Source organism: Canis lupus, chromosome 34 (assembly GCF_003254725.2).
Source record: "Canis lupus dingo isolate Sandy chromosome 34, ASM325472v2, whole genome shotgun sequence".
Classification (NCBI taxonomy): domain Eukaryota; kingdom Metazoa; phylum Chordata; class Mammalia; order Carnivora; family Canidae; genus Canis; species Canis lupus.
The window spans coordinates 13,836,585-13,980,763 of NC_064276.1; the positions used below are offsets into that span (position 1 = coordinate 13,836,585).

At 36.1% G+C, this 144,179-nt stretch overlaps 2 protein-coding genes, 1 long non-coding RNA gene and 1 other non-coding gene across 6 annotated transcripts; 2 read left to right on the forward strand and 2 right to left on the reverse strand.

Annotated features, from left to right (window-relative positions):
* Positions 1-11,365: 11,365 nt before the first annotated feature.
* On the reverse strand, positions 11,366-58,169 carry LOC112662620 (uncharacterized). 2 transcript variants are annotated; one of them, XR_007408070.1, is made up of 4 exons: positions 58,081-58,169; positions 55,779-55,871; positions 12,482-12,644; positions 11,366-11,591 (listed from the first exon to the last, which is right to left on the reverse strand). It is a non-coding gene; the product is annotated as an uncharacterized LOC112662620 (long non-coding RNA). The 2 variants fall into 2 exon arrangements; XR_003138698.3 differs by lacking the exons at positions 11,366-11,591; positions 12,482-12,644 and adding an exon at positions 51,856-52,926 and having other exon boundaries at positions 58,081-58,164.
* A 105-nt stretch (positions 58,170-58,274) lies between these two features.
* TTC14 (tetratricopeptide repeat domain 14) lies at positions 58,275-68,252 on the forward strand. Of its 2 annotated transcripts, XM_025451159.3 has the most exons (12): positions 58,275-58,552; positions 58,989-59,113; positions 59,207-59,406; positions 60,083-60,167; positions 60,330-60,459; positions 60,736-60,891; positions 61,519-61,590; positions 62,215-62,334; positions 62,437-62,559; positions 64,972-65,089; positions 66,041-66,150; positions 66,980-68,252. In XM_025451159.3, the coding sequence occupies exons 1-12, from the start codon at positions 58,392-58,394 to the stop codon at positions 67,887-67,889; spliced, it is 2,310 nt and encodes a 769-aa protein (XP_025306944.1). In that variant the 5' UTR covers positions 58,275-58,391; the 3' UTR covers positions 67,890-68,252. The 2 variants fall into 2 exon arrangements, 1 of the variants encoding a protein (XP_025306944.1); XR_003138697.3 differs by lacking the exon at positions 66,980-68,252 and having other exon boundaries at positions 64,972-65,606; positions 66,041-66,151.
* On the reverse strand, positions 67,995-113,551 carry CCDC39 (coiled-coil domain containing 39). Its single transcript, XM_035710245.2, has 20 exons — positions 113,313-113,551; positions 108,140-108,259; positions 106,297-106,443; positions 104,669-104,827; positions 103,802-103,894; positions 103,577-103,705; positions 99,682-99,873; positions 96,626-96,729; positions 95,979-96,111; positions 93,170-93,364; positions 92,499-92,663; positions 89,836-89,973; positions 87,569-87,777; positions 78,692-78,815; positions 75,000-75,159; positions 74,354-74,460; positions 73,368-73,508; positions 73,033-73,212; positions 72,822-72,907; positions 67,995-71,675 (listed from the first exon to the last, which is right to left on the reverse strand). Exons 1-20 carry the CDS (start codon positions 113,400-113,402, stop codon positions 71,519-71,521), a joined length of 2,829 nt encoding a protein of 942 aa, XP_035566138.2. The 5' UTR covers positions 113,403-113,551; the 3' UTR covers positions 67,995-71,518.
* LOC112662918 (U6 spliceosomal RNA) lies at positions 75,684-75,785 on the forward strand. The gene has a single exon (XR_003138949.1). It is a non-coding gene; the product is annotated as a U6 spliceosomal RNA (small nuclear RNA).
* Positions 113,552-144,179: the final 30,628 nt, after the last annotated feature.

A 144,179-nucleotide genomic window follows, 5' to 3' on the forward strand; every position in this document is an offset into this window, starting at 1 on the left:
ATTTACTTATCTCATAGGTATTTGCCAATTTTTTAAATTTCAAGATCCTACTTATTAGTTTGGGAGATGTTAGTTCACATACACACATTTATTTTTTCTTTGGCTCTTTTTGCTTCAAATGGGAAATCTATTTCTCTGTTATCTAGATGAAAGAAAATTAGTCTGTCCACTGAGGTGAATAAATGCCTTAGATAAAGGATAAGTCAATGCCTGGATAGCTGTAAAATTCCACTGTTGCACTCCATTTCCTCATAGAGCATTTTAGGGAAATGAATGGAAATTAGCTCAAAGGGCTCCAATGCTTTATCATATTTTTGGCATTTAATAAAAACAGATAAAAAGGAGAGCAAGCCTTATTTTGAACTTCATGTTATTTTTTTCAAGACTGACTGGAACTCTGTCACCAAAAGTATCAATAAATAAAAAACAAGTTTAGAACCAAGAATGCCAATAATCATCCCACAATCCAACTTTTTTAAAGTTAGGTTTCCTACAGTAATCTGTTTGACATCAGCCTTAGCAACTCTTTTCTAGATATATCTCTACAGGCAAGGGAAGCAAAAGCAAAAATCAACTATTGGACTACACCAAAAATAAAAATTTGCATAATAAAGGACATAGTCAACAAAATTAAAAAGCAATGTACTGAATGGGAGAAGATATCTGGAAATAATATAGCTGATAAGGGGTTAATATCCAAAATATATAAAGAATTTAAACAACTCAACACAACAAAAATGGATAATCTGACTAAAAAATGAGCAGACGACCTTGACATTTTTCCAAAGATATACAGATGGTCAACAGACACATGAAAAGATGCTCAACATCACTCATTGTAAAGGAAATGCAAATCAAAACCACAATAAGAGATCACCTCATACCAGTCAGAATGACTACTGTAAAAATACAATAGCAAGTGTTGGTGAGGATGAGAGATCACCTCATACCAGTCAGAATGACTACTGTAAAAATACAATAGCAAGTGTTGGTGAGGATGTGGAGAAAAAGGAACCCTCCTGCACTGTTGGTGGGAATGTAAATTGGTGCAGCAACTGAGGAAAACAGTATGGAGGTTCCTCAAAAAATTAAAAATAGAAATACCATATGATTGAGCAATTCCACTATTGGGTATTTACCCTAAACAAATGAAAACACTAATTCAAAAAGATATATGCACCCCTATGATATTGCAGCATTATTTACAATAGCCAATACAGAAGCAACCTTAGTATCAATCAACTGATAAATGGATTTAAAAATATGGTATATTTATACAGTGGAATATTATTCAGCTATAAAAAAGAATGAGATCTTGCCATTTCAGACAACATAGATGGATATAGATGGTATTATGCAAAATTAAATATATCACAAAAGACAAATATCTTATGACTTCACTTATATGTGGAATCTAATAAACAAAACAAATGAATAAACAAAAGTAAAAACAGACCCATAAATACAGAGAACAAAGTGATGATGCCAAAGGGTTAGGAATGAAGGGAGGAGCAAAAAGGGTGAATGGGCTTGGGAAGTACAGGATTCCAGTTATGGAATAAATAAGTCACAGGGTTAAAATGTACAGAATAACAGAATATAGTCAATAGTAATGTAATAGGATAATATGATGACAAATTATAGCTATTCTTGTGGTAAGCACAGCATACCATATAGAGTTGTCAAATAACTATGTTGTTCTCCTGGAACTAATGTAACGTTGTGTGCCAACTATACTTCAATAAAAAAAATTTTTTTAATTAAGTTGGCATTCCTAAATCTCCAGTGGAAAGGCCCTGTTTTCACTTGATGAATTGCTACAAAGATGCAATACTTAAGTGTCACAGACTTAGTCCACTAAAACTTTTACATTTATATTTAACAAAACTTAAGAGGTTTCCTGGGGGCAGCCCGGGTGGCTCAGCAGTTTAGCACCACCTTCAGCCCAGGGCCTGATCCTGGGGACCTGGGATCGAGCCCCACGTTGGGCTCCTTGTGTGGAGCCTGCTTCTCCCTCTGCCTGTGTCTCTACCTCTCTCTCTCTCTCTGTCTCTCATGAATAAATAAATAAAATCTTTAAAAAAAAGATTTCCTGTAAGAGCCTAAATCAACTTAGATGTAGGTAAATTATATTTTTTCATTTCCTTATTTATAGTATTTCTCCAAATGCTTGGGATAAAATAGGTACAGAACTTTCTCAATTCATTAATTATACATTCTGTATCAGTCAGGATTCTCTAAAAAACAGATCCAAGATAATATAGATATAGACATAAATACAGATATGTAGAGTAAGACTTATAGGATTGTGAGAACTAACAAGGCTGAAATCCGTAGGGCACGTTGGCCAGCTAGGGACCCTAACGAGTTAAAGTTGCAGTGTTGAGTCTGAAATTTTTAGGGCAGGCCAGCAGACTAGAAATTCCAGTAGCATTTCTGTTATAATCTTTAGGTAGAATACCTCCTTCTCCACAAAACTTCTAATTTTGTTCTTAAGACTTTTAGTTGATTAGATGAGGCCCATGGACATTATGGAAAGGAATCCACTTTACTGAAACTCAGCTGATTATGTTAGTCACATTACTAACTAAATACCTTCAGATCAACAGCTAGACTAGTATTTAACCAAGCTACTGGGGACTTCAGCCTAGCCAAACTGACACATAAAATTAACCATCATACATTCAGTCATTAAATATTTATTGATCATCTCCTAAGGGCCTAGTACTACTCCAGACACAGATCTTACCCTCAAGGCCATAGCATTATCATATGGGAGACAAGCAAGCAAATCAACAATTACATGTTGGTGTGAAGTACTATGCTGAGGAGGCTAGATTAAGAGCATGAAATTCAGCCACAGTGATTTTGAGAACCATTAGAAGAAAGGTAATGATTGGACCCAACTCTGAAGGAAGAATAAGAGTTACTGAGCTAGGCAGGAGAAAAAGAAGAGACAGGGGCAGCCTGGGTGTCTCAGCAGTTTCGTGCCACTTTTAGCCCAGGGCATGATCTTGAAGACCCGGGATCGGGTCCCATGTCGGGCTCCCTACATGGAGCCTGCTTCTCCCTCTGCCTGTGTCTCTGCCTCTGTGTGCGTGTGTGTGTCTCTCATGACTAAACTAAAAAAAAAAAAAAAAAATCTTTTAAAAAAATAAAGGAGAGACAAAGTCCTATACAAAAGTAATCTGCCTGGAGAAAAAAAAAAAAAAAAAAAAGATGCAGGGGCATTGGATGTGTCTAGAGCAAAGGATGCAGATGCCACTAAGACAGAAAATTGAGCTGAGTAAGTGGTCAGATGCCACAATATGAAGGGATTTATGTGCCAAGCCATGGCATCTGAGCCATATCCTAAAGTCTATGAAAATTGAGCCAAAAGGAATTCTACAATCAAATCAGCATATCAGAACAATCACCTTGGCTGTGAGGCTAAGATGGGGCTGGGGAGAGTGAGGTGGGAATGAAAAGCAGAGACCAGTTTGCAAAATGGTAGTACAGAGCTAAGGAACTGTGAAAACCTGTAGCAGTGAGTGAAAAAAGCAAGATTAAAAGATTTGAGGGGAATCCCTGGGTGGCGCAGTGGTTTGGCGCCTGCCTTTGGCCCAGGGCGCGATCCTGGAGACCCGGGATCGAATCCCACGTCGGGCTCCCGGTGCATGGAGCCTGCTTCTCCCTCTGCCTGTGTCTCTGCCTCTCTCTCTCTCTCTGTGACTGTCATAAATAAATAAAAATTAAAAAAAAAAATTAAAAAAAAAAGCTCTAGCTCCATCCTTTAAAAAAAAATAAATAAATAAAAAATAAAAGATTTGAGGGATAGAATAGATAAGATTTAGTGATAATTGATGAGGGCTGAGAGAGAGAGAGGGAGATATGTGATAAAGTTGGGTTTTGGAGTTAGATAAATATGAGCATGAGGGTGCCGCATCACAAATCTTGGAGACCCAGCATGGACTGAAATAAGTCAATCGGAGAAGGACAAATATTATATGGTCTCATTCATTTGGGGAATATAAAAATTAGTGAAAGGGAATAAAAGGGAAAGGAGAGAAAATAAGTGAAAATCTCAATGAGGGTGACAAAACATGAGAGACACCTAACTCTGGGAAATGAACAAGGGGTAGTAGGAAGGGAGGTGGGCGGGGATTGGGGTGACTGGGTGACGGGCACTGAGGGGAGCACTTGGCGGGATGAGCACTGGGGGTTATACTATATGTTGGCAAATTGAACTCCAATTAAAAAATTTAAAAAGAGACCCAGCATGATGAGAAAGGTAGAATAAGGTAATAAAAAAAAAGTGAAAAATGCCCAAGCAACAACTACTACATCCTTCTGCATCAAGAGCAGATAGTGAAAATGATTTCATACATTTCTCCCTAATCTTCTAACTTTCCTTATATATGGACCAACTCTGCTTTGCGTAGAACAAAATAGGTTTCTTAAGTAAAACTTTAGGGTATATTTGGAACAAAAGAATTTACTTGCAAAAGAAATTACTCTGCTAAAATTATTTTTGCCTTCTTACAAAAATGTACAAAACACTTTAAAATTCTGAATGGATTAGGTGATAAATAGGACAACTGTTAGCTTGCTTCCCAGAAATTTCCCTCTGATAATTAAACAACAACAAAAACACATAGTGAAAATATCAGAAATATGCAGAATCTTAAAGAAACAGATTTTTAACTGTATTAAGAAATATAAACAAGGTGTCCACTTAGAGCAGAAGTAAGTTAGTGCCATAGAAATAAACATAGGTAGAAGCAAAACAAGCATTTCTCAAGGAGAAGGATGAACATCTGGTCTTCCTGGCATATATATTCCTACTGCTGAGATGCATGAATAAAGCTATTAAAGTCTGATGCAATTAACAATTCAAATTTAAACTCCTTTTCCTTTGATTACAGATGCTTTACCAGGTCACATGCTTAAAATTTGGCTTCTGAAGTAAATATCTATTTTTAGTTTGTCCCATACCCATCTCTTCTTCTGAACAGAACACTCCACATTTGTGAAACCCCTCCTCTTTATCAGGGAAATGCTCCTTCTTTTTCCAGCAATATAACACAGTACCTGCCATGCTCTTAAAAACATATCCCTTAGTTACAGTAGAAAACACAATGGAAAACTGAGCCAATGTAGAAAAACAGTCCTGATAACATCATTCGAGGCATAGGGTCAAATTGTATTTGAAAGTCAGCCATACTTCCTAGACCTTTTAGTCATGTTAAGCATTAAATTTTGTATTTTGTATGCCACTTTGAGTTTCACTCTTTGGAACTTGCAACCTAGAGTCCTTATACTATGCACTATTATATTATGAGTAGAGGATACACCCTATCTCTAAGCTACCCATGAACTTGAAGCTGTATACACAATGAGTTTCTGGTCTTATAAAAAATTAACTGAGGGACGCCTGAGTGGCTCAGCAATTGGGAGTCTGCCTTCCACTTGGAGCATGATCCCAGGGCTCTGGATCAAGTCCGGCATTGGGCTCCTTGCGGGGAGCAGGCTTCTCCCTCTGCCTATATCTCTGTCTCTCTCTCCCTCTGTGTCTCTCATGGATAAATAAATAAAATATTTTTTAAAATTAACTGAAACACCAAAACCACAATACCAATATAAGACTCTGATCTTCAAGTCCATAAAAATATATCAATAGCCAACTGAAAAGAACACACTCTTCTCAAATTATGACCTTTTTTTAATTTTTTTTTTTTTTAATTTAGGATAGTCACAGAGAGAGAGAGAGAGAGGCAGAGACACAGGCAGAGGGAGAAGCAGGCTCCATGCACCGGGAGTGCGACATGGGACTCGATCCCGGGTCTCCAGGATTGCGCCCTGGGCCAAAGGCAGGCGCCAAACCGCTGCGCCACCCAGGGATCCCAAATTATGACCTTTTTAAAAAAAAAATTACAAGGTGGAAAAAGTAAAGAAAATTTTATCTATATCATTTGCCAAGTTAGAGGAAATGGAAGTGATTGTTTTATCTTAATTCACATAGTGATTACTAGACTTTAGTTTCAATAGAAAGTCAAGAATATTTCAGCTCCCTTCCCCATGGGAGATTCCCCCCTTTTATTAATTTAAGAAAATTATTCCAATGTCTCATTATTGAGTTACTAAAGCATTCATAAATTCAAGTCAGAGACAGGGTAGATGATCTCCAAAAGTAGAATAAAATAAACTAAATAAAATTTAGCTTAATTATGCATTAAAATGTGCTTATGAAGGCACAGCTCAAAAACAAAATGAATTATGTGTGAAATTGAGTTATGTTACTGCTTCGATATCAAAGCCAAAATGTCTGAGTCCATATATAGGGAGTTGATAGTAAATACAGTAAGACAAGTTTGATTATTTTTGACAATGATTATATTTTAAAATTTATCATAACTTTTATGAAAAGTTTAATCCAATGACAAATACTTGTTTCCCCTTTCCTATTATACTTTGACAACTTAAATCAATGACTATATAAATTTGATTGAGATCACATATCATAATTTCAAATCAATATTCTGTAAAACTTGGGTATCATAGTCTTTATACTCCTACACAGTCTTACACATAATAAAAAATAATAATAAATAATGAGGTCCTCCTCAAATATTACACCATGTACTATACAACCTCATTACAGTAAATGCAGAAGGATTTTTGGAAATGAGTCTCTAGTAAAAATAATGTGTCTATATAATCTTCCTTAGTCAAGGTGTCAGGAAATAGCATTTGAATTGTGTTATAACATACCATCTGACAACAATGGTAGAAAAATGTATTCTAAACAGAGGGAAGGGCACCTAAGTGCCTCAGTGGATAAGCACCTGCCTTTAGCTCAGGTCGTGATTCTGGGGTCTTGGGATCAAGTCCCACAGCAGGCTTCCTGCAGGGAGCCTGCTTCTCCCTCTGCCTATGTCTCTGCTTCTCTCTCTCATTCTGCACCTCTCATGAATAAATAAATAAAATCTAAAATGAAGTAAAATATAATTGAGGGAACACAATGGTTCTCAATATGGAGAGGGGGTATTCCCTGAGAGGACATTAGACAATATCTGGAAACATTTTTTTTAATTTTTATTTATTTATGATAGTCACAGAGAGAGAGAGAGAGGCAGAGACACAGGCAGAGGGAGAAGCAGGCTCCATGCACTGGGAGCCCGACGTGGGATTCGATCCCGGGTCTCCAGGATCGCGCCATGGGCCAAAGGCAGGCACCAAACCACTGCACCACCCAGGGATCCCTGGAAACATTTTTGCTTCTCAAATTGGAGGGTGCTACTGGCACATAGTGGGTAGAGGACAGTGGACAGCTAAACATTCTATAATGCACAGGATGTCCCACATGGAATTACCTGGGCCAAAATGTCAATAGTGTCAAAGTTGGCAAACCTTGAGCTAGGGAAATGAGTAAAAGAAAGGAATTAATGTGTTTAAAAAATAGTGCATAAATTATAATTACCTATTATCTACAAATTTAGCAGCTTAAAACAATACATATTTATTATCTCTGTGGATTTCTGTGGGTCAGAAATTTGGGGACAGATTATCTGAGTCCTTTGCTTCAGGTCTCTCAGGAGGCTGCAATCAAAGTGTTGGCCAGGGTTGAGGTCTCATCTGAAATCTTGACTGGAAAGGATTCGATTCTGAGCTCATATGATTATTGAAGAATTCAGTTTCTTGCAGATTCTCAGACTGAACTCCTTAGTTTCTGGCTGGCTGTAAGGCAGAGGTTGCACTCAGTTCCTTGCCATATGGGCCTCTCCACAAGGCAGCTCCCATTATGGCAACTTGTTTCATCACAGCCAGCAAGGGAGACAGTCTGTTAGCAAGACTATCTGTAGCACAATGATGAAAAATATAGGTATTCAATAATTAGTTGTTGAATTAAGATGAAATAAACATGCAATATTTAATTAATTGATTAAGCACCTTATTTGTCTTAGAATTACTAAGTACTCTGAACTCTCCATGGATATAGATACAGGTATATGGCATAAACTTAAGCTAAAGGCTCTTGATAAAATAAACTGAAGTTAACAAAATATTAAATATATAATCATCAATGAACTTTGGAAGAAGGCATATTAAGACCAAAAGAGCAATGAGAAAAGAGATCTACTATCCAATCACTTCTATGTACTAAGTAATTTTCAGGCATTATTTTTTAGCATATGTTCATAAGACATAAGGAACCCCTATAACTCAACAATAAGACAACTCAATTTTTTTAATGAATAAAGGATTTATTTATTTTTTTTTGAATAAAGGATTTAAATAGACTTTTCTTCATAGCAAATATACAAATAGCCAATAAACATATGAAAATATCCTGAACATCATTAGTTATTAGAGAAATACAAATTAAGGCCACAATGAGATACAATTTTATACTCAGTAGCTATGCCAGTAAAAAAATTAAATGGAAAATAACAAGTTTTGACAAGTACCAGAGAAATTAGAACTCTCATACATTGCTGATGTGAAGGTAAAATTAGGACTCTCATACATTGTTTGTGCTGCCACTATAGAAAACATTTGGTATTTCCTTTAAAACTTAAATATTACCATTTGAGCCAACAACTCCACTCCTAGACCTAAGAGCACTGAAAACCTATGTTCACACCAAAACTTGTACACATATGTTCATAGCAACATTAATCATAATAGCCAAAAAAGTAAAACAACCCAAATGCCCATTGAGTGGTAAATAAATAAAATGTGACATATCCATACAATGGAATATTATTCAACAGGTAAATAAAAGGAAACTCTGATATATGCTACAAGAATGAATCTTGAAATATTATGCTAAGTGCAAGAAGCCATTTATATGAAATGACCAGAATAGGCAAATCAATGGAAAAACATATTAATGGTTGTCTAGTGTTGAGGGGTTGGGAAAAGTGGAAATGACTGCTGATGGGTACAAGGTTTCTTTTTTTTTAAGATTTAGTTATTTATTTTAGGGAGAGAGCACACATGTGCTCCCAAATGAGTGCATGGGGAGTGGGTTGAGGGTGGGGAGGAAGGCAGAAGGGGTAGAGGAAGAAGGAGAGAGAAACTCCAGCAGACTCCACACTGAGTGTAGACCCCAACACTGGGCTGGATCCCACCATCCTGAGATCATGACCTGAGCTAAAACCAAGAGTCAGAAGCTCAACCCACTGTGCCACCCAGGTACCCCTGGTACAGGGTTTCTTTTAGCATCGTTTCTTTTAGTCACAAAATATTCTAAAAGTAGATTATTGTTATGATGGAATTACCCTGTAAATAACTTTTTAAAAAACCCACTGCGTTATGCACTTTAAATTGGTGAATTGTATATTATGTTAATTATAACTCAGTAAAGGTGATTTTTCAAAACAGATTCAAATCCCCCAAGGTTTGGCTCCAAATCCCTTGCTACTACACCATTTTGTAATCAGCATAGGATATTACAGTTTTATTAAAGAAAAAAAATACTTCATTAAGTAAATTCTATTCCTGAAAAATGCAAAAGGTAAATAGCTAGATAGAAAAGGATAAATTCTCAACAAATTTTCTCGAAGAATTTTTCCAATTTTTAAATTGTATCCTTAAAAGAAAAAAATCAGGTCTGGTGTTCATATATACCCAATTTGGAATATCATGCCAGAAAATAATTCTCCCTATAACTTTCCCTAATGTATAACTTTATAAGACCTCTTATAAAACAGCAATAAGTAGAAAATGTAAAAGCCACATAAAGAAATAATAATACCAGCTACCATTGATTAAACATTTTCTCTAGGCTAGATATACTTTATCTGTATTAACTGATTTAATCCTTTCAAATACTGAATGGTAGTCTAAGCTCACATACCAGATCAGTGTCCTTCTTCTCCATAGCAACCATTGAACTACGCAATTAAAATTTGTGTTTTGGAAAAACAACTATACATTATGACAATGACCTCTCAGGAGGTTCACAAATAATTGAGACCATGAGTGAATACCAAAGTTGATTGTACTGATAACCCCTCTTATCTTATACCCCCACTTCTGTCTCAAATGACACCAGTATTCCAATAGCTCATCATTTCTTCATGACTGGCCTTAGTTCTCCTTCAATGCCATGAGGAAAGGAAAGAAAAGAGTGACAATTCTACCTCTAATTAGAATGTCCTCTCTCTGTTATACACATACATATATATATGTATATTTATACATATATTTCAGATAACCATTGTCAAAGTCATCTGATTAATATGCTCTATTATTGGGGAAACTTAACCAATGTCTGTCCAGGAAAGCTCCCTCTTGAGGCAGGAATTCCTCTTTTACTTTACGATTTCATTTTTCTTCACTGACCTCATAAATTAAAATGCTTTTACCTCAAGGACAGCAGGAAGGATCTTAAATTTTTATGCATCATTATTTGGAACCCTTCTTTCCAAACAATCTGCATGTTGAGACCTTATTGATATGGAATTAGAAGGACCAGAACCCAATCACCTGGCCTCCCCTCTAAGGATACTTCAGGGAGCTATTAGAAATCACTGATGGAGGTACACTAAATTGGGAGAACAAAAGCCTGGATCAGGGATTATAAAAGTGCAACCCCACGGGCCAAATCTGCCTTGTAAATGTGTTTTGTCTGATTCACATTGTTTTTGTTTTCGTTTTTCTTTGTTGTCAGTATTTTAAAATTGAAATCTTTTATATAAACTTTCTGGATTCCCAGCTTTTATTTAAAAATCAGATGATCTGGGGGCATGTGAGTGGCTCAGTCAGTTAAGCATAAACTTGATTTCAGCTCATGAGACTGAATCCCAAGTTTGGCTCTACACAGAGCATGGAGCCTGCTTAGGATTCTCTCTCCCTCTCTCTCTGCCCCTACCCATCCCCACTCCTGCTTTAAAGTGCTCTCTTAAAAAAACAAAAAAAAAGATGATCTGGCTATACTGAGTCCCTGTTTCTATATGTGAATAATCCACTAGATCTGTGTGTCAGTGACTCTTTCACATAAGCTATTTGCCACATTCCCTAACACCCCCTCTTATGTTATAATTTATAACCTTAAATTGTTTCTTACCTGGCCCTGGCAGCAGTTGACATTGTGATCGCCAACCAAACTGCTAATAAAAATGATGCTGCCAAGAAGCTGATTGACCTTCAGCAAGTTATTGAGTCTTTTTGGGATTCAGTGTGTGCACTTAACCCTGGGAAGGGGAGCTCAGGGCACATGATATCTTCATTCAGTGTGTGCACTTAACCCTGGGAAGGGGAGCTCAGGGCACATGATATCTTCATCTCTAAGAGTAATTATAACTCTTCTATAACTGACAGAAATGGGCTTCCTGCTATAACTTCTATCAGTGAAATAATGTCTTGACTATCATTAAACTAATTTTAACATAGTCTGTTTTATTAGTGCATTTAATCACAAGAAAACAGTTCACTGTTAAGAGCACTGAAAAGAAATACACTTCAACAGTAAAGCCCTTCAAAGGGCTTATCCCAAGAAGGGCTTGATTTGGAAAACTGTGACTGAATGAGCAGCCTCTCTGAACACCTGGGACTGCTGACTTCAATTAGATTACAGCTGGTATTGTTCATTGTCTAGTTAAAGCCTAACAAACAAAAGAGAAAGGGATATAGTCATTCTCTACAATTAAATCATCTACACAACTGATTTCAAAAGTGATTTTACCCAGGATTTACCCAAAATTTCTTTGCCATAATTACTCTACATTATCTAATTTGGATTTGTTTTCAATCTATTATTTCAAAAAATTAAGTCACTTAAAAAGCACTGAGTAATTTTCTTGCTAGTATCTGCCACTTTAGATCACATTCTCAAAAGTGCATTTGCTGGATCAGACTACACCAAGTGTATACAAAACCATTATCTTCTGGGATCATCAAAAAATCAATGTCAGATTTTCTAGGAAATAAAATAATAAGCAAACTGATAGACTGATAACTTGTCATTACAAAAGATTATTTTTATGTCACCAAGTGAGAAGAGTTTAAGACCTTGCCACTCAAGGTGTAGTTGGTAAATAAGCAGCAGCATCTCTTACAGGGAGCCTGTAAGAGAAGCACAATCTCAGGCTCCGCCCCAGACCTGCTGCATTAGAACCCACAGGTTAGCCAGATCCTCAGATGACTGATGTGCAGATTAGTTTGGAAAGTACTGGTCTGGACACAAAGGAAGAGTACTCTTGTTAGAATGGATAGGCTGAGTTCTAATCCTGATACTTCCTCTTATTAGCCACACTTAATTTCTACAGTTTCTTCACCTGTAAAATAAGACTACTGTATCAACTACCTCAATCGATTCTCCCTGATTATATCTACCTATTACATCTGATGACCATGACACAGAATATGTCTAGAGTAAACACTTGCCAAATCTAGCTACCAAAAAAAAGTTAGAATCATATTGTAACCCCTATAAAAATTTGACTCTACTTTGAAGCTAAAACTCAAATGTATTTTTACAAATCAAATTTTTTACCAGGAGCTGAATCTGTTCATTTTGATTAAAATATAGAATTATTTTCTTTGATGTTTTTTCTTAAAGCTTTAAATGGAGATTAAAAGAGAACTGGTTTCCTTCCTCTTCTCTCTTGCTTCTCTCCCAACTCATCCTTCCTCCAAATACAAATGAAGGGAGATGCCTAAAGAGAAAAAACTGATTGAGCACTGCAGTGATTTTTCAGGACGCCCAAATAAATCTAAATTAAACTCCTTCAAAGCCCCATATCCAGCCCCAAAGAATCATGCTGTTAAATAGATAAAAGATAAGATAGCAACACAAAGCAAACTTATCCACAGCACAGATGCAATGTTTGTTTAAAAGCCTTGGTCTGTTCAGAGAGAAGGCAGCAAGATAACAATAACAAAGGTTTGCTAAACTAAATGAGGAAAATCAAAACAGACAACGGGACTAAATATAACAAAGACACCATAACAGATACCTCTGAGTTACATGGATAACATATTGGATGTGGGGGATGAACAATCCCAGGCAGCACCTTATAAGAATCCTTTGACTAACTTGGGACCCCAGCTTTTGAACTATGGGCCAAACCTATAAACTATAAGATACTCTACCGTATTTGTAATACAAAAGAAATTGCTCTTCCAATTTTGGTTAATAATGGGTTTTCTATATAAATTATTATCTTAACTTAGATTTTAAATTTTTATTTTATAAAATCCATTTTAAGTCATATAACTCTCTAGTTACCATTTGCTTATGGAGCTTACACATGAGCACTTTAATGTTTTTCCCAGTGCTACTAGAATAATAGTCCCCACTTGTCAAACAGCAGCCTTTCCATCATCCCTGGTGTCTCTCGGATATCCCAAAGCTAGGGAATATCTCACATTGAATTTACACAGCTTCCTATCTACTGCCCACATACTCTGGCTCCTAACATTCCTCTTGGCTAATACAATTTCTCCTGTTATGCTTGGCAAGAAGCTGCATGGTGGTTATAACCTTTGACATCCTCCACGGTGCCTATTCTCTCAACTTCTGGGGCCTGGAACACCGTCCTGCCTGCCTCCACGTTCCTGGCATAAACACCATCTACAGCCCAATTTTGGTCACCAATACACTGATGTTAACCCAGTCCTGACATTCAGTCCTCACCTGGAACAAAAGGTTTTCACGTTTTCAACTCCACATACAAAAAAGTAGAAGGAATCAACAGCAGAAATGCTTGGGCTCGTAGTGATAAAGTGCTTTCAACTTTACCACCTGACCATCTCTTTTCCAGAGTCATAAGCACCCACAAGATTCTAAGCAGGAAGAAATTTTAGCCTCACATCTGTATCCTATACTAATTCTCCCTTCCCATTGTGATAGACACCTTCATTTGTTGTGATGATTCCTTTCTCTCAGGAGCCCTTTAATCACTTACTTCATTCTGACCTCAAGGACTCTTATGGACCCACTGTCTATCCTTCAAAAATGTCATAAATGCTTGGATCTCAGGCAAATCAAGAGATGAAGTTAGAAATAAGGGTAGGGCTGAGAGGAAAGTGTTTCTCATACCTCCACATACTCAGTACTGATCTCGCTAGCCCACATCAGCACCAGAGTTTCAATTGCTCCATAAATTTGCCAACATTTGATATGGTCAGAGATTTTTTTTTGTTATTGTTTTTGTTTAATTGTAACTGCTCTAAGGATATGCAATCCCAGTTGTTATTATATTATTTTCATTCCTTGGATTTCCTTGACATAGCTTATACTATTCTACCAATTGAGGGGGAAAAAAATGACACATATAATTATGTGATATGTAACAAAAGGATAGGGTATATTTTTTTCTTAAGTTATTTTTTCCACAATGGCAAATATCTTAATATCTGTACTTATCAATAATTTAAAAATGCCTTAAGATGTATATTATCTAAGTATAATGTATATTATCTTTAAGTATATTTTTTTCTTTAAGTATATTTTTAAGTTTAGTTTATTCTAGCCTTTTTAACTTCTTTTCCTAGAAAGAATACAGAAAATAATCAAATTATTGAAAACACAAGTGCCCAAATTACAAAATCATAAAGTCACTCAAGAAATCAAAGAACTATTTATCACATACCAAATTGGTAAAGGTTTTTGAAATGATATCTCTAGGGTTGAAAAGGGTGGGTAAGGTAAAATACACATTCTCATATGTTACTCATGGAACAGACTTTTTAGAAAGCAATTTGGCAGGCAGCCTCGGTAGTTCAGCGGTTTAGCGCCACCTTCAGTCCAGGGCGTGATCCTGGAGACCTGGGATTGAGTCCCACGTCGGGCTCCCTGCATGAAGCCGGTTTATCCATCTGCCTGTGTCTCTGCCTCTCTCTCTCTCTCTCTCATGAATAAATAAAAAAAATCTTTTTTAAAAAAAAAGAAAGCAATTTGGCTGTTTATGGTGAGAGCCTTAATTAACACTGCTCATATCATTTGACTCAATAATATCACTCCAAGAAATGTATTAACTCTAAATAAATAGTCAAAGATATCGACAAGTATTTTACTTCAAGGATTTCAGCATTATTTATAAAGCTAGAAAAATGGAAATAACCTAATTATCCAAAAGTAAAGGAATGGCTAAATCAATTATGGCTTACACATATGATATTATGCTGCCAATAAAAATCAAAGAATATTTGTCACATAAATAAGTGCTACTCAAATAACATTTTAAAGAATGAGACATAAAGATTACCAAAATTTTATACAGGAAAACAATGTACCTTAAAATGCAAAAAGGAAAAATACTAAAAGTTTAACAGTGGAATATGTCCCTGAAGAGTTTACACTTGAGTTGGTTGTTACATTGAGTTGATAGATGTGTTCCTTATACCTATTTAGCAATATACAAATAGTATATCAAAGCACAGAGGTTTGACCAACTAATTATTATCTGTGTACAAGGAATATCCTTTGAACTGAATCTGGAAGAATGAGTTGCTTTCCAGATGGAGAACTAGTAGAAAGGCATTCTTGGAGGAAGAAATAATGTATGCAAAGCCAGCGAGTTGTGTATCCCTGGTATCTAGGTTAAGGGCCAAATACTCAATGTTTGTTGAATACACTAATGAATGAGTTGTAAAGAAACATAATTTCATTCTCTCTGACTCTTCCTTGTCTCCTGTTTCAGCCACTAAAAGCTTACGATTATAACATAAGGATATATTACAAATATCTAAATTAATCTTATATCAGTTATATCTTAGAATGTTGCTCCTTAAAATCATCTTGCAATTTCTTTATTTCATCAGTAGTTGATGAGTAATTTATTGAATAGTTAATGTAAGAGGAAGACCCCCTGAGAAATTATTTGAGGGTTTTAACTCTTTACCTTATATCTTAAGGAACAGCTGACATTTAGACCAAGAGCCCTTTGTCTACCTACCGACTATAAATCAAAAGAAAGAATGCAATTGAGTTTGGGCACTTTTATTTTTTTTAAAAAATAGACCTACTACAAGGGGATCTCTGATACAATTTAGGCTTCTTTTAAAAAAGATTTGTTTGCTGTTGTTTATTCTTCCTAAAATAACAAAGTGATATCTTGGCAATGTTGATTGCAATGTTGATATTAAAATCCCTGAACATTAATACTTAATTCCTGAGTCATTATTTATTTTCACATCTTCTTTTGTCAGCAATTAGGAGATGGAAGCCTTGGATGGAAACTTGGTAATGTTTTTCTAATCTAATGATAGATGACAGAAAAAATGTCTACTGAAAGGAAAAGCAGAGGGATATAATCTCACCCAGGACAAGATTTAATTCATAGATAGGAACTTAAATTCAATGAGATATTTATTATTAAAATAATAGCAACTGAAAACTCTTTTCTTATCATTTTAAATACTAACTACTCTATATTAAGACTAGCAAAATGTTATAGATAAGATAGCGTTCCCCAAAGGTGTGAAATCTAACAGAAGATCCCTACATATGGGTGCCTGGGTGGCTCAGTCAGATAAGTATCTGACTCTTGATTTGAACTCAGGTCATGATCTCAGGATTATGAGATCAAACCCTACACTGGGCTCCATGTTCAGCATGGCATCTGCTTGGGATTTTCTCCCTCTGCTCCTCCCCAACTCTCTCTCCATAATAAATAAATAAATTACTTAATTAATTAATTAAATCTTTAAAAAAAAGAAGAGCTCCACATGTCACCAAAGAGCCTCAATAAGGGTGAATAGAAACAAAGAGCTCTAGCACCAAAGAGTACCTTTTAATTGTGAAATGTACTTTTAATTGTGAAATGCCAAACTTCTACCCAAAAGAGCAGAGTTGGTCATATCTACAGCAAGAGAACCAAATGGATCACACTTTGTTGTACAAATGAAGGTTTTGCAGTAGAAATAAATACTGAGAAAACTGAGTGATCACATGCGTATGGATAGTTACTCATGCAGATGCATAAGACTCTTCACTGTTGAAATCTGCACCATTGCAATAATGCAAATCATGATTTAGGGGGTGAAAAACACGGTCATTAAATCAGTGTGGTTCATTTAAATTGGCTTTGTACTTGTTGGTATTTGATTTGCAATGTTTTTTTCATTGTTATATAAGCCTTAGTTTCATGTTTGTACGTATTTTAAGGTTATTTTTTAACAATCTTTTTTTCCTTCAAAAGAGATATACACATTCTTTGGTGGAATATAAGGTATAACTTGGCTAAGAACTGACTTATCATTTGACTCCCCGCACAAATCCACCTATAGGGTAGAACTGTTACTCTGGCCAGAGTGTGCCAGTAGCTGTTTCCTGTGGCAGTTTTACAAGTTGTGAAAGTAGTACTTTACCCTATATATCAATCAATCTCTATGAACCTGGTTGAAATAGTTCAGGGCAGGAATCCAATTCAGGTGATTAGGTTGAACTATGTGAAACTGCCAGTTTGGTAAGTCTTAAAATGAGTTAAATTATTACCATTTTCTTATCATGCAACATAATACATACTCAAGCCTCTTTTTCTTCAAGGAGAGCCTGACCTAAAACAGTATGAGACCTCTTAAAAAATACAGACCTCTTAACAGGCAACTAACCTCTGATACCATCCTGATATTCACGAATGCCATTCATTCAAAGTAGCATTAAAAAATAAAGGCCTTTTTTGTCTCTTCCTAGTGCTGCCTGAGAGGTGGCAGCCATCTTCTATTCATCATCATGGCCACCCTTAGACCTCTTGTGAAGCCCAAGATCATTAAAAAGAGGACCAAGAAGTTCATCCGGCATCAATCAGACTGATATGTCAAAATTAAGTGCAACTGTTGGAAACGCAGAGACATTGACAATAGGGTGCACAGAAGATTCAAGGGCCAGATCTTGATGCCCAGCATTGGTTACAGGAGCACCAAGAAAACAAAGCACATACTGCTCAGTGGCTTCCGGAAGTTGTTGTCTACAACATCAAGGAGCTTGAAGTGCTGCTAATATGCAACAAATCTTACTGTGCAGAGATGGCTCACAGTGTCTTCTCCAAAAACCAAAAACCAGTGTGGAAAGAGCAGCTCAGCTGGCCATCGGAGTCACCAATCCCAATGCCAAGCTGCACAGTGAAGAAAATGAATAAACAGATGGCTTATGTACACATTGTATTTGTGTTAACAGAACCATAAAATTACCAAAAAAGGGCTTTTTTATATATAAAAACAATATAATGGAAAAAGCAACTATGTAATACACTTAAATTCAAAAAATAAATTCAATATGAAAAAGATAGAAATCATGAAATATATAATTAGACAATAAAAGTGGGACATTGGAGTTTTGAGAAGATGGTGGAATAGGAGGATCCTGAGCTCACCTCAACCTACAGACACACCAAGATAACAGCTAAGTCTATGCAACTAACTGAAAACAACCTGATGACTGGCAGAACAGACTTTCCACAGTTAACCACAGTAGGAGGGGCAGAAACACAGTTGGGAACAAAATCCCCACCACCATCATGCAACCTACCACAAATGGAAGGGACATCACAAGCATGGAGAAGTGAGAAGATCAGGTACTCCTGACACTGGGGACCCCTACTGGGAAGACAATCCCCATAACACCTGGTTTGAAAACCAGTGGGACTTAAACTCATGGACAGCCAGATGGCAATAGAAAACTGAGTCTCCATCCTTAAAGAGCCAGCATACTAATAACTTGGCCCAGAGATAGCACAGAAGCAGTAGTTTGAAAAGCGCTTGGGGTATATGTGAAGAAGATTTCTGAATAATCATAGAACATATGCAGAAGGGGAAGGGATCTGCAGGAGATTTCTCTGGGAACAAAAGTGCTCAGAGGCACCATTTCTCTTCTCCTTTCCACCTCACTTCCCAATCTAAATGGCTGGAAACTTGGGGGAATAGTGCTAACACTCTTCGTCTTCCTTGCTAGCACTTCATGCCCCATCGTGGCATTCCTCTGAAAACTCACCCTGTCAAACTTACCTGCTTTGGCAGGCATCTTTCCAAAGTGGCTCCTGCACTGCCACACCAAGCAGGCAGCCCCACCAGAACCAGTGCCACCCAATGGTGAAAAACTGAGTTTTTTCATCAAAGATCAGGAAAAAGAAAAGGATGTCCACTCTCACCACTCTTATTCAATATAGTACTGGAAGTCCTAGCTTCAATGATCATAGAAGAGAAAAAAATACAAGCATCCAAACTGTTAAGAAAGAAATAAAATTCTATTTGCAGATGACATGATACTGTATACAGAAAACCCAAAAGAAACAACCAAAAAACTTTAAAACTGTTAAATGAATTCCATAAAGTTGCAGGATACAAAATTAATATGCAGAAATCTGTAGCATTTCTATACACTAATAATTAAGTAGTAGAAAGAAAAATTAAGAAAACAAACCTACTTACAATTGCACCAAAAAGAATAAAATATCTAGGAATAAATTTTATCAAGGAAGTGAAAGACCTATACTCTCTCTGAAAACTACAAGACATTGATGAAAGAAACTGAAGACAATAAAAACAAATGAAAAGACTACCATGCTCATGGATTGGAAGAACAAGTATCATTAAAATGTCCATACTACCTAAAGCAAGATTCAATGAAATACATATCAAAATACCAACAGCATTTTTCACAGAACTAGAACAAGCAATCCTAAAATTTGTTTGGAACAAAAGACCCTGAAGAGCCAAAGCAATCCTGAGAAGGAACAACAAAGCTGGAGGTATCACAATCCTAGATTTTAAGATGAACTACAAAGCTATACTAATCAAAACAGTATGGTACTGGCACAGAAAACAGACATATAGATCAACAGGACAGAAGAGAAAGCCCAGAAATAAACCCACACTTACATGTCAACTAATCTATCACAAAGGAGGCAAGAATATATAATGGGGAAAAAGTATCTTCAATAAACGGTGCTGGGAAAACTGGACAGCTACATGCAAAAGAATGAAACTGGACCACTTTCTACATCATATGCAAAAATAAACTGAAAATGGATTAAAGACCTAAATGGGAGACCTAAAACCATAAAACTCCTGAAAGAATGTAGACAATAATCTCTTTGACCCTGGCCTTAGCAACATATTATAGATATGTCTCCTATAGCAAGAGAAACAAAAGCAAAAATAAACTGTTGAGAATACACCAAAATAAAAAGTTGTACAGTGAAGGAAATCATCAGCAAAACAAAGAAGCAACCTACTGAATGGGAGAAGATATTTGTAAATGAAATATACAAATTAAGGGGTTAATATCCAAAATATGTAAAAAAAAAAAAAAAAACTTATACAACTCAGCACACATAATAATAACCTGATTAAAAAATGGGTAGAGGACCTGAATAGACATTTTTCTAAAAAATATATACAGATGGAAAACAGATGCATGAAAAGATGCTCAGCATTACTAATCATTAGGGAAGTGAAAGCCAAAACTACAATGAGATACTACCTCATTCCAGTCAGAATGGCTAGTATCAAAAAGATAAGAAATAACAAGGATTGGCAAAGATGTGGAGAAAAGGGAACACTTGTACACTTTTGGCAGGAATGTAAATTGGCAAAACAGCAAACTTTCAAAACATTATGGAGGTTCCTCAAAAAATTAAAAATAGAAATACCATATGATCAAGTAATTCTACTACTCCACTACTAGGTATATACCCAAAGAAAACAAAAATACTAATTTGAAAAGACATATGTACCCCTATGTTTACTACAGCATTATTCTCAATAGCCAAGATATGGAAGCAACACAAGTGTCCATCAATAAATGATGTGGTATATGCATATATTTATATATTTATATATATAACACATATGCACACACACATACATGCATACATATACACACACAACAGAATATTATTCAGCCATAAAAAAGAATGCGATCTTGCCACTTGTGACAACATGGTTTGACCTAGTATTATGCCAAGTGAAATAAGTCAAATGAAAAAGATAAACACCATATGACTTCATTTACATGTAAATTCTAAAAAAAAAAAAAAAACAAAAAAAAAAACACTCTTTTTTTCCCAAAGATTTATTTATTTTGAAAGAGAGAGAGCACACACAAGCCGGGGGAGGGACAGAGGGAGAAGGAGAGAAAGAATCTTAAGTAGACTTCCCGCTGAATGCAGAGCCCAGTACAGGGCTTGATCTCATGACCTCAAGATCGTAACTCCCAGATTATGACCCGAGCTGAAACCAAGAGTCAGACATTCAACCAACTGAGCCACTCAGGTATCCCTAAACAAACTCTTAAATACAGGAAACAAACTGGTAGTTGCCAGAGGGGAGGATACCTGGTCGGGTATGTGAAATAGATAAGGCAATTAAGAGGTACAATGTTCCAGTTATAAAATAAATAAGTCACAGAGATGAAAAGTACAACATAAAGAATACAGTCAATAATATTTTGTGTACGGTGACAGACTGTGACAGCCCCTATTGTGGTGAGCACTGAGTAATGCACAGAATTATCTAATCAATGTTATACATCTGAAAAAATATACCATTATATGCTAATTATACTTGAATAATTTTTAAAGTAATAAATAAATAAAAGTGGGACACTGTCTTGAGGAACTTCTTGACTACTGATTAGGGAGCCCTCCTCTTTAGGTCAGAAATTCGTCAATCATTTTTTGTATGAAGCAGTGCAGAAAAATTTCAAAACTCCCAGAAACAGATATGAGTCAGAATCGTTTTTCAATAAAATTCTTTTTATTTCCCAATCAAAATAAAATTAAAAAGCCATTAAATATTACCCACAGTGTTTGCTCAGCCTTTTTTGTGAGGCATCTTTCCTTTTATTGTTTCAAATCTCCTAACAGTGATGAATTCCTACCCACATCCAACCATAGGAGAGAGGACAAATAAAGGTTTGTCCAGTTATTGCTTCATTGGAACTGAGGTGATCTGCTTCCTGGTTTCACACCAAACATGATTGTTAGTGTCAATATCCAAGCACAACTTTTCTGGTCTCATTTGGGGCCCTGAAATGCATATTCCACTTTCTTCCAACAAATATTTCAAAATAGCCAAGCATGGCAAAACCCTCATGATACAGGGCAAGAGATGAAGAAATCTGAAGAACACGTCAAGTTCTTATTACTTTTCATGTTTAATGTTCATAACTTACCCCTTAGGAAGGAAAAAACCCATATCTTGTATATAGTAGCTCCATATCCACTTGGTTCCCAGATAAAGAAAGGAGTACCCCCTTGACAAACGGCCAATAAACCCTGGCTTCAGAAACATGCATGATATTTTACTATTTCCCTGGCATGACACCAAAGAGCTGAGGTTAAGGTTCTGTGATGTATTCACAGAAGAAAAAAATGTGATTTGTTGGATCTATAAAAAGAACTGAGTAAAATTATAATAAATGACAAAATATTCCTGAAGTTCTGTGATAGTAAAGTTATTAGTCACTTGTTTAGTCATTCAACAAATGTTTACAAGAATCTATTATATGTAAGGTACTGTATTAATACAAATAATTAACATTTATTGAGTATTTAATTGTTCCAGACACTACACTAGATATTTTATGCATATTGTTTCAAAATTATTATGAATTAGGTATTATCCCAATTTTACAGAAGAAAAATTAAAAGTTAGAAAGGTTAAATAGCTTGCTCAAGTTCATAAGCGGCAGTGTTGGGATTTAAATTTATACCTGTTTTCTTTTTATCATTAGAACTACTTGAAAGGGGGCACCTGGGTGGCTCAGTGGTTGAATGTCTGCCTTTGGCTCAGGTCATAATCCCAGGGTCCTGGAATCAAGTTGGGCATCGGGCTCCCCACAGGGAGCCTGCTTCTGCCTCTTCCTATGTCTCTGCTTCTCTCTCTGTGACTCTCATGAATAAATAAATAAAATCTTAAAAAGAAACACTTGAAAGCACTTGAAGGAATATAAATATTCAGAGTGTCTAACAGTGCACAAATCAATACTATGTTTAAGTAAATAGGAATCATTTTGAAGTTAGCCATCTAAATTTCATTTGAGGCCAGAAGCATAAATATTGAAGTCCTTTTTCTGTTGACAGTAACGTTTCCCAATCTCATCTGTAGCACTTGCCAACAGCCAACATCGAGATGAATTTTACAGGTATAACTGAAAATTATCATTGTATTAGCCAGTGTGGAAATTTTCTGCTGGTTCCCCTGTGGCAGTGTAGTTGCCCTTTAAGTCTAAAAAGCCTGGAGGCTGTGGAATGCTCAAAACTGGGTTCTTCCCTATATATTTGCCAAACAATAACCAGGAGTGGCAGCTGTTTAGTTCTTCTATTTTGAGTTACATGGTAGGACTAGACCACGATTATTTCACAAAAACATGTGATTATTATTTTAAGTATATAATAAACTTACTGATGCATTACTTAATAATGCAATCTATATGACAGAGATTTGTATTCATTTCTCTTAGAATAGTCCCATATAACCAAGGAAAATGTAACAAAATAATAATTTGCATATGTACCTTGAGCAAATATAGCACATTTAGGACCATTTCTATTACTAAATTTGCATAATACTCTAAGGGAGACATGTTGAAAAGAATCTGTAACTACTTCCCAGTCCTCTAAATACCTCAGATCTTATCAGGAAGAATATGTGCCTTTTTCACCATTTTTATCCTAAGCCCCATGGATATGCCTTGCATGGCTATTTTATGTTAAAATAGTAAGTTTGTTAAATAAATGAGCTCTATATCCTTTCAAATTCTTTGGCAGCATTCCTTTAAAAAAAAAAGTAATAGTAGCCTGTGGGTCAGAGGCTCTGGATTTAGTCCTGAGAATACGCTGAACCCACCATTTGACTTTTTAAACAAGCCACAGTAACAGACTGCTTCCATGAGAGTCAGTGGAACTAAATGGGTGGATAGAGTGTTAAGGAATGATACCAGATGCTCCTTAGTATAGCGCTAATGGCTTTTAGCTCTTTCTGAAAGAATGAGCCATATAGATGAGGCCTTCCATCAGAGAGCACATGATGAGTAAGCAGCCTTTTGGAGGTGACAGTGGTAAATACTTTTGAGTGGTCCAAACCCTGCAGACCTAGAAACCATGGGCAAGATGACAAACTTTGGACCCTGCTGTCAGAATGGGGTCAGGTGTTCTAGCAAAAATGGCATAGTTCAAGGACTAGATGGCCCTCCTAATGGGTCAACACTAGGAGACAAAACTGACTCTGGGCAGTAAAAGGAAATAAAATCATCAAGATGTACCAGGTATCCTGGAAAGCCAAATAGGTGAGCCTGGTGGCATCTTCCAGAAGAAGAGAGAGTCTGACACCAGTGTACCTCATGTAAGTCTGCAAACAAGTAAAGTGTGCAGGTGGGGTTTGAGAGAAGAATGCCAGACTGTAGAGGCAGTAACCACAAATGGCACACAAGGTCAGGGCAAGACACAGCAAGGTTGGACTAATGTTGTCTGACAATCACAAAATTTCCCAGGGAGAGCTCTTAAGATCACCCTGCTACTCACTCTCATTAGATCAGTATTCAGAGTCTGTGAAACTGACAATTGCTTTATGTGGGAAAAATCTATTTATTTGACTCTTATTTGTAAATTTTCCCTCAACTCCTGAGCTATCTGCAGCCAATATTTTTCAAATGTTTCTATGGATGACGCCTTTGACTAAGACTTAATGAAGACAATTAAAAATGGTTACAAGATCACTTAGATCTTACATCACTAGCGTGATGTAGTAATAATCAATGACATTATAGAACTCTTCAAGTGGCTTTATTGATGGGATATTAAAGCTTATAGAATAGGAGAAACTAAGAAATTCAAATGAAGATAAAGGCAGAGACCTAAAAATGCAGTGAAAATTATCGAAATAAGCATCTCAGTTCTGTTAACCAATTAATTCTGTGATCTCAGTGAACTCACCTTCACCTCAGGTTAAAAATCAAGTAATTCCTGGAGGGTATTATGCTGAGTGAAGTAAGTCAGTCGGAGAAGGACAAACATTATATGTTCTCATTCATTTGGGGAATATAAATAATAGTGAAAGGGAATATAAGGGAAGGGAGAAGAAATGTGTGGGAAATATCCGAAAGGGAGACAGAACGTAAAGACTGCTAACTCTGGGAAACGAACTAGGGGTGGTAGAAGGGGAGGAGGGCGGGGGGTGGGAGTGAATGGGTGACGGGCACTGGGGGTTATTCTGTATGTTAGTAAATTGAACACCAATAAAAAATAAATTAAAAAAAATAATAATAAAATAAAATTAAATTAAAAAAAATAAAGTAATTCTTGATTTTTTGCCTTTCACTCCAAAACCTCCTAGCATGTTTCTCACCACTCTACTGCTTATCACTTGGTGCATCTTCATCTACAACCTCACCTGAAATACTGTAATTATCTCCTCATTGGCCTCCCTTGCTTTTACATTTGCCCTTCTTCAGTCTAAACTCCACATAACATATGAGTAATCATTTTTAAAACATGAAACAGATCACATCAAGTCCCTACTCAAAACCTTCCTATGGCTTCCCAACATATTTAGAATGAAATCTAAACTCCTTACTAAGGCCTACGATCTGGCCCCAACTACCTCTCCCATCTCATCTTTGCCCACCCTCCCTAACTAACTTCATTAACTTTCTGGCTGGTTTCTCAAATATGCCAACTCATTCCCACCACAGACTCTTCAATGGTATTTCCCTTTGTCTGGAATGCTCTTCCCAAAGACATTTATATGGTTGGCACTTTCACATCATTCAAATCCCTAACTCTATCTTCCACAAAGAGCAATTCCTGATCATCCAATCTAAAACAACTCAGCCCTTCATTCACTATCCCTTTATCCTGCTCTTCATTTCTCCTCATAGCATTTGCTATTACCCAAAATCACACTTGTAATTTAGCTGATGATAAGCTTTTTAAGGGCAGAGACCTAGGATGTCTTATTAACTGATGTATCTTCAGTGCTTAGACAGCACCAGCTAAAATAGTAAATTCTCAATAAATATTAAACCAAATTAATTATCCTTCAAGCTCTATCATTTTATGATACTACGATACTCACAGGATCAGTGGAGTGGACTGACATGCTGACTGTCAGATTCTAAATAGACTGGTAACTTCCCAACCCATCTATCTTAGGGCAGATTCCTTGGACTGGCTGCCCATATGGCATTTTTTCTTTTCATATGCAGGTAGATGCTCCTATATGTCCTCCATTGGTGCTGCCCTTGTCCTATATCCTCTTTTTCCCAGTGATGGTCAGAGAAGGTTTTCACTGCTTTCTTTTTCCTTTGAGATGGGCATACTCCTTCAAGGACTTAAACATTTTGCAATCTCAATAAAACTTCCTCAAGTCTTTGAACTTCTATTATGATGTTCTGTATTTTTTTCCTACCAAAATATAACTGCTATATATTTGCTGGATGAGAGCTAATTAATTAGCATCAAATGCTAAAATATTTACTGCATTAAAATTCCATGCCATGTGAAGATGTAGAAATAAAAACTTCCTGCTTTTCCTGCTCTTGACAATCTCTGGAAATTTCCTAGACTGCCCTGAGAATTCTTTTTTTTTTTTCTTTATGTGACAAAGGCTACTTGCTCAACAGTCTTTTATTCTTCAAATATCATCTATTCATCATTACAAATGATATGTTGCTGGCTAAGACTGATGTTTGTCAGTCCAGATGGAAACATTGGATTAATACTATCACTTATTTTTAAAACCTGTATTAGGTGGCATGCATACACAATGTATTAAAAGGAAAAGCTGCTGCTTCCTGGAACTGATTTCCTTATCATATGAGATCAAATAGGTCAAAGATAGCTAACACACAAAAGCTGAAAAAGAAGCCCTTATTTCCAGGGACAGTTCAAGAAAGTGCCCTAGAAGATCCCATTCACATGTTCCAAAAGCTTTAATTCCTCACTTAAACATCTATAGAAGTATTCAGTGATTTAAAAGATCATAAAATAGATATAGCCCATTTTCTTTTCATTAAATACTCTACTGAAAATTCTACGATTTCACTTCCATATGTTCAGGAAACCATAAAACTAAAAATTTCTAAACTGGCTGATTTCTTAGCTCAACCATAGAAGTTGAAACAAGTTAGTTTTCAATACCCAAAATAGTATTAAGAGCAACAGTTTTTTTCTATGTGCTAACTAGAACTGTGCATTTAATTCTCTAGAAAGAGATCTGAAGTTGTGCCCTCTGCAAACCTTCTACTGAGACTAGATCTATACATTTTAAATTCTATTTGGACAAGAGATTACAGTTTCTGTGACTCTGTCATTAAAATCAACAAACCCAAAGTAAAATGTAATCACAATGAACTAAGGAATTAAGTTAAGATATTAAGTTAGTAAATTCATATAAAGGACAAGTTAGACTCCCTGCTGTCAACCTCAAAGGTTATAGGTAATAAACTAAGAACTATAAGCAAATTGAGACAAAGGAAGAGAACATAACTAACTCTTAAGACTTAAAGATATAACTCTTAAATGATAAAATAGAGACTAAAATGTTGCTATCCTAACCAGATATAACACTTAAAATATTTTACAACCAATATGATACCAGTACTGGCCCTAGTAAAATAGACTGGAACTTGCCAAAGAAGTAGGAATCTTTTGATCTTTGAGGACCTTTTTGTGGCAGGCATCAACCATTTAGTGGCTGATTTAGGGGAAGTCTCTTGGGTTCTGGGGGAGGATCTAGGGCCAAAGCAGTGGAGATGAGGGTAAGGCCACTCAAAATGTTTGAAGTAGAAGCTCTTTACCAATCAATAAAAAAGTATTTCAGTACTTTTAACACCTGGAAGAGCCATACAATGCATTCCAAATGAACATTACCCTTCACACTGTCATGAGTTTTAAGTGACTGAGAAAAGGAGAAAGGGAGGGGAGGGAAGAGCAAGGAATATATCTGTCACTCTATAATATTTTTTACTTTGCTATTTCACCTCCCTTAATGAGATCCTATTCATCTATCAGAATTCAAATGTCACTTATAAAGTCAAAATCCTCACTCCCAATACAAGTTCCACTCCTTCCTGTTCTTATTCTCCCCTCACTGTAATTTGATGTGTAATTTTATGCGTATGATTTTTTCAATGGGAATTTGTTCGATGTCTCTTCCTTCTTTAGACTCTAGGTCCCAAAAGGTTTTAGGCCTTGTATTTTGGCTCACCATTTTCTTTCTAACAACCAGAAAAAAATACTTGATGCACATTAAATATTTTTTGAAAGAAACAGACTAATGGCAATATTAAAAATGCTACATACCAAATAAGGCAAAATGAAACAGCAATTATTGTCTCCTCATAGTAATGGAGTAAATCATACATATAAGAGAAAAAGATAATGATAACAATATCTAACATTTACTGAGTTCTTAATACAAAATATTCAGTGTGCTAAGTGTTTCAAATACTACCTTATTTAATTTTTCCAAAACCCTATGAGGTAAGCACTCTTCACTATCCCTATTTTGTAGATGAGGAAACCAAGGCTTAGAAGAATAAGTTGCTAAAATTCCAGAGATAGTAAGTGGTAGAACAAAAGTCTGAAGCTAGGCCTGTTGAACACCAGAAGCTGAATTCAATATCTACATTCTGCTTCTTCATGTTTAATCCATTTCACATATGCCCCCTTCCTTTAGGGTGGATGAGCTGGCAGATATTTTGTGCTTCTATACAGGATTGGATTAAGTATGCATAAGAACCAAAGCAATACATTATAAGAGGAAAGATAACAAGAAAAAACTGCTGCAGACATATTCTGGTATCTATTCTCTGAGCAGATGGTGTACTTCTGAGAAATATCAGGATATATGAAAGAAAACAGTTAGGCAACTGATGTTTATGTGGGTGTAGATTTCTGGTTACAGCAGATGCCTGTTGCTTCCTGACATCTGCCATATTGCACTCTAAGTACCAAAAAACATACAGCTGACAAAGTTGCATAGATGATAGATTTGCATATTGTATTTATTGGTCCCAAAGGTATCATCCAACCAAGAAGTCAGAAGCTGAAATTATCTCTCAGATGCCATGACACAATAGAAAAAAATAGACTTTAGAATCAAACAAGCCTGATTTTAACTCAACACCAAAACAAATAAACAAACACACAAACAAAACAACCAAAAAAAAAAAACCAAATAATCCAATTAAAAATGGGCAGAAGACCTGAATAGATATTTTTCCAAAGGAAACATACAGATGGCTAACAGATACATGAAAAAGATACTCAACATCACTAATCATCAGGGAAATACAAATCAAATCCACAACAAGATGTCACTATATGCCTGTCAGAATGGCTAGAATCAAAAAGATAAGAAATAACAAGTGTCGGTGAGGATGTGGAGAAAAAGGGACTTCTTGCACTGTTGGTGGAAATGTACATTGGTGCAGCCACTGTGGAAAACAGTATGGAGGTTCCTCAAAAAATTAAAAATAGAAATATTGTATGATCTAGCAATCCCACTATTGGGCATTTACCCAAAGAAAATTACAACACCGATTTGAAAGGATATATGCACCCGTATGTTTATTAGAGCATTAATTACAATAGTCAAGATATGGAAGCAACCTAAATATCCATTGACAGATAAATGGATAAAGAAGAGGTAGTAAGATATACAATGGAATATTACTCAACCATAAAAAAAGAATGAGATCTTGCCATTTGCAGCAAGATGGATGGATCTAGAAGATATTATGCTAAGTGAAATAAGTCAAACAGAGAAAGACAGATACCATATAATTATATGTGGAATCTACAAAACAAAACAAATGAACTTATATGTGGAATCTACAAAACAAAATAAATGAACAAACAAAAGCAGAAACAGATCCATAAACACAAAGAACAAACTGGTGGTTGCCAGAGGGGAGGGGATGGAGGAATGGGCAAAACTGGTAAAGTGAAGTAAGGGCCCAGGCTTCCAGTTACAAATAAGGTATGGGAATAAAAGGCACAGCATAAGGACTATGGTCAATGATACTGGAATAGTGTTGTAGGATGACAGATAGTAGCTATGCTTGTTTTGAGCATAGCATAACTTAGAGAGTTGTCCAATCACTCTATTATACACCTAAAATTAATGTAACATCATGTGTCAACTATATTTCAATTAAAATTTTTTTAATTAAAAAAAGCCTGAGTTTATAATCTTGAGCCTGCCATTTACATTCTGTGTAATCGTGAACAATGTTTTTTTTTTTTTTAATATTTTTATTTATTTATAAGAGACAGAGAGAGAGCATGACAGAGAGGCAGAGGGAGAAGCAGGCTCCATGCAGGGAGCCCGACGCGGGACTTGATCCTGGGACGCCAGGATCAGGCCTGAGCCGAAGGCAGGCACTAAACCGCTGAGCCACCCAGGCGTCCCTTGAACAATGTTTTTAACCTCACAGAGCTTAAGTTTCTTTTTCAGTAAAATGATGCAGTATTGCCTAACCTGCTGGTTGTTATAAGATTCAAATAGAAATAAAGTGCCTTACAAACAGTAGGTACTTAATAAATGCTGGCTAAATATCCCAACCAAACCAAAGTTTGGCATAGTGGATATGATGGTTAATTTAATGTGCCAAATTAGAAGGTGGTTTTGGATGAGATTAACATTTAAATGGGTCAGTTTTGAGTAAACAGATTACTCATGAGGGTGGCTCTCATACAATCAGTTGAAGGGCTGAACCGAATAAAAAGAGCAATCGCCCTGAGCAACAGAGAATTCTCTAGCAGACTGCCTTCAGATTTCATCTGCACCACAGGCTCTCCTGGGTTTCCAGCCTGCTAGCCCAAACTGCAAAAGTCAATTCCTTGTTCTTTTTCTCTCTCTCTGTATATGTATACACACATATACATACACATTCATGTATGTATACACATATCCTATTACATATACATCCCATCCCTCCCATTTATACATATATGTGTATATAAACATACACACATATCATATTGGTTCTATTTCTCTGGAGAATCCTGACTAAATGTTCTTCAATCATCTGATAAAACAGAACAATAAATTTTAAATCTAAATAAATTTTAGATCTGGAGAGATGGAAGATAGGATTGTCCCTTGGATAAAGCAGGTCTTTTTTTTTTTTTTTTTTAAAGCAGGTCTTAAAACTAAAGGAGAAAGACCAAGTCAGGCCTAAAATATCCATCGGCCTAAAGACAACCTCCATTTGGGGCAATCACTCAGGAAAAGGCACAGAGAAATTGGATAAAAGTGTGGGGATTGGGGCTGCCAACAGAGAAGCTGAAAAGCAAATTTCAGAAACAGGTAATAGGATAAATCTAATGATTATTCCTTTTGTAGTATAAGAGTTCCATATATCAATTTGCATTTAATTAAGGCTCAGAAAAGAAAGAGGATGCCTGAAACAATGGCCTCATTGAGTGGTAAAACCAAAGGGTTAAAGGGTTAATCTAGGGCAGGGTTCTCTAATTAACAAAATTTGGAGGTTTCCTTATAGGTAAACTCTCAGAGAAAGTCTAGAAACTCAGAGACACCCCACCATGCAGGCTCACCTAGCCAGGGATTATAGGCCTGAGTATGTTTATGATAAAGCAACAGGTCCCAAGTCTCCTAAATAAACAAAATCTGAGAGGAGGCTTCCCGATGTCTTGAGTAAAGTCCCAGAGAAAATCTAGTAAAATTCAGATCACTGAGATGATGCCTCTGCCAAAATCTTTGCTTACTTCAGAACCATACATTTTGCTGCAATTGACTGATGAACACAGTCAAATTTGTTCCATTCACAAATCAGCATATTAAAATTTTTTAAGTCACTCTTACTTTGGCCCAACACTAATTGATTAGTATTGGCCTTACTGCGTACACCAACTTGTAAACAAGAATATATAGTCAAGGTTTCCAGAGAAACAGAATCAACTGTGTGTGTGTGTGTGTGTGTGTGTGTCTGCACGCAGACAGAGAGGTGGTGGGAAGAAGGGAAGGAGGGACATGCTCATGTGATTATGGAAGCTGAGAAGTCCCATTATCTACCATAGTCCCATTATCTACCATCTGCAAGCTGGAGATCTGGGACAGCTAGAGATGTAGTTCAGTCCAAAACCAAAGGCCTAAGAAGCAAGGGAGCCAATGGGATAAGTCTCAGTCCAAGGGCATGAAAGATCAGTGTCTCAACTCAAGTAGTCAGCAGAAAGGACAAATTCTCCCTTTCTCTGCTTTTTTGTTGATTCAGACCCTCAACAGATTGAGGCACATGGGTGGCTCAGTCGGTTAAGCATCTGACTCTTGATTTTGGCTCAGGTCCTAATCTCAGGGTCATGTGATCAAGCCCGTTGTCAGACTCCATGCTGGGTGCAGAACCTGCTTAAGATTTTCTCTCTCCATCTCCCTCTGCCTCTCTCCCTCCACCAGCCCATGTGCTCACTTCCTCTCTCTCTGTCTAAAAAAATAATAATAGATGGATGATGCCATCTACATTGGGGAGGGCAAACTGATTCACTCAGTGAGCAATTCAAATGCTAATCTCATCCAGAAACATCCCCACAGACACATCCAGAAATAATGCTTAGTCAAATGCCCAGACACTTCATGATCCAATTAAGCTGGCACATAAAATGAACTATCATGAAAAGTTTGGGTCATTATTCTGGGGATCTTATTTCTAAGACCTTTTGAGAAAAGTTGTAAAATTGAGGACTGGTGATGCTGCTAAGAGGGGGTTATTCAAATTGTTACAGTCTGGGCCAGGGGCTGGCAAACTTCTTCTATAAAGGGCCAGATTGGTAACATTTTAGGCTTTGCACATCATAAGGTCTCAACTACTAAACTCTTGCCTTTGTAGCACAAAAGCAGCCATGGATAATACATATAAATGAAAGAGTGTGGTTGTGTTCCCCTAACTTTTATTATGAACTCTGAAAATTGAATATAACTGTCACATATCACAAAAGATTATTTTTCTGTATATTTATTTTTCAACCTTTTAAAAATACTAAACAGGTTACAATTTTCTAACTCTTGGTCTAGGCTGATAGTTCTTAAAATGTGGTCTTTGGTATCTTGGGAGATTCCTTCCTCCTAATGGTATCTAATGAGTCAAAATTGTGAGTTCCTTCCTTAGTTGTTACGGACTGGATAAACAACATGAAATGCCCTAAACATTTTGCTATATACATGTAAGGCTACTTACTAGTAACCTACTACAGGATTTGTTAAGCATTATTTAAATTCAGTTATTAAAAAACCAAAACTGAATCAGGGACACCTGGTTGGCTCAGTACATTAAGCCTCTGCCTTTGGCTTGTGGAGGCCGAGAAAATTAAGGCCATTCCACTTTAAGTTCAGCATTAGCACAAGTACAGCCATCCCAGGCCCCTGTGAATAAGAGCTGAAATTTACATTACTTCAGTTACAGGGAAAAAAAAACAGTTTACAGCTTAATGTCCTAGAAAGCCCCATATTAGAATGAGAACAGAGCCCAAGCCAGTGGCAGGAAGCCCCATATTAGAATGAGAACAGAGCTCAATGCCTTTGAAAGCCCCATATCAGAATGTAAACAGAACTTGAGAAATTCCTCCCCCCCTTCTGGAGGTCCCCTAGACCAGCCCTTTAAAACTAAGCTGAAACCCACCTTAGGGTCCAAGTCCCTGCTCGGCTGTGTCGGATATACTTGGACCCAAGCTCGAGCTTGTAAATAAACCCTCGTGTGTTTGCATCGGTGTCGGCTCCTTGGTGGTTTCTCCGATTCGCGATCTTGGGCACAACAGGCTCAGGTCATGATCCTAGAGTTCTGGGATCAAGTCCTGGTGTCTGCTCAGAGGGGAATCTGCTTCTCCCTTTCCTTCTCCCTCTGCCTCTACTTCTCACCACCACTTGTGGGCATTCTCCTCTCTCTCTCAAATAAATAAAACTTTAAAAAATATTATCAATCCAGTTTGTTGATGGTTGGTTGTTTACTATTTATAATGATTTCATATATCTTAGACAATAATTTTGCACTGACAGGCCTTTAAGATTAGCATGAAATGTAGTTCCACTATGAGTCATTCTATTCTATTATTAAAAATTATACGAAATTCACTCCTGGGGTGAAAGTTGGAGGATAGAGGGGGAAGGTTAATGCTTTATTTTTACCTCCAAATTCTTATTTCACTGGAAAGTGATCAAGAGGTTTGAGAGCCATTGTATTTGCAAGAGATATGCTTTGTGAAGCCTACAGACATGTATCTTTTAATGGATACCCTTTGGTCTGGGGGTCATGGACATTTAATTCATGCTTCTTCTCTACTTTAAGATGAGCCTTTAAGAACATTTCTGCTAAGCCTCACCTCAGCTCCACTTGGGGTGATTAACTTGTACTACCTATTTCTAAGACAAGATATGAGAAAGAATCCTCCCAACTCAAAATAATGATTCCAAGCCATTAGTTCTCTGCGTATTTTGTTTTTACAGACATGCAGGGACAAACTGAGCTCCAGGGATGATTGTGCAAACCTCCATGGCTTAAATGCAGGCTAATGTGAGACATAAGCAAGACTTCTTTAAAAATGTCAGGACCACTGATCTGTACTCAACAGCTTCAGATACAGTTTTGGTCTAATTAACCTCAGTATTTCTAGCCCTTAATCAAGAAAGATCCAATTCCAATGACTCTTATTTTAAACTATTTCACTAAGGGCAACATTAAGGTAATTTAGGTAAAAACAAAATTTAAACAAAGCAAGGAAAAGGAATGTTAATTACTTTAGGGAAATGTGTAAACTCCCTCTTCATTGAATGCTCAATGGTTATTTGTTCTAATTGCTCTTTAGTGAGTATTTATTGTGCACATTCACAAGCTGCTCATTAGAATTGCTGATTTGATGATAAGAGGAAAACTGCAAAACTACGAATAAGTTCACCAAATATAGAGAATCTTGTAATCCTTTATGTCCTTAGCTGCTTTGGCAACCCCTGCACAAAGTTTTCAAAGAACCTAAGGACATAGTTCTGTCAAACCCCACCCTGATACTCTGATATGTATTCAGAATTTAACCTGCAAGTTTTACACAGATTGACCCAATTTGCAAAACAGAAAGAGGTGGCTAAATTGTTCCTGACACTATAACAAGTCTTTGAAAAGAGATAATCTTGTCAAGCTGTGATGTCTAGTTATCTCAAAAAAAACTTCAGGAAAGGAAGCTGTTTTTATAAGTGTGGAAGTGTCTGTAGAGGAAGAGAGCTGCTTGGATTTAAACTGTCGCTTGTTCTTTCTTTTGAGAAAGAATATTATAGTACTGACAAAGGCAAAAGTCTGTTTTGCCTTCCATCTTTGACCTAATTGATACAAGTTAACATCAAGTCACCATCTATCCAGATCCTACCTGTTCTTTGATTCAAGCTGAAGCCCTCCCCCAGCCCACTTCTGCCTAAGTCAGCTTCCAAATGCATCAGCTCTTACATATTCCCTTTTCCTCTAAAGCAGCGGTGTCTCTGATACTCATTATATCTCTTATTTCTTGGTTCTTTCGCTTTTATTGAACCGTTCTCTTCTCCATAATCAAGAGGGCTAGAAGAGTGCTTTATTTCCTTTCAAACCAGGAGAAAGGTGCTATGAAGAGCTACTCATAGGGTACTGTGAGAACACCAAAACAAATGGGGGGAAGGCCGCCCAGAGAAGGTACCCCAAAGCAACATTCTCTCATTCCTAGGCTACTGCTTAACCCAGTGATTCAGCAAAGGCTCTGGCCCTCTTCATTTTCTTTCCTCCTATCCTTACACCTTTTTTTTGGAAGTATATCCATTTTATACTCAATCCTTTTGGTTCTTCTTCACTGATAAGACTTTCTTTTTGTAGGGGCAGAAAGTTAAGCTAGAAACAAGTCTACTACAGGTTTAAAGGGTACTCTGATATATTTTTATTTTTCTCTTACACCTCTGTATTATGTAGGCTGTGGTTGGGTTCCAGGTCACTGGTTGGCAAACCTGTACTCCAGTTCTGGAGTGATATTTTACTGTCTGTTGAGCAAGTATGTTATTTGTGTCAGAACAGATGATAAATAAATAATAATACAGCAGAAGTTCTACCCAGGGATTTTTGTGTTTTGTAACCTAGTGTAATAGTATACCCACTTTATGAGTAGGTGTCTGAGGATGGAGAGACTTTACATATCAAAAAAAGAACAGAAATGAACTTTCAGAAATGAACAAATTTTATCTTCCAAGGGAAACTCGGATTTTAAAAAGGCGCTGTTCTTATATAGTCAGTCAGAGGCGCAGCATTCTTTATTTGGTGGTAAAGTATTAAACATAGACATACAGGCAGAAAAGACAGAATGAAAGCACAGTATAGACACGAAGAGTTGAAAAGAAGAGACATGAGCCTTATCACTCAAACCACATTGACTATGAAGTATATTGCTGTCAGAATGTTCTGAAATCCTCTTTATAGGATACATACTGGGGCTGTGAAAAAGGCTGTGTGAACACTAAGGCTTTTGCATCAGTGAAAGTATTTTTAACTATTTAATATTTTGTTACTTTGGGGGCGCCTGCCTGGCTCAGTTGGTTATGTGTCTACCTTCAGCTCAGGCCATGGTCTCGGAGTTCTGAGATCAAGACCCAGTTTCTCTCTGCTGAGCAGGGAGTCTGCTTCTCCCTCTCCCACTTCCCCTTGCCCCACTGCTTGTGTGCATACTCTATCTCATAAATAAATAAATAAAAATAAATAAATAAATAAATAATTCTTTTTAAAAAGTGTTTTTACTATTTGTTACTTTGGATTTTAAGTCCTTGTCCTCTCTTTTTTTCTTTTGTATAGAAAAGTAGTTCCTAGAGAGACAAAAACTACTTTATGCATTCTTTTAATTGTTTGGAACCTCCTATGGTTTTGCCCAAGATTGCGAATCCGAGAAACCACCAATTGCCGACACCGATGCAAACACACGAGGGTTTATTTACAAGCCCAAGCTTGGGTCCAAGTATATCCGACACAGCCTAGCAGGGACTTGGACCCCCAAGGTGAGTTTCAGCTTAGTTTTAAGGGCTGGTCTAGGGGACCTCCAGAAGGGGGGTTGGAATTTCTCAAGTTCTGTTTACATTTTGATATGGGGCTTTCAAGGGCATTGAGCTCTGTTCTCATTCTGATATGGGCTTCCTGCCACTGGCTTGGGCTCTGTTCTCATTCTAATATGGGGCTTTCTAGGACGTTAAGCTGTAAGCTGTTTTTTTTTTTTTTTTCCTGTAACTGAAGTAATGTAAATTTCAGCTCTTATTCACAGGGGCCTGGGATGGCTGTACTTGTGTTAATGCTGAACTTAAAGTGGAATGGCCTTAATTTTCTCAGCCTCCACACTATAAGATATTTTTTGGCCACAAAAAGATAATTACACAATTCTCAAAGATGTAAGATGGAAAACTGCAGGGAAGTAAAGCATAAAGATCTCTGAGTGGCTCTAGATACACGTTACTTAGGCAATTCATTTTTTTTTTTAATTTTTTTTTTTTATTTATTTATGATAGTCACAGAGAGAGAAGGAGGGAGAGGCAGAGACATAGGCAGAGGGAGAAGCAGGCTCCATGCACCGGGAGCCCGATGTGGGATTCGATCCCGGGTCTCCAGGATCGCGCCCTGGGCCAAAGGCAGGCGCCAAACCGCTGCGCCACCCAGGGATCCCTACTTAGGCAATTCAAATAGAATTTGAATATATACAGACACAGAGACAGAGAAGGGGAGGGAGAATGTAATACAAAGTCATTTTGAGTTTGGGAAGGCTGGTCAAAGATAAAATGCCTTGTTCCTGTTCCTGCCACTGACACATGACACACTATGCTTTCCCTTCAATTCCTACAAAACACCTTATAAAGACAGGCTGTTCCCTTTGATGTCCCCCCCACCCCCCTGAATGTTTTTGCTATTTAGTTTTCTTATTTAAATTGTTTAGTTTTGTTATTTAAATTGTTTAGTTTTGTTATTTAAACATAATTCTGATGTTGTCTGCCTTAAAGGATCAGTAACTACAGGGCTAGGCTTGGTAAAGACATGTTATAATTTAGATTTCCATATATCTAGTCTCCTGTTTCTTTCCTGTGATTATATTCCCATCTGATCATCTTTTCTCATCTTTCTGAGAGATACTCCTCATACTGGAATCATTTATATCTACTGGTTCTCAAACTTCAGTGTCCATAAATACAATTTGGAGAAGCTAATTTGAAATGCAGGTTACAAGTCAATCCCAAAAAAAACAAAAAAAACAAAAAAAAACAAAAAACAAAAACAAACAAACAAACAAACAAAAAAAAACAAGTCAATCCCAAAGATGCTGATTCAGTAGGTCTGGCATAAGAATTTTAGTAGGATCTCTAGTTATTGTGATGAAGAAGGTTTGTAAGATCATACTGTGAGCAAAACTGGCTCAGTGAATTTAAGAAAATATGTTCTTTTTCCTAAATTTTGTGTGCATATTAATTCCTATTTTCTGTTGTGGAATAGAATTTTGATGTCCCTATACATGGAATTTCAGATATCAAAGGTATGGGAAATATTTAGGAGCAAAGTAAAAAATTACCTGGTATATGAAGGTTAAAGTGATTTAATCTATAGTTTTAAAGTTTTTAAATGATGTTAAAATATGTATTTCTTCTAGAAAGCATTTTTTAACACCTTAAATAGAAAATAATCAGGGGTCAGTCTTTAATGCTGCCTCTGACTGTGACTATATAAGAACAGTGCCTTTTTAAATCTTAGTTTCCTTTGTGAGATAAAATGATATCTGTTAGTAACTAAAAAGAAATACTGTGAATAAAATCACTTTGGAACAATTATCTAGGAAATGGCCATTACCACTCCCCACCCCATCCCTTTTGTGTCACAGTCATGCCCTATACCCACCCAGGTACTCTGGGTTCAGAAAGCACAGCTGTGTGAGCAACATCCATCTGTGAGGCACCAGAGAGAAAAAACGGATATGAGGGACATTACAAAGGAAGAATTGATTTTCAAGGAAGAACCTTCAGTTCTTCCTGATTGCAAGGATTAGGAGAGGTTTAGGAGAGTTTTAAGAGTCCTACTTAAATCAGAGGTTTCAAACTGGGTAATAAAGAGAATCATGACACCATCAACAGAAATAGAAAAGAGAACTGATTTTGAAAGCAAAATGATGTGTTTCAAAGGATAATGAAATTTTCAATTTGATGACAGGATGAGATGCCCAAACAGAAATGTCTAGCAGACAACCACAGATATAATATTGCAGCTAAAAAGAGGCCACAGCCCTAGAGATTTGATTATTTTCATTTATGCAATGATTATGGTAATATATTGGATGAAACAACTGAAGGGAAAGAGTGAAGAAAGACAATTAGAACATATGGCTCTGGACCTTTAAGGTATAAAGAAAAGAAGGCAAAGAAAGGAACAGGAGAACAGTAATGGGAGAAACTGGATAAGAACAGTAGTATCTCTGAGTAGAGGTCACGGGATGAAGAGAATAAAAAAAAAAAATAGAATCTCAATTGCATAAAGCACAAGAAAAAAGACCAATGAAAATGGAAATGAAGAAAAAAATTAGGCTTATAAATTTGGAAGCTCTTAATATTCTTCAGTAGAGCCAGATTTCAAGATAATGAGGAACTCAGAAAGAATAGGGATACCAGCATTAGCCGATAGAAATATTATGTGCACCACATATGTAATTTAAAATTTTCTAGTAGCTACATTAAAAACTAAAAATAATGAACTTGGGATCCCTGGGTGGCACAGCGGTTTGGCACCTGCCTTTGGCCCGGGGCGCGATCCTGGAGACCCGGGATCGAATCCCACGTCAGGCTCCCTGCATGGAGCCTGCTTCTCCCTCTACCTGTGTCTCTGCCTCTCTGTCTCTCTCTGTGTGACTATCATGAATAAATAAATAAAAAAAAATCTTAAAAAAAAAAATGAACTTAATTTTAACAATATTTTGTTTAACCCAAACTTTCAACTTGCAATTAATAGAAAAAAAAATTTTTTTAATGTCAATTTTATTTATTTATTTTTTAATAATAAATTTATTTTTTATTGGTGTTCAATTTGCCAACATACAGAATAACACCCAGTGCTCATCCTGTCAAGTGCCCTCCTCAGTGCCTGTCACCCATTCACCCCCACCTCCTGCCCTCCTCCCCTTCCACCACCCCTAGTTCATTTCCCAGAGTTAGGAGTCTTTATGTTCTGTCTCCCTTTCTGATATTTCCTACCCATTTCTTCTCCCTTCCCTTCTATTCCCTTTCACTATTATTTATATTCCGCAAAGGAATGAGAACATTGAGAATTTTACATTTTTATTTTTATTTTTTTTAAAGATTTATTTATTTATTTATGATAAACATAGAGAGAGAGAGAGAGAAAGGCAGAGACACAGGCAGAGGGAGAAGCAGGCTCCATGCCGGGAGCCTGACATGGGACTCGATCCCGGGACTCCAGGATCGCACCCTGGGCCAAAGGCAGGTGCTAAACCGCTGAGCCACCCAGGGATCCCAGAATTTTACATTTTTAAAAATCTTTTGTCATCTACAATATTTAATGTATATTTTACATTTGCAGCACATCTCAGTTTGGTGTTACATTTCAAGTGTTTAAGAGCCACACACAAATAGTGGCTTTGTCATTAGACAACTCAGAGAAGAGAAAGTAAACATGTCCCATGCAACATAGTGAAGACAAGAATGGGCCATGGAAGCCAGTAACCAACGTTAAGAGGTGGGGATAAAGTAGCCTAAATGGATTTCTGAACTTTGGATGAGAAATGAGATGACAGTGGCAGATACAGGCCTTAGGACTGACATTAGGGATCAATGAGCAGACCTCTGTTGGCAGTTCAATGCACTAGGAAGAGAATGAGAAATGAGGATAAGGCCACTGTAAATGGGTTAAGGGGAAGGCAGTCCTATCAGAGAGAGTCATATCTGAGTTATATTGAAGGAAATATTTCATTATGAGTAACAGCAGTGTGAAAATAAATGAAGACCAACTAAATGTAACCAGCAAAGGCTATTTATTTAGAGCTTGCTATAGCAAAGAAGTTAGCGACTACTGCATTTTGGCAGATACTCAAAGACAGGCAGAGGAATGGGAAAGTTTTATAGTGGAAACAAGGAAAGGTTTCACATATGCCTTGAATGGAGATTGTTGGCAGGGGGAAGCCATATGCTACCTAATTGCAAGTGGGACATTCTATGTGATTGGTTAGGAGTATATATTTAGCTTTCTCTGGTTAGTCCTAAATTGGAAATAGGGAAAAAATTAGGAAATTCGTTATTAGTCATTAATCAAATCCTGGCCATTTGGGGCAGATTGTGAGAGGGGTTATTTCTAGTTTCCTTGATTGTTACCAGAGACAGCAACCTGACTTTCTATAGTCTGATTTATAGCAAGCTGGCTTCCTGGGGTGCTTATTGTAGATAATGGGTTAGTTTCCTGACCAGGTTGCAACAGAGTATGGATCAGAATTCTATTCATATATATGGTTTGGCCATTGTCCATTTGTATATTCAGTTTTCTCAATAGCTTTGCTTCTATTATTCATTAGAACACTGTCCTTTTGAATTTAGTATAGCTCAGGAAGGTCGTATGTTGGAAGTCAAAAGACCTGGATAATAATCTCTATTCTTTCATTAATTAGTAATGTTCCCAAACTCATCATAAAACTTACCTGTACCTCAAATATACTCATCCAAAAATTAAAAGAAATCAAAGTTTTAGAAATTACAAAAGGCAGAGACAGATAGAAAAAAGATGTCAAACACAAGACAGAGAAAATTAATAATACTTTACCATAAATTAAATGTAATTAAACAAGAAATGATAGATATAAAAAATTTTTTAACTCAGTCTAAAAGTGAATGAGCAACAGAAAGATACAAAGTAGTTAACTAAAGAATGGGAGAAATATTTTTAAAAGAAAGACAAAGGAGCACCTGGATGGTGCCATCAGTTAAGTGTCTGACTCTTGATTTCAGCTCAGGTCATGACCTCATGACCTTGTGAGATCAAGAGCTCCATGTCAGGCTCTATGCTCAGTGTGGAATCTGCTTGAGATTCTCTCTTCCTCTCCTTACTCCTCCCACTTGTGCTCACTCTCTCATATGAATAAATCTTTAAAAAAAGAAAAGAAAGACTAAATTACATCAAAAATTAAGACAAAATTATAAAATGTCTATGTATCAACACAGGCAAAAGATGAGAGTTAAAGAATATCATCTGAAACTCATGAGCTAAACAGAAGCCTAAGTAAGGAATAGTGGTAATAGGGCATTATATTAAAAAGAATTATAATTAATAAAGGTAACCACATGAACAAAGAACATAAGCCTTCTTAAATACCAAGAGCAATATTTAAAAAAGATGAAGGAAACATGATAAATGTGGATGAGAGAATCCAAAATTACCAATGATATTCACAAATTCAAATGGTTACTTAACTAATAAAATAAGTGAAAAAGTTACTTCAGCTTATAGAACAAAATCCAACTCTATGCTGTATGTAAGAGAAAATCTTCAAATGAAATAATCCAAAACAAACAAACAAACAAAAAAAAAAAAAATCCAAAACTTTAAATATAAACAAGTGGGCAAAGGTATGCCAAAAAAATGCAAGCAAACAAACAAAAAAGGAAGGAGTTGTGATTGTAATATCTCACAAGCTAAAGCTCAGTACCTAAAGCATTAAAGAAGACAAAAAATGGTAAGTCATTATGCAAAAAGCCATGGATATATAACAGCTTTGAATATTCATATACCACATTCCATAGCAATTACTTTATAAAGCAAATACTATAAGGGCTGCAAGTAGAAATAACCAGAAACACAATAATACACAAAGTTAATATACCACTCTCAGTCCAAGACAGGTCAAGTGGACAAAAAAACAGAGGCCCTGAACAATATACCCAATAAAATAAATATATGAATATATATCAAATTTTGCACCCCTCAAATAAAAAATATATCTTCTTTTCAAGAGTAGATAAGCTTTCATGAAGATAGACCATATATTATTGTCCAAAGAAAATCTCAAAGAGCTGGATAAAGTAGAGATGATAGAAAGATAATTCTCTCATATTAAAAGTATAAATAGTAATAACAAAAACAAAACATAAATAGGTCTTTCTACTTCAAGTTAACTATTAAACAACTTGAACCGAAGGAAAACTGAAATTTCAGAAATAATGGTAATGAAGACATTACACATTAGAATCAAAGTTAAAGCAAAGACCAGAGAAAAGAACCATAGCCTTATATGATTATACACACCAAAAAATGAAAGAATTAAAGTAAATATCTATTTGAATTAATAAACATTCTTTGTTCTTGAATAGTATTTATTTAATATCACAACAATGTCAATTCCTCAAAAGTAATATAAAATTTAACTCTAGAGCAGCTAATAAGAAACAGAACACAGAAAGAAGGAAATATATAAAATAATGGCAAAAAATTGGTTATAAACAAAGAAAGTAGAATAAATACATAAAAATGCTGGCTTTTTTGAAAAGAACAAAATACAGCATCCACTAGCTAATTAATCAAGCAAAATGTAAGCACAAACATAGAAAGTAAAAAAAAAAAAAAAAAAGTAAATAACTAAAAAAAGAAAATCTTAAAAAAAAAAGAAAATCTTTATAAATCAAAAGACATTGTATGGCACAACTCTGCACATAAACTGTAACACCTAGATGAAATATACACACCAACAATTGGCCCTAGTAGATATAAAATGTCAAACTAATTTTATTGAACAAATAGAGATAGTTTATCAATACACTAACCCACAAAAAGTACAAGGCCAAAACAGTGCCACAAGGGAATCCTAGCAAACTTCCAAAGATCAGATTATTCCAAAATTCCTATGTTTCAAAACACGGAGGGTTGGGGGCGGGGGATCCGCTTATTCTCCTAAATGCCTCTTTTTTACCTGGTCCTGTGCTCTATTACCACTACCACAGCCTAAACTCAGATTCTCATAATCTCTTACCTGACCTCTCTTCTAATTTTTTCTACAAGCTGATGCTGGGGTGCTGCTTTTTTGAAAAAGAAAATATGACCATCTATCTTTTAACTTTCCCAATCTAAATGTACTGCTAAGTAGGGATGCCTGGGTGGCTCAGTGGTTGAGCATCGGCCTTTGGTTCAGGGTGTGATCCCTGAGTCCTAGGGTCAAATTCCATATTGGGCTCCCCACAAGAAGACTGCTTCTCCCTGTCTCTGCCTCTCTCTCTCTGTGTCTCTCATAGATAAATAAATAAAATCTTTTAAAAATGAAAATAAAAATGTACTGCTAAGTAAGTTATAGGTGTGAAAATTACAATTGGGAAAACTCTGTATCATCTTAAACATACTCGGTCTAATAAGTATGATTATCAATTCAGACTTTGGACGTGTGGGGCTTTAGGGGACCTTTGGTACATCCAGGAAGCTTCTTTGGGAGACATTATAGAATTGAAAAGATGGCTAAGGATGGAATCCTAGAAAAAATATCAGAGGAAACTGAAGGGAAAAAAGAGACTTAAATGGGGAAAAGTTGAGGATATGAGACAGATCTTCCTAACGATTTTGTGGGGCAGTCATATAAATATCTATCTTTATTTTGAGACCCTTCTCTCAGAACTCTTAGCCAACGTCACACACCTAACATGTGATATAGGCAGGACTAAAGCCCAGATGATAGATAACCATGGCTGACATTCTACACATACTGCCTCTTTCTTCATCTAACAGTCCTCAGTACTCCTGTCCTCTGAAATGCCATGGCTTCTAATGCTGCCTCATGTTGATAGCCCATTCCTCTTAGATTACATTGTGTTCTCCTTAAGAGCAGGAACCATACTTTACTATACTTTTTAGTCAACAAAGTTACCTAGTATAGTGAAAAACTAATTTCTATTACAGAACACTTACATTAACAGTATTATTGTGATAATATATATTTTCTTAAATCTATTAGATTTTTCTGAAGACTGGCACATTATTTTTTATGCTATTTTGCTGTTGAAAGAGATTGAGAGGAAGTGTGCTACACACGTAACATGCTACACATACAATCTTATAGCTTAGATTTTTTTTTTCTTAGGTCAAGGACAATTTCAAATATTTTGTTGCATGATAACCATCAATAGACGATATGGTTTGAAAAATGGCAAATATATTCTTATTATTAGTTTGAATCATTGTCCAAATGTGAAAGTCATGCTTTAGTGAAGAGCCAAGAAAATCAGAGGAGGTGAGAAAGTACCTTGATTAATTTAGTAAAGTATTCTCAACTTGAAACCATTGTGCTTCATCTTGACTACTTAATATAGTCTATGCCTTTAGGCTAATATTGAATAACCACGTATTGTTAATCTCATATGTTCAATATAGTTAATTTAAATATTGTATCACTAAAAAAGTTCATCAGTGTTCATCATTCAGATTAATTAGAGAAAGGGTAACCACAGTAAAAAATTTGAATGATAAGTAACGTTAAAGTAATCTTACTAAATATACAAACTATTTACATAATAACTGGTTGAGTTCTTCAGAAACTGCTTCAATGAATAAATTTGAAATTAGCTTATTGTAGTTGTGTCCTTCCAATTATATAAAGACCCAGGGAAAGTTTTTAACATATTTGCAATTTTGTTAATACTGTCAATTTTTTCTGTAGATGGTACAAGAGAAATTTCTGACCAAGTAATCACAGGATGTAAACTCACTGAGTGTAAATGAATGCTTTACTTGCATATAAATTGCTGCCATTTAATTTGGTGTGCATTTCTAGATTATTTCTTTATTCACTTATTCACAGAAATGCAACTGGTCCTCCATCTAGGACCTTGAGAGATGAACATGTACATTTGTGAGAGCACTGTGATGCTTACATACAGTTACCATGGATATAAGGAAGAAGGATTCCACCATGGTTGCATTAAAGGGTTGTTTCTGGAAGTAACAGGCTGGAAAAGAATCCAAAATCTAAAAATAAGTCCCAGCTAATACAAATACCAACAACCATAACTTCTCTTCACCAAAGACTTACTAGAATTCCATGTACTGAAAAAATTTGAACTCTTATCTTGATATTCAATTGAGCAGTCACTATGAAGAAATAAATATTAAAATGGCAAAGATAATTATGTCTTTTAAAACTACTACATTTTCCATTATTTTAAGTATCAAGATAAATAGGGTACATAGTATCACTCAGGTCCTACTAGGAAGAGATGGCTCACTCAAACTGGATAATTGAGAAAATTTTAATAGACTACAAAAGGATGGGAAGTGTTGTAGGAAAATCAATTAGGAACAATGCATTACCACAAGGCTAGCAATTATGAGGAAGTATTACTATCCTACATCTGATGGTGTGAAGGGAGAGACTGGCTACTCAAATCTGGAAAGAGAAGAGCACTAGAAAGGATCTACAGCCATTGTAAGAGGGACCAGACTACCCAACTAATTATGATCTAACAGAGCCCCCAGGGAAGAAATGCCCTGGATTTATTCTGCAGGGATATTTCCATTGGCTGAACATAACCAGAAGCCAGAGGGCAAAAGAACTCTTTGATGTAGTTCAGCTAGGTCAGTACCTAGGGGCACAGAGAGCAGAGTACATAGTGAATCTGAAGGGCAAATGGACAATACCCTAAGTAGTACTCTTTTGCTTCAGGAAACAGAAAATCTAATTCAAGCCTGTGTCAGCAAACAAGGTAATTTGTTGATTTATTTATGTATCTGAAAACTATAGGTGTAGCCCTATCTTTAGGCCCAGCTTCGCCCAACATCTCAAAGGATGCCACTGGGGCTCAGTATCTTCCCATCTCTCAGCTCTGCTCTCTTCCATGTAGATCTTATTCAAAGTTTCCATGGGGTAGGAAAATATATCTGATAGCATTTTAAGATTCAAGTCAAGAAAAAAATAGTGAAAGAATAATAATAAAGTAAAAACTATGAGGTTCTTTCAACAATTTAATCAGAGTTCCTTGGCTTCACTCTCATGGGCCAAGTCACTGCCCATTCCTAAGACAATCACATTTACAGAATGAAACATGATGACTGGCCTATAGTAAGTCATATGACTATCCTTAGACACAAGAGAATAAAACAGCCAAAACTCAAGGACAGAAAGTGGGAGAAAGGTGGGTACTGTTATCAAAATTAGGAAAAATGGATGCTAGGCAGCTAAAAGATAACAAATGAACACAAAGGCCTATGTAGTAACCCAATTTTCTTTTCAGCTCTCAATTATCATGATGTTCAGGAATATACGAACAGTTTGCGCTGATAAAGTAGCATCAGAAAAATGTGGTAACAACTTCCACCTTTTTTCTAATTTCCACATTATGCCAATGATGCCATGACACATTTATTTATATGCATATGCTTTATATATATTAATACCTATATAAGTATGCATATAAAACTCCCCATCATGCAATAATTTAATTTGTTGTGCAACTGAACAGTTATATTAACTTTCTATATCTATAAGTATATTCTCCTTAGGTTGCTAATTCCTGAAAAGGAGGAGCCATTTCTGTTTCAGTTGGGTTTTTTTTAATTTCTTAAATTTATTTATGATAGTCACACAGAGAGAGAGAAAGAGAGAGAGGCAGAGACATAGGCAGAGGGAGAAGCAGGCTCCATGCACCGGGAGCCCAGTGTGGGATTCGATCCCAGGTCTCCAGGATTGCGCCCTGGGCCAAAGGCAGGCACTAAACCGCTGCACCACCCAGGGATCCCTGTTTCAGTTGTTAATTCAATTTTCTTCCCAAACAACTGGCATAGAGGATGAATTAATAAGTCAATTTGATGTTAATAATGATAACATTACACTTTGGGGTATCTTTCTCTGAAGAAGTATCAAGTTTTTTTTCCAACTTAAATTTTTCTTTTTTTAAGATTTTATTTGTTTATTAATGAGAGACACAGAGAGAGAGGGGGGCAGAGACACAGCCAGAGGGAGAAGCAGGCTCCATGCAGGGAGCCTGATGTGGGATTCCGGGATCACACCCTGGGCTGAAGGTGGCACTAAACCACTGAGCCACCAGGGCTGCCCCTTAAATGGTTTTAAAACCCAAATTATCACACTGTCACAGAAATTTTAAGATGCAAAGACCTAGATTATTTAGGAACTGAGAATCAACAAAGTTCAAGGGATCTAAATCTAGACAGCAGTTTTTTTCTTTCTTAAAGATTTATTTATTTATTTATGAGGCAGAGACATAGGCAGAGAGAGAAGCAGGGTCCACTCAGGGAGGATGCGGGACTCGATCCCCGGACCCAGGATCACGCCCTGAGCCAAAGGCAGATGCACAACCGCTAAGCCATCCAGGCATACCAACTAGACAACATTTTAAAATCAGTCTTGAAGAAATGAAAGTCTATGTCCCAGAGAAATAAGGTAATGAGTAGAGCTGTTATATTTTAACCAGAGACACTAAACAAACTTGCAGACCATAGTGAATTTTATTATGTAAGTGACAAGGGACTATCAAGGCTAAGCCTAGGGGATTCCCTGGGTGGCTCAGCGGTTTAGCACCTGCCTTCAGCCCAGGGTGTGATCCTGGAGTCCCGGGATTGAATCACACGTCGGGCTCCCGGTGCATGGAGCCTGCTTCTCCCTCTGCCTGTGTCTCTACCTCTCTCTGTCTCTCTCATGAATAAATAAATAAAATCTTTGGAAAAAAAAAAAGGCTGTGCCTAGATATGTATCTGCTTTACATCATCCTGTTTAGGGAAGAAAAGCATGAGCCAGGTATATACAGGAGTCAGTGCTCTCAAATCACTCTGACAGAGTAAGTAGAGTTGTTTTTTTTTTTTTTTTTTTTTTTTATGATAGTCACAGAGAGAGAGAGAGACGGGCAGAGACACAGGCAGAGGGAGAAGCAGGCTCCATGCAGGGAGCCCGACATGGGATTCGATCCTGGGTCTCCAGGATCGCGCCCTGGGCCAAAGGCAGGCGCCAAACCGCTGCGCCACCCAGGGATCCCAGTAAGTAGAGTTTTTTATTACAGCTGTGTATTTGCTGATAAGACAAAGTGAAGAAAGCAAGTACTTAATCACCACATCTCTAAAATGATACAGAAGACTATTTTTAGATGTCTACTGTGTTTTTTACCTTTCCTCTCAATAATGTACCTACGTATTAGTTTTTAACTTGCTTATCTACACAAGGTTCATTAGCTTCTCATAGGCTTGTAGGCTGGCTTCATGTTTATTCCTCTACAGAATGCGCACATCTCTAAAATTATCCCCAAATGAATCTAAAGCTAGATGCTTAGGAAAGCAACTGGGGAGCAGGAAATCATTTTCTTTTAGTCTGTTTAACAAGAAACAAACTGAGACCAAAATGAAAACCTCAATACAGTAGTCCCCTCTTATCTGCAGGGACATGTTCAAGACCCCTAGTGGATGCCTAAAACTGTAGAGAATACTGAACACTATATGTACTATGTTTCTTCCTATATATACATAACTATGATTAAGTTTAATGTATAAATTAGGCACAGTAAGAGGTTAACAATAACTAATAATAAAAATAGAACAATTATAATAATATATTGTAATAAAAGCTATGTCAATATGATCTGTCCCTCTCAAAATATCTTATCGTACTATACTTGTCCTTCTTGAGATGTTAGGAGATTTAAAATGCCTACATGATAAGATGAATGATATAGATATTGTAACTAGCATTAAGCTACTATTAACCTTCTGGTCATACATCAGGAGAAGGATCATCTGATTCCTGACTGCAGTTGACCATGAGTAACTGAAACTAAAGAAAGTGAAACCATAGATAAGGCAGGGAACTAATGTACTTACTATTTAAGATCACTTTCTTTTTGTCCCTTCTCCTCCCTGGTTGGTATTGGGCAGGGGACTTAAATAATGCCACTATCCAGGTAGAAGGGCTGTCCACTTTGGATTTTAACGGGTCTCATTTTTGAAGCTGGTAAATTTGGATATCATGTTTCCCCAATATATTGTTAATCTACTGAGATGTCCCAGTATCCTCTTTTGCTCTCTCTCTATTCTTCCCCACGGGTCTTTTCACTCTGGCTGAGAGATTGGCAAACCCTTGAAAGTCTCCTGAGTCCTTTCTCACCTTTCTCTTTTGTCGACACAGAGAACTGCTCACTGCTTTTCATATACCTTTTAGACCTAGGATTGTCAGCAGGCATTCTCTATACTATTGCTTTCCAGTTGCTATGGTATACTGAACCTCAGCAAGTCTACCAGAGTCCCAGAGAGAAAGAGTGATTCACAGAGAATAAACCCAACAGACAAAGACAGGAAGAAGAGATTTACCACCACTCTCTCTTCGTCCAATGCTTGCTCCAAAATTCATTCCAAGGCAGAAATGTACATAAAAGATGCTGAAGCTTGTTCCTTGCCTCTCCCTCCAATTCCCACTCTAAATCTTTGTACATATTTAGAATAGCGACTTTAAAAGTCCTTGTCTGTTAATTATATCATTGCTGTCATTTCTGTTTCTATTGATAGATTTTTTAATCTTGCTATGGGTCACATTTTCATGCTTCTTTGCATGTCTAGTAATTTTTGATGGATGTTGGACACTGTGAATTTTATTGTTGAGTGATTTCTATGTGTTTCATTAGAGGGAGTTGAGTTTTACTCTGGCAGGCAATTAATTTACTTGGAAATTAATATGATCATGTTGAACCATCTTTTTCAACTTTGTTAAGGTGAGTTTAAAACAGACTTTTATTACTAATTTTAGGCCCTTAGGACTAGAACTAAAAGTAGAGCCTTTTTAGGATCTCTATTTAATTCTGAGTGTCAACAGGCCTGTCCACTCTAGTTGGTCATAATTCAAACATCTCTCAACCCTGAGAAATTCTGATAGTTGCCCCACTTACAGCTTCCCTGTAGTTGTTTCTCTGGCCCTGTGGAGTTTCACCCAATATACATACAGTTTAGCATTCAAATACTCAAAGGGACATTGAAGCAAATCTCCAGAGTTCTTTCTTTGCTTAGCTCCCTCCTCTTTGGGCCTCTGCCCCATAAATTCCAACTGCTTTAGACTCTATGAACTCTGATATCTGTCTCCTCCACTGTGGACTCTCTGTACCACTGTTCAGTAAATGCCTCCAGCCAGAAAACTGGGCAATTGTAGGACTTACCCAGCTTGACACCCTCTCTCAGACACTGCAGTCTTGCATTGTCATTTGTATAGTCTAAAAATAGTTATTTCATATATTATGTCCAGGGTTTTTTTCAGTTGTTTATAATAAATAGGCTAGTCTGGCACCAACCAGTCATAACTGAAAGTAAAAAATTAAGGCTTTTGATGTTCTCCATTTGTAATATTATTGACAATCCCTAAATAATGGTTATCCTATGTAGGTGCTCAGCAGAGGACAGGATCACCATTTAATCATTTGGACTACAAAAAAATCAACTAATAATTCATAAATCATACTGTCATGCTTTATATCCAATTTCCATAAATTTAAATATTACTATTGTAATGACTATAATCCAGATTTGTGATGCAGAAAATAGGACCAGAAGACTCATTCACAAAACAAAAGACAACTTACTGAAAGAGAGAAAGAAGGTAAGAACTAAAACTGACTTCCTAGAGAATAAAAGAAAAGCAACTTCCTGAAGAACAAAGGAAGGATTAGGTTCTCCACTTTTTAATAGAACTAAAGTCTCAGATCTTTTTTTTTTTTTAATTTTTATTTATTTATGGTAGTCACACACAGAGAAAGAGAGAGAGAGAGAGGCAGAGACACAGGCAGAGGGAGAAGCAGGCTCCATGCACCGGGAGCCCGACGTGTGATTCAATCCCGGGTCTCCTGGATCGCGCCCTGGGCCAAAGGCAGGCGCCAAACTGCTGCGCCACCCAGGGATCCCAGTCTCAGATCTTAATAACATAGGAGCCTGCAGTCAATGACAGATTAGGGATCTGGCATTTCCTTACTGCATGACTTGGGGAAAATAAAATATAATGCACTTGAAGACAGCAAATAGAGGCTCAAGTGAGGAAGATCTAAGAAGATTTTCATGGTTCCTTCTAAGACTTGAGACATAATGTGGTAAGGCTAGCCCTAGAGAAGAAGCATGTCACATGCCCTAGGTGAACATGCATCTAGCATGAATCTTAGGAGAAACTGAAATGAATACTTATTGTAGCTTTAGGAAAACTGAGAGACGGTATTCAACCTAAATACATAAGCATGTCAAAAAGTCTCACATATGAGGTCTGAGAAGAATTAAGGTGTCAGTGTTTGAAAAGACAAATAGGTAAATAGGTTTAAAAATACTGAGACTGCCCAGAGAATTTTAGCAGCAAAATGGTATCAATCCATTCAGTATTTCTTATATAAAGTATATTTTTAAAATCATTTTTAATGCAATCTATCATAAGAATTCTTGTGCACAATTCTACTCTCTCTCCATGAATACTGGGAAAGGGAATTATGTTAATTCAGAATATTCCATAAAATAAATTTGCAGTAAGTGGTAAAAAAAATTTCACTAACTCAGTTCTTATGCCACTAATTCTAAGGGTCTTACAGAGACTCTTTTGTAATATAGTTCAGGAAATGAGTTATCCTTAATTTGGCCAGAAGTAACAGACAATGGCAAAGGCTTGGAAATATTTTAATTATACAGAGATAATCAATGCAATGGTATTTGTTACTATGAAATTATACTATACTATGGTAAATCTTATTCTCCTCTAAATCTTCACATTATAACAAAGATATTAGTTCTTTTATACTGTAAAACTGATAAAAGCTATAAAAATAATCTGCTTTTCTTCCACTTCTAAGTCCACAGATGCAGAATTGGGATTATCAGCAATGGGATCCCTGGGTGGCGCAGAGGTTTGGCCCAGGGTGCGATCCTGGAGACCCGGGATCGAATCCCACGTCGGGCTCCCGGTGCATGGAGCCTGCTTCTCCCTCTGCCTGTGTCTCTGCCTCTCTCTCTCTCTCTCACTCTCTCTGTGACTATCATAAATAAAAAAAATTAAAATTAAAATTAAAATTAAAATTAAAAAAAGGATTATCAGCAATAACCATTCATGCTATGAATTCATTCACTTATTCATTCATTCATTCAATTAACTTGCCTTTGGAAATCAGACCTTTTATATCTACCAATAATCAAATATCATACCCAGACATGCTGGATCTCTCAATGGATTCCATTAAGGAGGGGGCAATATACTAAACCAATAATATACTTTCATTCTCTGAAATTCTCCTTGGTGCTGCTATCAATAAAATAAAAGAAGTTACTATTTAATAATTAAAAGGCAATCAATTACTCTTTTTTTTAATTACTCTTTTTCAAAGAAATGTCCAAATTGCATTAAAGATGAGTATCAAACCAACTCAAAATGTATTGACAAAGAATACTGTTTATTTAGCATCAACTATCAATTTTTCTTGGTTATAATCCTGACATGTTCCCTGATGGCATAGTATTCTGAGAAACTGCCATAAAATGAGAATCTAAGAAATGTGTGTGTTTGTATCTTTATAAGCAGTCCTGACAAGGTACCTGAGGATAAGCACACTGATCTGTATATCGCACTCATCTTTTTAAATTTTTTTTTATTTTATTCTTTTAAAAGATTTTATTTATTTATTCATAGAGACACAGAGAGAGAGGCAGAGACACAGGCAGAGGGAGAAGCAGGCTCCATGCAGAGAGCCCAACGCGGGACTCATCCACGGTCTCCAGGATCACGCCCTGGGCTGCAGGTGGCGCCAAACCACTGCGCCACCAGGCTGCCCCGCACTCCTCTTTTTAACTGTTTTTCCCCCAACAATCATGATGGATTTGTTCTGAAATATCCTCATCCTATTTCAAGTCTTTTTTGTAAACAAAGACAAACATGGGAAAAAATGGCTGGCTGAGAATAGCACTGCAGATGGCCACTGTGTATGGTCCAGCATTACACATCTCCAGGAGTACTACATACATCATACATGGATTATGATGTAAATGCAACAACCCCAGAACCCCCAACCCGACCTGGAGTTGTGCAATCTTCACCACACCACTGGGTCTGTTCAGAACTAAATTGTAACTAAAATTAGTGATCTTTCCTCTCAGAAAAATGCAAAATTACTGAGCTAACTGATCCTAGAGAATTAAATCAATCCTAGACAATTGAAATATAAACTAATGTACATTAAAATAATATCCTCATCAAAATATTTACCAATACTAAAATATGGAGAGGGTGTTAGAAACACAACTATCTTAAAATAACTCTACGCAGTAGGTCACAATTTCCCACCTCTGAATCCTTGTTTAATTGGCAGTAGGTTTTCTGGTAAAGGATTGAAAGCAATACCCACAATGATCTTACAGCACCCTCATGTGGATAAATATTTGACAATGTTTTTCTTAAAGAGATGTGTTAATCTGTGATATGAAAAATAAAAAGAGAAGGTGAATTCATAGCAAAGACTACTGGATGAGTGAACCCTTATCAGAGTAGGTCTGAATTATTTCTCTAATAATAAGAATGAATTTTTGGCTGTCTAGCCATACTTGCCATTTAGTATTCCTCCTTCTTCCCTGAGTTAACCCAGGGTGACTCCAAATATAACTCTGAATAGAACAAAGCTATTACCTTCTATGGAAGCAAAGCTGCCTCTTGTACCATATGCCTATGAATGAAACCAAGTGTCCCCATTATAGAAAAGAAAGTTCAGGGCTATCTTTAAAAGTTAACATAACCATAGATATTTTTAAAATAAAATAAGTCCATACATGTATATTTACAAACTATATCCTTAAAGAGCATGGTTTCAGCTGACCTTCTAGATGCGTGGCATGGTAGAAAGAGTACTAGATATATAGTTAAGATAATGTGGATTCTAAAGTTAGTTTTTGAACAAATCTTAATCTTTCCATGTATCTGTTTAATTTTTTAAATGGCAGAGTAGAAACAGCAGAAGATACTTGTGGGTAGGTAGCTTCCCAGTACAGTCAAGATTCCTTTCGTTCCAAATCATAAATTTACTCAAGTTGGCTTTAGCAACAACAAAAAAGGATCTTTTAAGAAAAAAAATTAGGAAAAAAATTGCTGAAAAATTAATGGGAGGAGTATTTATATACTCTTATGATCTTATCTGGTTCTACCCACTCTTTCCTGATACAAACATCTCATCCTTAACTCCAGATGAGGATAAAGCTTTCTGAAATCATTTACATCAGAATCAAGAACTAGAAAAAAACCTGTCTACAGGTTTTGTATATAGTCACACATATTTTGTGTAAGTCCTTCCCACACGGCAATATATGATTCTGAGATCCAGATAGACTTAATCTCTTACATATTGTGTCACTAGCAGCTGCATGTTATTTTGAGAAAATGGGGGGATCCAAGAAAAGCGACCTTGAAATATACTGCTTTGCCCTTGCTTTTTGTGGCTACTTTGCTCTGGCTAAGTGTTTATGTTCTTTGCTAAATAAATCAGAATTTATCTGTGTGCATGTGCGTGTGTGTGTGTATTTTCACACAGAGGATACAGGGGCACCAATATATATCCTACCTGAAATGATACACATAATTAAAGTGTCCATAACTAAAATATATCTACCTACTTCTTTTTTTTTTTTTTTTCTCTACCTACTTCAATTTCACACTTGCTGTCTCCAGAACATGTTTTGCTTTTGCACATCTCTACTTCTTTAATTATATTGCTTCCTCCTCCTGGAAGGCACATACTTGCCTCCCCCTCTCCTCTCTTATCCCCATCAACTCCCACTACCTCATCCCCCAGGAAAAATAAGGGACCTAAGCAGACACTTAATAGGTATCCATAACAATAGTACTTACTATGTGCCACATTTCATCTTACGTCTAATCCTCTATTGGACTATGCACTGCTGAAGAATCAGAAGTTTTTTTTCATCTTTGTATCTCCAGGGCCTAGAGAGTATTTATTAAAAGACATACATATGTGTTTACTTAATCATGGAATTGGATATCACAGTAAAAATAGGCCCAGAATCCAGACACCAAAGATCTGTCTTGAATTCTTTATCCTCTCTTCCTTCCCATATAGTCACTTGATTATTCATACTGCTTAATCGGGAAAACTTATCAAAAAAGATTTTTAAGAGATTCTTTTAAAGGTCAAACCAGTCAACAAAAAATTAAAACAAAAAGTGAAAGAAAAGTGTTTTCTGTCTGCAACCACCTCGAGAAATCCTGTATGTGAGACTATTTTCTCCAAAATGAAATGCAAAACTAATCCCCTCACTTCCTCTCCTCACTCCCTCCAGTCCCATGTCAACCATCCTGTGCTCAGTCCCCTCCGAAGTCAAAGGATATCTATCCCAGCAGAAAACTAAGTCAAAACCATCTGTGACTATAAAAGGCTAATCCCATGCTGTGGGAGTACTTGGAAATTGAAGAATAAGGTTGCCTTTGGCATTTAACTACTATGACTGCCCAGCACCAATCAAAGATAGGACCCAGCCTGAGTTTTGATTACACCCGCTTAAAGTTTTGTGGAGTTTTGTCCTCCCCACCACTACCATGTATATAGCAAGCATTCGATAAATTTCTCTCTTGATGAACACTGCTTACCCTCTAAAAGCAGCTACTTTCTCCTGTTTTCATGGCCATACTATAGCAATTTTGGATACTGAAGACACAGGGTGGTTGGAGTTTACTCTCGTGTTAAAATTAGGAAAAACCACAGACACATCCCATAGTGACGAAGGCTGTGCTACTCAAGAATGGCTTCACAAGTTGGCCTTCTTAGACTAAAGACCACTGTCTGGCATCTGGGTCTCAGACACGAGGCTTCTCAGTCCGTCCAGAGATAATTAGACCCTTAATAACAGATCAACTCTACCTAAAAATCACGTAATTTACCAGAATGTCTATAGTTTGTTTTGGGGGCTTGGCTTTCAGTGACAGCACCCTCTTTCCTAATAACAGCCATTCTCTAGAGCTGTTATTAGCTTGACACAAATCAGTCTGTAACACTGAGTACACTTTCCTGATGTGCTCACAGAAGCTGGAAATGTATTATCTTTTAAACTTGCATTCTTCTTTGTTGCATCTTCTCAGGTCTCAGTAAACTATTTGACGGGACTTTTTTCACAAAATAGAGCTGAGGGATACACTATATCCTGGACTGGGCCTTCTATGCAGGTGGCCAGACAGTGAAAACACATAGCTGGAGAGGAGGAATAACTGCTACCACTTATTTTTGCTCTAGAGGGCTATACTAACCTATACATATTTAAGTATAGTGAAATAAAACTAAGCCATATTATCTTAAAATCAGAGGAAGTTAGGGCTGTATGTTAAATATACTTTTTCCAGCAATTGTGTCTGCAAAGATCTATTAAGACTGAGGTTGGAATCCTAACTTTAACCTTTTACCTGGTGGGTGACAGTGAGCAATTTATTGAGACCCTTGGGCCTGTTTCCTCAATCTCTAAAGTAAGAGTTTTACGAGTTAAAACAGTTAGGTTCTCAAATCAATAACTAAGGGCAGCCTGGGTGGCCCAGCGGTTTAGCGCCACCTTGGGCCTGGGGTTGTGACCTCGGGGACCTGGGATGGAGTCCCAGGTCGCGCTCCCTGCAGGGAGCCTGCTTCTCCCTCTGCCTGTGTCTCTGCCTCTCTCTCTCTCTGTATCTGTCATGAATAAATAAATTAAATCTTTTTAAAAAAAATAACTAAGGGAGGAGAAAAGCCCAAATCACAATTACCTTTGCAATTCAGGTGAATTATCCATAACTACATTATATAGACTTTAATGTACACAACACTACACAGTCAATCTTATGGGCACTAAGTTTTTAGAAGCCACTTTAAATAAAGAAATTAAAAAAAAACAATGCATACAGGCATATGTCCAGACATTAAAGCCATCCTGATTTTAAGCTAACCCTAAAAATCATTACAGTGAATGGAGTATGGATGGAGAACACAACTCCAGTGTTTAATGAGTGTCAGTCCCCTTTCTTTCTGGTTCTCACCCTGGCTCTGGTGCTTAGAAGCTCCTCACTAAATAGACGGATGAATTATTATTATTTAGCCTACATTAGAGCCCGGGTCATTTCAACGTAATAATAACGCCAGAGAAATTTTTTAAAAACACTTCTCGTACATCACTACCTCAGAGCCGGTAGGCAGCCCTCCAGCTCAGGAAATGCTTTAGCCCAGTGCTTCCGGTTTCCGTAGTCGCGCCCCATCTCGCGAGATCGCGGCACAGCTCCCCCCGCGCAGCTCCCGCGCTCCGCCGCCTAAGGCGAGCCTGGAGCACTTCCGGGAGCCGGTTGTGTTAAGGGTCTGCGATGTGTGCTTCCGGTGGCTTCCGGGCGGCTTCCTCAGCCCCCGGGACCGCCGAGCTGAAGTAGTGGGTGCGCGGGGAGGCGGGGCGGTGGGCCCGGCAGCCCACGCGTCGCGGGGTCCGGCAATCTCTAGCCATGGACCGGGACCTTCTGCGGCAGTCCCTGAACTACCACGGGCCGTCACTGCTCTCCCTGCTGCGGAGCGAGCAGCAGGACAACCCACACTTCCGGAGCCTCCTGGGGTCGGCGGCCGAGCCGGGCCGGGGTCCGCCGCCTCAGCAGCAGTTACAGGGCAGGTAGGGGGACGGCGGCGCCGCTGCGAGACGGGGGAGGGGACGCAGGTTGGGGGCCCCGCTGGCGCCGCCGGGTGGCGAGTGGAGAAGGCGCAGGGCCGCGGCCGCGAGCCGCGGAGGGTCTTCGCCCGGTGCGAGGGCGGGGGAGGATGAGGGCCGAACCTTTTCTGCGGTACTGCCTGAGGCGCTGAGTCGTTAGCCAACAGCCCTTGGGCTTCGTCATCGGGAGCTGCGGGACTGTCCTTTTTAACTTTCCTTGCCCTCCACCTCCATGATGGCGAATGACGGATTCCCTGATTAAAACTTTTTCTCAGAGGATGTACGGCCCGGAGCTTAGGATGGACGCGATTGGGCCCCGAGAGCCGTGAGCTTAAGCTTAGACCTACCTGGAAAGGTTTTGCCCGTAAACCAGTTTTCATAAATTTTGTTTCCTTTTAAGAAAAGAGAAGAGAGTTGACAACATCGAAATACAGAAATTCATTTCCAAAAAAGCAGATTTGCTTTTTGCACTTTCCTGGAAATCGGATGCGCCTGTAACTTCTGAAGTCAATGAAGACAACGAAGGTGAGTTTTATTAAAATATTTTGATTGCGCTTTGGGTTATTTCACTGCACCTGAGATGAAGCAAGGCGCAATTTTGTTTTGTTTTTGTTTCAGATGGTTATGCAGTCATGCCGCCGTTAGAGCAGTTCATGGAAATACCTAGTATGGACCGGAGAGAGCTGTTTTTCCGAGATATTGAGCGTGGTGATATAGTGATTGGAAGGATTAGTTCCATCCGGGAGTTTGGGTTTTTCATGGTGTTGATCTGTTTAGGCAGTGGCATCATAAGAGATATATCCCACTTAGAAATCACAGTAAGTTACTTTTCAGTTGTTTGTTTGCTTCTGTTTTTGGTAGGAGTCCTCTCAATGCAAGAATTAGGTCTTTGCATCCACTTGGGCTTAGGTGTACCCTGCTGACATAGTTTTGAGAAATAAATATTAACTGCAGAAAAATAAAGAACTTTTTAAAAAATTACTAGTGGTGATAAACTTACATAGTTTCCTCCTTTATTTCTGGTTTTGTGGGGTTTGCTTGGTCCCTTTGGTTGGCGGGGATAGAGTCATATTTTAAATGCTCAGAGATACCAGTGGATATGGTGAGATTGGTATTGCAGGCTTATTTCTTCTAGCTGCACGTGTTCTTATTTAGTGTTTGGAGTTAGATACCTGCATGTGGATAATTTAGAAACAAATTCCTTATTTTTATATTTACAACAGTTAAATATAAATGATTTCTTCATGTACATTATATAAAAAGATACTTTGCCCAAGATGAATTGTCTTGAATTTGAAATAGTGTGTTAATTTAAAAGGTTTGGTATTTGAGTTGCTTATAATTAAAATCCTTGTTTAAATTTAGATTTTAAAGGGCTCGTTTTTAACATTCATGTCAACTGTTAGCAGATTATACTGAACAAGTAAGGTAAAAAAATGTTACTTCTCACGAAAGAATGGAATGTGTGGTGTCTTAAAATACTTCTCATTGCAGGCTCTTTGTCCGTTAAGAGATGTACCTTCTCACAGTAACCACGGGGATCCTTTATCATATTACCAAACTGGTGACATTATTCGAGGTGATCAGTTTCATCATACTGATAAAAAAAAAGTAACAGTTGTCAGATTTTTGTTTATATTAATTTTGGAAATTAGCTAATGAGAATAGTGTTTGGATTTATGTATTTTCATGTTAGTTTGCATTTTCTTTTTAATCAGCTTAGTTTCCTTATTTTTTTAAGCTGGAATCAAAGATATTGACAGATACCATGAAAAGCTTGCAGTGTCTCTATATAGCTCATCTCTTCCACCACATCTATCTGGTATTAAATTGGGTGTAATTAGTTCTGAAGAGCTTCCTTTATACTACAGGTAATCCATCTACATTATTTAAAGAAGTTAATTGTAAACAGTTTCTTGATTTAAAAAATAGCAAATTGTGTCCAAATTATGATGAGGTAGAAAATTAATTTCTCTTATTTCAAAATATGCTCGTTTTATTTTTATAGCCCTTAAGTAAAAGAAACCAAAATAATATTACCACACCTTCATGTATAAAAATGATGAGTATTTCTTTAATAGAAATGGGATATGCTAATTACATTAAGTCATTTTTATACTTTTTTTTTTTTTTTTTTTTTTTTTAAGGAGAAGTGTTGAACTAAATAGCAATTCTTTGGAATCCTATGAAAATATCATGCAGAGTTCCTTGGGATTTGTTAATCCCGGAGTAGTTGAACTCCTTCTAGGAAAACTAGGAATAGATGAATCTAATCCACCATCTTTAATGAGAGGCCTACAAAGGTATAGTAAATTTACTGTTATTAAGTGGTGAGGTAAATGGTGCTGAGCTTAAAAGCTATGTAACCGAGGGACATATTTGACTGTTCTAAGCCTGGTGGCAGCAGTATGCCAAAGTGAATGAACTAGGTGATCCCCATTTCCTTCTGTAATGGAGTCTCTTGTGATTATATGTATAGAGAAAGACACAGAAAGCTTCTAAGAATTTTATGTTAGAAATACTGTTTAACAATAATTCTTGGCATTTTAAGAATTTTTTTTTTTGTAAGAGAGGGATATAAACATTAACAGAAAAAAACTGTGGGTTGATGGAGGGAAGGTTGGTGGAGGATGGGCTAAATGGGTGATAGGTATTAAAGAGGGCACTTGTGTTAGGACACTTGTGTTGAGTACTGCCTATTATACGTCAGTGATGAATCACTAAATTCTACTCCTGAAACTGATATTCCACTATATGTTACCTAACTATATCTTAAATAAAAACTTGAAAAAAAATATTCTTTTGTAGATGGAATATAAATTTCTTACCTGGGATTTACTTTTTCAGTGTTGAATTTTTATCTGTCAGAGTGAAGTATTATTACCCCCCCCAAAAAACTATATAGTTTGACTTTTATTTTCTTTGAATAGCAAAAACTTCTCTGAAGATGATTTTGCTTCTGCATTAAGAAAGAAACAGTCTGCATCTTGGGCTTTAAAATGGTATGAAAATTTGTCTTTCAACAATTGCATTATCTAGTCTAAAGGTTAGGATAAGGCAAGCGTTAAGTCATTCTTTGGTCTTTCGTCATTCTTAAGACCAAATTGTTTATAAAGAAATTAAAATGATGCGTTTTGTAGCATTTTTATAGGAGTAAATGATGTTATGTTGTAAACTTAACAGACTTGTTTTAACCAACATTTTCCATGCTTTTCAAAAGGAATTAGTATATTGATATATGGATTTCATAAATATTTGTTACAGAATTATCCAAAGGCAGTATTACTTCCTAGGTATATTGAGATTATTGAAGACTAAATATTAGTCACATTAGATATGTTTTAAAAATTTATCCATGCTAGGGGAGCCTGGGTGGTTCAGTGGTTGAGCATTTGCCTTTGGCTCAGGTCATGATCCTGGGTTCCTAGGATCGAGTTCCGCATCAGACTCCCCACAGGGAGCCTGCTTCTACTGCCTGTGTCTCTGCCTATGTCTCTGCCCCTCTCTCTCTCTGTCTCTCATGAATGAATAAATAAAATCTGTAACAATAACAAAAAATTTGTCCATGCTGACATTCTATCTGGATATTCTGAGAAGTGCATGATGCTTTCTAAATGTCTTTTTAGTGTGAAGATTGGAGTTGATTATTTTAAGGTTGGACGCCATGTAGATGCTATGAATGAATACAATAAGGCTCTGGAAATAGACAAACAAAATGTGGAAGCTTTGGTAGCTCGTGGAGCATTGTAAGTGAATCTTGCTTTTAAGGAATATTGATAAGGTAAATGTGTACAAGATTTATGAATTGCTCACAAGATAAATTCTTCTAATTTATTTCATATCTCTAGATATGCAACAAAAGGAAGTCTGAACAAAGCAATAGAAGATTTTGAGCTTGCATTGGAAAACTGTCCAACTCATAGGAATGCAAGAAAATACCTCTGCCAGACACTTGTAGAAAGAGGAGGGCAGTAAGTATCAGATTTTGTTTAAAATTAGAGATCTAATATTCAACCACCTACTATAAATAAAATCTTGAACTTAAGAAAATAGCATCTTTAACTCAATTCAAAACACTCTTAGTTTCAATTTTGGTTGAAATTGTTCTTTAAATATAGTCCTCTTTAAGCTTTTAGGGTTTTTTGGGTTTTTTTTTTCCCCCTTAGTACTGAGGTTCTTTATGATTGGAAGTTGAAGATATTTTAGTGTCTTGAGTTCATTGTTCTGAACATCTATTCTCGTTACATAGAAATATAAATGTAAGGGTCCAAGAAATTAAGTATTTTTTTCCTGGATGTACACAAGAAGTTTTTGTTTTGATAAAGAGGAATTTGATGTCTAATTCTTCATTCTAGTAGCTTAATGCCAGAAATATGAATTGGGAGTTCTATAGTTGTGAATATTTTGCTGTTACATATTAAGCTTATTACTCTGCTCTGTGCAGTAAAATCCACAAATGCAGATTAAATGGAAGAGTAAATCATTAAGAACAAACCCTGCAACTTATGTTACTATCCTGAGATGCGGGCATAATACCTGTCATAGTAGTTGTATCATAAATACTTAATGATTAACAGGCTAGTCTAATGTATAAAGTATTGTGAAAAAACAGTATTCCTATATAAATGATTTTTAGTAATGGCTTGCTCTAATAATTAAAACCAATTTATAACAATAGCATCTTTATGCAACTAATTCTTTAAATAGAATTATCATTTTTTTTCATAAATCTGCGTAATTATTCCAGTTTGTATGATCATTCCGGAATTCCAAATTAAGGAGTTTTGCAAAATTTGTTTTTAACTCAAGAACTTCTGTTTAGACCCAAGTAACTGGTGCAACTTTTTACTTTCTCACTAAGTAGATAGTTACTAAGATATGGCTGTCTTACTACCCACATACTGGTGTCTTCTGGCTGAGTGGATGGCAACATCATCTATATGTTATCCAAGCTAGAAATGTTTTTTGGTTTTTTTGTTTGTTTTTAAGATTTATTTATTTGACAGCGCACGTGTGCACAAGCAGGGGAAGTGGAAGAGGGAGAAGCAGGCTCCCCACTGAGCAGGGAGCCGGATGTGGGGTTCTGTCCCAGGACTCTGGGATCACAACCTGAGCAGAACGCAGACTGTCAACCAACCCGCCACCCAGGCCCCCCCAAGCTAGAAATGTTGATAGCCTTCAGTGGATCCCTTACTGCCTATATCCAGTCTGACAGAAAAGTGATCCCATTGAAGCCATTGGGTTTTTGTGGGGTTGTGTCTTTTTTTCATGTTTGACCTTTTTTTTTTTTCTACTTTCAAAAAACAAAATATTTTACAAATCTTTTTCTGCTCTGTATCCAGACTTCCTCATTCTGATTTTTCATAGCATAGACATTAATGAGTTTCATCTAATAATTCCAGCCAGTTGTGATATACACGTATCTGTTGGTATTTCCAACCTTGTCCATAAATTTTCTGGGAAAATTTTCTGTAGAAAGGATAATTATTCATAAACTATAGGAGAAACTTGGGATGCCTGGATGGCTCAGCAGTTGAGCATCTGCCTTTTCTGCTCAGGGCGTGATCCCGGGATCTAGGATCAAGTCCTGCATCAGGCTCCTTGCAAGGAACCTGCTTCTCCCTCTGCCTGTGTCTCTGCCTCTCTCTCTGTGTCTCTCATGAATAAATAAAATCTTAAAAAAAATACATATATATAGGAGAAGCCAATCTGTAATTCTGTGCTCAAGCTCAAGATTATACTAAATTTAGAGAAGATATTGGCTAGCCATGTTTTCATGTATCATACTAAAATCCCAATACTGGACATACAATATGGCTATAGTTGCCAAAAATGAATTCATACTTTTTTGTTGTTTTTGTATTTAATTGAGACATAATTGACATAAAACAGATGGAGATGTACAACATAATGATTTGGTGTATGTTTATATTGCAAAATGATTTCCACAACATTTGGTTAACGTCCATCATCAGTTACAGTTTTTCTTGTGCAAAATTTTAAGATCTATTCTCTTAGCCATATTCAGATATGCAGTACAGTATTACTATAATCACCATGCTGTACATTACATGTTTAGGACTTAGACCTTTTAACTGGAAGATTGTACATTTTGACCACTGTCACCCATTTTGCCAGCACCCTCCCAACCCCACACGACTACCAATCTGTTCTCTGTACATGTGAGTTTATAGTTTTTGTTTTGTGTTGTCTTTTTACCAGAGAAATAGCATTAATAAGCACATGATTTAGGTACTGCTCAATTTGGAAAATGTTGCCAAACATGGTTTTTCTCTAATAAGTTCTCATAAGCATCTGAACCATATGCATATTTGAGGATTTTTTTTTTGTTTTTATGAAAACAAAAAATGTTTCAAATTTAGGTTGGAAGAAGAAGAAAAGTTTTTAAATGCTGAAAGTTACTACAAGAAAGCTTTGGCTTTGGATGAGACTTTTAAAGAGGCAGAGGATGCTTTGCAGAAGCTTCATAAATATATGCAGGTGATTCTTTATTTCCTCTTAGAAATTTAGTGATGTTTGAAACTGATGCTAAAACTTAACTTTCTTATAGGGAATACTATTCTAGATTACTTAGTCAAGGCATTATGAAAACTGTCTTTAGACAGTTTTTAGATACAGCTTTTCCTAATTGGGTTTGACATCACGTCATAGTGCCTTTTCTTTTTTGTTGGTACTCAGAAGTAAAAATAGTTCTATGAGAAAATTCCTACTGCCTACATGTGGTATGTGATTTTGAGAAATGTCCTTATAGTGAGCTTTCCTGGTGGTTACAAATTCAGTGTTGGTATAATTGAGCTAATTATAAAAACCTCTGAGAAATATTTTAAACTGCCTTTTCCTGTAATACTGATGATGATGTTTTCTCATGCATTTTCTTCTGAATTGGACCATTGCTGCTGTGTCTGTGACATCTGGTGCTGCTCATCCCCATCCTCAAACTGGAAAATGATTTCTTACGTAATCATGCATCCAACTGGGCTGTGCTATTTTTTAAATGGTTTGTATTTGAACATGGTGATTCCTCCCTCAACTCACCTTAATGGAATTTATTTGAATTTTATTTATAAAATTTGTGTCCTGTCTAAATTTTTCAATTTTTTAAAAAATAATTTTTCATGTATTTTGTTATGTATTTTATTTTTTCCCCTCTCCTGCACTCTGGGTCATGGGTACCAATGCAATGGCTTCCCCTTTTTTCATGGAATACCAACTGCAATATGGTCCTCAATGCTCTTCTGGCTATTCCAATGATTAATGCCAAACACTTGTATGATTAATTTTTACATGTTAAAAATACTTAATGCTGGATATGTGGTGATTTGGGTATACCCTGTTTGGTTTCTGGTTGGGGGGGTGGTCTTTTGAAAACTGGGTTTTATATATTCTGCTGTTTTTAACGTGTGGTTTTTTCCGATATCTGGGTTCTAAAAGAAATCTTTGGAATTAAGAGAAAAACAAGCTGAAAAGGAAGAAAAGCAGAAAACAAAGAAAATAGAAACAAGTGCAGAAAAGTTGCGTAAGCTCTTAAAAGAGGAGAAAAGGTAAACTATAATATTCAGTATATTTTAACTTAAAGCAACTACTGAGTTGAACCAAAGTGCCATGTGGAGGTAAAGTAAGTAAAAAAAAAAAAAATATATATATATATATATATATATATTTATATAATCATAATCAGTGGTACTTTGTAAGTATGTGTACTACAAATTTTTCTTTAAAAGAAATTAAGTGGAATCTAAAGATAGAATTCAAAAACAAAGATCTTAGAATTAAAATATATAATTGTTTTAATTATCTATATTTTAGAGAGAAGTGTTTTAGAATTGGAGCAGTGGTTCTCAACTGGGGGGTGGCTTTGTTCCCCCAAGGACATTTTTGGTCATCATAACTGATGGAGTAGTACTAACATCTAGTGGGTAGAGGTCAGAGATGCTGCAGAATATCCTACAGTGATATTGTAGGATACTCCCCTATTGTCATACTCCCCTATTGTAAAGAATTATTCAGGTGAAAATGTCAGTAGTGCTGATGAGGAGAAACTATATATTAGAAGTAGCCAGATATAAAACTTCATTTTTCTCCTTTATGTGTTTAGATGGGCTTAAGTTTTTTAGTGTTGGAAATGTGACTGTGTCTCCAGAAATGATGGACTTGCTTTCAATGACAACTGTCTACACAGTATTTTTTCCCAAAAGTCATGCCTGGTGGTAGAATTGAATATTGTAGCTAACTAAGATTATTATAGCAATTGCTTATCTAAAAACAGGTTTTATGAAACCTTTCAAGAGAACAAAATAGAACTAAGAACTTTATAGATAATCAAGAAATGTTTTTGTACTTAACATATTTGATGGAATAACTATTTTTTAGGCTAAAGAAGAAAAGAAGAAAATCAACTTCTTCCTCTTCAAGTGTTTCTTCTGCTGATGAATCTGATTCTTCTTCATCAACTTCTTCCTCTTCTGGTCACAAAAAGCATAAGAAACATAAGAAGAACCGTTCAGAGTCTTCTCGAAGTTCCAAAAGGCATTTAACTAAGGCCTCCTCAAGTCAGATAGATCAGAGTAGGAAAGATGAGTCCTTCCTAGTTCCATCCAATACTTTAGCATCTTTTCTTAACCAAAAACAAGAAGTGGAAAAACTATTGGAAAAGCAGGACAGGTTCCCATATCAAAAAAAACAGGTAAAAGAGAAAGATAGATGCTCTCTCTCTTCATCTTCAGTTGAAATTCCGGATGATTTTGGAGGTAGGTCTGAAGATCCAAGAGATTTTTACGCTCAGGCAAGTAGTAGCAAAACAGAAAAACCATATAAATCAGAAAAACATTTCTCCAGTAGAAGAGATTCCTCGGATTCCTTTTATAGGAATTCAGAGGACAAAGTAAAAATTTATGGTTATAGAAGATTTGAAAAAAATACAGAGGGAAAAAAAGAGCACCATAGGAGGTGGGAGCCAGGTTCTGCGAGGCGTTCCACTTCACCAGCAAGCTCAGACTACTCTTGTAAGTCAGTTGAAAAATCTAAAAAATACACTTATTCTGGATCACGTGATTTCAGTAGACATGAGCAAAGATATCAGTTAAATAAAAATCAAGGAGAATATGAAACAGAGGTTAATTATGAAGAGGACATTAAAACAGAGGTTCCAGAAACAGATGGACTAAATAGCAAAGAGCAGTCAGCAAGTGGAGTTAAAAAAAATTTACCTCAAAATTTACTCAATATATTTAATCAGATAGCTGCATTTGAGAAAGAAAAAGGAAATAAGCCAAAAAATTAATACGTTGGAGAATCCGCACCATTACAAAAAAGGCCATTAACTGAAAGTTTGGGTCTTCTAGTCCAGTGCAGAATCTCTGCTCCTAAAGCTATATTATTTGTAGAGATTGCAGAAAGCAGATGCTTTTTAGCTATTCTCAAAGTATATTTGTTTCAATCATGGGTCTCCTAACAGCTTGATTTTTTTTTTTTTTTTAGGCTTTTCATGTGTATGTTTCTGTATAGTATTTCTTACTGTGATGATCTAAACTTCACCTAAAAATAATTCTCAAAGTATTGCTTCCTCACTGTATTATAGTGTATGAGAATCCCTTGGGTCCACTTTATCGTGCTGCTTGAGAGAAAATTAAATTTGTTCATTGAACACTTGGATTGTTTTCTTTAAAAATTATTTCATTGTCTTTTCTGTTAAATTGTCTTTCCCCTCAGCTTTTGAAAGGGATATACAGTAGTTGATTGTTCCTTGCATACTGTTTTATATTGATTATTCATTTAAATACCAAATTTTTTTGTTACTTATAAGATTTATATAGTTACCGGTCTTTCCTAATTGACCTCTAAAACCTGATTTAATTAAAAATGGTTCGTGCTCCAGCTTAACAAGTACCTTAGGAATAAAGCCATGAAAGTTGAATAGGGGCCCATTTTGCTTATTTCTCTCTCTCCCCTTTTTTTAGACCTATTGTTAGCAGTATAGCCCTAAGAAATTTCTTAACTTTAAATATTGGCAAGACCCTTAGAGACTATATATTCCAGGCAAGAAAAGATCAGAATAAAAAAGAATCCTCTTAGCAAAAACACCAGTGGCAGGAGGATCACTGTAAATATGGTTTTCCCCTAAAGGGAAAAAAATTGGGTAACTGTCCTAGTATTACATATGTCCAGTTGGGAGGTGCTTGCATGTTTTTAACTACCTAGAGCTGGCCTGCATTTCTTTTCTTAATATTCTCTCCTGATGCTTCCCTTGATGCCTCCTTTCTTAGGGCCTGAATAAATGACAAGGCCAACAAAGCCTGGTTTTACTCAATAAATTCCAGCAACTAGAGCTGAAGCAGTGACTTAGATCATAAAAATCCTCCCAAATTTAAAAACAGAAGGTGTTGATTTATAATGGTCTTTAGTTTAGAATCTTTCCATTTCCATTTACTGTAAATGACAACAGGCTTTTAATGCTGCCTCTAAATCCTTCTATCTGGGTATGTCCTGTTTGTGCTTAAGGCCTTCAGGCTTCAGTGTTGGGAGCCTAGTGAAAAAACTAAAGATTGTTTTGCAATGGAACAGAAAGAAACTGGTCAAAAACCATGGGTAATAGCAGTAGAAAGGTCACTTAGTCGTTCATCTTTGTACCAAGAAACTCCTCTTAAAAGAGTCCTTGGTTCTTTCTGTGTATTAGTAGTTCCTGTATCATCCATACATAGTCCTAGAGCATGGTTTTTGTAAACAGTGAAAAGTACCCTTGACATAGTCTTTGACCTTTAGGAATTGCTGGTATATCTTCAGTATTTTACATATACCAATTTATGTACTAAAATCTCTGAGCACAAAAAAAATATATATATATATCTCTGAGCATCATTATCAACCAGCACTATCATTTTCCAAGGTGTCTTTGTGGGGTTTTTTTTTTTTTTTTCCTCTCTTTGTGGCTTAATGTTACATTCAGGTACCAAAAAGTTAGGATAGTACCTTATACAGCTCGGCCTGAATTTAGGAATTCCGTCTTCCCTAAGTTTCTTGCCTGGGACATATATTAAGCAGAGTATACAAACCAGTTTCTAAGGAGGTATTCAGGAAACCCATCACAGCCAAAAAATATTGGGGATTTACTTACCAAGAATTGTTAGTAATTATCTTTAGCAGGCTTTTTTCCTTATTATGTCTATAGTTTTTACACACCCAGACTGTGTCTTGACTTTCGTAAGTTTCTAAGATAATACGTGGATGTTAAGATAACTCTCCACATTTGGAGATAATGGGGTTGAGCCCTGTGTCTCCATTTAGCATTATTATACATCTGAGATTGGAACAGTTTATTTATTTAATAGAGTTAAATACAGACTTGTATGCTGGCCTAGAACCTAACCATTCCACAAATATTGTGCTAGCCTTTGAGTAGTGACTCAATAATAGGTAGACGTTATTGTGCAGCTCCTATGTCAGGCTCTGTATACCTTGTATATATTTGGTTATTGGTATAGGTACTGTCTCAGTATAAAATTAGGAGAAAAGCATAGAGAAGCAACTTTCCCAAGGTCATAGAGCTAGTCAGACAATCCCTGACTCCATAGAACACCGTGTGTAATATTGAATTGCAAGTTCCAAGTAATTTACAAATAAAGGGCAGAGAATAAGAACCTTAGTGAACATACAAAGTGACCATAAAATTAATCATTTTTTTAGATTTTCTATCATGCATTTAAAGCTATGCTTTACAAAAAAAGTATCTTACTGAACTTGGCTATAACATTTGCTGGCTATTTTAAAAAACAATAAATATTTATGATCAGGAAAAACAAGTTTACTCCACTACTACATTTCAGAAGGAACTGTAAATGACACTTCTACACAATGACAACTGTTGATACAATTACTTTCAAGGTTTGAAGGAGATATACAGTTAAGTACATAGATTGTGATACATTTATTTAAAAGTTTTATAACATAATCATATTCCACACTGTATTCCAAGAGTTGAAAATGTTGGGCATATGTTCTATAATAACGTATTTAAGATAGTAACTTTTTAAATCTGGTGGTCTTCCTCCACTATAAATTTATGGAATTCCTATTGCAAATCAAATCACACCTAGCTGTTTACTAAATCAGAAAATCTTGGGCGGGGGAAGTCTTAAAAATACATTCTTTATACTTGGTTGTATCTTGAAAACAAAATATTTAGTGTGTTTGACTTCTTTCAAGATCAGAATTGAGTAATTCCTAGAAATTTAAGCTGCAATTTTATTGATTGCAGTGCTCTTTCCTATTTTCTTGGGTGGGGGAGAATAAATGCTATTTTTTGGTTAAATATTTTTTGGGTTAGTTTTAGAATCCTACCAAAAGAATAATAGACTTCTCCCCCAGAAGTCCAAGAGACATGTTTCTTTGACTAAAGCAAACCTAATTTTAGGATTTTCTAGGGTAAATGAGAATTTTAGTGTTGTAAACTATTCACAGGACAATGAATCTTTAGAAATTTCCTGAAAGATTGTGTTACCTTAGAACTGAGTGAGGTTTCATGGCTAGCATGAGATGCTGTAGCAAACTATTTTCTAATCTAACAAACATCAAAATAACAGTGAAAAACATTTTCTCTATGCTTGTAGAACATAGAATCTGAAGAATCTATTACTGCTTTTCTTCTCTGAAGAAAACAGTATGGCAAAAGCTAAGAAAATTAAACATTTCTTTGGCTTATTTGGACCTAAATTGCTTGACTTTTTTAAACTCCGTTTTCACATTTTCCACTAGGTTAAAACTTTTGTCTAGTTATTGCGTATTTCTGACACAATTTCAAGGGGCGTCTCTTTGATGTCACTACACAGCACCCACAAGCATAGGGTGGAATTCACTATTTTAAAAGTAAGATTTTTGTTCTTGTATTTACAACTTCTACAAAAGGGATTAAAATGTTTATTTGCTGCCCTTCTTGTTTTTACCATTACTGGGGATAGTGGTAGCACTTGCTGGCCTGGAAATGTTACCAGTCACTGAAGAGGAGGCTGGAAAGTTCAGCTCTAATACTTTAATTGAAGTCTGAGAGGCAACACTTGTGGTACTCCTGGATGACCTGCAGGAAAAGGAAAAACACTATTTTAAATTTAACTCAAAATTTGTATTAGTAGAGACCCCCTCGCTAATGGCAAAAACAAACAAAAAACAAACAAAACCCACAGGGAATTAAAGAGATCAAAAAGTATATTCTATTAATAGTACTAAATTTGTAAATCATAACCATTAAGTCAAAAAATTAGTTCAGAGAAAAAAGGTAATACAGTTTCAAACTAGTTCAAATATATTTATGAGAAAAATATTTTCAACTATAATTTAGAAGTGGAATCCTTAAGCATGTAAAAGGTTTTGCAAAAAATTAAGCATAAAAGATTTTTTAAAAGGGGACCATGGGAATCGGTGCTGGCAAGAATGACTACAATAACAGGTTATGTAATCTAAGCTCAGGAAAAGAAAATGAGGCCTATTGACAGGATAAAGTGATGAGGTTATTTGAAAAGCATATAACTAGCTATACAATTCTGAAATACTAAGGTTTTAAAAATATGAAAGTACAGCAAGCGTCAGGTGACTGACTGCTTACCATGTTTATGTAGAAACAGTTTTGTTTTAAACATTTTAGGATGTCCCTTTATTTCTGAATGCTCTGGATGAGTGAATGGAATGGATGGCTACTGGATGTAGGAGATTGGGAATTTTAAAATTAGGATCATCATCAATAATTTTTGTCAGCAAAGCACAAGAGTGATTAAACATCTACCTGATAGAATTCTGCATATAAAACTAAACTGCAGGAGTAAATGATTGTCTTGTTAGCAAAATAAAGCAGCAAAAATGAAATAAAATTGTGACTACTTAAAACTTCATAATGTGGTTTTAATCATAAAAACCATACTCCATATGTCTGTACACTTAAGTTGCCTTTTTATGGTTTAAATTTACCCCCGTACTGAGGGTTAATCATGCAGGATGTAACTTCCAAAACTTCACCCCACTTTATCCCACTGAAATAGCTGGAAGTCACAAAATACTCCATGCGCTAATAGAAACTGACCTCAGACAAATCAGAAAGAGTCTTGCTCTGCTGGCTGTTTGCTGTATACATGACACTAACATAGAAAGGTGGGTAAAGGTAAGGAGAGCACTGTGGAGGTATTTGCATAGGATAGTGAGTTAACGAGATGATTTTTAACCTTCCACTAACCTTGCTGATAACAGTGAAGTCTGTGAAGGAGACCTAGAACTCTGGCGACTGCCTTTAGTACCAGCTGTAGGTAGTTCTAAGCCATTCTGGAGGAATATTCAATAGCAATTATTAGTACCACTGCATTTTAGAATATTTTTAACTAGACTTCACTCTATGATAAATGCCATAAACTTTATTAGGTTTTTAAAATATTTTAGCTAGAAGGTACCTGTTGAAAGTATGTTTGAAGGATAATATGGATCTCAGCATTTTCTTCTGTGACCTCAGCTAGCATCTCATCAATGATCTTGTGGAAATGTTTCACTTCACGAAGTTTGATGTCTTGTTCTTCTAGTGTTTCATCTTTTGTGTCTTTCAAAAGTCGGATCTCCTTGGTGAGTTTTGCACACTGTTGTTGGTCAACAGTAGTTAATCATTATTTATACCTATTTACCAGAACTTAGTATTTTTTAATGAATGAAGGAGGATTTGGAGTTACCATCTGGAACTCCAAAATACATAAATATAAATATGACAGGTCAGTTTTTAAAAAGACAGCAATACCTGTTTAGTTACTCTCTCTAACTTTGGCCTTTGCTCTTCCGTTTCTCTATTTAGTTGAGATGAATAAGCCTGCTTCTCTGATAATTTTTCTTTGACGTTATTTGTTAAATGTTCTATAACTTCTAAAGTATTTTCCATGCTCTGCAGAAAAAGTGTTAAAATACTTATTGGTTAGAATCAGAAACTTAACAAGCTTGCCATTTTTTTAAGTGTTCATTTAATTTTAATTCATTTATTTTTGTATATGTTGGTAGATAATAAGTACAATGGTTTTAATTTTTTTTAAAGATTGTATTCATTCATGAGAGACAGAGAGAGGCAGAGACATAGGCAGAGGGAGAAGCAGCTCCCTGCAGGGAGCATGTGGAACTCAATCCTGGGACCCCAGGATCACGCCCTGGGCCAAAGGCAGGCATTCAACCACTGAGCCATCCAAGTGATTAAGTTTTGTATATAATTCCACTGGAAAGTATTTTTATGGGGCAGGGGGATATAAATCAAACAATAGCTGTTAAAAGCATGTAATTTTCAAAGATTCAAATTTTATACCATTGGTTCCTTCAAACAGCCAAAAAAAAAAAAAAAAAAAGATCTAAATGTTTACATAGAGCTTCCTAACCAAGTACATGGTTTTCTCTTTCAATGATGTGGTTTAGTAACTACTTTCTACTAAGTTATTTTTATCTTTCAAATTTTATTTAAGGAGCAATCTTTAAGGAATTAAATAAAAGTTCATTAAAAGTTACTGGATAGACCACAATTAGCTATGATTCATCAACTAATTAATAAGTCATTATCAGTAGTCCATTCTGTGCTTAGTACTGTGATTTTAATTTATTTAATATTTTGGTCATTTTTTCCCTTAATTGAGACTTTTACTACTTTAAAAAATTATCTTCTCTGTACAAGAGAACAAGACAGTAGACATGATGATGACGACAGTTAACTTTTACTAAGGGCTTATTACTAAAGCATGTAGAATATACCTGGATATCTTCCTGTAGTTCCCTGATTTGTCTTTGTTTGTATCTGTATTTTTCATCAATAGCTCTTTTTTGTTCTTCTAGTTGGATTTTTAGTTCATACTCATCACCTAGAATTAGAGAATTCTTAGTTTAAATTTTTAACATGTTATGTAGAAAGCAAGCTTAAAGCCTTACAAATATTAAACTTCTAACATATTGTGTTATAGAAGAAGGTTAAATTCCTTATATCTATTTGTTGAGAAACAGTATGAGCATGTAGTAGCCATTCTTGTTTTGTCAACATAGAGCAGCCAATGTGCTGCAATTTTCTTTACATTTGAAATTAATTCCCAGAGAAGTGATATGCAATATTGCTAGAACTAATAATGGAAACAACTTAGCCCTTATTTTAAAGGGAGGGAGGTTAGGGGGCCCCTGGCTGGCTCAGTCAGTAGAACCCTGATCTCTTGATCTTGGGGTTGTGAGTTTGAGCCCCACGTGGGGCACAGAGATACTTAAAAAATAAAAACGATAAAAAAAGGGAGGGAGGTGATTTTCTGACTTAAACATGGTATATTTTTGTTTTCATGTCTCACAATGTTCCTCCTTAAAAATAAGTACAACTTTAATTGCATATATTCATTAAAAAATTTTAACTCCTACATACTAGATGGAGTGATTTTTTGAAAAGATTGTTTGTAATTGTTGTTGCAGCTTCTCAACACTTGCAATGTATTTTCTAGAGCATAGATTTCTTTTTCAGCTTTGTTGATCTTAGCATCCAAACTGTCACCTTCCCTTTGAAGTTCTTCTTTTTCTTGAGCAGCCTATGAAACAGAATATAACTGATTGCACAGAAATATCATGGGAGAAAATAAAATGTCTGTTTCTAGGGCAGGAAATAGTTTATTCACAATACCAATTTACCTTGGGGCCCACATGCAGCATTAGGCATTTATTTCTCGCACTTGATTTAGAGTAGAAGACTTACTCCCCGAGACCTTCAAAATCTAGTATGTAGGATACAAACTGATGGAAGTATAATAACTAACCAAAGCTTATTTTAACTTTCCAACAAAAATTACCAGAAAGCTAAGCAGGTCTAAACCTTGATGGGAAAAGTTAGGATTAACTAGGAGGTGGTTTCAAATTAGATCTGTTCAATACGGAGAATGCAGGTTTCTGGCCTGAAAGAAGCTTAGGAACACTTTCCCATTTTAAGTCTTTAAGGAAAAAAGAGGTGAGCAAGGTACACCTAGGAAAGTAAATGCATATTATTTCCGAGCCACTTATATTATTAGAACGAGGATTTCAATATCTTTGAACAGTTAAGTAATATTAAAACTAGGGTACTCACTTCAATAGCACATACTAAAATTGGAACAAATAGAAAAAATTAGTGTGGCACCTGCACAAGAATAACATGCCAATTTGTGAAACACTCCATATTTTTAAAAGGAGAAACACTACATGATTTCACTTGCTGGAGATGCCTATAACAATGAAATTCTCAGACGGAAAGTAGCATGATGGTTGCCCAGGGTTGAGGAGAGGGAAAAATGAAGATTCAGTGTTTTATGCATAGACAGTTTCAGTTTGGGAAGATGAAAAAGTTGTGGAGATGGATGTTGGTGTTGGTTGCACAACAGTGGGAATGTACTTAATATCACAGAACTGCACAATTAAAAATTGTTATAATGAAAAAAAATTGTTATAATGGCCAATTTTATGTATATTGTGCCACATTTAAAAATATTTTTTATTTCTTATTTTTATTTTATTTTTTTTTATGATAGTCACAGAGAGAGAGAGAGAGAGAGGCAGAGACACAGGCAGAGGGAGAAGCAGGCTCCATGCACCGGGAGCCCGACGTGGGATTCGATCCCGAGTCTCCAGGATCGCGCCCTGGGCCAAAGGCGCCAAACCACTGCGCCACCCAGGGATCCCTAAAAATATTTTTTAATTAGAATTGTTAAATGTGGCTGGAAAAATGCAATCTATAAACTTCTGAAACCCAAAAATTCTCAGTAGTGGGTATATTTTGATTTTTTACAGTTTAACTCCATCCCTGGGAGTACAAAAAATTCGAAAGAACTCCAATTAAATGTTGACAGGGATAGTATGGATATATATTTAAAAGTGTCAAAATCCATTTTTTATCAAAATCAACTAATAATTTCATTTGGTAATTTATTCAACCCCTAGGTATGTGTATTTAAACCAGAAATGTGGCCATTTGAAATGTTTTATTGGTAACTGTTAATCTCAACATTTTCACTGGTATTTATTATGCTTCAAAATATGGTACACATTTTTTGTAATAAATTGTATGTAATAAAAAATAGCAAAAAAAAAGTTCTTAAATTATAACGTAATTCCTGTAAGTTGAGGTTAGAATTGGCAACATTTTCATTTGAAAAATATTGTAGTGGAGGGATCCCTGGGTGGCGCAGCGGTTTAGCTGGATCTAAGCTCCAGGGCGCGATCCTGGGGACCCGGGATTGAATCCCACGTCGGCCTCCCAGTGCATGGAGCCTGCTTCTCCGTCTGCCTGTGTCTCTGCCTCTCTCTCTCTCTCTCTCTCTCTCTCTTTGTGTGTGACTATCATAAATAAAGAAAAATTTAAAAAAAATATTGTAGTGGAAGAGAGCTATAATGAATCAAAACAGCTGTGTTTTAGTTGTGGATTTCCTACAAGTGAGTAACATTAATTCACTTTCCTTCTCCAGGTTCAATTTCATTGTTAAACAAAGGGGTTGACTTTGTACATTTATATATTTCCTGATCTAATTCTATGTATATGTTAAACTTCTAAAAATGCTATGATCCTATTTGGTTCCAAATCAGATATCATAGAATGTATACCTTCTCTCCTAGATTAGAAAGGAACAAATTTTCATTTATACCTTTCTGTCAGCATTTTAAAGCATTTTCTAGTAATCTCATTTTCTAATACTTCCATTAAATTGTGGTCAGAACTGGACTGTGTCCTTATAAAGACCACATAAGACACACTAAGTCTAGTTACAAAGTTTAATTTTTACACATCTGGCACATGTGAATGGAGTATTGAGAGTAAAACATTTAAATATGCCATATAATGAAAAATGGAATAACGTGGCAAGCTGAGGACCCTGAAGAGGATAGAAAATGAAGAGTAGCATTAGGAAATTGGGAAGGTAACTGATCGCCTCTATTCCTCTTACATCCCCCTTATGCTGACATTTATCCAGCAACTTCGCTATTAACAGAAGGCATACTCTTACTTATAAAATTTGCCTGTACTCCTGAGAAGTGGATGCATCATCTTCATCACAGCATTAACAGTAACAACAAACATTTACTGAGGGCTCATTTTGTTCTAGACAGTGTTTGAGGATTTTACATATATTTCTTCACTTCTCACAACAAAAGTAATAATATCTTCATTTTGCAAGTAAAACTAAGTCCTCCAAAGGATTAAATAACATTCATGGTCACCTACTTGGTCAGGGATAGAACCAAGATATGGACAAAGAGAAACTGGAATTGCAACATCTACCTTCCCAACACTGATCAGCCTAGAGCCTATCACCTCTCAGGGACCTTCAAAACCTGAGAGGAGAAAAGTCTCATCAGTAATAGGCAGAAGCCTGAGGTAGTACAGACTGATGAGTTACAAGAGCAGTCTGAGAGCTGGGACTCCTTTCTCCTGTAGGTTAGTATGGTCTAGGGTGTAGCCATATGGGAGGATGGCTATAGTGAAGTAAAGACTTGAGCTTTACATGTTGAACGGGCTGTCAACATGACACTAAAGGCACACATTGTGACAGCAGGTCTTAGGGTAAAATCTATTCTGAACCTTGAATAAAGAGGGAAAGTGATATGATACAAATGATAGCAAAAAAAAAAAAGTATCAAAGAGCAATCCAGACTTCTCTTTGACCTCACAGACTTGAGATGTATAAAAATAATAATTTCAGGGGGCGCCTGGGTACTTCAGCCGGTGGGTAATTCCACCGGTTAGGTGCCTAAATTTCAGCTCAGGTCATGACCTCAGAGTTGTGAGATTGAGCCCAGATTCAGCTCCATGATCAGCCTGGAGTCACCCTGAGATTTTCTCCCTTACCCTTTTCCCCTCGCCTCACTCATGTCCTGTTGCACCCACTCATTCTCTCTAATAAATAAATCTTCTAGAAATAGTAATAATAGCTTCAGTACCTCCACCTGACAACTAATATTTTATGGACCTAATCTAGTATGGTAGCTACAAGAGTGCTGTGAAATTTAAGGTTGCATGGGGAAAAAAAAAAGCCATTTGGTTGTTAAAGAGCAGACCAAAAAGATACTTTATCACAACTATGAATCAATTAAGATTACCTTTATCACATAATAGGCCTGTGTTTTCTCCTCTTCTCCTTCAGGAGGCAGCATAACAACAGTAAGAATTTCATATCTATTCTTCAGCTTATCAATTTTACTTAGCCTCTCATGGAACTCAGCACTAATATAGAGAAAAAAAAATACTGAAAAACAACATGCTTTTTTTAAACTATACTTTTCTTATATAAGACATTTTGATGACTACTGAATTCAAACAGGTTAAATATGTTCACTTTTAAATTTCACAATTAGTGGGAAGGGTCTCAGGTTTCTCCCTATTTGAAAACTAAGAAGTTAGGCTGCCATAGTTTCATGGATATTGGCAGAAGACATGATTCCTACGTCAGAGAAAAAGGACTTTGCCATTCATGGCACACCAAGTAGCATAAGCCTCCTGCTTGCAGAACTCTCAAAGTCCCATGCAAGTGAAGAAGGGCTCAAATGGATGTTACACACACCCTAGGTTTACATCACAGCTGAGGAGCCTCAAGTTTAGGTAATTCAAATATTTCTAGAATATTTGGGAACTAAGCAAATATATTCAATACTTAGAGGATACCACCTCTAGCTTCTGAGGCTATATACTATCCGAACATCTTTTAAAAGATAGTTTAATGGAAATTAAAACCACAATATATTACCTCACAGCCTTAGGGTAACTACTAAAAAAGAAAAACAAAGCAGTGGCAGGGTGCCTGGGTGGCTCGGTTAAGCTGCTGGTCTTTTTTTTCATTGTACATTTCTTTTTTTATGGTATATTTTTTTATTGGAGTTTGATTTGCCACCATATAGTATAACACCCAGTGCTCATCCCGTCAAGTGCCCCCCTCAGTGCCCATCACACAGTCACCCCAACCCCCCACCCACCTCCCCTTCCACTACCCCTTGTTCGTTTCCCAGAGTTAGGAGTCTCTCATTTTCTGGCTCCCTCTCTGATATTTCCCACTCATTTTCTCTCCTTTCCCCTATAATCCCTTTACTATTTTTTATATTCCCAGTATGACTGAAACCATATAATAATTGTCCTTCTCTGATTGACTTACTTCACTCAGCATAATACCCTCCAGTTCCATCCACGTTGAAGCAAATGGTGGGTATTTGTCATTTCTAATGGCTGAGTAATATTCCATTGTATATATAGATCACATCTTTATCCATTCATCTGTTGATGGACATTGAGGATACTTCCACAGTTTGGCTATTGTGGACCTTGCTGCTATAAACAATGGGATGCAAGGCTGCTGGTTCTTGATTCAAGTCATGATCTGCTCCATGTTCAGCAAGGGAGTCTGCTCGAGATTCTTTTTCCCTCTGTCCCTCCCCCCACCAGTTCACTCTTTCTCTCTAAAATAAGTCTTGGGCAGCCCCAGTGGCCCAGCAGTTTAGCGCTGCCTTTGGCCCAAGGTGTGATCCTGGAGACCCAGGATCAAGTCCCGTGTTGGGCTCCCTGCATGGATCCTGCTTCTCCCTCTGCTGTGTCTCTGCCTCTCTCTCTCTCTCTCTGTGTGTCTGTCATGAATAAATAAAATCTTTTTTAAAAATGAAAAAAATAAAAATAAAAAATGTGGAGAAACTGGAACACTTGTGCACTATTTGTGGAAATGTAACATGATGCAACCGCTAAGGAAAACAGTATGGTAGTTCCTCAAAAAATTACAAATAAAAGTACCATATGATCAAGCAATCCCAGTTAGCCAAAAAAAACTGAAAGCAGGTACTTCAAGAAATCTCTGCACCCCAATGTTCATAGCACCATTATTCATAATAGCCAAGAGATAAAGCAATCCCAACATCCATGGACAGATGAATGGATACACTACATGTGGTATATACATGCAATGGAAAATTATTCAGCTTTAAAAGGAAATTGAATCACATGCTACATAGGTGAACCGGAGGACACTGTGCTAAGTGGAATAAGCCAGTCACAAAAGACAAATACTACACGATTCCACCTACATCAAGTATCTAAAGCAGTCAAATTCATACAGACAGAAAGAATGGTGTTACCAAGGGCTGGAGGAAGGAAAAAATGGAAGGTTAGTGTTTAGAGGGTATAGAGTTTCAATTTCAGAAAATGAAAAAGTTTTGGATATCTATTGCACAACAATGTGAATACACTTAACATTATTGAACTGTACACTTAAAATGATTAATATGGTAAATTTTATATTATGTGTTTTTTTACCAAAAAATTTAAAAGGACTCCAGGATGGGATAGTTAGTGCCTTTCCTTGCAAGACATACAGAAATATGAGAAATACATGAAGAACTGTGTCCCACAATTTCGAATCTGCTGATTATTTTTTCCTTTTATTTTGGTAAATTCATATTTTATGAACCCTTTAAAATTTATTTTATAATAATGCTAATTATGCTAATATATGTATGGCAACATGAAGAGTGACTCATTTGCCTACTACCACCTTATGAAAGCATACTGTCCAACCATGGTGAAAAGAAATCTTTAACCTACCAGCATTCCCACTCCTAAAAAAAATTGGTGGTAAAATATATTAACAGAAGTTATGGTTTTCTTTATTTTTAAGTATTATGTTGTATAATCAAAAAATATTTAGTCAACCTTTATATGACTGTAAAAGACAAGGCCTGTTGGTCTTCCAGCTTAATGTGGATTGACTACAAGTATATCTCTCCTCCTTCCTAAAATTGAAAAGAATAAAAAGAAAAAAAAAGCACAGCTCTGGGAAAAAGACAGTCACAATTTTGTCATGAATTCATGAAAAAATGGGAAACAAATGGGATATGATTGATGGGGGGGTGGAGGGAGATACAGACAAAGATTATTAATGCAGAAATAAGAGCCATGTTTCACAAAAAAAAAAAGTCTAGAGAAAATTCAAATCCAGAAATAAGAAATAAAAAGACCAAAAGTGATATCTGAGGTGAGTAATGAATGGACTGTCTAAATATCTGGGCCACTCTCCTCAATCCCTCAAATTTTAGGGAAATGTTGGCAGGAATTATTTGTGCTTCAGTGATACCCGCCCCCCGCCCCCCATTATCAGAATTCCTAGTATTGTTATGTTGGAGCTAGAGAGAAAAGTAAAAAAGAGCATGGTGATTCCAGGCCCCCCCCAAAAGTGGGGTTAATAAAAAAGTTCCATCCATGAAGAAAATAAAGTCTTTATCATCCAAAATAAACTCCTTATGCTCATTAAGGGACAAATTAACCCAGTGCCCACAGGCAGCCCTCCCAATTAGGAGAGACCAGCTGGAAAAAACGATCTACCTAATTGCAGAAGAAACCATACCAGCTGCTATATCAATCACCATGATTATTATTTAAACATTTGTTATTAAATAACAGAAAGCCGAGGACTATCAAACATACTGGAAAGTTAACAGCATGAATGAAAAGAACAAAGTGAGCAACCACACGACATACTAAGACAAATAATGCAAGGGACAGAAGAGAACTTCCAAAGTATTTTAGTATCTCTAAAAGATGAGAGGATATTGATCCCAAACTATCCATAAACAAGAATGGGCTGCTATGAAAAGACCAATGAAGGAACAAGAGTCATTACAGTTTCCCCCTTTTTAATTTAATAGTAGTAAATAAGAAAGAATCAGTGATCTAGAGAAAGAGAGAAAGGGGGGCAGAGAATGGAAAGGAGGCAGAAAGGAAGAGAACAGGGAAAGAATGAGAATATCTTAAAAAGTGAAATAGAACAGAAACTTTAAAATGAGAGTGAAGTGAAGAAATCCAGAAGACAAACCAACATCCACTAAAATGAGCAACAAATGCAGAAAATAGAGGGCGGTGAGAGAAAAAAATTAAAGAACTAATAGGAAAAAAATTTCCCTAACCTAAAGAAAAACTTGACTGAAATAATTAACAGAGCTCACCAAGAGCTCTTGTTTCTTTCAAACAAGAAAAATGAAAACCAAAAACCAAAAATCCAAAAAAACCACCCAGAACAAAGAGAAATTCTGAAACCCTAAGGATAAAGAGTGTCCCAAAGCTTTTCAAACAATAAACAAAAACCAGGTTCCCTACAAAATAAAATGAATTAGTCTGAATCAGACCTTTCATAAATAACTCTGTCATGTATAAGAATATGAAACAAGGAGCAACGCCTGGGTGGCTCAGCAGTTGAGAGTCTGCCTTTTTCTCCAGTTGTGATCCTGAGGTCTCAGGATCGAGGCCCGCGTGGGGCTCCCTCTGCCTCTCTGTGTCTCTCATGAATAAATAAATAAAATCTTAAAAAAAAAAAAACAACACGAAACAATGCTTTCAAAGTTCAACTCTAATTCAAATATGAACAGAGTAAGTATGTGTTAAACATGTAAAAACTCAGGGTACCTGGTTAGCTCAGTCAGTGAGCATCAGCCTTCGGCTCAGGTTGTGATCCTAGCTCCTGGGATGGAGCCTGAGTTAGGTTCCCTGTTCAGTGGAGAGCCTGCTTCTCCCTCTCCCAGTGCCGCTCCCCACCACTCATGCACATACTCTCTCAAATAAATAAAATCTTTTTTTAAAAAATAAAAATAATAAAATAAGGGCAGCCCCGGTGGTGCAGTGGTTTGGCACCACCTGCAGCCCAGGGCGTGATCCTGGAGACCCTGGATCGAGTCCCACGTCGGGCTCTCTGCATGGAGCCTGCTTCTCCCTCTGCCTGTGTCTCTGCCTCTCTCTCTCTCTCTCTCTGTCTCTATGAATAAATAAATAAAATATTTTAAAAATAATAATAATAAACATGCAAGGACTCAGAAATTTCAGAAACCATCAATTCTGGAAAAAAAAAAAATTCAGATCCTACTCCAGAGAAATGAAATGGGAATCCAAGAAAAAAAGATGACACCGTATACATGAAACAATATTAAACCAAAAACAAAGGAAACATACAGCTAAGTTGAATTATTGTTGGCAATTGACTATATAGTTTAATGTAAGCTATGAGAAAGGAGTTCTTTAAAAACAGAGACTTAATAGGGCAGCCCTGGTGGCGCAGCCGTTCAGCACCACCTGCGCTAGGTGGGATCCAGTCCCGAGTCCCTCGGGCTCGCTGCATGGGGCCTGCTTCTCCCTCTGCCTGTGTCTCTGCCTCTATGAATAAATACATTTTTAAAAAATCTTAAAAAAAAATAGAGACCTAATATTAAAAACAGTAAATAACAACCTGAAACTATAATTAGTGGTTTCAATAATACTTGAAAGATGGAGAAAGAAAATGTAGCAGTAAAAGATGCTAAAAGTCTTATCTTTTAATAAGATAAGGAAAAAAATCATAGGAGCTAATTAATCCTCAGTATTCTCAGAAAAATAGGAAAATTAAAATTTCTTTTGAATTTAAGAATAACCAACAAAAAAATAATTAAAATTAGAAGTTTATATTCCAAATAATAAAAGAGGAAAGAAGGGAAAAGCAAATTCAATAAAACCAATGAAAGCCAGGAAAGACAGAAAGAATATGATTCATTTCTAGGTATTTATCCAAGAGAAAAGAAAGCATATGTTCATACCAAGAACACATATGTTCATAACAGCTTTATCTGCATAGCCAAAAACCAAAAACAATTAAAATGTTCATCAACAGGTAAATATATGCATAAATTGGGATAGATATATGCAATGGAATATTATTACTCAGTGATGAAAACCTGGGGTCAACAAACCATCCTGCCTGCTACCTGTTTTCGTACGTCCCATGAGCAAAGAATGCCGCTTACCTTATTTTAAAGATTTTAATTATTTATTTGAGAGATAGAGAGCATGAGAAAGAGAGAGAGCAAAAGCAGGGGGTAGAGGTAGAGAGAACCAGACTCCCTGCCAAGCAGGGGGCCCGATGTGGGACTCAATCCTAGGACCCTGGGATCATGACCTGAGCTGAAGGCAGACACTTAACCAACTGAGCCACCCACGTGTCCACCATTTACATTTTTTTTCACCATTTACATTTTTAAATGTAAAATCAATTTTTAAAAAGTCAAGAGGAACATTACATTTCATGAAAAATGAAAATGCTATGAAATTCGGGGCACCTGGCTGGCTCAGGTGGCTCCATTAGGAGCCTGCTTCTCCCTCTACCTGTGTGTGTGTGTGTCTCTCTCTCTCTCTGTGTCTCTCATGAATAAATAAATAAAATCTAAAAAAAAAAAAAAAAAAAAAGAAGAAGCTAACATCTAAATAAACTCACAAAAATAGAAGGAAAAAATAGTAAATGTGAGAGCAGGAATTAATAAAGTAGAAAATTGAGGCACCTGAGTGGCTCAGTCAGTTAGGCATCAGACTCTTGGTTTCAACTCAGGTCATGATCTCAGGGTTGTGAGTGAAGCCCCGCATCAGGCTCTGGGCTTGGCAGGGAATCTGCTTGAGATTCTTCCCCCTTCCTCTCCCTCTGCTTCTCCCCTAGCTCATGCGTTCTCTCTCAAATAAATAAATAAAATATTTAAAAATAATAAAAAATAAATAAATAATAATAATAATAATAAATAATAAAATAGAAAAGTGGATTCACAATAGGAAAAAAATCAACAAGCATTGCTTCTTTTCAAAGAGGAATAAAATTCATTAACTACTGGTGAGATTTAACCCACCTAAAAAAAGAGAAGTCACAAATAACCAATATCAGGAATGAAAAGCTACAAATACTACAGCTATTAAACAAATAACCAAATGATACTGTGAAGAACTTTATGGCAATAACTTTGAAAATTTAGAAATGGAAATTTTTTCCTAGGAAAAATATAATTTACTAAAACTGATTAAAGAAGAAATACAATTGTATTTCTGTATTGTCCTATCACTAATAAGTAAATTGAACCAACAGTTGAAAATCTTCAAAAAAAGTCCAGGCCTTCAAGGGCTTTATGAGTGAAATCTTTGAAAATTCAAGAAAGATGTAATTCTAGGGATGTCTGGATGGCTCAGCAGTTGAGCATCTGCCTTCAGCTAGAGTGTGATCCTGGAGTCCCTGACCGAGTCCCACATCGGGCTCCTGCAGGGAGCCTGCTTCTCCTGTCTCTACCTCTCTCTCTGTCTCTCTCTGTGTGTCTCTCATGACTAAATAAATAAAAATCTTTTAAAAAAAAAAATCCAGTTCTACTCTTTTGCAAACTTATCCAGACTATAGAAAAATTAAAAAACACACAAAATCATTCTATGAAAGCTGACATAACCTTAGTAAACTATAATTTGACAAGGGTAACACAGAAAGGAAATTTATAACCATAGATGGGACAATTGTATACAAATATCATCAAACAAAATGTAGATATATACAAAATGTAATATGTGACAGACAAGTTTTGATTATTCTAGGAATGTAATGTTATTTTAACTTTGAAAAATCAATCTATATATTTAACTATATTAACAGACTAGAAGGATCTACATCATATCAACGAACACAGAAAAAGCATCCAACAAAAGGCCATTCCTGATGAGACAAATTAAAATGACCTCTTAGAAAGAATGAAAATAGATGGGCACTCCTTTGATATTATAAAGGGTATTTCAAAGAAATCTGCAACTCATATTTAACGATAAAATGAATCCCTTCAATATCAGGCACAGGACAAGGGGACCTGCAATCATCACTGCTAGTCAGCACTGACCTGGAGGTCAGATAACAAGGACAGTGAAGCAATAGAAAGAAAAGTTATAAAGGCTGAAAAAAAAGGAGGCACAAAACTGTTATTTGTAAATGATGTGAATGAAATACCTAGAAATTAGAATCTATAGATAACTGTCAGAATTAGTAAGAGTTGAAGCAAAGTTGTTGGATTCTTAATATATAGAAATCAACTGTATTTCTATAATGCCAGCAACAAACCAAAGATGGAATTATTTATGTTTTTTTAAAGATGTTATTTATTTATTCATGAGAGACACACACACCCAGAGAGAGAGAGAGAGAGAGAGAGAGAGAGAGAGAGAGGCAGAGACAAAAGCAGAGGGAGAAGCAGGCTCCATGCAGGGAGCCCGACATGGGACTCAATCCCAGGTCTCCAGGATCACGTCCAGGGCCAAAGGCAGGCGCTAAACCACTGAGCCACCTGGGCATCCCCAAGATGGAATGATTTAAAAGGAGATAACAGGGATCCCTGGGTAGCTCAGCGGTTTAGCGCCTGCCTTTGGCCCAGGGCGTGATCCTGGAGACCCGGGATCGAGTCCCACATCAGCTCCCGGCATGGATCCTGCTTCTCTCTTCTCCTGTGTCTCTGCCTCTCTCTCTGTACGTCTATCATAAATAAATTAAATAAATAAATAAATAAATAAATAAATAATAAATAAATAAGAAAGGACATAACATTGACAAAAACATTTTAAAAAGTAGCATGTAGGGGCGCCTGCGTAGCTTAATCAGTTGAGCACCTGACTCTTGATTTCAGCTCAAGTCACAATCTCAGGGTCCTGGGATCAAGCCCAGCATCAGGCTCTGCACTGAGCTTGGAGCCTGCTTGAGATTCTCCCTCTCCCTCTCTCTCCCTCCCCGCCGTCACACTTTCTCTCTCTCTCAAATAATTAATTAATTTAATTAAATAAAAAGTAGCATGTACCTAGGAATAAATCTTTTTTATAAAAGATATGCAAAACTTCTAGGGAAAAATTGTGTTAATAAATGCAGCTATTAAGTATCCATGTTATTGAACTCTTACCACAAAACATACACAAAAATCAGTTCCAAGGGAATTACTGATCTCATTATTAAAGGGATAATCTAAAGGATTAAGAGTTAGCCAAAGGAAAGAGGGAGGGAAAAGCATAGGTTCATGACTAAAATGTATATTATATATTAGAAGCCTTTTCAAACAACTAAGAAAAAGATGAACCTCCAGTCAATTCTTCTGACATCACCCTTATATTTTCAAAAATTTTTAGCAGTATATTAAAACTCGAATTATTACCTTAAGTTCTGTCGTTCTTGATCAATATATCTTATTTGTGATGCAAGCATTGTTTTATGAACCTTAATTTCTTCCATTCGTTCTTCCATAGCTGTGTGTAATTGCTGTTTTCTTTTTTCCAGAGAAAGTACTTCTTCTGCCTTACTGTGAAGCATTTCTCGAGTACGTTTAACTTCAAGTTTTAAAAGATTGTCTTCTATCATCAAATCCTATCAAGGTAACAAAATTGTCAGATGCTAAAATAATTACTGTTACACCCATTTTATTACCACAAAAGTCAAACTTGAAAATATAACTATCCTTAATTTGACCACTGACCAAGATAAGTAGGATTAAATTTAGATTGCTCTGAATGAGGACTTTCGGTTCCTTTACTTTTTAAGAAAAGATTTTTTTTTTTTAAGAAAAGATTTTATTCCAAGTTTTATTATAATTCAATTTGAAATTTAAGGTTTACTAAAAAGAAGGAAAGAAAGAAGAATTTATTCCCCAAATTGAAACTTAAAAGTCAGGAAATGTATAAAGTTCTATGGATGAATATTTTTTATATTCTAAACTAAATCTCACAAAATAACATATAAATAATTTTTTTCTAAGTCATGGATAGAGTACTGATACAAGAGTACACAAATAGATCAATTTTCAGAATAGAAAGCCCAGAAACAAATACTCCAGAACATAAGACTTTATTATTTCAAAATGTAGCTTTTCAATTGGAGAAAAGATTAGATCCCTACATCTCAAATGTACTAAAAACAAATTCCAGATGAATGAAAAACTTAACGTAAGATAAAACCAATGCAGTAACCGAAATAGTAAACATTTGTTTGATTTTTACTATGACACAGGAGTTTCTAAGCATAAAAATTACGCAGGGAAAAAATATTTGATGTTAAAATTTTTTTTTCATGTCAAAAAAATGAACAAAAATTTTAAATGTAAATGGAAAAATATTGACAATATTTATGACACTTGTTATTTTTATGTATGAAGGTCTTTTGCAATTAAAAAACATAAACCTCCTGATGGAAATATGGGCTAAGATAATAAACCAGAAATCCAAAAGAGAAAGATTACAGAATATAACGTAATAGAAAAAAATGTTTTAAACACTGGTTTGAGGGAGAGCGCATGCATGAGTGGCAGTAGGGAGGGGAGAGCAGAGGGAGAGGGAGAGAGAGAATCTCATGTGGGGCTTGATCCCACAACCCTAAGCCAAAACCAAACGCTGGACGCTTAACCCACAGAGCCACCCAGGCACCCCTAAACATTTTTATTTAAACATAAATATTTGACATTTTATGTTCAACTGTAAAATGTTTTCACGTGTCACCAACTTAAAAACTATTCCATCAAATTGACAACAATTTTATAAATTATAATATCCAACCTTCCAGGTGGTAAAATAGAATGCTCACACATTGCTGGTGGGAGTATCAAATGAACCCTCCAGCAGACAATTTGGCTTAAAAATAGTATAGGGTCACCTGGGTGGGTCAGTCAACTTAGCCCTGGACTCCTGATTTTGGCTCAGGTCATGATTTCAGGGTCATGAGATCAAGCCCGATATGGGGCTCCCTGCTTAGCACAGAGCTGCTTTCCCCTCAAGCAGCTCCTCTCTCTCTCTCAAATAAGTAAAATTAAAAAAAAAAAGGGGGGGGGATAGTTCAAGACCTGAAAATATTCATTCTTTTTGGGCCATAATTATACAGTTAGAAATTTTTCCTAACTCATTAAATAACTATACAATGATATAAGAAAATTGGCCATATGCATGGTATATGGTGGTACTATTTTTTTTAAGTGGTCTCCACACCCAATGTGGGGCTCAAATTCATAACCTTGAGAACAAGAGTCACAAGCTCCACCGACTGAGCCAGCCAGGTGTCCCTGATAGTACTATTTAGAATAATCAAACATTGAAAATAAATACATATCCAAAAAACAGGAGATGGTTAAACAAATTATGGTAACTTCATGTAATAAATTATAAGAAGCCTTTAAAAATAATTTATAAAGAGTATTTAATGTTTAGAGATATACATGGAGATGGATATAGATTTTAAATTTTTGAAAATAATATATATAAAGCCAATTTTCTTCAAAAGACTAGAAGGCAATAATATAACTTTAACACATTATCTTCTATATGGTGATTCTAGTAACTTTATTTTCTTCTTTATAATTAGTATGTTTTTATAATTTTCTATAATTAGCATTAAATTATGTGATTTTTAATATCATATGCACATATGATTTTACGGTACCTGTTTCAAAGCTTTGGTTTTATTAAGTTCTTTCTCTGATCTGTCATTGAAAAGGTTTAGTTCATTTACTTTGGTCATGAGGAACTGTTTTTCATCACAATTTTTACTATTTGACTTCTTAATAAAATAAAGATCATTCTATAAAAGGGGAAGAGAGGTACATAAATACACATTTTAAAAGAACATTAAATAAATCTTACATTAAATTATATGCTCCATTGAATATTTATAATAATTGGTTTTTAAATCTCACTCTTCATGCACTAATGTTTCTAATATAATACATGTGGATAATCACATAGAAACATTTTCATTTTTATCACCTACTGATTTTTTGGATTTGGTTTGGGTTCAATAATTCCAGGAAATATTATGTATGGCTTGATCTGAATTATTGGGTGATTGGCATTTATGGGGAGAAATATGAGGAAGAAGCCAAGCATTGGTTCAGTGCACAGCTCACCTTCTGAAGTTCATGATTTGATTCAACCCAAGCCACAGAAAGAAAAAACCCTCACATTCTAAAAAAGTGTAGGGACTTTGTTAACAGTGCAAACTCTAGAATCAGATGGCCTTCATTACACATCAGTCATCTGACCCTGCTGGGCAGCCTACCATTCCTCAGTTTCCTCTTTTCTAAAATGGAGATAACATACCTACCTCCCTGGACTGCTGTGAGGATTAAAGATGTTACTGTCAAAGAGTATGTACAACAGTGTTTGACACATAGAAGTGTCATGTATTCTTACTATTAATTACATGTATAATCACATATTGCTAGAGAGAAAAATGCTAGAAAAGATCTAATTCCATCAAATGCTTTTGTGTTACACATACCCAGATATCAGTCTCCTGCTCACCCAAGACAAGGTTTATGCTTATAGTCCCCTCTGGGTACCAAAAGCAAAAACTTTCTAGTTCCAAGACCTAGTTCTGTCCCTTTCTCGCTTTTACCCTCTTTTTCTCTCTCCCTCCCTCCTATCTCTGTCTCATTGCCTGTATTTCTCTAAGGTATCAAGACCTAAGATAGTAGCAAGACAGTAAGAAGAGGAATTTTTTTTGTATGAAGATGTGATTTCACAAAATTAACTTTTAGAATGAAAAAATTTTAATTTCAGGTGATTTTCAACCAGAAGGAATTAGCTTCTATTATGCAAAACAGAAGATGAAATGGTATGAGAGAAGTAATTCAGAATGACTTCACAATCTCATGCTACTATTGAGAAAAGAAAACCTTCATTAGAAGATTAAGTAGCTTTTATATCTTTAAAACTTCACATGCATTTCTTTTAATTCATTTATCTCTCTGTTAAATCCAGAGTTGGGATAGGCATTAGTACTAATCAACTGTACAATGGACAGAGCGCCAGAGTAGTTAGAAGGCAGAACACTAGAACCATTCCCACACAGCAAAACAGACACACAATTCATGCCAGGGTCAAGAAACACACTTGGATACAAACATCATCCTCGGATCATTCTGTAGCATTAATATTCTCCTCATAGTCAATGTAATTAAAATAATACTATTTATTGAATACCTCCTAAAAGCACTGCACTAAAATATACATTGCTTCTAATTCTTTCAAACATCCTGAAATAACATCAAATCTTTTCTTTCCTTTACCAGACGAGTTAACTTGGGCTCAGAAAAGTTAAAGTAATAGTACTGATACAACCTTGATATTTAAAACCAGTTGTTTCTGATTCCAAAACATGTGTTCTTTTCCACAAAGCTAAGGAAATAGTTTTTAAAAATTTCATCAGGCTACAGACTACTCCAAACCCAAATTTTATCATCTTTAAATTTAAAAAAAATTAATTTTAAAAAGTAAGAGCTCCCTTTAACCTTTATAGTCCTAAAGGAATTCAGGGCAATTATCCTTATAACCACTAGAGGACACTCATCACAAGCCTTTCAAACTGTAAATGACACTTAAATCCTTTGGGATTCTCATCCCTTTCAGGTCCAAGATCTCAGTTCCTCACTCTTACTCTCCAGCTAAACTTTAACACAGGTTTTATACTACATAGGTACCCCTAACATAGGTTTTATATGACTATAAGCATTAAAACACTGAAAGATGAGAACATTTTCACCGTATTAACAAAATTAAGCTATTCAAAACACTGTAACCAAGTAAATATATGAATAACAGTAATAAAAAAAAAAAAACAGTAATAGATGGCCCATAAAGGTCATTTCAAAGATAAAGGGCAATCAAGTTATTCTGGCAAAAACATAATAAAAAATGGAATTTATCAATGTGTTAAATCATGTAGTATTTAAGAGTATTTTGAAGTCGTATGGACCAGGGATCAAAACCTAGCTCTCTGTACTAGCTGTGTAACCATGGACAAGTTACTTGATCTGTGACACAAGTCATAATATCTCCCTCACAAGACACTGATAAAGATTAAATGAAATAAAATACTAAAGACATTTAATATACTTAGTATATAGTAAGTGCATAATCAATAGTAATGTTATATTCTCATAGTCAGTATAGAAACATGAACATTATAGTTCATACATTTGTTATATATGCAGGTAGCTTGGCAATCATCCTATCCAAAGTAAAGTCTTAGGAACATGTTGACTTAAAACAGAATGACTAATGACTAGGATATTTGAAGCATCAAAAGTATTTTGGCTAAGTTACATGAAGCTTCTTGATCTGTGATTCCAAAAGGTCAAACGTAGATTTTTTCTCCTCCAGTATCTTTTTAAGTTCAACAATTTTTGTTTCAAGGGCTTGTTTTTCTTCTGAATTAATTTCTCCTTTTAACCGTGACATTCGGCGTTCCACTTGCTGAATGTAAAAATCCTGTTACATTTTTTTAAATAGATAGTAAGGAGAAACAAATAGTTAAAACCATTTCTATAAATATAAAAACACAATAAACACTTTCTTATAAATTTAGTCTTAAGTGTCATCATTTACTAAAGTCACTTTAATTCTTCAGTAATTTATAGTATAAAATCCTTCTTAACTCTGAGAAACAGCAAACCATTCTTTAACAATCAAGGCACATGACAGTGATATGAAAATAAGTAATCTACTGGAAATATAAGAAGTCAGCTAGGAGGGTATTTATCATACTACTAGGATGGAACCTCAGTAAACACACTGGATTTACATGGACATGGACTTTTGAAGGTACATTTTTTCTTACCCTACTACTGACCAAACATGATATCCCATTTCAGCATCTGTCTATCCCTCCAAGAGGACTTTAAAAAAATCTTTGTTTTTTTCAGGAGATTGTGGTATCTTAACCATCACAACTATAACAAATCAATACGGAAGACATTCATAAGATTAATATCTACCTGACTGTACATAATTTCTTGCTGCTTCAAGGTTTCAAAATCCAGTTTATGTAACTGATGGTTGAGGTGCTTTAGAGAGGAACGGGTTCCTTCAATTTCTGATACAACAGCTTTTTCTTTCATTGCCTCAGTCTGTAATTCCTGAACTTTCTTAAATAGCACATCTTTCACTATGTTTAATTGAACTTCCACTTCCTGATGATAAGAATAATAGTGATCAATGACATTTTAATACCTTGCAGTATTTTGTTACATGAACACTATAATTTTGGGGGTTATAAATTAAACCTCCAACATTTTAACCCTTGAGAATATAAGAATGCCCTTCCCACAATTTCAACAAATCTCCAACATTTCTTATAGTCTACTCTATTCCAGTACCTTGATCTGTCATCTTAATTCTACACCACGTCACCCTAACCTTAGAATTTGGCCATTCCCCTGGTTTCCCTAGGAAATAAAATATATCAGACACACACAACTTATAGGTTCGCAGAATTTTCTGAAGTCTTGAAGGTGTTACAGGGAAGAAGTCACATTGCTCAATCTCCCACCTTCTTGTGGGCACTATCCAGTTGTGAGCAGGTAAATGTTTAACTACCAGCTTTCCAGTGGATGGGAGGTTAGAAGGAAAAAGCTGATTTTAATTGTATAAATATTCCCATTATGGCCAATCTCAAGCTACTATCATGCTTCCAATAAAGGCAGAGTTGGGAAGAGATATGGAGTAGCAGACCATTACACAGCATTTCCACTATATAGATATAATAAATGTAAGTAATCTTAAGTAATCTTAAGGGCATAAATAGATAATAGTAAAATATAGTAAAATAATTTGGAAGTGATGAATGCTGAGTACTTATTTACTTTGTTTTTAATATTATGTATTTAACTGTAAGTCAATATAATTTAATTTTTAATAGTATCTATGTTTAGCAGCTGACTTGCAAAATTCCAGAAAATTTAACTATCAACTCTAATGGGCTGATAGGGCTGACCCCAACACACTACTAGCACTACCCTTTATTCACACCTTGCCTCCAGATGGCTTTCCTACCTGTGCAGCCTTCTTGTAAAGAGAAACCAGGCCCCCATTCCCACTGCTCATTTCTTAAGGGGCAGATCTCTCTTGACCTGAATGCTTTATGACCAAGTGTTCTAGGCTTCAAATAGATCTCTCATGCCAAACAAGATCGGTTGAAAGTTATCATTTTAAATGTTGAAATAATTTCCCTCTGTGCTCTTAAACCCAGATTTCCTTTTGCCAACCAATGAAGCTCAATATGGAAAAAAAAATCCGTGACTGGCACATTTAAATTTTGACAAATTAAGAAATATAATCTAATATAATCTTAAAAATTCAGGATCCCTGGGTGGATCAGCGGTTTAGCGCCTGCCAGGGCGTGATCCTGGAGTCCCGGGATCGAGTCCCACATCAGGCTCCCGGCATGGAGCCTGCTTGTCTCTGCCTCTCTCTCTCTCTCTCTCTCTCTCTATGTCTATCATAAATAAATGAATAAATCTTAAAAAAAATTCTTTGTTATATAATAGCCAATTTTTATTAGTTCTAAGACCTTCTCAAAGATTACCTGGCAGTTTTAAAGTCAGTGCTTGGTGGTGAATAACGGTACAGCTCCAAAACATATAGGGTTAGGATTTTTCCAAACAAAAAACCAACAGCTACAAAAACCAAGATTATGAATAAAACACTGCTACAGCACAAGTAGCACACATGCTGCCAATCCTATTTTTTCTAATTAAGCTAATTTCTTCAAAAATGTCACCAGTTTTTGATGTCATCATCAAAAGTTCTACTTCATACGGATTTCAGTCTCTATAGATCTCTACTAAGTTCCAATACTGTCCCATTTTACGTGCTAGAGGAAATAATGCTCTTAGGAGAAAAAAAAACACAACTTTTTTTTAATAATGTGTGATTTAGACTCAAATACCACTCAAGTCAAGATTGCTGCATGACTTCATTATTCAGGATTTTTGAACACACAACAGCATACTGAAGAAGCTGGATTCTATCCAAAAATAAGTGAAACCATCCATATTTGATATTTAGCAAATAGGGGATTTTGTCATGATCTTCAGCTGCCCCTCAGAAAAAAGAGTAAAAGCAAATAGTAGTGCAAATAGTGTCAGGTCACAGAAGTCACTTAGAAGTTTTCAAAGAGGAGATGGTGAATCAACCTTTTTCAGTTCCTCAAAAATTGGCCTAAATGCTACCAAGATTCCAAAGACATTCCAATAGAATTGTAAAGTAGAACACCTAAAAGTCCATTTACTTATAAATGGTACCAGACTGTCAGAGATAATAAATGATAAAGAAATACAGGAAGGAATGTAGACCACTGAGGGGGGGGGGGGATTTGATCACAAACTATCCCCCCCCAAAAAATAATCAATTATAAGGGTGGAAATCAATTGTAAAACATAAAACATGGGCATTTTTCAAGATGTGTCTATCATAAAACAGCATATATATGAATGACAAGCAGAGACATGCCAGGCATTGGGAAGGCATGAGATCCTAGGTAGAGAGCTACCTGTGAAAGAAGACATTAAAGTCAAATGCTGAAAGCAAAGCAAAGGGGGAAGTAGAAGTTTTAAGAGAGAAGACCACACACAAACAGGGAGTCTAACAACTCAAAATTCTGATCACAAATATGATCATACCAGAAAGCAGAGCCTCTCAACAGACCTTTTGGAGGTCTGTTGAGTCAGTCTCCCTGACTGCAAGAGTCTAATTCACTATTGCTAAATTTGCTGTGACTGTTTACAAGCTAAAACAAAACTTTACCTTTACACTTTTTTCTTCCTCCCTCAGCATATCTTCCAAATTAGTAGCTTTCTCTTCTACAGACATCGTTTTCTCAGTTATCTGCTTTAATTTCTTTTTTACACTCTGATTATGATTTTTAATTTTCTGTAACCTAGAGAGAATTTATGAGGAAAAAATAGAAAACATGTCTAAAAAGTAATACAAACAAACAAGGAATAGTTTATCCTAAGATTTCTTCATATAACCTGAAAGTTTCTTTGGCCATCAACTTTTTTATTACCTTTTTGTTACCTTTCTGTAAACCTTATATACGTATTAAATATATATTTAATAAGCCATAAAAATATTGTTCTTAAGCCTTTACAATGAAAAACTGAGGAAAAACTTTTTTCAAGTGTAATAATTTAGTAGCTATACATTTACAGTTATCTAGCAAAAACTTAAATATCTAATAATTTTTCTACAAGTAGTCAATTACTGGGGTGCCTGGGTGCATCAGTCAGTTAAGTTCCAACTCTTGATTTTAGCTCAGAGCATGATCTCAGGGTCATGAGATCAAGCCCCACATCTTGTTCTCTCTCTCTCTAATAAATAAATAATAAAATCTTTTTTAAAAATAGAAGTGGTCAAAAACAATAAACATCTTTAAATATCTTTTTTCTTACCTTGCGGTTTCTTCCTGAATGTCCTTCTTTATTTTGGAAATATTTTTCCTTAGAGCTTCTAAATCACTGGAACTTCTATTCACAGTGGCTTTTAAAGAATCCAGCTATTCATTAGTTAACAGACAGAAATTATATATTTACTCTACATCTTATAAATTAATTTCACTTTTGAAAAGTTCTATTCTGCACATGTAATACATATTAACCAGTTTTCCTTTTTTTTTTTTTTAAAGATTTTATTTATTTATTCATGATAGTCACAGAGAGAGAGAGAGAGGCAGAGACACAGGCAGAGGGAGAAGCAGGCTCCATGCACCGGGAGCCCGACTTGGGACTCGATCCCGGGTCTCCAGGATCGCGCCCTGGGCCAAAGGCAGGCGCCAAACCTCTGCGCCACCCAGGGATCCCAACCAGTTTTCCTTTTTGATCTGATATTACATTTTAAATGACCTATTGCATGATATTGGCAAATTATAGAGTTCTACATATATGCGTTAAAGGTGTATACAGCAAAAGCTTCACAGTATTGGATGTGGCAATGGTTTCTTGGATATGACAGGCAACAAAAGAAAAAACAGATAAACTGGACTTCATCAAAATTAAAAACTTGTGCATCAAAAGACAGTATCAACAGAGTTAAAGAGCAGTCCACAAGATGGAGAAAATATCTGCAAATCATATACCTGATAAGGGATTAATAACCAGAATACATAGAGAACTTCCAAAATTCACCACCACCAAAGAAAAAGCCAGGCTGATCCAAAAATGAGCAAAGGACTTGAACAGACATTCCTCCAAAGAAGATATACTAATGGTCAGTAAACTCATAAAAAAATGTTCACAGCATCAATCATTAGGGAATGCAAATCAGAGCGACAATGAAATACCACCTCATACCATTCCATGAGGATAGCTACTATTAAAACAAGAAAAAAGGGGAAAAAAGAAAAGAACAAGTGTGGATGAGAATGTGGAGAAACTAAAGCTGGAACCTATTAGTGGGAATATAAAATGGTCCAGCCACTACAGAAAACAGTATGGTGGTCCCTCAAAAAATTAAAAACATAATTACCACCCAGCAATTCTGAGGTAACTGTACACCCATGCTCACAGCAGCATTATTCACAACAGCTAACCCATGACAGCAACCCAAGTGTCCATGGACAGATAAATAGATAAGCAAAATGTTATATGTACAGACAATGGAATAGTATTCAGCCTTAAAAAGTAATGAAATTTTGACATATGCTACAACACAGATGAACCGCGAGGACATTATGCTTAGTGAAACAGATGAAATAAGTCAGTCACAAAAAGCTAAATACTTTCATGCATATGAAGTACTTTTAGTGGTCTCATAGAGACAGGAAGTAGAGTGGTAGTTGCTAGAAGCTAGGAGGAGGGGCAAATGAGGAGTTATTGTTTTGTTAGCATGTGGTTTCAGTTTTATAAGAAAAGAGTTATGGAGATGGATGGTGGTGATGGTTGCATAACATTAGGAATGTGTTTAATATCGCTGAACTGTATACTTAAAAATGAGTAAGATGGCAAACCATGTTATGTGTACTTTGCCTCAATTTTAAAATTTGGAGGAAGAAAATGAATGAAGGAGTGATGCATGCTACAACATGGATGAACCTTGAAAACATTATGTAAGTAAAAGAATCCAGACATAAAGTACTCCATATTATATGATTTCATTGATATGAAATGTACCAAATAGCAAATCGATAGAAACAGAAAGTAGATTAGCAGTTGCCAGGGCTAGATAGGAGGGAAGCAGAGTGATTGCTACTGAGTAAGGGGTTTCTTTTTGAAAGACAAAGATAATCTAAAATTAGATAGCAGTGATGGTTGCATATTCTGTGATATATTTAAAAACTACTGATATATACTTTAAAAGGCTGAGTTACTATGTGAATTATATCTCAATAAACAAATTATAAATGAATGTATGAATCCGTCTTCTTTTCTGCAATTGATTTTAACTTTAAGATTTTTTTTAAGATTTTATTTATTTATTCATGAGAGACACAGAAAGGGAAGGAGAGAGAGAGAGGGAGAGAGGCAGAGACACAGGCAAAGGGAGAAGCAGGTTCCACACAGAGAACCTGACGTAGGACTTGATCCCGGGTCTCCAGGATCAGGACCTGGGCCAAAGGCAGTGCTAAACCGCTGAGCCTCCTGGGCTGCCCTAAACTTTAAGATTTTTAAGAATGAACTATTATCAATGACATTTAACTTAGACAGGAAATCTGCTTATTTTTACTTTTTTAGGGTCATAAGTAATTTTTTGGACAGAAAAAAAACTTTCCTTCTTTATCAGAAATAAAAAGTGTAACAACTAATAGAATGAAATGCTCTACAGTATTCCAATTTCCTGCATGAACAGCTAACTTCAGATGATGCGGCCTCAAGGCACAAATTACATAAAGATCCCTTTATTGCTAACTAAAGGGATCACTAACACTCCCTATTGAACAATCTAGTTGGGCATGTGTGCCTGCAAAAGAAGAAAAGAGCAAAGCAGTAGACTTTTTATTCTCTGTTTCAAGGTATTTTACCACTACAACACTGTCCCTTTACTAGACTGAAAGATTATCCCTTCCTGAAGTGCAAAACTGAACTAAGTAAACAGCTCCAGCTAGAATTTGAGTCAAAACCACCATATACCTGTGCACTGGAAAGACACTTCAGGTTATCACTAATGTCAATATTCACCTTCACATCTGCCCATTTGCCAGTTATAATCATGATTTTCAGTCTAGACGCTTTCAGGAGGCTTTTGCCTCAAGTCACTTGCAAAACATTGTACACGACAGGCAAGGTGTGTGCTGCACGACTCCAGGGGGAGCCCTTTACACTACCTGTGATATGACTGGCACCCCTGTTGCTTTCACCAAGCAGGGCTCAAGTGCAGTACCTTAAAAGTTCCACAACTGGAGGGGCATAAGAAAAAGAACTAGAAGTAGTTCCTTAATCAAAGGAGAGCTCTTATGCTTATTTTTATAGTAATTTATCATAAATGCACAAACTAGTCTTTTGAGTTGACATACCTCATCCTTCAGCTGATTCCTATTTGTTTCATGATGCTGATATTCCGTTCTACATTTTAAAAGTTTACGATCAGCAACAGAAATTCTTTTCTCATATTCTGTGTTATTCCCAATCTCACTCTCCAAAAACTTGATCTTTTCTTTAACCAAATTTTCTTTTTCTCTTAATTCCTGCTTTATCCTTGCTAATGCCTGAAATTAAAAAATATGTTAAGTATGTTTAATACGATGAACAAAACAAACAAAAAGAAATTTAGCTTTTATTTTTCTATTATTATATTCAGTATTTTATCAAAACTTCTTACAATTTTTTTAAAGAGAGTCTACTTTGGGGGCACATGGGTGGCTCAGTCATTTCAGCTTCTGACTCTTGATCTCAGCTCAGATCTTGATCTCAGGGTAATGAGTTCAAAGCCCTGCACTGTGTTCTACACTGGGCATAGAGCCTACTTTAAAAAAAAAAGTCTACTTTTATATGAATAAAAACAAAATATTAATATGCTATACATCAGTATCTATAAGCTCACATTTTTAAAGATCTCATTTTCTTTCTTATGTACTTTGCTAAAGAAATGAGGAAAATGTCAAGCTTTTATATATAAAAGGTGATATCTTAAAAAATATAATTGTTGAATATTTTTACATAGAAAGTTGGATTTTTTTGATATTTATGTATCAGCCTTAAAGTTTTTTATTTTTTATTTAGTTTTTTTAGCCTTAAAGTTTTTTAATGTGCTATATATGCTTTATTTTGAACATACTATATTAGTTATAATAAAATATGTATGTAATTAACCGAGAAAGGTGTACACCGGTGGATAAGTGCTCAAAATTTTTTATCAATGGACTGCATGATTAAAAAGGTTTGAAGATACTGTTCTAATGATCATATTATCTTTTGTAGGTCACAGACATGCAGGAGTGAATTAAAAGATATAAGCAAAATTGGCACCCTTTTAAGTAGTAAAAAAAAAAAAAAAAAAGATGTTTTGCAACCCAGAGAAGATCTTGCCATAAAGATGACTTCACTACTCCACAAATCTAGTGTCTCTAAGAGGCAGAAAATGCCTGCTTCACCAGGGGCACAAATATTTTGGGATCAGTTTAATTACTGGTCTGTCTTTGATCTATTCCTTTCAGTTTACAGTTGCTTATTAACTTTAACGGGGAGCCGCATGCTAAAGAGATTGAAAATCAATGATTGATTTTTTTCCAAATATTTCACAGTACCAGGTTTTTTTCATCTCTGTAGAATTAACATTTTAGTTATCGGTTGCAATAGGAATGCCTTCACTCACACCTTTTTCCAGTCTTGGGGACAAAAAATAAATAGAATATATAAAGTAGTAACTGAGATATGGACAAAGCACCATGGGAACAAAGAGATGATGAAGTCTACCCAAAAGGAATTATTAAAAGGCATTACTTAAGAGGCTTTTAAAATTAGGCCTAAAAAGATAAATGGAGATGTATAAATATTCCAGTGTGGTTAAAGTATAGGGTAGGAGGGTAGGGATGGAATGACGACATATTAAGAAAGGGTGGGTACAAATGAAAGGAATGAGGGTGGAAAGGTAGAAATTAGGGCCCAATTGTAAAGAAATTCAATTTTTCAACTGCCATGTTAAAGAGGTTCAATTTTTAAGCAATGGGGAACAAAGAAGATTTTAGAGATGAGGAATAAAAGGTCAATGTGGTTTTTACAAGTGATGTTGATGGCAACATGTTAGAGGAATTCGAGGGAAAAGGAAAATTTACTCTTAAAATGTATTTCCAAAATGGGGTCTGCCAAACAACTAATCCTAGAAAATAGGGTTAGGGGAAGGTATGTGTTCTGAAATGAGTAAGTTTTGGAAATGCTGCATGTACTTTTATACATACTAGCATATTAAATGGATATATATCTGAAACGTACTACATTTATTTTTTTAAGATTTTATTTATTTATTTGAAAGAGAAAAAGCATGAGCAGAATGGGGGTGCTAAGGGTAGAGAGGCAGAGGGAGAAGGCCAACCAGCCTACCCACTGAGCAGGGAGCCCAACATGGGGCTCAAGCCTAGGACCCTGGGATCATGATCCAGGTTGAAGGCAGACACTTAACTGACTGAGCCACCCAGGTGTCCCTGAAATGCACTACATTTAAAAAAGCATTTTAAATTTACTTAATCTAGTATTCCCATATGTTCTCTATAACATTAACATTTTATAATGTAGTATTCTATATATCTACTATGTTAATTCAATCAAAGACAAGTCAAAACATATATGCAAATGATCATTCTAGAATTTTCTGCCTTATATCAATTTTTCTACCACTTACTCAAATACCTGAATACCTACTTCAAGATTCATATTTTTTAACAGTGTTATCTATTCACAGTTAGGTTTTGTAGGTGATGCTGATAAGTACAGTAACATCCCAAAATTTCTACACTGGAAAAAAAGCATAATAGAAAAAGATTTTTTCCTTTTTTATATAATGTAAAAGTGTCTTTTAGGAAGACAATTTCAGGTTCATATGCTCAGACTCCTGCCAAGAAGACATTAAGAAGGCAGGAACTGTTTTAGAGGAAAAGGAACAAAAGATTAAATCCTCTAGTGGCATGAACTGGATCTCACTGGCTCACCAGAACTGCCTGAAACGTCTCTCAACTCTGTGTTGAGAGTAGTCATGTTGGTATAGAAGTAGTTTCATCACAGAAATCAGAATGCTACAAATTGGGAGCTAGTTGCTAAACACGTAGAAGCATACCACTACCTCTGGAGCCAGTTCTTAGCACCCTCCCTATTCTCTTGCAATAAAAACAACCAGGAGATGTCAATAAGGAACCATCGTGAATATGATCAGAGAGCTACAAGTTGTACTTTCTTCTAAGTCAGCAGGCTGAGTCCATTTAGCTGTGGAGTTGTATGAGAATACACTTGTGGATCCACAGTCTTGGATCTGTCACATTTGACTGACAGAGGAAGCAGCCAGGACTTGATGTCTGAAACCGAGATCAGCATCAAGAATTAAGAGGAACTCATACTTAAGACTGGTTCTCCCTTGTCCCTCCAAGGAAGGCACAAGCAGTTTTGTTGATAAAATGTTGGTTGCTTACAGAAATTTACAATAAAAGAATAATATACTTACATATAAGTCACATATAGCAAGCAAACCTCATACAGATATGAGAATTCCAAACTCCCAATGACCTACACTGCTTGCCTTTCCAGGGAGTAGTCCCAGAATGGAAGTGAACACATCTTCTCACCTGCCTTCTTTCCTTCTCAATTCCTTTTCCTTCTCAACTTTCCCTAAACTTCCCATTTTTGCTCGCCACCATTTTGCCCCTTAATGATTTTCAAAAAAACTTCTCCTAAATTACCTCTGAAAGTAGCAAAAGATAACACAAGGTCCATGTTTAATCAGTGTGGTATCCTTCCCTTCCAAGCTTCTACCCTATTATGGGTGCCTTGGTTACAAAAGTGAAACTTTATCATAGTCTAGGTTTCTTTCCTGACTCTCCCTTTTTGTGTTTTGGCTATCCATGAGGTTCATTTCCCTACACCAGTAATTACTATTGAATAGCACATCTGTTAAATCCAAAGCACCTTGGACAACCAGGTGTAAGTCAGAGCATTGGTTTTACCACACTGATATTATCTACTGACTTTCTCTTATTCTACCATTTGGAGATGGCAGGATCTAGTCTTCAGCATTATAATACCACAAGCAAATAATATTCAGAAAATCACATATCTAAATGGAAAGAGTCAGCTTTGAAAAACATTTATCAAAACTATACAAAAATGATTTTCAAATAACAATGTGAGTTACACTTGAAATGAATGAATTAAAAACAAAAGAGAATAACACAGTTGAACACTGCAAGGACCAAACAACTACTTTACCAAGGCACCGTTATCGATGTCTCGATCTCTCTTCCGCATCTGCTCTATTGTGTTCTCCCACTGTTTAATGAGTTCTTGTCTTTCATTATGAATCTTACGAAAATCCTGTGCTGCCTTATCCAATTCTAACTGTCAGATAGAGAACAAATAATGTTTTTGTGAATTTAAGTGCTTTTGCATACATCCCTTTGACAATTAAGAAATAAAAATCTTCACTAAACTAACCTGTGCACTTAGAGTCTCTGTAAGTTCATTGTCAAGTACCTTTCTTCTCTGATTACATTCCAAAGTCAGCCTTTCTAATTGCAGGGTCAGTGCCTATGATGAAGTTGCATGTAAAAATATGCATCGTTATCATTTAACTTAAAAACTAATAGCATATCTCACACTAAGTATTATATTATAGATACATACTTATTTGCTATCTAAAACAACTACCAAATAATATGTACATTATTTTTTAACCCCAAAGGGCTGCAATGAAAACTCAATTGCTTCTAAAAAGAATTTTTACTTACTTACATTTTAAAGTAAGTTCAAAAAAATTATATAATACTTCACCATTTATAATTATTTAAAATAATTCATTTGGTATTAAATCTATTAGAAAATAGCATGTTTCATAATACTAAAGTATTAACACATTTATTTTCAAGTAGATTTTAAGTAATGGTTATAACAATATGTTAAAATAACAGCACTATAGTCTCAAATCAACAAACACTGTATGTTGCATTCAAACTATCATTTAGACAAAAGAAGTTAAAATACTTATATTCTGTATAAAACTTTCTTCTCTGAAATGCTTCTGAAAACTCTTTTCATTCAGGATTTTTAACCTGGAGTCTGCGAATCCCTAAATGGTCAGAGGGTTTCAGAGGATCTATAAAACTTTCAGCAAAATTTTGTATTTGAGTATAGTCATTTTTCTAAAGAAAGAATCCTTAGCTTTATTAGATTGTCAAAGGAGTCTTTGATCCAAAAGACTGTAAGAACTATGGCTTTCAAATTACAAACCTAATAATTTAAGTAAAAAGGTTCACATACTACACATTCAAAGAGAACCTAAGATTACAATTTATAATTTCTCACCCTAATTTTATTATCATCTTGCTGTGCATACTTCTGAAGAGTGAGGGCATCACTATCTTTATGAGCTGATTCTTCTAGCCAGGCTTCCAGTGCTTGCTGGTCCCAGTTTATTTGACATTTCAAACCATCCAATTTTTGAGTAGTTTTAAATATGTTATTCTAATTTACAAAGAAAGGGGGCAGGGAGAGATTATAAAATATTATTTATTACACAAACTAAAATAAAAAATAAACATACTATAGGACATATTAAAAACGAAAGAAGAAATCCTGTCCCTGTCCCAACTTCCAGATATCTATAATATACCATATTTAATTATTTAACTAACATTCTTATATTCTTATATTTATACTATAATTATAATATTCTTATATTCTTTAATTGTAAAATAGAGTGGAGACAATTATATAAAGTTGAGAATAGTAGTTGAGTCAAAGGTTGCTTAAAAAGGTTTTAGGGAAAGTCATTCAGAGCAATATTTAATACACTCCACCAAATTCATCCCAAGTGGATATACAACCTTAGTGAAAATAATGTGCTTGATATGCTAACCCAAGCCCAAGCCATGTCTCCTTCAGCTCCGTTTCCAATCCGATTCTTGCCTCTAGCAGACCTCTTAGACGGAAATTTTGGAAGTATTTCTAATCGAAATAAATATAGTTGTTAAGGAGATAAAAATATTTCTGTAAATGAATAAGCCACTCGGAGAAAGACAAATACCATATGATTTCCCTCATATGTGGAATTTAAGAAAATAAAACAGATGAACATAGGGGAAGGGAAGGAAAAATAAAATAAGATGAAAATTCAGATGGAGGCAAACCACAAGAGACACTAAGCTCTAGGAAACAGAGTTGCTGGAAGGGAGGTGGGTGGTGGGGAGGGATAATTGGGTGATGGGCATTAAGGAGGGCATGCTGTAATGAGCACTGGGTGTTACATGCCACTGATGAATCATTAAATTCTACTTCTGAAACTAATAAAAAAATTCTGTAAATATATTCATTTAACAAATCTAGAGTCCTATAAGAAAACAGATCAATATGCAAATACAAATTAATACAATACGTATGTGTGTATACATATACATATATGCATTTCTACATGTATATGCATATGTAAAGAGATGAATCAAATTTGGAAAGAGCTCCCAAATCAGGCAACTAAGGAAAGGAGAAAAAGAGATTACAGGAGCTTAATATTAGAGTCACAGTCTGATATATTAATATGAAAGGTAAAAATTTTGAATGAAAAATGAAACTCAATATTAAAAGTAATTTTTTAAATGTGGCCTTTTAAAAAGATATGAATAAATTATACCTACTATCTTATGATACTAATGAATAAATTATGCTTCATATCACATAATAGACAGCCAGTATGGTACTCTGCACATGGTATGGCTCAATTACTATTTGGTAAATGAATAATGGGGAAAAAATGTAATATTCTATTACATCATTCAAACAACAATTCTGTGTGCACTTCATTGTCCAAAAAACAATGTAAGTATATGTCAGGAAACTAATGAATGCCTTTCTCATATAGAAAAAAAAATTAGTGGGTGTTGGGGGTGAGGGAAAAAAGAACGATAGCACAAAATTTTAAGTAACATTTCAATACATACTTCCTTATCACTTTTCTTTTCCCGTATTGAAGTCATTTCATTTTCCAGTCGTTGGATTTCATCCTTTATTCGTCCCAGTTCTCTCTCAGCAATGATCTTAAAATGCTCTTCACTTTCAATCTCATGCTCCCTGGCTTTACAAAGAGACTACAGAATAATTTACAAGATAGACTTTTTAATTTTTAATATTATAAAAGATTTATAATAATCCATTAGCCCCCCAAAATTCCCACAAAATACTTAGATTAATTCCATTTCTCTGAAACCTAAGCCATGTTAGACTTTGTGATTCAGTGTAGTTCGTTTTGCTCAATAGTTTTAAGAAAGTCAGTTTATGGAATGACCTAGGAGAAAATATTGTTGTTAGCAGTTTTCAGATATCATGTTGGTCCAGGGAAACTGCAGAAAACTAAAGTTTAAAATAGTAAGACTTAAAAAGATATAACTCATTACATATCTAAAAAATAAGAAATAAAATTTATTTAAAAATACTTGGGGAGGGGCAGCCTGGGTGGCTCAGCGGTTTAGCACTGCCTTTAGCCCAGGGTGTGATCCTGGAGACCGGGATCAAGTCCCCCATTGGGCTCCCTGCATGGAGCCTGCTTCTCTGGTCTCTGCCTCTCTCTCTGTGTCTCTCATGAATAAATAAAAAATCTAATAAATTAATAAATAAATTAATTAATTAAAATAAAAATATTTGGGGAAATGGGATGTTTCTATAAACTGATTACATATTCTAATTAAGAGATAATTTATAAATGATTATGTAAACAGTGATGGTTATAAATATTTCCCAGAATATATTAATAAACCATCATGCCTGGGTGGCTCAGCGGTTGAGCATCTCCCTTTGGCTGGGGGCGTGGTCCCAGGGTCCTGAGATTGAGTCCTACATTAGGCTCCCTGTATGGAGCCTGCTTCTCCCTCTGCCTATGTCTCTGCTTCCTCTCTCTGTGTTTCTCATGAAAAAATAAATAAATTATTTTTAAAAATAAAAATAAAAAAATAAACCATCATGCCTTTGTGTTAAGTTTTACTTAATAAAATAGTATTTGTTGACTGTTGAGTTTGTAGTGATTCAAAGTATCATCATCAGTATTATTTCTAACTATTAGAGCTCTTAGTGCTACAGGAAGTTTATTGTCTTTTGTATCTATTATCTGATTTATTTTTTTAAGACTTTATTTATTTATTATTAGAGACACAGATAGAGAGGCAGAGGGAGAAGCAGGCTCCACGCAGGGAGCCCAACGTGGGACTCTATCCCAGGTCTCCAGGATCACACCCTGGGCTGAAGGCGGCGCTAAACCACTGGGCCACCGGGCTGCCCTTTCCCCGGTTATCTTAAATAATATCCTAAGTATACTCTAACTTTTCCATTATCTCAGGATCCTAAAATAACATGGAGCCCATAGGGCTTCTGAAGTGTATAAACTATTTGCCTCCACTCCAACCAGTGGGTTGCAATGAAAAAGTAAAAAAGAGGCAGAAATTCTATCATATGTTATATTAGGTCTATTTTGGCTTAAAATCATTTCTCACTGCCATCACTAAACCCTTCTCATATAATCTGATGCTTAATATTACTAGACTGTTTGAATGATTTCTTCTTTCAAATGAATTAGTTTTTCCTGAACTTGGTGGCAGTAGTGAGTTCCTCAAAGCCTTTTTTTTTTTTTACCTACTTTTAGGTTCAAGGTTATGTTAATAATAGTTTAGCTATGCTAAGTTTTCCTGTTGTATCTCTAAAATAAAATCACAAAAAATAAATAAAATAAAATAAAATCAGTATGAAATGTTCCATGACGACACATAATCAACATGAATATCAATATTACTGTACCTGTGTAAATGAAAATTCTTGCTTAACATTTTTAAAGTGAGAAGTCATAGCATTAATTCGATCTTCATAGTCACGAAGCTGATCTTGCAAACTTGCTCTTTCCTCCTGCAGCTTTGACAACTGTAATTAATATATATGACAATTTAGAGATTACTGTGGGAAAATTAGCACTATATTAAGACAATAGAAATCTCTCAGATTTCTCAGAAATCGCTCAGGGACCACTGCTAAAATGCAATTTTCATACAGTAGTACTTAAAGGGAAAAAATGAGATTTTATTGCATGATTAAACCACAAGATCTCTAGAGCAAACAAAACCATAGTAACAGATATAACAAAAACACAGAAAATAAACCATAAATCTGAAAAGTAGTGGCACACCAGCTATAATAGCTCCTCCCTGAACTCCTATGCAAAACCAACAGATTTAGGGCAAGCTGAACAGTACAACTAACTCTCACATGCTTAGACCCTATTTCTTAATGTATTTCGTGTGTTACTGAATTAGAACCCTGAGTAGAAACAAAACAATGCAATTAAAAAACAAACAAACAAAAAAAACTTTAGGAAATTACAAGATGGAGTCTCAGGACAATTAAGATATGTCACCCCTCAAAGTAATATGAAAGCTCAAAAAAACAAAAATATCTTTTCTTACGCTCTTGATCTGTGGTTCTCAAAGTTGAGGCTACAACCCAGGAGGTATACAACAAAATCCAATGAAGTACAAAAGACAACATTTGAATTTTTAAATAAGGAAGAAAGAAAATAAATAAGTTATGTCCTATATTTTATTAAACAAAGTAATATTAAATATGTATTTTTGCTTTTTATTTCATTAATTTCAGTTTTACTTTTAATATTCTTTTGTTTATTTTGCTGTTCTTTTAAAATTTATTAAGAGCAGTTCTTAATTTCTTTACTTTTGTCACATTGATTGCTATGGGCTAAATGTCTGTGTCACCCTCAAATTCATATGTTGAGGCCTTTACTCACAGTGTGAGGGTATCTGGAAGGTAAGTCTTTGGGAGGTAAGTAGGTTTAAATTAGGACCTGAAGGTAGGACCCTCATGATGGAATTAGTGTCCTTATAAGAAGAGAGACCAGAGCTTCTTTTCTCTCTGCCACATGAAAACAAAGTGAGAAGGCAGCCATGGGCAGGCCAGGAAGAAGGCTCTCACTAGAACCCAACCATGCTGTCACCCTGATCTCAACTTCTAGCCTTTAGAACCTTGAAAAATAAATGTCTGTTTTTTAATTCACTCAGTCTATGGCTTTTGTTACAGCAACCCAAGCCAACTAAGACACTGATCTAAAAATGAAGGCATTTAAGGCTATAAGTTTTGTCTAAGTAAGATTTTTTATATTTCCAATTAATGTAGGTGTGAAGCACTCTTCTTTTATTGTTTTCTAGAAGCTGACTTTTTTCCCTTTCAATTTCTCCATGATAGAAGAGCTATCAGGAATATATATCTGAGAAATTGGCCTAAGTATTTAAAATGGATGTCTTAGCTCAGTTTGCCATAACAAAATATCATAGACTGGGGGACTTAAAGACCAGGAATTTATTTCTCAGAGTTCTGGGAGTTGGGAAGTCCAGGACTGAGGTGCTAGCCAATTTGGTTCTGGTGAAATCTCTCCTCCTGACTTACAGATAGTGCCTTCTAGCTGCATATTCAAATGGTGGAGAGACAGTTCTGATCGCTCTTCCACTTCATATAAAGATACTTTGTTCTGGTATAATAAATGATCCACTTTTGTAATGTTTTATGGACATATTCTTTAAAGTGTTTATTTAAGGGATATATATGCTCTTTGTGTTTATTTTTATTGCATTATTCATAGCTCAATATCCTTACTTTTGTCTATTAGGATTGTCCAATTCTCAGGAGGTCAATATGGTAGTATCCTATTACAACTGTATTTTTTTGTTAAAGTCTACTTGTATTTATAGTAGTTTTTACTTTTATGTATTTAGTTATTGTGTTGTTTGGAGCATACAGTTTTATAACTTTTATTTTCCTCATCAGTTATAACTTTTATGATTGCATAATGAACCCAGAACAAAAGCATCTGCTTTTTTTAATGAAAGCATAATGATTAACCCTCCACAAGTTGATGATTCCTTCACTACAGAATTCCCAGACAATACTGTTTGCCTCTTTTAAATATAAAAGGTCATGCAAGGACCACTAGAATATTTATTGAAAACTTACATCATGTGAAGGATATCAAGATAAACAAAAAGATCCCAAAGGGAACATAATTCAAGACACAAAGAAGACCTAATACACACACACACACACACACACACACACACACACACGCAGGCATATACACTCAGCAAGACTGTAAACAATACTGTACTCCTAAAACAAGACCATGTGCTACAAAAAAAACAAGCAAATAATCTGAAAATTTTAAAATATGATTGATAGAGTTGCCCAAATAAAAACCACAATATAAAAATTACACAAAATCCTAAAAGCTTCCAGAGATTAAAATTATAACCTACAAAGAAATGGAAAACATTCTAATATCAGATTACTCACCAACATCACTACTAGAAGATAGTACTTTCCAAATTCTGTAGGGAAAAAACATTTTTAACCCAGAATATTCTACCCATTCAAAACCATCAAATGTGAAATTAAACAAAGTACATTTTCAGATTTGGAGTTTACTTCCTATCACACTCCTCTTAGGGACACACAAAAAAGTATTCCATCAAAATAAGGAAATAACCCAAGAAAGAAGATATGTGATCTAGGAAACAGAGCATCAATTTGGTAAAGGAATAAAAGGAATTCTCAAGTTAACAGTTGGAAAATGAGCCTGTTGAAAAAATAGTCCCTATTAATAAACACAGGACTATAAAAGGAAGGAGTAGAGGAAGAAAGAAAGGATCTTGAGTATCTGATACTATGATTTGAAGAATATAAACTTAAAGCAGGCAATACAAGAAATCAATTGGCAACCAAGGATGCAAGGAATTAAAATCACAGCACTATAGATCTTTCCTGAAACAATATTTAAGGATAGAACCCATTAAAGTGAAAACTCCAAGAAAAGGCAAACTGAGTAAAAGTGGCTGCATTAAGGACCATTAAATCAATTTATTTTTTTTAAGAATAAATCACTTTTTTTTTTTAATTCGAGAGGCCGAATTTAAGAGAGAGACGCAGAGAGAGAGAGGCAAAGATACAGGCAGAGGGAGAAGCAGGTTCCATGCAGGGAGCCTGACGTGGGACTTGATCCCTGAACCCCGAGATCATTCCCTGAGCCAAAGGCAGATGCTCAACCGCTGCACCACCCAGGCATCCCCATTAAATCAATTTAAATATAAAACTAAGATTAAACATTTGTAGTAAATTAAGGACATTGAATAGAATGAAAACAAAATAAACCTTGATAATATAAAAATAATAAAACCACTATTTTTAATGGGGTAAAAGATGGTGGAAAGCAGTGTGACAACTAATTTGTTTGTCTTAAAAATGAAAAACGAAAGAGTAAGGAGTCAATCCATACCGTCAACAAATGAAACAAGGCATTTTTTTACACAATAATTTAACCATTTCATTTTTTCTTAGTTTTTCCTAATGTTAAGATAATTTTAGCAATCACTATCTGTTGTAATTGAGTAATATGTACCTGAAATTCAACAATCCCTTTCTTTTTAAGTAAAATTATTTTTATTAATTAAAAATTTTTATGTTAAAAACAGCACGGATAGTAGGATTGCATTCTTTTAATACTTGTTTGTCTTTTCTATCTCTGTATCTGTTGACCATGATGTCTGGAATATTTATTTAATGCCATGATAGTCACACTCGTATAGTCAAGAGTAGGTATTTTGAAGAGGGAACACTCTATTTTTTATTTTATCCTTCTGTTCTGTTTGAATAGCTTAAACGTACCAGAATTGCTTTTTTAACGCCATTTTTTCTTCAAGTGAAGTAATTATGACCCTCACTCTATTTTTATTGCTCCGTAATTTTTTAAATAGCTAATATAATTTATATGCATAGAAAAGTATACAAATGTTATGGCAAGAATACCAAAAACTAACATCTTAATGGAAGTTTATCCTGCATTAATGTCCTTAGAGCTATATAACAATCCCGTGAAATAGTTATTTTATTTATTTCCAGTTTATAGAAGAAGAAACATGATCACTGCTGGTAATTAGGCTCTGAACCCAGAGCTGGGTACTTCTTAATATTATTATTCCTCAGTACTCAGTGCTAAATCTCTTACATTCCCTAATGTTGCCCTTCATTAAAACAAACAAAAAACTGCAGCCCTCTAATTTAGACATGAGTAAATACATCCGAATATTTTGGGGAAAAAAAATCTTCAAAAAACAGTGAAGGATTTTCATTTTCATTTTTCAGAGAAAAAACCTTCTCTTCCGTTCCGTAAAGTAATGTAAACATCGGTCCCCCTTGCACCCGCTTCTAACACAACGCATTGCCACGTGATGGAACTTTACACTGACTCTTCAAGGTTTTTAAGAGTTTTTGAAGCCGGTTGCAATTTTATTTTTAACAACCATTATGCACTGGTTGCAAGCTGATGTGAAGTATGCCTTACTCCGAAAAATATTTTCTATCACCCTGTGACAACATTCTCACTTTGAGAAGCTGCACGCTGCACATTTTACATTCTTACTAGAACGTTCCTCTTGAACATATATATTTCTTCGGGTCACTTTCAACTTTAAATGTCCCAGGCAGAAACTCAAAAAAGAAATGTCAACCAGAACGTGTTGGTTTATGAACAACCGCAAACAACTGTTGCTACGAGAAAGAATAAACTGAGATTAAATAAAGCACATTTTCAGATGTACTTTGCAAGCCGCGCGGAATTCTGAAGAAGGAAACAACCCGACGCGGGAAGCAGCCCCTCCTCTCCTGCCCAGGAGGCTGGAAATAGGCAACCCGGAGCCGGAGAGGCGGAGAGAGCAACGCCTCGGGCTTTCTAGTCCTGAATATTAATTATCGGTTCAATTTATATTTTGTGATGCTTAGCAGGTACCGAAAAGGGCAGGCGGGTGAGGGCGAAGGGATGAAGCTGGGGAAGGAGAGGGGAGGGATAAACGCGTCAGGGTATTCCCGCCAAGCAGAAAGCTTCCCCCTCTCTGCCTCGCCTTCTTCACCTGACCCTTACCTGATCTTCCAGCATCTTGTTCTCCTCATTTGCCACCGGGATAGCAAACCCATCGTCCCAGTGCAGCTCCTCCAGGAACTCGCTACTCATGTCGGCAAACGGATCGGGGACCTCTGACAGGCTGCGGAGGAAAGATCCGCGCGTCCGGGGAGCCCGGGAGCTGCACGCGAGGGGACCCTCCGCGCCGGCAAAGCCCCGCAGGACCGACCACCGCAGCCCTAGCAACCGCCCCGCGCCCTTAGTTACCAAACAGGAAGTGCTCCGGCCGGGAGGCAAAACTTCCGGTTGAGAACTTCGAGGCGCGACCCGGAGCTCCCAGGGGAGCGGAGCGCTCGACTGCAGAGGCGCGCTGGGGTCGCCGGGCGCCCGCAGAAATCCCCCTTAACTTCCGGCCCGGGCGGGTCCCCGCGGGCGCTGCGGAGGGTGTAGAGTCGCTGGCGCCTGCCGCCTCCGGGACCGCGGGGCGCGGGGACCGCGGGGCGAGGCAGCCGCCGCCTCGCACGCAGACGCGGGCGCGAACCAACACGGCGACCCCGACTTTGTTGTCCAGTGGTGTTGGCTGAGTTTCATCCGTGGATGGAATCTCAGAGGCCGACGGAGACCGGCATTTGGAAGCGGAGTCCATCCCTTAGAATCCCTGTGTGTTTTGATCTTCGTCTTCCCCTCCCGGCCTTCCTCCCACTGCTCACCTGCCCGCCGCAGCGCAGCCCGACCGCCCGCCGGGACCGCGCGGGGCCCGCCTTGCTGCGCCCGCCCGCGCCGCGCCTGCACCTTTATCTCTCGGTACCTTCCCATCTGTTGGCGTTCACAAATCTTTTCTCACATTAAAATCTGTATTTCTTCCTAATCTCGGAAGAAGGAAAAGCCGAGCCCACATTATCACCAAGGCAGAGCTGGGCTGAAGAGGCGCCCCCTTTAGTCCGGCAAGCACTTCACCGAGTCAGTAATGCGACTCACCCGCTTGGCAGGTGATAGGCACTGGAGTTCACAGCCCCTGTTCTGTAGCATCTGAGAACTGGAAAGAATAAAACAATCTAATACTTTCATTTTCCAGATTAAAAAAATAAAATAAAACAATCTAATACTTTCATAGTCCAGGTTAAAAAAAATAAAACAATCCAATACTTTAATAGTCCAGATTAAAAAAAATAAAACAATCTAAGACTTTCATATTCCAGATTTAAAAAAAAACTTGAGGCTTCCTGGGGTGAAGCGATGAAAGTCAACAGGACCTAGGGAGCCTGGGTGGTTCAGGGGGTTAAGCACCTGCCTTCAGCTCAGGTCACGTTCCTGGGCTCCCTGCGGAGCGAGGAGTGGGCTTCACCCTCTCCCTTTGCCCCTCCCCCTGCCTCTGAGCTCTCTCTCTCTCTGTCTCTCTGAAATAAATAATCTCTAAAAATAAATTAAAAAATAAAGTCACCAGGACCTATACCAGGATACAGATCTCCACTACAAACTCTGCTGTCTGCAATGAGAGGTGTTCTTGGCTGAAATACCCTCTATTACAGCAACATGAGTATAAATTTTGCTTATCCAATAAGCCTGTAGCCTTGTTTGCTTTCGAATTTTATTTTACCATTATTCGAATTTTACTTTACCATTTCGAATTTTACTTTACCATTATTTTGTTACATTTTTTATTATAAAAAAATTGTAAGAATAGAGGGGGCAAGAGGTGGGAAAAAAGAATACAGAACAGGATGTGATGAGCACCCACGTACTCATTATCCTGATTTAACATTTATATTTTGCCACCTTCACTTCATCTATATTTTTTGCTTAAGCATTTTATTAGTAAATCGCAGACATCATGACATTTCACCTCAACTAACCTGAGCATCCATCACTAATGTTTAACGTTCAATATTCTATAACATAAATACAATATAATTATCACATCTATCAAAATTCTTTTTTTTTTGAATTTTTATTTATTTATGATAGTCACAGAGAGAGAGAGAGGCAGAGACACAGGCAGAGGGAGAAGCAGGCTCCATGCACCGGGAGCCCGACGTGGGATTCGATCCTGGGTCTCCAGGATCGTGTCCTGGGCCAAAGGCAGGCGCCAAACCACTGCGCCACCCAGGGATCCCTCAAAATTCTTGAATATCGTTTAATAACCATTTTGTATTTATATTTCTTCAATTGTCCTGAAAATGTCTTTTTATCATTGTTTTGTTACTTTTGAAATCTTGCAATTTCAAGCTTTGTCTCTTTGTGCTTATGTGATTTTCCATATAGTTAATCTTATGGACTATTTCTCTAGTCTCAAAGACTAGCTTTTTGCATTTTTTTTCTTTAAAGAACTTATTTATTTATTCATGAGAGACACAGGGAGAGAGGCAGAGACACAGGCAGAGGGAAAAGCAGGCTCCATGCAGGAAGCCCGACATGGGACTCGATCCTGCGACTCCAGGATCAGGCCCTGGGCTGAAGTCAGACTCCCAAACACTGAGCCACCCAGGGAACCCCAGCTTTTTTGTATTCTTAAAAACATTTTATCTTTTATCTTCTATCACTATAGAAACATATACATGGTATATTTTACAGATGTGTTAAAGGCAACATGTGGCATATATTAGTGTGCTGAATGACATTACTCAGAGGCAATAAAATTTTATTCTCAGGAATAACTTTTATACGTTTGACTATATATAGTGTATTCCATGCATCAAAGTATAATAAACACATTCCTTCACTGAAATACTGAATTTCACTATATATATAACTACCATTTTTAGAAAGAATTTTTATGTGTGTGCCTTTATGGAATACATTAAATGCAGCACAGTGCAGTGAAACATCATTCACTGTAAATAACATTGTACTTACTCACATATACAGCATTCTTAGAACTATCTTCTATCTTGGTAGAATTAGCATAGCATTTTACTCCTCACTTCTGTGAGCCTAAATTCCCAAGGTGGTGGAGGAGAAAGAAAGCTTGTAGAGAGAATTTCAACTAATATAGAATAATGGAAATTCAAATAACCTTATAAAAGACTATCTTTTATAATAGTTTAGTCATCCTACTAATGAAAATGTTAGTATCCAGTATGTATTAAGATGGCATGTAGTTATTTATACTGGAGATCTGTTATGGCAATGCTGCTTCCTAAAATTATGAGTGTTGTTCTGTCCATGTGTTTTAAACATTCCTTTCTAATTTGTCATCCCCATTACTAATGTGAAAACTGAGGCAGCTGCCTCAGCCTGTGCCAATCTGTTGATCCGGCAGCTGCCTCAGCCTGTGCCAATCTGTTGATCCAGCTGTGTCAGTGTTAGCAGGTGCTACCAAATGTATGACTGCAGCTGTATTTGCTCTGTACTCCTGTAGGCCCCAAGCACATGAGAGGTCTGGCAGCCAAATCCGTGCAGAGTCCCATTCCTCATATCTCACGGACTCTATATCCTGAATTTCAGGATGACAATTATTCAATGTTGAATTTTGTCCAAAATGTCTGTGCATTCTCCTAATTCTACATGTCCGCCTTGAATAAATATTCCTGCTTCTCCACCTCATCACCACAGCCTTCTGTATCATCCAGTTCCCATTTTTATAATTCCACAACTTCTAGATTATAACTGTACTTGGATTTATTCAGATCTATACTTGGAAACAGAACCCAAAGTTCTACAAGCTTTGTTGCTGACCATGAAACACTAAATTTAATCCTAAAATGCTAAGGTAGATGCTACCCTTTTACTACCTCATTCCCAAGTAGATAACTTCATCCAAATCAGGTTGTTCAGGCTAAAATATGCAGAGATTTATGGTTTTGCAAAAATAATGTGACCTTTATTTAAATAAAAAAAGAAAAAATACATATATGTATAAAGGAAAAGAAAAAGATATCCTTTGCCTCCATACCAGCCTCATTCCCAAGAGGTTGTCACTGCTTGGCATGTGCCCTACCAGCATTTTTTTAACTAAAGCTAGCTAGAGAGATAGATTAATTTTTCTGAGAGAAATAGAATCACATTATAAATATTCTTTTGCAGATTTATTTTTATCACTTAACAACAGTGGCCATGTTTCCATATCAGTACATTAGATCTTTAGTCTTTTAATGGCTGCTGAGAAGTCAGTATTATACATCAATTTTAACTTTTTAAATAATGCTACAATGAACATCTTTATAATGCAATATTTCATCAAGTCTGGGATATACTTATTTTCACATCTGAATATCTCTAAACTCGGGATATGTACTTCTTCAATCAGTGGTGTTTTCATTTTGGTGAATAAAATGTAACCCTGTCCACATATGTTTCTGCATGACCTATTCTTAGAAGTAAAATTAGTGGAAAACATATTTAAGCAATTTTATTTTGATAGATGCTACTAAATTCTTTCAAAACTAACAGAATATGGAAGTATCCTTGCATACTCTGTATATTATAAAGTAATATTTTACAACCTAAAGAGAAATATATGGTATCTTGCTTTATTGACAATTTTATAATTATGAGCATCACATTTCTTCTGCTAACAATTTATCATATCCTAAGACAAATACCATATGATTTCATTCATATGTGGAATTTAAGAAATAAATGAACAAAGAAAAAAAGAGACAAATAAAAAAAGACTCTTAACTATAGAGAACTAACAGATGGTAACCAGAGAAGTGGGTGGGAGAATGGATGAATCAGGTCAAGAGAATGAAGAATGTGCTTACCATGACGAACACAGAGTAATGTTCAGAATTGGTGAATTACTATATTGTACACCTGAAACTGATATAACACTGCACGTTAATTATACCAGAATTTTTAAAATAAAAATAAATAAATAAAATGTATCATATCCTTTGCCCATCCATCCTATTAGGTTGTCTCTTCTTTTTTAATTATAGCAATGCTTTCTATTTTATGGACAGTGTTTTTTGTGCATGTTTGTGTGTGACATGTATGTATGAACAGTATTTTTCTCCCAATCTGTTTTTTGGGGGTTTTAAAACTTTGTTTTTGGTATGTTTTGCCATACATACCTGAGAAACTGCTCTTGTTGTCATTAGTATGCTTCATAGTCCAACAGGTACATTTAGCATCAACTCACCAGATCTATAGGCTGCATTCAGTTAAGCTCTTCCTTCCCTATTTCTTCTCATGGCTTTTATGACTGTCACTTTCCCATTAACCTTCTCAATCTCATTTGTTGCTTTATCTTGTCCTGTCTGGCTTAATGCTAGTATTCCTCAAGACCCAAAGCTTGCCTCTCTTCTCTTCTTACACTTGCTTCCCAGGTGATCATATCCATTTTCATGGCTTTAAATACCAAGGATCTCTTTAAGGATCCCCATCAGTATTTCTCTATCCCAGATCTCTCTTCTACACTCCAAACATATACCCTACTGCCTACCTGGCAGTCCCACTGAGATGTCTCTTAAATGAGATGCCTCAAATCTAATACAAGGTACAGGGCAGAGTTCTCAATTTCATCCCACCCATATTCCAAACCTCTTTCTCAGTCTTCTCTAGCACAGTAGAACCAAACCATATATCCAGCTGTACGAAATCAAATTCCACTTCTATTGATTCCTTCCTCTTCCTTACCTTCCACCTCCAGTATATCACTACGGTCTCTCACTTCTATCCCCAAGTCTATATTGATTCTACTTCTCTCCATCCCCACTGCCACCACTCCAATTATCATCATTTCTCACTGCACTAACACAGCTGTTTCCTCAACAATCTCCCCACTTCCACTCTTGTTCTCCCAAAATCCATTGTCTCTCAATGGTTAAGGTAATCTTTTATTTCCAACAACTCATCTTGAAATGTTTCCCACATGCAGAAAAGCTAAAATAATTTTACAGTGAGCACCAATATCCCCTTCATCTAGATGTTTCCTAGACCGTACCATTAAGTTTCTACTGTTCTTATGTTATCACTTGTCTATTCATTCTATTCATTCATCAATCTATGTCAATGCATTTCAAAGTAAATTGAAAGAATCAATACACTCTCCCCCTAAATACTTCACCACACATATGTTTACTTTACATTATTTCCTACATAGCTAAAATCTATATACAAGGAAATAAATAAAACTTGTGTTTTTATATACACACACATCTGGTTAACTTAAACTCTCAAGATGTAGAACATTCACTCAGCATAATATTTTTGATCCATGTTGTAGTATCAATGGCGTATTTCTTTACACTGCTAAGAAGTAACACACTTTGTTTAGCCATTCTCCTAATGATGAACACCTAGATTTTTTTCAGTTGGGGGTAATTATGAGTAAAGCTATTATAAATATACTTGCACAAACCTTTTATGAATACTATTTTTATTTTGGAATAATTTTTGATTTACAGAAAAGTTGCCAAGTTCCTGTATATTCCTCATCCAGTTTGTTTTCTCCAATGTTACTACACATTACTATAGTACATTTCACAAAACAAAGAAGACAATATTGATATATTACTATGAACTAAAGTCCAGGTTTTCCAGTTCTTTTTTTTATAGTTTATAGTTTTTATTTAAATTTTAGGTAGTTAACATATCCAGTCCTTTCTTTAACGTTCTTTCGCCATTCCAGCATCCAGTCCAGCATACCACATTGCATTTTGTTATCATGTTTCCTTAGGCTCCCCCCGTCCATGACAAGATCTCAGTTTTTTCTTGTTTTTCATGACCTGGACAGAACTAGAAGTACTGGTCAAGTGTTTTGCAGAATGATATTGATTTGATTTATTTGATGGTTTTCTCATGATTTGGCCAGAGTTATGTGTTTTAGGAAAGAAACTCACAGAGGTGCAGTGCACTTCTCATCACATCATATCAGGGAGCACATGGATTTCTCACAACACCACTGGTGATTTTAATCTTGATCATTTTGTTAAAGGAGCATTTGCCAGGTTTCTCCATTCTTTTCTTTTCTTTTTAATTGAAGTATAATTAGCATACAGTGTTATATTAGTTTCAGGTATATAATGATTCAACAATTCTATATACTACTCAGTGCTCATCAAGGTAAGTGTACTCTTGATCCCCTTTATCTATTTCACCCCCATTTTAAAGCTACTATTTTCCTTTCCAAACTTTGATTCAATATTCAGCCTGCCCTCAAGGAGGAAGATTACACCTTACCTCCTAAAAGGAGAGAACCTGCATAAATTATTTGAAATTTTTCCATAGGTAAGATTATCTCTTCTCCACTTATTTATTCAATTATTAATTCATAGCACTATGGATTTTGGATTCCAAACTACACCATTCTGTTGCTCACTTTGTTCAAGCTTTAGTCATTGGCACCTGTATCTCTTTGACATGCCTTCATCCTTTTGAGCACCTCCTTACTTTCTGGCACTGCAAAATGCCCCAGGACCATCCTGTATTTTTCCTTACACAGCCTAAGAATTAGCCATTACTCCAGGGATCCCTCATTCTTTTTTATTTTTTATTTAAATTCAAGTAATTAACATGTAGTTGTATTATCAGTTTCAGAAGGAGAGGTCATTGTTTATCAGTCTACTAATCAGTCATTGATTTATACTCAGTGCTTATGATGTAATGTGCCCTCTTTAATGTCCATCACCCAGTTACCCTGTCCCCCCCAACCCTCTTCCCTCCAGCAACCCTCAGTTTGTTTCCTATGACTAAGAGCCTCTTATGGTTTGTGAATCCCTCTCTGATTTTGTCTTATTTTTATTCTCCCCCTTCCCCTATGCTCCTCTGTTTGTTTCTTAAATTCCACATATGAGTGAAATCATATGATAATCGTCTTTCTCTTATTGACTTATTTTGCTTAGCATAATACCCCCTAGTTCTATCCACATCATTGCAAATGGCAAGATTTCATTCCTTTTGATAGCTGAGTAATATTCCATTATATATGTATATATATAAAATATATATTGTGGACATTGCTGCTATAAATATTGGGGTGAAGATTCCCCTTCAAATCACTACATTTGAATCTTTGGGGTAAATACCCAGTAGTGCAATTGCTGGGTCATAGGGTAGCTCTATTTTCAACTTTTTGAGAAACCTCTATACTGTTTTCCAGAGTGGCTGCACCCACTTGCACTCCCACCAACAGTGTAAAAGGGTTCCCTTTCTTCTGCATCCTAACATCTGTCATTTCCTGACTTGTTAATTTTAGCCATTCTGACTGGTGTATATCATTGTGGTTTTGATTTGTATTTCCCTGATGCCAAATGATATTGAACATTTTTTCATATGTCTGTTGGCCATTTTTATGTCTTCTTTGGAGAAATGTCTGTTCATGAAGAAGCCCTGGTTCCTTTTAGTGGAAACTGGTATTTAGAAACAAGAGCTAGGCTCTGGGTAGGTTTACAGCTACAGGATTGTCATTGCATCTGGTCCTCTCAGTAGACAGAATTAGATAATATACATAGGTATATTAGCCCAAAAATTCATACATATCTATAATTGTCTTTGTATCTATCTACTTGTATAAGCTAAACATTAGTACCTACTGATGTCTCTGACTCCGATCTAGTGCCACAGAGTTCATTCTAACCTGCCCTTTTTATTTGATACTTCCCTTCTGACAGGGAGAAACCTTGCTCCCACTAGTTTAACATTTAAACTAGTTCCATAATTATTAACATATGCTCCCATTACAAGGCTTTTTAAGGAGATATGTTTTATGTCTCCTAGAAAAATGCCAAGGGATATAATTGCTGACTATGGAATAAGGTGTATATGTTTAGTTTTGTAAAAACATGCCCAACCTTCTACAGTTTAATTAGAATTAAATCCAAACTCCTTAACCTGTCTACAAAGTTCTATGTGATCTGATCCCCTATTTTTTCCAACCTCATCTCTTACCATCTTTCCTCTCATTCACTATGTTTCAGCTACCCTGGCTTTTTTTTTTTTTTTTCACCCTGGCTTTTAAAATTGTTTTATTAGAGCTCAAAAAACTAAAGCGTCTTCCAGACTTAGGGTCTTCATTTATGTTGATCCTTCTGAACATTTTGAACATTTTCCTCCCATGACTAGGTTCTATAGTATTCTTCAGGGCTTCATAGTCTTCAGTTTATATATAACCTCTCAGCTTATATATAACCTCTTTATAGAGATCTTTCTTGCCCATTTAATCCAATGTAGCTTTTTCCTGTTAATCTTTCTTTCTTTTTTTTTTTAAGGGTGATTTTATTAAAGCTCAGGGACAGGATCTGTGGTCAGAAAAAGCTGCCTTTGTTATTCTTTCTTAAAGCAAATTTTTCTCATTTAGTAACTTCATTCAGAAAACTCACCACAAGTTTTTATTTGCTTGTTTACTTATATATTTTTATCTTTGCCATTAGACTATAATATGCATGACAATAGGAACCATATGCATTTTGTTCATCCTATATTCAGAAATTATATCTGTACATGGTAGTGCTCAATAAAAATCTGCTGAAAGAATAAATACATGAATTAAAAGAGGAGTTTTAAATTTTTATGTAATTAAATCTGTCAGTCTTCCTCGATAACTTTTTTTACACCACCCTAAGGAAATCCTTTTCCAGAAGACTATAAAAATGAGCCTCCAAAAGTTTCTCTAGTACTTTTAGAATTATACATTAAGGGGCATGTGGATAGCTTAGTCAGGTGAGTGTCAGACTCTTGATTTCAGCTCAGGTCATGATCTCACCGTCCTGGGATTGAGCCCTGCATCTGGCTCCACACTCAGCTTGGAGTTTGTCTGGGATTCTTTCTCTCTCTCTCTCCCTCTGCCCTTCCCCAATGCTCACACTCTTTAACTAACCGAATGAATGAACAAATAAATAAATAAAATATTTTTAAAAAAGAATTATATATTAAAATTTATGATTGTGTATGAGAGGAATTAAAGTCATAGTTCTTTTTCAGAACAAGCAGTAATTTTCCCAGCACTGTTTATTAAATAGTCCATCTTGCTTTTGGGTTTGAAATATGTCCTTCTTACATACTAAATTTTCTTATATACAAAGATATGTTTCTGGATATGTAGTATTTTACTGATGTATTTATCTACTTCTATAAAAGTACCATAGTTTTGGTAGCACAGCTTCTTAATGTGGTTAGGCCAAAGAGACCATCTATCACCACCATCACAACTATTCTTGTCTAAACTCAAACACTTCCCCATCTCCCTCCAAAAAAAGAGAAGGACTCAGAAGCCTAGGAATTTCATTGAAATTTCTTTGAATATATGTAATAATTTCAGGAAAGGTACAACTTTTACTTCCTTGTCTTCCTACCCAGAAAAATGGTAAATGTCTCCATTTTCTCAGATTTTCTTCTATGCAATTCATCTTTAAATCATTGCATGTGATTCAGATTCAGAGCACTTATATAAACCCAGAACAGACTTCCATGATTGCCCATGGCTACTACACGCACTTCAGCAACATGCGATGCTTTTATGCTACTACTGCTTAGGTACTCACACCCTCCTAGGAAATGCATTTATTATGAAATAGATAATGACTTGTATAATGACATAACAGTCTTACTGGGAAATTGTCAGAGGAGTCTCATAAGTGTCCTGTTCCTCAATTTCCTTACCTATACAAAATATGTCTTTGGTGGTGAATATACTGACCAGTGTCTATAACATCTGGCAAACTTGTGCATTTCCCAAAGTTGTATCAGATATTTGGCTGCTCTTTTGGACCCTGTTAGTGAAAAAGATGGATGTAAGTCTTCATGAAGGAACATTTACATCACAGCCCAATGTTATGCAAAATTTTTGAAATTACTGTTCCTCTTTCCAATACTTTTATCATTGTTTCTGAAACATAGTAATCACCTAATACTTACTAATTAACAAATACATGATTCCTAAGGACTTATTTCTCCTGGTAACAGGGGGCGATAACTACAAAATAAAACGTTTTCTACTACAGAGAAACAGTAGAGGAAAAACCTCTCTAATTACAGATTTTCTGATATCTTTTTCTAGGAAATACATGTTCACAAAATTTATTTTGCCCATGGAAACCACTGCCTTGCAAAAAAATATTACATAATTGAGTTGGGCACAGAAGATGTCTGTGTGTCTGTGTGTTTGTGTGTCTGTGTTTGTGTGTGTACAGGTGTAAAATCAATTGCTATAGATGGGTAACTTTAAATAACAGCTAACAATTGTCTGTTGACTGTTTCTTAACTGCAAGGACAAAGTGAAAAGAAGGTCCTTTATATCAAAGTATTCTCATCCATCAGAAAAATAAACCTCAAAACCAAAGAACTGACTAAACCAATATTATAAGAAGCTCTGATATTCATGGGTTCATACTTTGCTAGTGGAAATACATTATTTTACAGATTTTATTCATTTACTCTAATCCAGTAGATGGTGCTACATGTCTGTATATGTAAAGTACCACAAATGCCTTTTTTTCTTTTCTTTTCTTTTTTAATCTTTTCTTTCTTTTTCAGCCAGAACTCTCATCAAGATTTACTCTTATAATGAAGCTCATTATTCCTGACATCTGAGCCAAATCTCTGGGTGTAGCATTAAAGATGTACTAAAGGAGAACCCCCACCCCCAAAATAATTGTGGACCAAATACCAACCTAACAATCTATTAACAGATTTTTTCCCTCAGCTTGTTCTCACTCTAAAATGACAAAAATCTTCAGTATCACACAGAACTCTATGTCAGTCCATTAAAAACATCCAGATGTAAAATCAGAATCCCTCTTATTCTTCTAAATATTGCTAGTTGTTATTATTATGAAGCAACCATAACAGTGATAATAATTAATAATGAAAGTTTCAATTTAGGACTGTAATGGGTAGATCAACATGTAAATCTACCATTTAAGAAGATAACATATGGCAAAAAACTTAGGTATCTAAATTTTTGTAAAGATGAAGTTTGTTGTAAATCAGCAATTAAGCTTAATGATACAAATTGTTTCTTTGTGCATCATCAAAAACTGAAAGCTTTATAAAAGTATACTGTAGGGACACCTGGGTGGCTCAGTCCGTTAAGTGTCTGACTTCAGCTCAGGTCATGATCCCAGGGACCTGAGATGGAGCCCAGCCTGGGAGCAAGGGGTGGGGGAGGGATGGAGGGATTGTCCTTGCCCAGCGGGGAGTCTGCTCCTCCCTCTCCCTCTGCTTCTTCCCCCAGCTTGTGCAGCTCTCTCTCACTCACTAGCTCACTCTCTCTCTCTCAAATAATAAAACCTTTTTTAAAAATAGAGACTATTTAGGTGTCAGTACAAATAATCCATATTACCCAGCAACCTACGAACAGTTAACTTATGTGACCTATGTATTATAAACACAAGAACTAAACTTGACATATAATCTGAATCAGAAGGTATATGTATTTTTTGTCTCCTTTTATCACGCAGATTGTAATGCCATTAGGTCACAAATTCAAAATGCTTTGAAATCATTGTATTATAAATCAAGGATAAGGGACATCAGCTCCTAATATAAAAATTAGAACATTTTCAGTACTGTATTAGTTTATTGTATTAAATTGTGATTTAGTTAACTGTGATGTGATTTCATAATGTCCTTTTACATTCTTTAAATTTTTTTACTCTTTTCATTGTATCAAAAGAAAAATGAGAGCTGTAGTCACTAATTTTAGAGGAGTTCTATACATAATATAAGTATTAATAATCTGCTGACCAAAGACTTAATAAAATGGTTTTATTCAGTGAATTATATCACTTTAAGGACTAGATTTTAACACAAATGCAGGGAAATCAGAAGTAACCTTTTAGATAACTATTTTGTCATTTATGCTTTTCTTCATGTTTTCATTAACTCTTTGACCAATTCTTGAAAAAAATTCATGGAGGGAAAATTGATTTGGTTATTCCTAGGTAGGCTACACAACATGAAAAAGCCATGGTCTTTATCCATAAATGACATCTTAATGAAAAAGATGGGGGGAAAAAACAATTCAAATGGTCAGTTATAATAGAGATAAGGTAAGGTAATATAAGTCAACTTATATACCTACTGAGAACAAGGTCAATGGGGTGCCACTAAATCTCCTTCATAACTAGCTTACCTGGAGGCAGTAACATTGAACCAATTACTATATGAACCACAGGGGATACAACTTCTTAAAGGAAGTGGCTTGCTTTTGTCTTTCTGAGATATGATAACGAACATAGAGTTCTTCACTCATAAAAGACACATCACAATAACCAACTGAAAAAGTAGTTATCTTCCTCTCAAAGAGTTTACCAGTAAAGTAGAGAAACCAACCATTAAGTAGAGAAGCTGCCTTCTAACTGGTGACTGCCTTCATAATTGATCTAAAATCATCTTCACACCTCAGCCAAAATGATTTTTCTAAACATCAAATCTCAGTAAATCATCTCTCCCAATAAAAACCTCTCCTTGACTCTCAGTGGTCTCCCTAGCATGGTTTCTAAGGTCCTCGTGAACTGGTCCTGCTTCCTGTCCAGTCTCATCTCTCCCTCTCCCTTACCTTACACAAGGAATTCCAGCTCAAATGAATATGTTTACTTTTCCTTAAGGTCTCTCCCACTTTAAGCCTTGGCACATTCATTTCTTCTGCCCAGGCACTCTTCCCAAATTTATCCAGCTAATGTCAACCTTCCCTGACCTATCTGTGCTTCCCTGGCATCATGTTTTCACTATCATGACACTTAAACGTTTCTCCATGTCCCCTATTATACCGTAAGCAAAATAAGTCAGAGAGTGTGTAGCTTATTTAACCCTGGCTTCCAAGCATTAGGTACACAGTAGACACCCATTGACTCACTCACTCATTCATTCATTAACTCATTGTATAGTCTTTGAGCACCTAATGTGTGACATGCTCCCTTTAGTAAGTGATAGGAACATGTATCAGTGAACAGAACAGAGTAGGATGCTGCCTTCCAGAAGATTTATTAAATTAACTAAAGCAGACCAAGTATACACAGTTTGGCAAAGCTATCAGGACTCTTCAGGGAAAGCATATCCATCTCCATGCAGGAGGGGATTGGGGACAGATGAGTCACCCCACTGGAATAGAGTCTTACCTGTAACTTCAAACATAGGGATACAAAGGTTCCTGGTGAAAAGTTGAGGGAAAAAAGTGGAAAATCTTGAACCTGGGAAGTGAAAGGAGGTGAAGAGTTACAAGTAGTTCAACACTGCTGAATGGGGAATGGAGTGACTTTTGTAGCATAGCATTTGCCTAGGACAGTAACATGAGATGAGGGAGGGAAAGTTGAAAGGAGCAAGGCCACAAAAATATTTTCTTGTGAATAGGGATATATCAAATAATTTTGATTGGGAGAGATAAATGGAAAAGAGATCAGTAATGAGGATCTGAAATAGGAGAAGAGAAAAGAAGCAGACAGTAAGGCTTTGTGACTATTTGGAGGTAGACTAAGCATGAAAATGTTCTTCTCATCCAATGGGAAGTATCAGGGACCAGCGGACTTGGGATGAGAAAAGCTAGCTCCAACATCTGCCAGCAGCACTGTGCCACAAATAGCAAAGTTTTCAAAACCTCCTTAAAATTATCCTGTCAAAGTGTAAATGTGTTTTCGCCTAGCTTTCCAAGCCTTATATATTCTCCCAAGTGTTTGACAATCCCACTCTTTTAAGTCATCAGAGAGTACAGTAACAGCTACAGGTACTTGCATGTTTGTGTACATCATTGGGGGTGTTCTTATTCTCGAAAACATGATGGACACAGAAAGACAGAGAGAGGACATATATACCCCATGTCTTATGCTGTCCTAGCAGTTAGTAAAAGAAATACTGGTAATGTGTTTCTTTGCATTCTATATTGCTCTTCAAAATAATACAAAGATTCTTTTACTTCTTCGTTCTTTACTAAACTTTTTAATATCTTTACAATGAGCAGGAAAAATAATTTTGAACAATGGTACCCCACCGCCGCAAGATCCTTGGAGGTACAGGGGAGTAGTAGAAACAGTAAACAAAAAAATATACCCACTATATAGCTACTATATAAAAAATGTAGAGTAAGATACAAAGAAATGTGTGTTTGTCATGATGTCATACACACCATCTGTGTGAGCACAGCATAAAAATAAGGCTGGTATGGGGCTGCAGCTTGCATCTTCCATGCTGCTACTTGGAAAAAGTACTACCCTACTAGGCTAAGAAACTTGGCTTTATTATAGTTAAGGCTTTAAGAGACACTGCTGAGAGGTGGCCTTCTTTTATTCAATGAGCTATAGCTCTCCACATAATATATAAGTTTACTCAAAGCACTTTTTATCAGCTGTCAATTTGTTTCTCAGCCTGCATTTGGCTATGTTCCAGGCAGCAAAGGAGAAAGCAGGGATTATTCCATGGTTTTTGCCCTGGGAGAACTAATTGTTGCCTATTACTTTGGTGAATTGTGCATGAAAGTAATTACTATTCTTCTACTATGTTCTATATTATTATTCACATGCAACCTACTCAGTTTAGTCCAAAGTTGATGATGTCTGTGTATACATGTACTTAGAATGTTGGATGTGGTTGTTTGAAACTGTCTGACAGATGTCATCAGTGTTGAGACATCTGTGAAGATACAGTGAGTCTTTCCTCTTGGAAGTTCCGAGTGTCCACCTGTAGTCTACTGTGGGTTCAGAATTTTATGCTATCCATTGTTTTTCTTCTCTGCATATTGGATGCTGATTTCTTGTTATTCCCATGTCATTGTCTTGCTCCAAACTCCTTGAGTGAGTTTCTCAAGTTTCAGTGAGTATTTCTGAAAACACAAACTATTTTACCCTTTTTCTTTTAACTCTACCTCTCACTGAGGTTCATATAAGGGTGGCTAGTAATGGTAGGAGTAAGAGAGAGAGAGAGAGATGCACACATTAACCAACAGTTTTCTTTTATGAACAAGAAAATTGGCCGTTTTCCTATTAGCATATGAGGAACCTAAGAATGTCCCTTGTTGTCAAGGCAACAGCTGTTCCTTGGGTAGCTGCAATAGAAAAGAAGCCAGAGCAATCTTTATAGGATCAAGTCTTTTTTATCATCAAATCATAGAAAGGAACCTTGAGAGTCTGTCTACCCAGCCTATTCTCCTGCCTTTAGTTAATACCCACTAAAATAATTTAAAACCAATACAAAAAAAGTCCTCTTTTGAATAATTCTGAAGAGATTACACAGCTTTCGTTGGTAATCACTTGCAATGTTTTATAATTCACACTTCTAATAAATTTATTTCAATCATTCTAACTTAAATCATTCGTGCTGCAGTTTGAAATTTACTTCCTATAGTTCTATTCTTAGTGGCAATAAACAACTAACTACACTTTCCTCGCTAAGAGAGTCTTGCCTGTGCTTGAAAGAATAACAAAATTGTCTGATTTAAATTCCTCAGGGTGAATAATGTTAGGTGCTTTTATTTTTCCAGCCATTTGTACTATAGGTCTCCTCTGATAACACTCTATACTAAGTCGATCTCTATTTAGGGAACCTAGTCCACCTTGTTACTTATAGAAAGCTGACCAGTGGTGCCCAAAAAGAGCAGGCACCAGTCTGTTCTCAGTTTATCTACTCAAGTCTCCCAGGTTAATTTAAGCTGTAGAATTATATTCATCGTAAGTCTTTTTGCACAGACTGGCTAATACAACTTCTGCAGCCTGGTTTGAGCATAATCACTCATTCCTCGTTTGGTACTTGGGCAACTGATTTTGCTTTTCAAACAGCCATCTATCACTTTTCCTTATAGAATCGTGTCTTCTTGGTTTTCCTTGGTTCTTACTTTTACAGGATAAAGTTCACTCACTCACTTCCTCACACTGGCAGGCTTTATGAGCATTATTTCTGCTCTCACTGTCCATGTCATTAATATATGCTGAGCACTAGCCACAGGAAGGCATCTTGAAAATATGTCTTAGAAGATGTCTATATTGGTCAGCCTTACACAAAAAAAAATGTATCACCTAGAACCAGGTATTTCCTTTCTCACTGGATTTCCTGTGTCATTTTGACCTATTAACTTAGTGCCTCAGGAATGGATGATATACTTTCTGGTCCTAATTTTTCTCATCTTTAAAAATGGAGAAACTGCAAACATGGATTACTAGTTCACAGTTATGGATGCCTTTCTCTATGCTAGACACTACACTAAGCACTTCATTTATATCATCTCATGTAGCCTCACAACACTGCAGTGACGTAGATATTTATTGTCATTCCTATTTTACAGAAAAGGAAAATGAAGCTTAGCACGGTCAAGATATCCCAAGATATCATGGCTACTGGGTGATAAACCAGAAATTGAAATAAGGTGGCCTGACTTACCATACTTTTAACCACTTTGCCATGGTGGCAGGAAAAGGGGAACACCACTTATATCCTGATGTAAGGACTATACATTGGTAGACTATTTCTAGGAGGTGATTTGGTAATATGTATCAGAATCCTTGAAGAAAAATGCGTATCCTTTGCTCCAGTATTTATTTTTTCATTTATCAAACATTTATGTGGTACCTACTCTGTGCCAGTCACTATTCTAAGCATCTTTCATATATTGAAAATGAACCTCTATCCCAACACTATAAAGTACTAATATCTATTTTACAGAAAAGCAAATTGGAGCACTTAGAAATTAAGCAATTTTCCCACAGTTTCACAATTTATAAGATATAAAGCTGGACTGTGGCTGCAGAATCATATATTAATATATTGATAAGAGAAGACAGTAAATAAGATCATATTATGGTAGATCTATTTTTATTTTAAAAAATAAAAATTTATACATCACCAAAAATAGAAGAATATAATAACAAAAAAATGAAAGCAGTGGTCTCTGTTATGAATGGGTGTTTTTTTTCTCTTGAATATTTGTATTTTTCTTTCTTTTTTTCTTTTTTTACAATGAAAGTATGTTTCTTTTCTAAATAGCAATTCTTAATTTAAAAGCAACCTGGGGGCACCTGGGTAGTTCGGTGGATTAAGCATTCAATTCTTGATTTCAGGTCATGATCTCAGGGTCATGCGATCAAGCCTTGCACTAAGCTCCAAGCCCCGCTGGACATGGGGCCTGCTTAAGATTCCCTCTCCTTCTCCCTCTGTCCTTCCTCCACCCCCAACCCTGCTTTCATTTGCATGCTTGCTGTTTCTCATTCTCTCAATAAACAAACAAACAAACAAACGAATGAATGCAACCTAACAAGAATCTAAAAGAATATTTCTGGAGTCTTGTTGACAGCAGGATGGTGCTTACATTGTATAAGTTTACGTGAACAACCATCCTTGGAGCAAATTTTAACTGTAAATCCAGTCTCCCTAGTCCATCCTTTATTGGTATCAGGCTAGTAAGCAAGAAGCATTACTTGATTTGCTTTAATGAAGCTTTTATGTGTTTTAGTGAACAACTCCTAATTTATTAATTTGGAAAAGCCTGTTCAACATGACAGCCATTTAACTCCTCTTGCTTCATTTCCCAATTATGCTGAAGGCGTTTGTGATTCTAGGACTGATTAATGGTTAAGAGGTTCCAGGGAACAGGCCTCTACAGGTTCCACCCCTAAATCCACCCCTTATTTTAACTATGTGACTTTGCACTCTCCAGGCTTTATTTTCCTCAGCAGCAAAATGGGTATACTATAGTATTGAGAATACAGGGCTTTTGGGAAAATTAATTGAGATAATATGTGTCAAACACCACTCTATCAGGTACATAGTAGTTATACAATAAATTGTAACAGTTTTTATCATTATTGTTTAGTATTATTTAATGTTCATTTTAAAAGTACATTTAAGGTTCTCTACTAAAATTTATCAAGTACTTTCTAAGTGTTATTCCCACCTGAAGAATTTAAATTTTTCTTTAGTAGGGAGATGAAACAGCAGGACATCATGTATGATCAAACATATTTAAACTTATTAAACTGTCATATTTTAAATGACTCTGTGTGGTTTTCTAAGACCAGTTTTAATAATCAATGTGATTACTATACCTATATTGGTTAGTAACAAACCATTTTTATTAACTATTCAGAATCCACAGTCAGCCTATACTGATTGTTTGGACTATGCCACAGACTGTTTGCTTTTGCGTATAGATACAGGCTTGAATCAAAATGTGGACCCTCATGTGCCCTAATCCTCATCTGACACCAATTCTGTATTGTTTGACTACTGCCGGTTTCCATGGAAAAGGAATATTAGGTTAAATTCTGTGTCTTATGGAAAAGAAAAATATCAGTGAAATACCTTTATCCCATAGCACACTGGGGCCATTTCCGAAAAAGACTTCTTCCACGTATCCAAGTAAAGAGTAATGAATGAGTGCACACACATGTGCATATACATAGCACAGACACACACACATACACACACACTTAAACCTCTTTTCAATAAAACAAAATAAGGGGGTGGCATTTCCATTCTTCTAACATTGTTTTATCTGCATTCAAAAGAAACAGCTTTGGGAAAATTCTTGCTGTCTTTTGCCAATAGAGTTGTTACACCAAAATCTGAACTGGCTTTTCAACCGGATTTGGTCGTGTGAGTCAAAGCAGAGCTTGTGTTGTCTGTCTCCCTGCTTCTCTCCACTCCCCACATTAGTTGAGCCTCACTGCTCTTCACCATAATCCTCCCAGCCCCACTCTCCACGTTGGTTGAGCCTCACTGCTCCAACAAGTAATGCACTTCTGACACAATGGGGGATGGCAGGGGCAGTGTGGGGAAAATCAGATAATGCAGACACAAGCCTGACAGACTTGCTTCTTTTCGAGTGCCACATTATGAACTGGCCAAGTGAAACATGAAGGTATTATCCTGTCTTATCTGGTGGTTGAAAGGGGTGCAGCCTCCTTAATGGTATGGTTTTTGGCTTGTTGCCAAAGGATTCTCACTTTAACTGCTTCACATATTCACCCAGAATGCTATCTCTTCACCTCCATTAGCTGTTTTGACTCAAACTGCTCTGGGATGAGAGAAGAGAACCTGTCAGAACAAAGTAATGTCTCTACCAAATGGGTATATGAAGTGCAGGTCACTTCTGAAGGCAAGTTAGAAATGTCTGAAAACTGAGGAATGAATTTAGGGACTCCAGGTTATATTAAAGAGAACCTAGATTTCATAGTGTTTCCCACTCTTGTGCATCTCCACAGGACTGGCTTTAGTCTTCTCAAAGGACACCTGTTGTTCTTGGATCACTATATTCCTATTTCAGAGAGGAGAGTATAAACACGCGCGCACATACTGTCTCTCTCTCTCTCTCTCTCTCTCTCTCTCTCTCTTCAGAGTCCACAGGAAAAGGATCCAGTGTTAGTTTTTTCAACATGTTCCACATGTGAATCTAATATCTAATCTAGAGTTTGAGAACAACTGCCCACAGCATTCCTATAGCTCCATCTAGAAACAAACTCAAGGGCTAACTTTTTAAATTTATGAGTCACTCTGATAGAAGAAAAACACTCTAAAGTTCAAAGTTCTCTTTACTGGGGATCCCTGGGTGGCTCAGCGGTTTAGCACCTGCCATTGACTTAGGGCGTGATCCTGGAGTCCTGGGATCAAGTCCCGCATCAGGTTCCCTGCATGGAGCCTGCTTCTCCCTCTGCCTGTGTCTCTGCCTCTCCTCTCTCTCTCTCTCTCTCTGTATGTGTGTCTCTCATGAATAAACAAATAAAATCTTTTTTTAAAAGTTCTCTTTATTGATGACAATTAGAAAAAAATGTATAATACTACTTTTGAAAAAATGCCTAAAATGTATAGTTTTTATTGTTTTATTCATAGTTTATTTATAGTTTTATTGTTTGTGTGACCCTAAAGAAAATTACTTAAGGTATTTGAGGTTCTATTTCATTATGGGTAAAATGTATTCTCTCCTTACCTCCTAAAAATTTTCTAAAGATTAAAGATAAGTAAAAAGCCTTCCCCATACCAGTTAGTATATAGTACTGTACAGTAGGCACTGAATCCAGGCTGACATTTTTCCCTTCTCTATTTCTGTGCCTCCTTTACCAGCAACTAGACTTTGCTTTCCATTGGACTAAAGGCCTTAATTTTCCTATTCATTCATCATGCTAACCAGGCATTCTATTCAAGTAATGCACACCATCCTAGGAATTCAAAGGTGTTTTTAGGTAATATTTCATTATACCACATAAAAGTCTGATGTTGAAGGAGCCAAAGATTCTCATCTTCATTTTACATGCACTCGAATTCTTTGAGGTTGTGTGCTTCCAAGAAAACAACCAATCTGTGACCAAGATGTAATTAAAACCCACGATTTCTAATTCCCAGGCTTTGACTCCAACCTCTGAAAATGTTTCAATTCAATGAAACTAATGGCACTTTGGTCTCTGGAATTAGATCCTGTTATCAATGACTTCCACATGGAAAGATCATTCCAAAATGTGTAATTAACCAAGAAAATGCAAATAAACCAATTTGTACCTGCTATTTGGAGGTAAGACATTGAAATGGCTTGAGTTCATTATTTGAAGACTTAACCTTTTTCTGCTTCTAATGTAGCTCATGTTCTCCAGTTCACATATTTTTTCAAAATTACATTTTTAGTGAAATATTTTAGATTGTGATTCTATTACCCGTGCAGAGTTTGGAATGGAGACAGAACTACATGTTATCAGGAACAATGGGAAGTTTTCTCAACGACCTTTGGCAATTCAATTTAATAAACATTTTTTTAATTCTGCCACGTACCAGGCCCTGTGCTAAGTGGGGTAGGAGTTAAGCTCTCGATCTAGCACAGTCAGAAACATGGTAGCACTTGGCCAATGTTACTGAGTGACCATAGTGGAATAGGTAAATACTTAACTATACCTCCTAAAAATCAGACAGTAATTGTATAATAGAACATGGTATGGTCTAGACAGACTTCCTAGAGGAAGAAATTCTTAAACTGGACCTAGAAAACTACTTCTTTCAAGTAATGGACACTCAATTCAAAGTAGTTTAAAGGGGGGAATATAGCAATTATGGGTTGGCACTACTAAAGCAAGGACTGGAACACTGGGACTTTTAGTCTCTCCACCTCTTACCTGCTTTTCTTTACACATTGGCCTCACGGTCACCTTCTGCATGTGTGGTTTCTTTTTGTATTAGGGGACATAGTCACTGGCAGCTTTGGGCTAAACATTATTCCAAATTAATGACTCACAAGAAAAGTGTATCTGTCTTGCCAACCTTCATTCTAAAAAGGAATCCAAATGGCCCAACTTCAGTTACTTACTCATCATTGGATCAATCATGAGCATGATTTGTGTGGCCCGGGTCATGTAGCCAAAATTGGAGTGCTACTCTGTTTGGCATGGCTTTCAGAAACATCATTGCAATGGCAGAGAAGGAGATTCTTTTAGGAAGAGAAGTTCTGGGTATACCAAAAGAATGAATTGCATTGCAATCTTTTAACATAGACTGGCCACATCCAAGCTAACATGAAGAAAAGGGTCATTTTAAGCAGAACAGTTTGAGCAAAAGTCCAAAACGGAAAGAGGCAGAGAAGAGGGAAAATTCAGTGTGTGCTAAGGAAATGGATGGTACTGTTGGTACACAGTGGGAAAGAATGGAAGGTTGGTTGGAGTCAGATAGTCTGCATATTTGAAGCCCTATAAAGAAGTTGTTGCTATGTTCAACTAGTAAGGTACAAGTTTTTAAGGTTTTGAGAGTCACATAATACATTCTACATAATACAAAATGAAAAATAATTTGCTTATATCATGGAGGATATACTGGATAGAAATGCTGGAGACAAGGAGATTGGGTAGGAGAGGTATGGTGGACACGTTTTGCCTGAAAGCATTCATTTCCTGGTGACAACTTCCTCTCCACTTGCCTTTGTGGGACTGTTAATCACCATGTCTCACAGAGCCATAAGACTGGGTCAATGTCAATGCTATATTTGAGATATATTATTGGATTGTGGGTAAGCATGTGACTCAGAGCCAATCTGGGTTCTTGAGATTTTTTCTTTAAGATTTTTTATTTATTTATGACAGACACAGAGAGAGAAAGAGGCAGAGACACAGACAGAGGGAGAAGCAGGCTCCATGCAGGGAGCCCAACTGTGAGACTCGATCCTGGTCTCCAGGACAACACCCCAGGCAGAAAGGGGTGCTAAATTGCTGGGCCCTTGGGGCTGCCCCAATCTGGGTTCTTTATTGAGGTTTACCCATGGATCCTTTCAGTCAATATAGTCTAAGAATATAGGCTTAGAGTTCTCAGCAGCCATCTAGCCATTACAATGAGTCTGTGTAAACTAGATATCAATACATTGGAAAAATACAGGTAAAAGACAAAAGAGAACTGTATTGATCTTGCATCAGCCCTGGAATGACAGTGTCTTGAAAATCCTATTTACGTGTGTCAATACTATTCTTCCTTTGTCTTTTAATTGCATTTATTTCATTCAACAGCAGAATACAAAAGATACCTGCCATTTATTAAACACCTATTACATACCAGGCACAGTACTGGGTACTTTATAGGCATTATCATATTAAATCTTCACAATAACCCTGAAAAGTAGACATTATGATTCCCCATTTTATAGAGGGAGAAAATCATGACTCAAATAAGTTAAGTAAATTCCATACCTTTATTAACAGTTGGAAATTATATTCTAAAGATTTGTTCAACTCCAAAGCCTGTATCCTTTGCACTTTACTATATCTATGCTACATTATTTCTGTTCCATTAGAAAGCTATATTCTCAATGAAATAATAAAAGTCTGAACTAAGGCTATAGCAGCCAGGATAGGAGGAAAAGACATAACCAAGAGACATTTAAGAAAGAGAAATAATAGTTCTTAGTGATCTTTTCTCAAAGAATTTTAAATGTTGAAGAAACATAAGAAATCTAAGAAGTTTATGAAATCAAGTTAATCTAAGTATATGTAGGAGGAAAACCTGGCTGGAAGGGAACAAATCATATTTCTTTTAAAGTGCTTATTGAACATCCAAATAGTGTCATCCAGTAAGTTAACAATATAGTTCTGGTGATCCATAAGAAGATCACAATAGATATATAGGCTTGAGACTAATATATCCATACCAGTGTTTACAGCCTCTGAAGTGGATGAAATTGTTCATAGACAGCCCATAAAGTGAGAAATAAAAGATGGCAGAAGGTGAACCTGCTAGATGTAAAAACATCAGCATTTAAAGAGTGGGCCTTTGTTCATGCTCCCTCCCTCTGGAGAGCTCTTTTCCCTTTGTCTACCTTATGAATGTATATTCATCTGTAATGACATGACACAATCATAATATTGCTTCAAGGTTTTGTTGGATCTTCCATTCTTCATCCTCTAATAGAACTGAATGCTTCAACCTTTGTGCCAAGCCCCTGGGACTTTGTACAATAATATTCTTACTATAATTCTTATAATACCTTTATTCTGTAGCACTAAAGGCAAGAACCCAGACTACAGATTTAGAAAGACCTGAGTTGAATTTCCACTCTATGATCCAATAGTTGTGTGGCCTTCAGCAAATTATCTAACTTCTTTTGAGTCATGATTTTCTCCTATTAAAATAAAAAGGGGCGAAGAGGAGGAAAATCCCTTCCTTAAAAGGTTATTTTGAGAATACAGGGTATGTGTATAAAGCTTTTTGGTACAGTGACTAGCACATAGGAAACACTAGACTAACAGTAGATATTAATTTTTTGTAAATTTATTTTCCCTTACCGGACCTCTCCTGTGTCTTACTCATCTCTGTATCTCTGTTTTCTGACAAAGTATCTGACATCTGACAGGCACTCAGGAAATGTGTGCTGAATTTATGCATCAGTAGATAAGAAGTCAAAGAAGTAAGAGAATAATCAGGAGAGAACAGGGACATCGAAAGAAGGGAGAAAAGTATTTCAGAAAATATGGAGTGGTGAACAGTCCCAAACGCTCTAGAAAACTATGGCATGAGATTGGGCAGATAAGACTTTGGATGATCTTTATAATAGCAATTTTAGTGAAATGTTGAGTTTCAAAGGAGATTACAGTGATTGTTGTGTAAATGAGATGGAGGGGATATGAAGGCAGAAATCTAGGCAACTTTTGCAAGAAGTTGACTGATAAAGGGAAATAAACATGGAGATAACTTGAAAGTGAGACAAGTAGAAGGATAGGGTTTTTTTAACAATAGGGAAAAAATATTTTAAATGTATATAATCAAAAGTGAGGTCATGATTGTGTTGAGAAAAATACCCAAGCCTTGGAAATGGGCATACGCAATTACTGAATGTCCTCTTAGGACCTTCCAGGATTTATCTGATTTTGTAGCAATGTATAGTACCTCCAATTGATTTTCTATTAACTAAACTATTCAAAACTCTGTAGTGGTGGAAGTTAACTTGTTTAAAAAAATGAATAGTAATGCAAATTATTCTTGCTAATAGCAATACAAATAAATTTTGTCCAGTAGCGATATAATTGACTTTTGCCCTGTAGAAAAGATAACTTCAAACTTACCTATTTTTCCCCTAAAGAATATTAACCAATTTCCATCTACTGGTATATTCATTTCTGCATTCCTAACTACTTGTATATATCTCTGCTTTTCAAATACTTCAATACAATCATAATTATTTCAATGACAGTCCTTCCCTGATTAATGAGCTGAATAAAAAAATTTTTTAAAGATTTTATTTACTTATTTGACAGAGAGGAAGAGAGCACAAGCAAATAGCAGGAAGAAGGAGAAGCAGACTCCCCACTGATCAGGGAGCCCAATGCAAGACTGGATCCCTGGACTCTGAGTTTGTGACCTGAGCCGAAGGCAACGCAAACTAACAGAGCCACCAGGCTCCCCTGAACTGAATAAAATTTTTGCCATGTGTTCACTTTATATTTGTTTGAGAGTCATTTGTAGGAGAGCATGAACCTCATATTTTTAACACTTTGAGAATTATAATTTAGCAGTGGAAGGGTGCTATTGAAGGAAGAGCAGAAAAGAGCCATCTGCACAAGATTTTGGAAAAGGAATCATTTAAGGAGTGGATCATCTCCTTAAATGATGATGAAACATCTCTGGGAAGGGAAAGAAAGACAGAGAACTTTCTTTTTTTCTTGGTGGAAGTTTGTAAGTTCAACATTTGATCATGTATTGTCCAATTTATTCTCCACTGATCATATAACAAAAAAGCTCATTTCATACCAGATCGCTTTATAAAAAAAAAATCAGGACACAACTACAAATACAATACAGAGTCAATTTTGTGAAATGTATACATAAAGAGATTAGAAGGAAATACAAATATTTCATGCTATCAAAACTCAGTTCCTGAATTCAGATAATAAGTATTCAGACAGAAATAACTGGTTGTTAAAATAGTAACAATTTGAGTGAGAGATAACAGATTATTTTCTTCTACTTTTGTAGATTATGTACACTTCCTAAATTAAAGTGCTTCCTTTATAGTTAAAAAGTTAGTAAGATATAAATATTTCTATTTTTATAATGAGAAAAATTCTTTACTTTTATATTTAGCTTTTAGGGAGGAAAAAAAACAAATATTTTTCTGCATCCCTGTGACTCTGTATCAGTTCAGATCTCAGGAAAGTAGTTTTTTATCCTTTGCTGTCAGATGGTTAGAAAAAAACCCTAAACCAAATGCAAATAAATAAAGCAGCCTCAACCACATGAGTAGTTGCCTCAACCACATGAGTCATCTAGAGTCTTTGTCTTCTCAGTCCACACTAGTCATCCATCACTAAGAAGTGCATATGTTGCCTTCTGATATTTCTCCAACTGCCCACTTCTTGTCACCACCACTACTGTGTTCAGTTCTCCACCATCTTTCTACTGAATGGTTTCAGAACTCTTCTGTGTGCTTTCAACCTCGCCCCCTCCCTTTCAGTCTATACAACAGAGTGATCATCCTAAGATGTAAATCTGACAAAGTAAACAGAGGCTTTTTACACTTACTGTTTAGTGGATAAAGCCTCAATTCCTTAACACAGTTCATGACAGCTTCCTCTTTTGATGTCTACTCACTTCTCTAGCCCTTTATCTTTTAACCTCCTTGTCATGGAAACACTAGCACCAGAGCCCACAAAACATGCCATGTTTTCACTCACCTCTTGGTTTCTGTACACTCTAGTCTCCCATTCCCACCGTGCCTAGCCATAGCTGACCTCTGGTTTTGCTCCAGGTCTTAGCTAAGACAGCCTTTCTGCAGAAGGCTTTCCCTGACTTCTTGGGTCTGTATGATACACCCTTTCATTTGCTTCCATAGCATCTTATTATAAGCACTTCTTGTATATCAGAAATTATGCTATAAGATTTGATATGGAATAGAGTATAATGTACTTTATCATTACTACCTATTATTTTCTAGATATGTTTGTTTACTTGTTTAGATTTCTTTGTTTGCTTGGTTTTTTGGTTTCTCTAACCAGACTATAAGCTCCTTGAGGAGAAGTGCTCTTATTTACTTTTATAATCTCAAATCCCAGCATGGTGCCTGATATATTATGCGGACTCCATCATATCATGGAATCATTAAATGGACAAATGAATGAGAGCATTTCAGAGCCAAATAAAACTGGCCCTCAGGTTACCCGCTAGACCCTGGGTTAACACAGGTGGAGAGCAGCCATGATTCTACTATCAGCATGAATAGATGAGCACCCTGTTATACATAAAACATTGTGAATAACATGGAAATCAGAGGTTTAAGAAATGAAATAAGCGAACCTTAACTGATTTTTAAAAACCAGTGTCTAGCTATCTTTAAAAATATCGCTCATTGGGGCGCCTGGGTGGCTCAGTTGGTTAAGCTTCTGACTCTTGGTTTTGGTTCAGGTCATGATCTCATGGTCTCAGGATCAAGCCCCATGTCAGGCTCCTCACTCAGCTCAGAGTCTTCTTCAGATTCTCTCTTCCCTCCTGGTCTCTCTCACTCTCAAATAAATAAAATCTTTAAAAAGTATATCACTCATTGTTTTGAGCACCCAGCTGCCTCAGTCAGTCGGGCATGTGACTCCTGATCCCGGGGTTCTGAGTTCAAGCCCCATGTTTGACATAGAGCCTACTTTTAAAAATATGTATATCACTCATTATTTTTAATTCAACTGAATATCTTTATCTTTACCAGAATTTGAAGTCATCCGTTGTTTTTTCTGTGATTTCTTTAAATTAGTTCATTGTCTTTTCATTGTAGAGGAGACGTGGTTCTCCATTGCTGCAATCCCCAAAAGGACATTCTACATAAGTGACCCTTGGTACATACTATGAAAAAAATGGGTCCAAAATAATTTTAGGAAAGGCTGCTTTTATTATTTCCTACTCTTAGAAAGGTCCAACACACATGGCACACACTAACAGCTGAGAAAAATTTGTTAGTTTAACTTTCCAAAGCCTAAATTATCAAATCTGTTTGAGCTTAGAGCCCAAATAAACCATTACTTTAAATGCTGATACAGAGATGGAGGACTGGATTCAAGGTCAGGAGACCAGGTGCCAGTCCTGTTCGTACTACTCCCTATACATCACTTCAGTCCCAGAGCCTCAGTTTCCTGATTTGTAAAATGAGGACATTGCACAAAATAATGTCAAAGATCCCTTTCAGACCTAAAATTCTATTTTAATTCTATCATGTCAAATAATTTGTTGACCTACATTCCACAAAATACTTAACAAAAAATATGTCAAGGATTATTTAATGTAATCATAGAGAACTGAATTTATTACACTTACATTCTGATTTTTAATTTTACATCATCATCTAGACCTCTAGATGGACATTCAGATAACTAAAACCTATTTGATCCTTATTCATGAAAATAAAAAATAGTTAATCTGGCCATCTCTGCAATGGTCCTCTTAAATACATAGTGCCATTTTCTTCTTTTCCCTCCTGATAAGTAACTGAAATAAAACTAATGGATATACAAGTACAAAGATATCATAAGGTTGGGACCTTTGAGTCTAACAAACAAAAAGCCGATTCTGCGTCTGCAGCATGCTGTAGACACATCTGGCTTACTTTGGCTCACAATGGAGAAATATGGATTGTGCTAAAAAGCACTATTTGTGCAAATGCAAATAATATTCCATCTGCTCAGGATTTTTTTTTCTTATATATCTTTTGTTCCAGTGTGGTAAAAGCCTGTTTCTTTACCCTGAAGTGCTCCTGCTGATGAAGAGTGAAGTACATGACAATGAACTAAAATCCATTATCAAACAAATACAGTGAGCTTTTCAGCAAGTCATCACAGGGAATGTTGCCTTTTTCTCTGGCATTAAGTTGAAAGTGATTTGTGTTCATGCAAATAAGACAAAGTGGTAGGGTTTTTAAAAATTTATGTGTGTGTGTGTGTGTGTGTGTGTGTGTGCACTTCACACATTGCAGTTCGCTCTGTAAATCTTTCATTTTCATCTCACTCTTGATGGGGGAGGGCAGCAGAAAAGCATTTTGGCAGCCTTCTTTAGCTTTCCTAAAATCTAAAGGGTTTGAGTAGTGATAAATCTTGAGCTCTCCTATGCTGTCTTCAATAAACTTACTTGGGAATTGGTAAAAGTGCTCTCCCAGCTGCGAAGGGGAGCCCAGGGCAAGCTGGAAGGAAACCTCACCCTGTGCTACTGAAACCAAACACAGTGAGTTTCAAGAGATCCAACTTTGGGATTTGCTGGTGGTGAAAAAAAAGTAAATTATCCCAGTTCAATCTTAAAGTAAACACCTCTGAGTGTTCCTCCATTTCTTTCAGGGCGCTGGGCCTTAATCTGAGGGATGTGTGACAATTATACTCTTTCTAAAATTAACAGGCTATTTTTCTATTGCAGGAAGAATACAGATCTGAGTGACAGTTATACCACTACTACAACACAAGACGTTGATAAGCCAACTCCAGAGAGCAGTCGGATTCGGGGAAAATGAATTCAGCTTTCTTTTCAGTCCACTTGGCCCTTAGCTGTGACCTTTGTTGCGCCTCCTTGTCCCCTTCTCCTAAGATCTATGATTTCTATTTCGACAAAACTGAAAAAAAGCAAGAGAATTTGATCCTTTCTTCCTGAGATCAGAGAAGTAGGGCAGAAGAAGATTATAAGCTTGTATGAGCATGAAAACACACTTTTATTTTACACAAAAATTGAAGGCTTATTTTTATAGAATTACTGGCTGCTTTATTTATGCCTGATGATTTTATTCAATATTAGTTGAGTTTTAAATAATCTAACTAATATTTTGGTCTTTGTGAAATTTGAAGAATATTCTTTTATAGAACGGAACATTTTTAGAGATTCATCTTTTTTATAATTTTTATAGTTGATAGCCTTCAGATTATGTATCTCTCAAGTTTAAGTTTTCTAATACCATTTTCAATGAACATTGATTTGTGAGTTTGAATAATGATGTTAAGATTCAATGAAATAATAGATGTAAAAAGCATTTGAATTATTTGAGAAAAAGTTGCTATTGACATCTAAGGTGTGAATACTGTTAATGTATATATTTTGTCATTCTGGGAGAAAAAAATGATTGCCAGAAAATGAACAGTATTTCTTTTGTAGACTACACTATAAACATCAACAGATGATTATTTTCTTACAGTTTACCTTCTAGAACATATATTAAACTACCTTTTACAGCCCAAGTAAAACCTGAAATTAAGCACTTGAATGCACAATTGTGTTGTATCAACAGTTTTACAGTTAAGGTACCTGCCAATATTAACATTATTCCCCAAAGAGTTCAATTGAACAGCTAAAATGAATTAGTAATTTAGAACCAAGAGCTACTAAACTACAGTGGCTATCTTGCTATAGTGTCTATAATTATATTTACAATCTTATAGTGTATTTTAGAGCTACTGAGAATTGTAAAGAAATAAAATAATATTTGCCCTAATAAGGCCTCTTATATCAAAGGTGATTTCCTTTTATGTTAAGGCAAGATAACTTTTCACTCTTCTCAACTTCAAAGGAAAAACGCATTATTTCAAATATGTTTTAAAATTTTAACATAAAATCCTTACACAT

Coding starts and splice junctions, on each gene's coding strand:
- TTC14 (XM_025451159.3), top strand. CDS start 58,392: ATGGACCGGGACCTTCTGCGGCAGTCCCTGAACTACCACGGGCCGTCA. Junction 60,460..60,735: donor GAGCTTCCTTTATACTACAG/GTAATCCATCTA, acceptor TTTTTTTTTAAG/GAGAAGTGTTGAACTAAATA. Junction 66,151..66,979: donor CTCTTAAAAGAGGAGAAAAG/GTAAACTATAAT, acceptor ACTATTTTTTAG/GCTAAAGAAGAAAAGAAGAA.
- CCDC39 (XM_035710245.2), bottom strand. CDS start 113,402: ATGAGTAGCGAGTTCCTGGAGGAGCTGCACTGGGACGATGGGTTTGCT. Junction 99,874..103,576: donor ACATCGATAACGGTGCCTTG/GTAAAGTAGTTG, acceptor TTTTAATTTCAG/GCATTAGCAAGGATAAAGCA. Junction 73,509..74,353: donor AACTACAGGAAGATATCCAG/GTATATTCTACA, acceptor CTTTTTCTGCAG/AGCATGGAAAATACTTTAGA.